Source organism: Conger conger, chromosome 7 (assembly GCF_963514075.1).
Source record: "Conger conger chromosome 7, fConCon1.1, whole genome shotgun sequence".
NCBI classification, from domain to species: Eukaryota; Metazoa; Chordata; class Actinopteri; order Anguilliformes; family Congridae; genus Conger; species Conger conger.
The window spans coordinates 8,464,853-8,609,031 of NC_083766.1; the positions used below are offsets into that span (position 1 = coordinate 8,464,853).

Here is a 144,179-nt window from a genome sequence, read left to right on the forward strand (position 1 = left end):
GGAAATAACATACACTTGATTAAAAACATCCACATAGCTGCCAACTCTCACGCTTTCGGCGTGAGACACACGCATTTACATGTGCGTGTGAAAACAGGCAAATGCGTGTGTCTCACGCCGAAAGCGTGAGAGTTGGTAGCTATGCATCCAAACATACGGTGATAGCTTGCTTGCTAAAAAGGTAATAGCTACACAGTAACACTGTTCAACTCCAAACGCAATCCATGTGCAATAACAGCAAGTTCAACTGAGCAAATAAACGCTATGAAATACAAATGAAGGCCACTTAGAGTAAAGGCCAGGACAGTGGCCCGTGTGAATACAATAAACAAAACTGTCCATTGTTAGCTGATGCTGCAGAGAATGTAAAATAAAATCAGGCTTAAGCAATCGTGTGCTGATCTGAATGTGACTAACCTCATTGTGTTCCCAGTGCCAAACGTCAAACGTGGGTTTCTTCAGGGCTTCTATGGTTTCTTGGGAGAGTGTATACTGTGGTAATGAAGCTTTTGTGATTAGGAAATGGTCCAATAGTTAAAGTGATAAAATCTCTGTCCATCTCATATAAAAGTAAAAATTACATTCAACGGCAACTTTTGCTACCACTTTCTCTGTTGTCTGTACCTGTGCATGCATCCTCCAAGAATTGGCGGTTGTTATACAACAGTATGTAGCACCTAATAATATAATGTACTTCATTACATTCTTATTCTTATTCTTGTTATTATTATTATTATTATTATTATTATTATTATTATTATTATTATTATTATCATTATTATTAATACCTTTGGGTAGCTTGGAACATCTCGCCTGGGACACAGTTTTTTACCGTCATCAGAGAAGTTGTATTTGCAGGTGCAGCTTACCCTGAAGAAACAAAGGTTTGAAAGAGAAAAATGAAGATTTGAGGTGCTTTTTTTAAAAACCGACTGGCTGTCACATTTAGTTAACCCTCTCTGATTGGTCAACCCTAACCTAGGTTCATAACAAAGGACCAATATGAGTGGTTCTGTATATAGATATTTATGAGGATAATGTCCGAAACATATTTTTGGCACTAAACAACTGGCTGTTACAACAATTCTACGCATAGCCATAGCATTAGAACTAGAGCCATACACCTCACTGCTGATAACTATTCATGAATGCCCCTCTTGGAGCTCTGGGGTAGATGGTAGAGACCATCAGGGCAATGAAGAATAAATAAAAGCAATGTTCTGGATGCATTTGCTGTGAGAAAATATACAGGGATTAATCTCACATGCTGAAAGCAGTCTGGTATCCTTCAGGTTTCGGGCTTACTATATTACATTTCATTGATGTTCTTATCCAGAGTGACTTACAACATGAACCACATCAATGCATTACATTGAATTCAAAGTATTCACATGATAGTGGCCAAACTACTCCTCTGCACTGTTGCTCTAATTTGCCAGTTATAAAGGTTTCATTGTCTTCAGCCTCTCCTAAGTCCAGTGACTCAACACTGGTGTAAGGTGACACAATGATTAGTGCCAATGACGCCATGCTCGTCCGCCTTCACCTCTGTCCCCACCCCCAACTTGTTCAGTCCTTTCTCACCTCCCTCCTGTTCTGGTAGTCATCTCATCGCGTAGCTTCTTCAGATCTTTCTTGCAGTTCTCAATCTCTACCACCTTCAGACCCTCCACTGCAAGAACCAACCCAGAACAAACATCAGCACTTTTATTTTTATTTTAATGGATTAAAATAAAAAATAAAAATCATGATTATTATTATTTTTTTCAATGAACCTCAATTTGGGAGAGCACAGGCATGCATATTTCTTCTCCAAAGGGTGTGCTGCCAAAAGTACTCCCTGCAGTCCACCAGCAGAGCTGAGTACCACGATATCCTCGCTGGCTGGACAGTACTACGTCCCATTACGAGGTGCACTCTATGGTTGTGGCCACAATGAGCACTTGGTGAATTTTGGATTCCATATCAGAACATGGGGTATGTTACTACACAGACACCTGTTTCTGACAACAGTCAAATGCACACACGCACGCACGCACGCACGCACGCACGCACGCACGCACGCACGCACGCACGCACGCACGCACGCACGCACAGGGCACTGTCATAGATTGAGTTGTTACTTACGCTCTACTCTCTTCTCCAGCATGGCCAGTCGATTGGTGACCTCTGTCTTCAGCTCATTTATACGAAAAGCTCTGCAATAGGAAGACCCCCCACAAAAACTCATTTTAGAGCTGTTAGAAATTAAAGGTAGACAAAGATAAATAGACAGATGGAGAGACAGGCAAAGGCAAGGTGCGCCTTTATTTCCAATGGTCCAAGAACCCCAAACGACCACAACCACAAACACCATCCCCCTCCCCCAACTAAAATATGACCCTTAAAGGGCCACCAGCCCATGTCCTGCCAAGAGAACTGGCCCCAGTCGTCTATAAACAGCGACATTATAATATGTAATATTGTGAAATAAGGAATTAGAAATACAAATCTTTAAATTTGGTTGCAGATACCGTGGAATTCCTTAATAGGCCTCTAGGTGTCTCCAGACCCCAATTTTGAAACCCCCTGAACAAAGTAATAAATGTGAAGTTAGAGGTCGTGTGGGGAGTGAAAATGACCTGCTGAACTGATCAGCCACTTGAGACAGCACATTATGAAACATGTCTTCTTTCTCTGCAAGGGAAAAAAAGACACAAATCAGTTAATATGCCGTGTACGGGGCTGTTGTCTAATGTCTGAATAAAAGGTCTTAAATGAAGGGCAGGTTTCATCAGTCTTAACGGTTCAGTAGACTGACATACAGTATATCCCAGTTTTTTGATAATGCCCACTTTGGTGGGGATTTTCAGACACTACCACATACACAATGTAATAGACTTGTTTTTGCAATTCATGAATATTAAATTACATCAAATAACTTCCTGACGTGACGGTGGATTCTGTTTTAAAAGTAGAAAAACAAGAACAGAGAAGCTCTACATCAGGGGTGCCAAACTGAATTTCCAGGGGGCCGCAGTGTCTGCAGGTTTTTGTCGTTTCCTTACAATCAGCTGCCAATTAAGGCCTTGAGAATAGATACTTTAACCAATCAATGACTTGAATGAACCACAGAACACCCCAAAAACTAGCACACTGCAGCCCTCCAGGACTTTGTTTGACACCCCTGCTCTACATGGTAAAATATATCAGTCATACTGTACCTCCCAGCTGGCCTGAGCACAAAGGCATGACCTTGTACAGGTTCCTGCGATGCAGAGAGAAAATGGAGAGGTAACATCAGTGTACTGCACACCGGTATCATAATACATGTATTACATTAACATTTATGCATGCACACTCACTGAGCTCTTTATTAGGAACACCTGCACACCTACTTAATCATGCAATCTAATCAGCCAATTGTGTGGCAGCAGTGCAATGCATAAAATCATGCAGATATGGCTCAGGAGCTTCAGTTAATGTTCACATCAACCATCAGAATGGGGATAAAATGTGATTTTGACTGTAGCATGATTGTTGGTGCCATCTCCTGGGATTTTCACGCACAACAATCTCAAGAGTTTATAGTGAATAGTGAGCGGCAGTTCTTTCAACAGAAATGCCATGTTGATGAGAGAGGTCAACAGAGAATGGCCAGACTGGTTTTAGCTGATGCAATCATGTAAACGTGGAACAGAATATTCAAGGAATGTCAACAGCTTTTGGAATCCTGAGCAATTGGTGGGAATACATTTTGTGTTAGTTTCAAATGAATTGGCATGCAAATGAGTCTCAGGTCCAATTGAACGGTCCAAGGGGTATGGATATATATACATGTGTGTGTGTGTGTGTGTAACCTATGTATCTATGTATGTTTTTTTAATATCAGAAACAGTTGCTTGTAGTGTTCATTCAGTTAAGATAGAGGCGATGTGCACAACAGAGAGAGAGAGAGAGAGAGAGAGAGAGAGAGAGAGACACAGAGAGAGAGAGAGAGACACAGAGAGAGAGAGAGAGAGAGAGAGAGAGAGAGAGAGAGAGAGAGGGGGGGGGGGGGGACTTACCGAGGAGAATTGGCAGGCATGGTAGGATCAATGGAGACCAGCGCTCCCTCTGGGTCCACCAGCATTATGGCAGTGTTCCTGAGGATGAACCAAGAAATCTCTGTTTAAACAAATCTCTACCATCCACTTAAGAGTGAGTGCCTATGTGAATGAGTGAACATGGGGAGAGAGTGATTGAGTGTGAAGGATAATAAGTGTGTGAAAAGAATGTGTATGAATTAAAGGAGAGTGTGGTGTGAAGTAATCAGTTTAGTGAGCAAATGAGAGAGAGAGAGGGACAGAGAGAGAGAGAGAGAGAGAGAGAGAGAGGAAGTGTCTGACCTGGGGATGTTGGAAGAAGAACACAGAAGCTCCCGGATATCACAAGGACTGCAGTGTCGACTAAAAATCACCTAAATGGGACCGAGAAATGCAAATGTCACAGCAAGCTGTTCTCTGCAGCACTGGTACAGCACTAACACCTCTTATAGGAAGGGATTTACAGTGGTCTTGTAACAATGTTTTAACACAAAAATATTACCGATTGTACCTTTAAGTCTTCATTAAGACCTTTTGGGGATAGTGTCTTAAATCTGTATGTCGAAACTGCATTCTCTCTATTACCTCCCAACATGGAGCATTCACTTGTTCTATGCCTACACTGTACTGTAGAGATGAGACACTGTGATTCTCTGGCATGAAGTGGACAGCTACTGGGCTTCTCATGACTCGAGCCATAATGTTACTCCTATATTAATTTATGCATATTTTCAGACATATGCTGGTCTTTCCTACATAGCTTAGACGGCAAGGGCAGTGTAAGAGTTGTAGTGTAAGAGATAATGGTTTGTGTTCTCATCCTCATGCCCCAAGCAGGGAACGTCCCACAGTCAAATACACACGTGTCTTGTTGCTTGAGGTTCGGCCTTTTACCTCGCCAAACTTGTGAAAATGATAAGTACCTTTAAAAACCAATCCAAAGCGTGACAGGTGAGCTGTCTGACAGCCAGTGGTCAGAAAATAAACATGCTCACACCAGCTGTCACCCCAGTCTACACTGCCACAAGCACCTGTGAAGCTGTACACAGCATGCTCTCTTTTCATTTGAATGATCTGAACCAGCAGCTCTGTATGTGTCCACAATCAGTTACTGTATATTCCCAACCTTCATAGATTCCAAAGTATTTAATACATTGGGGCTTGGTCTGCTGCTTAACCCCTTAAGTGTAGACCCTTTTCTTTACACAATCTTGAAAATGACATACCTTAAATAAAATGCCTACTATTCTCGAACCTTTTTGATGATTCTGGAGTCTTCTGAAAGGTAACCCCTTTGGGGTTTGTTTTCCAAGAATCTGAATTACTCCTAAGGATTTCCAAATCAAAGTTACAGAAGCTGAAACACAGTGAGAGTGGTCAATGTTTTTCTCACAGAAAATATTAATGTGTTTGAGTGGATACGGATTATTGTGGCGGTGCCTGGCACACTTAGAAACACAATGGAGCCACATGCATATATTATGGGTTTTAAGATACTGTATACTGTATTTTTTTATTCAGCACTTCCCTGACCTGTCACCCCCTGCTTGTGGTCTATTTTGAGTATGTATTTAGACAATCACTATGGAATGCCAACCAGTCACATTGATGAAAATGCTCTCTCGTGTGCAGCCAAAGGTTTTTTCACTATCAGAAACACTCACTCGAGAATACTTGAGAGACAAGGGATTTCTTGGAAGTCCTCTATTTCGAGATAGGCATCGAAAATCTGTTGTAAAATGCCAACCTTTTTGGCACAAAAAATTCCTTTGCCATCCATCAGCTTGGGAAAAGCCAACGCCAAAACTGTTAATTTGAACTGATGGTAATTGGTACAAAAAACCACAAACGGTTAAGCATCACTGTAAAAGCAATAAATAAAAAAATATAACATATGGTCATATGTATGAAGGGCTTGTATGAGTGTGACACGTTGGATTAAAAAACCGTACCTAACTTTAGACAACTGTCCTAAACAAAGATTTTCGTTATAATACAATATAAAAGGTAACGTAGGTGGGTTCCATTGGATAGACAGACAATGGGATTAGGGCTGTCTACCACATGGTTGATACCTGATTGGGTAGACTGTGGTTCATTGGTTTTTGGTAAACATAATAATATGGTGGACAGTTGATAAACTTTCTCTTATTTCAATGCAGTAATAAATACAATAACAATGCAACAAATAAACAATGCAGTCTGCAATGCCACTTTGATCCAAGTTGTGTGTGGCAGGCGAGCTGACATAGGAAATTAATGGAATGTGTGGCTTACATGATTCTGACAACAGTAATCTAAGGAAAATTTATAAAAATGAGAAAAAGTGATTCTTGCATGAGGCCCAATGTTTGTTACAGCAAATTAACAACCTTGCTTTATGTATTCATTGGATACCTAGCTACCAAAGTTGTTATACCAACTCTCTGGCTATATCGTAGGCAAATACATTGGTTTGTAAATGCAAGATGTTGGCTACTGTTCACTGCCCAGATTTATAATTTAACATAGCCATTTCCAAATTATAATTTGTTTGCTGGCTAGCTAGTTTTAATGGCCTTAGGATATTGAGCTTATTGAGGATTTAGTCAATGCAATATGAAACGTTTCTTTTCCACAATTTGTGTGCATTTTTCCTTTTATTACAATGTTTTTTCTGGCAAATTGACAAATGCATTAGAAGGCCATATCCATAGCAATTTTGTTTGGTTTTTTGTTCAAGGTCATACTGTAGTCTCTTTCCATGTGCTTTTTTAATCATCTGTCAGTAGTCCTGGATAAATACATATTATATCAATAACTAGTATTATATTAGAATATATAAACAACTAACCTTCTGGACTTTTCCATCTACATCCAGGTAGATGGTTTTGGGAGCATAGGAGGAGGAGCTAGATCCCATGTCACTTCTTCTCCCTCACCAGCTCAGGAAGGTGATCAAGAGTGGGCTATTCTCTTTTCAGGAGCTTCCTGTCCCTCGACGCAGCGCCAGGGTCCTAATGTCAGATTTCTGAAGCAGGCCTGTCCCGTGGGAGCAGGGGAGGAGTGAAAACAGCAGAGATCAGCGATGCTGCTGACTGTTCTGGGTTGCTAGGCGGCATTTAAGCATTCTGTATGACTATATTCTGAATGTGCGTGCATGTATGCACTCACATTCATACATTTCATCTTTTTCTATATCGTGTTGCCCTGGGTTACATTGTTAAAAACTGTAAGAAAAAAAAAAGTTTTTAAAACAAAAAAACATCAAGATGAGCTGCTTGATCTGCACAGTTTAACTCCTACTATGTACTTTCACAACATATATCAGAAAGATTGCAACAATATACTGTGCATGAAAACAAAAACTGTTTTATATTACCTTTCATATATTGTGGCTATGTTAGGATTAATTTCAATCCATTTCAACACATTTGAAATGGGAAAGCAGACCATTACCCTTGGGCAGGGCATATGTAATCTGCTTGATATGATGAACATCTGTCGATATCTCAGAAAGCCATTTAAGGAAACTTATTTGAGAAATAAATAGAGTGGGCAGTTTGCAATGAGAAAACTAGCACTCTCAATGGTCTACTCCACACTCTCTATTCATTTCTCTGCCATGAGAGTGAAAAAGAGAACCACTAGCCGCAGTCTTGACAATCTCTCATTGTCGAGAACAAATTGAATGCAACTTCTGCTTTTGGTTGCCAGAAAACACACACTTAATAAGCACTATTGACCTATTAAAAGAATCATGCAATCCTGCATGCATGATATTCACGGTTTGTTACATAGAAAAGAATACACTCCAGTACTGACACATAGCTATTGCATATACTCACAGTAAATATATCACTATCACATTCATGCTCACTCTGTGCTGGTCAGAGTTTTTATTTTATTTTGAGGAATATAAATAGGAACAGAAAACGTCTGATACTGGAACAGAAACCTTCTGATACTGTAAATGCACGCTGGATTACTGAACATGTACATTCACTTTAACTGGACCACATGAAGCTGATAATTTTGTCCGCCAAATCAATTTACTCAAATGTCAGGATGGCGTAACCAACATGCATGAAACCATTTTGTTGATATCATACAAGAAAACCATGTGACAGGAATACATTTCACAGAAAATACCCTTGAAGACTGTATGTCAAGGTCAACAAGTGTCTTAAAAATATCAGATAATTTGACCTTTTTAGAACAAGGCAAGGTATGACCCCAGGAAAATCTTGAGAATTGATCATATTTATTAAACATTACTACTTAAAAAATTTGGAAACTTGACACCAAGATTAGATGCTAATATGCCATTATTAAAACAAAATGGTGACCTTCAGGGGTCGTATCCATCCATGTTTTGGGCTTTCAAGGAACAAATGCAAATGATCTAATTGATTTGCATATTCATTAGAACACTTTCTTAAGTCAATTGAGTTAATTGTTTTTATGTGATGAATAAGTCAGGAGATGGTAATTTACAGAGGGGCTTTTCAAAATATTGTTATATTGAATCAATCAGATTCTGCTATTTTCTCCTTGACGCGGCTGGTATAAAAACATCTAAAGTGACTTTTTAAAGTTGTTTCTGATCATTATTTGTATATTTCTTGAAACAAGGTTGGAAAAAGTATGTGTACCCCCAGGCTAATGACTTCAACAGAAGCTGATTCCAAGCAAACCTGGAGTTCGCAAATCTGGAGTCCAATCAATGAAATGAGATTGGAGGAGTGGGTTAGAGCTTTTTTTAGTTTACTATCCACAATAAGCATCTGCTAATGTGAACCATGCCTTGCCAAAAAAGAGATCTCAGAAGAGTTGTTGCTTTGCATAAAGCTGCAAAACAAAGTCATCTCAAGGAGTTTTGATTTTCATCAGTCCACAGTTAGACCAATTGTCCATAAATGGAGACAATTTTGTACTCTAATTTTGGCTACTCTCTCCAGAAGTGGGTGGCCAGCCAAGATGCACAACGCAGAATGTTCAATGAGGTAAAAAAAGAACCCCAGACAATATTGTACCACAAGCAAAATATTGAACACAGAGGAAGCTGCTGCTATCTAAATGGTTGAATTGCCAATTTTATTGGTGCGAAAAGAGCACCACATACCAACATGAAAACATCACCCCAATGGTGAAGAACAGAGGAGGGAGCATAATGCTTTGTGGCAGCTTTGCTGCATGAGGGCCTGGACAGCTTGCCATTATCATGGGGGAAATGAATAACCAAGTTTATCAAGGTATTCTACAGGACAATGTCAGGGTGGCTGTCCTCCAGCTGAAACTCAGTACACGTTGAGTGATACAGCTGGACAATGACTCTAAATATCAAAATAAATATACTACTTAATGAGTAAAAAAAGAAAGAAAATGCAGCTTTTGGAATGGCCCAGTCAGAGCCCAGACCCAATACAGATACTGTGGAATGATCTCCAGAGCCGTTCACACCAGACATCCTAAGAATATGGCTGAGCTGAAGGTCTGATCTGCATTTACCGGAAGCACTTGTTTGAGGTTGTTGCTGCCAGTTATTAAATCCAAGAGTTCACATACTTTTTCCACCAGCACTCTGAATGTTTAATGGGTGTGTTCAATAAAGACATAACAGATTATAATTGTTTGTGTGTTATTAGCTTCAGTATATGTTTGTCTATACTTGTGACTTAGATGAAAATCAGATCACATTTTATGACCAATTAATGCAGAAAACAAAAGAAAATTCAAAAGGGTTCACAAACTCGTATGTACACTTTTAAACACATGAGATGGATTGGCATAGCCTATGAATTGCTTGATTACTATCTGAATTGCTTGATTGTCAGAAAGGTAACATATTAAAACGTATGCATTGTTAAATCTTTGTTGTGACATCACAACAAAACAAAGTTAAGTCCAGCCTATTGATTTGCAATGTGTATTCGTTCAATTTTAGCGGCATTTGACTTCAGAAAGAGCAGTGTCAGGTGGTATAACTGGTTTTGGTTAGTTGGTGTAAACAGGAATTTAACAAAAAAAAAAAAAAAAGAGAATTTCCAAGAAAATGAATATGGAATAATACTCTCTTGCAGTGTAATAACATGGCCGTATCGATTTTCTCAAATCTTTTCAATCATAACTGAAAATAAATAGGTGCCGTTTGAAATCCCAGTCAATATTTGAAAAGACATTCTTGTGAGAAAAAAAAAAAAAAAAATCTGTAGAACAATTATTGTTTTTTTTCATGTGACAGTGGTTTAATACAAAATATTGACTATTATGAGTACACTTACCTATATAAAAGGTGTTTAAAAATATATATGAATTCAAAAATGTATTTACATTTATGGTTAAATCACAAAATATATTTAAGATCAACAGGAATAAAAATGTACTTTGTCAATAACGTGGCTCATACATTTTAAAACAACACTTTTATCTTGCCGAATCATATTTGTCACTGAGCCATTAACAGGAATGACCCGAATGTTTCTAAGAGCAAACGAAACGAGCGAGGAATACGAGTAAATGTGAGAGTTTACCGTGTCAGTGATGCTTCAGTCCTTCGTGCATGGGCTGCTTCACTCACCTGCAGCTGTCAGACTGGGTTAGAGCCGGCGGGCTGGCTGTGCTGGTAGCGGATGGAGGGAGGGGAGGGGTAAGGGTGAGGGGTGGGGGGCAGAGAGTGGGAAACCTGGAGATCTTAAGAATAATTACCACCTTGCCGTTGCCAAGAGACGGTAGCCATAGTGAGGGTGACAGCACCCACCACTGTTTTGCATTTTCATCATGTAGTGTAGGCTTTTTCTTCAATATTGGCTCAGTCATGTCAGTGAGAAAATTAGGAAACATAAAGTTCCCTGGTTATCGGTTCTCTTTCTGGAGATGGGGTTGGGAAGTAGTCACTATCAGGCAAACATTTCTTTGAGATCATACAGATTTAAATCATTAATTTGTTGTAAAAACAAGTGCCGCAAAAACAGTAATCACTCACGCCAGAGGTCAAGGTCAAATCAGGACGTTTCTTGCAATAACTTTGAAGATTAAAAAATAATCTATAACAAATTCAGGCAGAATTCCATTTTCTACATATAAAATGGAAAAGGTACATTTCAAACCGATTCTATTACTCAATATGAAAGACAGGTGTAATAGTATTGTATGATTATATGAATCGTCAGAGGTGTGTGTTATGAATTTTGCATCGTCAATTAAATTTCCTCTGATTGCCTCTTGACAACAAGGTGACCTCCTGATCGGGACAGGTAGTGCCCTCCCCCCTAAACCCACAGCTCATTGAGAGACAAAAGCCACAGATGGTCCGGTCAGCTTTGCCCAAAGACCTGCCTTTGCCTTAATGGCAGGTCTTGTGGGTGTACTCGCAGCAACATTTGAAACGTTTACTGCATTTCCATCCTATATTTGGAAGGTAGCCCATCCTGTGCTGTTATCCTCAGGATCAAAAGTGACCCGAACCTAAGTTTAACAGTGGTGAAAATCCCTAAGATCAATTTTCGTAGTATGACATTTCATTACTTTTCCTACCATTAGAAAACATAAAGTATTGGGTGTCTCGGTGGCGCAGCCTGTAGAGCACTGACCGCATTCTCATTGCGAGCCGCGACGTCGGCGGTTCGAATCCGACCGTCTGACATTTGTCGCATGTCTTCCCCTCTCTCTCGCTCCCATTCTTCCTGTCTCTCTATACTATATACTGTCCAATAAAGCTGAAAAAGGCCTAAAAAAAAATCTTTAAAAAAGAAAACATAAAGCACTTCTATTTTTTATAAAGGTTGTAACAATCAGGGTACAAAGTGTCTGAGGAGTCTTTTTTTGACCCTGCTGTTATGAAATCAGAAGTGCCACACATCTAATACAGCAAAAAAAAAAACTATAATAAGTTTTGTGATAAAACACACATAATTGATTATTTTGGAGTGGTGTCGACTGAAGAAATACAGTCTCTCTGGACCGTGAAGTAGGAAAAAAGTTAGGGGAGAGCAGGAGAAGTCGTCACGTGGGAAAGTCGTCACACTGTTTATTTCTCCAAAACAATCTTACTACCTCAAAAATGTAATTGCCATTTTGTGTGACTTCATGTTCAAACTACTTTTTACATGTGGTGTAAAAGTAGAGGAGAGAATAAATTGATACATTAGCTTCAGTCCGATGTTAAGCTGACCTTATTAGCACACATAACACTTTGGGGCAAGCCGTCATGTGACAGCTTTGCCCCACTGTAAACTGACACATAGAACTTGCTGAAATAATTAATGATTGAGACATTGTATAGAGATGGGTTCCTTGTAATAGTACTAATGTTATTGCAAATTGATTATTATATATACATATATAGGGTGGGCACCAGAATTATTGGCACCCTTAATCAAAAAAAGGCTGCATACTGTATAATAAACAACATGGATAATTATCTATATTTTATGTTCAAATATAGGGGAAAATTATACTTTTATTTACTCTCATGTTTCAATGTTTTTTTAAATTAGTAATCTCATTTTTTCTGAAAACCACAGGTGCCAAAATTATTGCCACCCCTAACAATTATTGCACATAAAATCAAACAAAGTGAATTTGGGAATACAATTTTACTTTAATTTAGCTAATATAGTTCCTTTAGATTGATATCATGTCATTCCATCAGTCATGTCATTCATGCTACACTGGAGTTTAAAAAATGAAGTAATAAGCGTATGCATAATCCCATCAGCATGGGAAAAGCCGAAGAACTGTCAATTCAGTAGACACAGATGGTGCATTCCGCTGTTGTTCCTCATAGAGATTAATGATAGGGAGTGGGGGGAGAAGGGGGGTGTTCTGCAGTTCTGCAACCTGCCAGAACCCCACCAGTCTGGCTTCAGACCGGGCCACTCGACAGAGACCACGCAGCTCTCCGCCAGTGAATCACTTCATGCTGCACGAGCAACCTCCATTTCCTCCGTCCTGATTCTTCAGGGGCACACACACTGCTACATTCGACACCTTGGCTCACTCCAACCTCCTGTCCACCCTGTCAGCAATGGGAATCTGCGGCATAGCCCTGAACTGGTTCGAGTCCTACCTCTCTGGTCGCTCCTTCCAGGTTGCCTGGGCTGGTACAATATCGACACCTCAGCCCCTTGCCACAGGAGTTCCCCAGGGCTCAGTCCTTGGCCTGCTTCTTTTCTCCCTTTACACAAAACCCCTTGGCCCTGTTATCACTGTTCATGGTTTGTCTTGACGACTGCTATGCCGATGATACCCAACTCTTTTTCTCCTTCTCACCATCTGATGCACAGGTTTCAGCCTGCATCTCTGCTTGCCTGAATGACATCCAGAGCTGAATGGACAAACACCATCTGAAGCTTAACCCAGGGGTGACAGAAATGATCTTCATTCCTGTGTTAACCTCACTCCTTCTCGATTTCACCACCAGGCATGTTCTTCCTTCATAACATCTACTGACGGATAAAGCCACCCAGCTCCTAGTCCAGGCGCGCGTCATCTCCCAAATTACTGCAACTCCCTCCTGGCTGGTCTCCCAGCTTGAGCCATCAAGCCCCTCCAGCTGGTCCAGAATGCTGCAGCCCGCCTGGCCACCAGTCAGCCCAGATCGGCTCATCTCACCCCACTTTTCATTGCCCTCCACTGCCTATTGCTGCACGCATCCGCTTCAAAGTGCTAGTGTTGGCATTCCAAGGCTGCTAAGTGGACTGCACCACTGCACATCCAGACTTTAATTGCTCCCTACACTGGAGCAAGACCACTCTGGTCTACCAGCTCTGGTTGCCTTGTGGTCCCCTCAGTATGAGCACCATGGGGTCAAGCTGCAAATTCACGTCTGTGCTCTGTTCTGGTTGCTCAGTGGTGGAATGACCTGCCTACCACTGTCAGAACAGCAGAATCCCTCCCCACATTTCGGTGCAGAAAACACTCCTTTTTAGACTGTACCCGAGTCCACACACCTGATTTACCTGGTGACCCCTGGTGAACAGCGCTCAAACTTCTGGGGCATCACAACAAAAGCTAACACTTTTGTCCAGAGTGACTTACAGTTGATTAGACTAAGCAGGAGACAATCCTCCCCTGGAGCAATGCAGGGTTAAGGACCCTGAAAACATGAAAAATCTTTCTCTCACACACAGCTGGTTTTAAAGCTATAACTTACAATCCCTGTTTCTATAGCAGCTGAAAACTCTCCAACTTTCTGGCAACAGCTAATGCTATTGGGAAAAAGGTCAGTCATAAGGCCTCCATTTGTTTTAAATCAGATGTTTGGGAATTTCCAAACTTAAGGATGGGCTCATTTGTGGGAAAGTATGGTTTTGTTTTTCCATACAGCCTGTCAAATGTGGAAAATATTTTCGGTGGTCTAATGAATCTAGATCCCAGTTGTTGAGCTTAAGCAGATAAAATCGTTTTTGTACATCGGTCTCTAAAGCTGTGATAGGAGATTAATGCTGATTTCACACGGTGCTCTTCCCTGGATGAAAATGCAAGCAAATGAAATGTCCTCAGAGTGAAAGGATGACACAATGTCAACGTGAGAAAATTACTGAGACGCAGTGACTTAGCAAAGTGTCGACTTACAAACTGAGGCAGCATATGGCACCCAGCCTAATGGCTAAGGTACTTGACTAGGATCTGGAAGGCTGTCAAAGCCCCAGCGTAGCCACAATAAGATCAGTACAACTGCTGATATGATCATTTTCTACAAGCCAAAGCCAATTACATCGCAAGAAAGGTGGCATATCTGTAAAGATAAAAGGAAGCTCCATACCACAAAAGCATAGCGATTAAGAGGAGATTTAAGCCTATCATGCTGAAAAAAACAGACCTGTTCAGCCAACTCCGTACTCAACATGGGCCGATCTTCAGGATTCTGTGACAATTTCTGCCCTTAATTATTTAATTAGCTAAATAATGTCTTGATCAGACATCTGTATATGCACCAGCTACAGCTGCAGACTGCAGGTGTATCCTAAAGATTGTACCGTGCTGAAATACAGGAGTGAATCAACATCATTTATAGAGCGATTAGAAAAATAAATGAAGGTAATTGGATGGAACAGAAACCAGCTCACAGACCAGAGTTGAGCTCCCCTGTCTAAAGGGGAGTGCAAAACAATATTTTGTGGGAGGGAATATTTTGTGACTCATCAGTGAGAGATGGCCACAATGCTTGACATGGATGAATGTCATGATTGCTCCTGGTGCGCCTAGTTCCTGACGTAGGTAACCACACCCTCCCCCACACAAATACCCTCAACGCCGTACACTTTAAGTGTTATAATCAGCTATGGACACAAGAGCGAGCCTGCCCCACGCCTGGTGTCTCTGCACCACATGCAGAATACGCCAATTAATCACCCAGGTGCGGAGGGTGAGAAGAGGCGACAAACGGCTTCATTCCTCAGTGGCGCGAGGTGGTGTGTGTCCCTGAGGTAGTGTGTGAGCCTGTAAGGTAGTGTGTGTGTCCCTGAGGTGGTACAGGGGAGAGTATTAACAGGCACCGCTGTTGATTAAAGCTTCTCAAAGACATGGCCTCGATAACACAACGATAACACATCGCTGTTGGTTAAAGCTTCTCAGAAGCATGGCCTTGATAACACAACGATAACACCGCTGTTGGTTAAAGCTTCTCAAAAGCATGGCCTCGATAACACAACGATAACACAACGATAACACATCGCTGTTGATTAAAGCTTCTCAAAGGCATGGCCTCCTCCAACGATAACACACCGCTGTTGGTTAAAGCTTCTCAAAAGCATGGCCTCGATAACACAACGATAACACAACGATAACACATCGCTGTTGATTAAAGCTTCTCAAAGGCATGGCCTCCTCCGACGATAACACACCACTGTTGGTTAAAGCTTCTCAAAAGCATGGCATCGATAACACAACGATAACACAACGATAACACATCGCTGTTGATTAAAGCTTCTCAAAAGCATGGCCTCGATAACACAACGATAACACAACGATAACACATCGCTGTTGATTAAAGCTTCTCAAAGGCATGGCCTCCTCCAACGATAACACACCGCTGTTGGTTAAAGCTTCTCAAAAGCATGGCCTCGATAACACAACGATAACACAACGATAACACATCGCTGTTGATTAAAGCTTCTCAAAGGCATGGCCTCCTCCGACGATAACACACCGCTGTTGGTTAAAGCTTCTCAAAAGCATGGCCTCGATAACACAATGATAACACACCGCTGTTGATTAAAGCTTCTCAAAAGCATGGCCTCGATAACACAACGATAACACATCGCTGTTGATTAAAGCTTCTCAAAGGCATGGCCTCCTCCAACGATAACACACCGCTGTTGGTTGACTGTTGGTGCTGCACGATGCTCATTACAAATAATACAAATAATACAAATAAGACCATTCATCACATCTCCAACCTTCATGAGAAACGGCACAGAAAAAGAGCCATCGAACGTGCGGGTAACAATCGGGTAACCGTGGAGACAGGGCCACATAGGAACGACACAAAACGATTGAGCGGAGAGCAATTTTAATGATGAAAGAGGTACAAACAGGAGATGAGGAGGAAAGGCATTAGTAAACTAAAACAGTTAAATAAAATGAATTGGCGGCGCACAGCGGCTGCCTGGTGGAGCGACACCGGGCCTCGCTGTGCCCCCCTCGCCCTCCGGCACCGACCCCGCAGCCCCTCGGCATTGTCCCCGGCTCTCCATCGTTTGGCTCCTTTAATCTGCACCCGTCTCCGCGCTGGTTATTGATGTTTTGTTTCCAAAGGATGAAAGTCCCACCTTTATTATTCACTTTTCCGTTTTGCTGCCCATTCACCGCAGAACATCAGCTGCTGGTCCTTTGTTCCGCCCCTCTCTCCCACATTATCATACTGGTTTCTCTGTCCGCGGGGAAAAGCTCTTCAGGGTCTGCTCGGGCCTTCAGATTTCTTTGAACCTGGAAGGAAAACGTCGACCCAGTCGGATTTATGAAGGGCGGCCGCATGGGAAGTGTGACCACTTCACAGAATGAGAAACAGGTGGCTGGAATTGACATAATGCACGCTCACTGAAACACAGGCCCGCACAAGTGTGTGCTGCTACGCGCACACACACGCACAAGTGCGCACACACACGCGCACACACACACGCGCACGCACACACGCGCACGCACACACGCACGCACAAGTGCGCACACACACGCGCACACACACACGCGCACGCACACACACAAGCGCGCACAAACAAGCGCGCACACACATACACGCACGGACGCATGCACGCGCACGCACGCACGCACAAGTGAGCACACACAAGCGCGCACACACACGCGCACGGACGCATGCACGCGCACACACGCACGCACGCACGCACGCACACACGCACACACACACACACACACACAGAAAGGGGATGGAAATGCACAGAAAAACAGGCCACTAATACCCATTAATCGCAAGTTTCTACACATTTGGCATTTCTGAAACATTTGAAAGCTCCTGAATCACTAGGAACAAGTCTGAGGGTTTTATTTATAGCCCCGGGCAGCATTTCCACCTTTGATTAGAGCCCTAGCAGCAATGCACAGGGGTCCCAATTACCATCAGCCAACCTAATCAGTGCTTCTAAACAGGGAAAGACACGGCAGAGAGCCAACCAGCCACCTGTATTTAAGCACGATAAAGAGAAGTATATACGGCACTTATTTCTGATTCACTTTGCCTCAAATCAGACTCGCTGAACACATTCAAAATAATGAATTAAAGGCTGAACGAGGCTACTGCTAAGAGCCTTGTTCATGCTCTCAGTAATCAGCTACTTTGGGTTTCTCAATAAACTGATATGTAATATTCAAGGCAGATTTGACAGAGGGAAAATGGCAATAAATTTCAGCACAAAATGGCCTATTATGATTAGGATTAGGATATTAATGACCGAATCCAAAGAGGGTTGCAAACAAAGTGAATTTGTGGTTGCTGTCAATTAATCATTTTGAACATACTGGCATGTCTAAATGATTATAAAGATGAAGGGAATTACTAGGAATCAGAATCAGTTATGAGTACATGCAGCGTATACACCAGGGGTGCACATCAAGGGCCGAACCATTTCAGGATTTTTGGGACATTTCTGCTCTTAATGATTTAATTAGCTCAATCATACTGCATCTTTGTCATTTGTATAAGCACCAGCTACAGTCACAGACTGCAGGTGTATCGTAAAGATTTCACTGTGATCCAGAACATGAGTGAACCAGTGTAATCTATAGAGCCGTCGGAAAACTAAAATGAATGCAATTGGTTGGAACAAAAACCAGCACATAGAATTGGTCCATAGACCAGTTCACCCTGGATCTCTCGTTCGTTACAGAAACCAGGAAACCACATTGCCTCCTCTAGATTTACAGATCAGTTTAGTTCCCTCTGATCTGAATAAAAAGGCATTACTCATATGGAGCACTTCAAAAGGTTTTGCCACTGGATGATCTAAATTGTGCTCTCAGTGCATAATTATGCATAGTGGTCCGTTAGATGCCTTGCACCGCATTCTCAATAGAAACAGAGACACAGTAATACGGTTTTTCTGATCAAGTGCATAGCTAATTCTTCAGAATCAAATTTGCACAGTGGTTGCATATTGTACGCTTAAAGGTGCCAGCTGACTTTTTCCAACCACCTCTTGCACAATGAGTCTTGGTTAGTGGCTTGGTTCCTCTGAGACTGCAGTGAAAACTGTTTTATAGGTAGATTCGTGGAATGGAGTAGCCATACTGTACGCTACCCACCGTTTTATGAGTTTCAGGCTGGCATATTTAGCATTTCTTCCCTATAAAGAGAAGTGGAGTTTGAAATGTACACTCACAGAGCACTTTATTAGGAACACCTGTACACCTACTTGTTCATGCAAGTATCTAATCAGCCAATTGTGTGGCAGCAGGGCAATGCATACAGTCATGCAGATACGGGTCAGGTTAATGTGCACATCGACCATCAGAATGGGAATAAATGTGATCCAAGTGACTTTAACCGTGGAATGATTGTCGGAACCAGACAGGGTGGTTTGAGTATCTCAAAAACTGCTGATCTCCTGGTATTTTCATGCACAACAGTCCCTAGAGTTTGCAGAGAATGGTGAGAAAAACAAAAAACATGCAGTGAGCAGCAGCTATGTGGGCAGAAACGCCTTCATAAAGAGAGAGATTCGAGGTCCTGGTCAAAGCTGACAGGAAGTAATGCAAATAACCACACATTACAACAGTGGTATGCAGAAGAGCATCTCCGAACACACAACACATCAAACCTCTAAGTGGACAGGCTACAGCAGCAAAATAAGTGTAATAAATACCTATTAAAGCGAAAATCCCAGGAGATAAGCAGCTACAGAAATACTCAGACCAGCCAGTCTAGCACCAACGATCATGTCATGGTCAAAATCTCTGAGATCAGATTTTTTCCCCTATTCTGATGGTTGATCATTGAACATTAACTTCAGTTCTTGACCCATATCTGCATGAGGTTGGAGGCGAGTACTGGTGTGTGTGTCTGTGCCGCACGTGTGTGTGTGTGTGTGTGTGTGTGTGTGTGTGTCTGTGCCGCACGTGTGTGTGTGTGTGTATGTGTGTGTGTGTGTGTGTGTGTGTGTGTGTGTGTGTGCGTGCGTGTGTGTGTGTGTGTGTGTGTTTATGACGTCCAATGAAAGGGCAAAGGTAAATTCTAAACACAAACCAGTGTAACTGCTGAAAGTCACTGTGGTTGTGTGTTCAGAAATAAATGCTCACCCTCTGTGTCTCGCTCCGGGGCCACACCAGCCCCTTACTTCCTTAAACACCAGTCTGGACAGCAGCTGGACAGCAGAGAGGAAGAGGGGAAGAGAGGAAGAGATGAAGAGAGGGAGAGACATATGTCTAACAAATCAACAATGAACTTCATTACAAGAGCAGCACACCAGAACAAGAATTAAGTTAACATCACATTTTTACATAGGAGGGTGTATATGAACATTTAAGTAATGCATCTCTCAACTTACCAAACAGGCAAGCACATCTGCTGTAATAAGCATATAAAACACATTATTCCACCCCGATGGGGAAATCAAGCCTGCCAGCAGAGGACCAAGAGCAGCACCTGGAGGACATTCAAAGAACAGCAGTTTAAGAAAGAGGCAGTCATTTAAAGGTGCAATAGGCAAGATTTTTGTGTTAAATCGTTGTTACAAAGGCTCACTAACATATTGACTCGCCCTCTGCCTGTGTTTATAGTCTTTATATCGGGTTTGAAAATATGCAGTTGACGGGCCGGCACTCTGTACCAAAACATCGTATAGTTGTACAAGCTCATTGGTTGAAAATTGGTTCTAATTGCCACAGCCAATGGCGTTTCAATGTCACAGAGAAAGGGGAGGGATAAACAGTGTTGTGGTTCGTAGGTGTTTGTTGCTGCCGTTCCTCTCTTGTAAGTCCGAAATTACCTATTGTACCTTTAAACACTGCATGAAAAAAATACACTGTTAATATCTAGAATACCTGTGGTCGATCTGAATGCTTTATAACCAGGAGCACTGTCAAATATGGAAAAAAATGGGTGTTTCTGGGTGTGGTTTGGAATGGTCAATAACGCATACTGTATTGGCATTCTTAATAACTGACATGTCAGAGCATTTCACTGTCTGAAGCAAGCTTCCTGATAAAAGCCTCTCTTTCAGCTCTTTAGTCTAACAGCTTCCCTTACACACTTGCTTTATCGGTGGTATAATTCAACACAGCCCTTGAACCTTCAGCTCAAGCGATAAGACTGCCTCGAAATATCTAATATCAACAGCAGCAATCTTGTAAACATTGTTTATTACCGAACGGCTAGCTTTCCTTTGTACTAAAAATAAACTCTTCCTTGTCATCTACAAGGCACTTATTTCAGAAATACGTTGAACCTTATGCCAACGTATTGCCAGAAGACAAGTCGGAAAAAAGATGGAATGTTTCTGCCTTGGTAACTTCAGAAAGAAAGGCTACATTGCAAGTTATCAGAAGCATTTCCAACGTCACTTACAAATGGATTTACTCCAGCGCAATTTGCCCAACTAAATACATTTATATTATATTGCTTTGCCTCTTACGGGGTCTTTGGCAAAATGTGAAATGTTTCTCAGATCTGAAACAAAAACCCCAGGAAACAGGACCCCATCCTAACAGAAAAGTTCAAACCAGGCCATCACCACTTACCTATTGACCCAGTCCCATCGATAATGGCAGTTACCGTCGACAACGCCTTGGCGTTTCCTTGGAGGCTCTCATGAGTTCCCTGAAATGGAAGGCGGAAATTCGGCACTGAGAAGCAGCTCGCAATCTAGTTCAAACAAACGGGGTTTTGTAACCGAAACAGCGGAGTCTAGTTTAAAGTGAAAGAGCTTAGCGCGGGCCTCAAGCCTCAAGACTCCAGGCTTATCTCCCTTTATTGACTTTTAAATCGCCCTCCCTGGCCAATGTGAGGGGAGCATGCGGTGTGCACGCCAGGGGCAGCAAGGTGGAGGTGCAGGGGGAAGGGGTGGAGCCGGTTTATAAAAGGCCTGACGTACTGATTACTGCCGCTTCGAAAACGCATAACCTGTGAACATTCTTCTGTAGAAATGAACAATATATTAAAAACTACACAGCAGTGTCAGTAAATATCGATCTGTAATGGACTCATCTGTAAAATGTAGACCCAATTGGCCCCATGGCCGGGTAATGAATCCAGACTGTAGCAGGGCGACACACACACACACACACACACACACACACACACACACACACACACACACACACACACACACACACACACACACACACACACACACACACACACACACACACACACACACACACACACACACACACACACACACACACACACACACACGGCTCCAGTGTCTCCCTGTGATGGAACCCACCGGAAGGTGGATGGAGGGCCTGATATGAGTCTGATATGAGTCCAACTACAGTGCCATAGGAAGTGGCTGACTTAGCGTGTTTGAGAGAGGAGCGAATGCGTGTCTACGCTCTCCTGACTCGATGACCTAATTCCTTACTTACTGTCCGAAGAGAACAGGTTATTCCACACGCGCAGAGGAGTGTGAGATGAATGACAGAGGTATGAGAGGAATGGAGAATGCACATCTACGCTCTCCTGAATCGACAACCTAATTCCTTACTTACTGTCCGAAGAGAACAGGTTATTCCACACGCACAGAGGAGTGTGAGATGAATGACAGAGGAATGAGAGGAATGGAGAATGCACGTCTACGCTCTCCTGACTCGATGACCTCATTCCTTACTTACTGTCCGAAGAGAACAGGTTATTCCACACGCACAGAGGAGAGTGAGATGAATGACAGAGGAATGAGAGGAATGGAGAATGCACGTCTACGCTCTCCTGAATCGATTACCTAATTCCTTACTTCCTTGCATTTATATAGCCCCTTTTCACACCAGCAGGTGACTCAAAGAGTTTTACAGTGGTGAGGGGGAGGCTCTCTCCAACCACCACCAATGTGTAGCACCCACCCGAGTGATGCAACGACAGCCATTTTGTGCCAGAATGCTCACCCAACACATCACACAACAGGAAGTTCTAAATAGATTGTAGTAACACGTTAACGGCTATGTACACTTTGCTAGGCAGGGGGGTGTCTGCTAATAAATAAACGAATGAGAAAGATCAATAAACGCTCCTCACCAGGTCAGCGGAGACGGCGGTAGTGATCAGGGCGTAGGGGCCGTTGACCAGAGCTCCACACACCAGCAGCATACCTGGCCGAAGAGAACAGGTTATTACACACGAACAGAGGAATGCGAGATGGATTACAGAGGAATGAGAGGAAAGGAGAGCGTGATTCAGTTGACTCGCAGTTCCTGTGAATATTCTAGACGGTAAAAACACAGCCTTTACATGCAAATACGACTACGCTCACGCTACGATGTTCTCTCAAAAACAAGTGGACCGGTGCCAAACAAGGTTCTGACCTACAGCGGTACATAGGAACGCTTGGCAAAGACTGCTGTGCATCAAAGCCTTGGGCTGACGGCATTTAAGTTGTTTTGGAACAACTTACAACGTGGGGGTAATTCCAGTATTCCATAATACTTTTGAGAAGGCCTGGACTTTGGGGAAACTCAGAGCAAACATATTTGGCCCATATTTGATACAGGTGCTCAAAATCAGGGCCAAATAAAAGGTAAGAGGGTAGAAAGCAAAAGGCGAAGTGGCCATTTGAAAAGATGACGCGTCCTGTACACTGTTCTTCTACATGTTATGAGAACTGAAAGCAAAATTTAGTACCAAATAATTCTAGTCACAAATATGAACTAATTTTGCGATAACACGAGTTTGGTAATCATGCAGTGTTTTTGTGTTTCGGTCAGGAGAGGAGCTCATCTCACCAATGGTAGTGCCCAAGCCATTCTGTCCCACATGATTGTAGAGAAACAGCTAAAAGAAACAGACTGAAATTAGTGGCAGTTCCTCAAGGAGGTTCAGTGGCAACTTCCTCACATAAACCTTCCACATAACAATCGCCTTAATAAAACCTAACCTAAATAAAATTTTAATAATAAAAAAACTCTACGATCTCTTTTCTTTCACAGACCTGCAACGCTGACATTACACATTATGCTCTGAGCTCACACCATCCCCATTTGCCTCCAGCAATAATAACAAGAGCAAAATGAAACTGGTCCTTCGCCAACATCCCCAGACCAGAGATCCTGCCGTCAGGAAGAAGCCCCTCTCCTTCAGTTTGCCTCATCAGTGAGTTCTATGTAATTATGTACGGAAATTACTTACTAGATTTTCCTTAATACAATTCTTAATTTAATTTTTTTTTCTAATAGCTACTTTAGGAATCTCCACATACTATTTATTTCTTAATATAATTTAGGCCAATTGTTTATTCATACAAATATAATGCCATTCAATTTGATTCAATTCCAATCTATTTGATTCCATTCTATTCTATGGGATGTGCATAAGAATACGTTTCTGCCTTTAAATAATAAAAAAAAAAAAAAAAAACAGAAGACGTATTTTTAGCGTTTTTTCTTTTTTTCACCTTATGTATTTTTTTTGGGATTGGATCACAGTGGCGAATCGGACTGCCGGCTGCTGGGAGATTCGTATATGGGTCGAGTTGGCCGCACCACACTCTTTCTTGATGTTGGCATTACAGTGACCACTAGCGCGGAGTGTGGATGTCTCTGTGTGGATCTCGGTTTAAGCCCCTCTGCTAACCTGGCACAGAGTTCAGGTGGTGGATTTCACACCACTGCCAAAAGCGCTCGCACCCTGTCTCGAAAACGCTCTCTAGGATAGAACATTCAGACTCACTCTCCAACTAACCAAGAAACACACAGACAAAAAGCCCAGTTCCCAGCACAGTATTTTAACTGAACTTTCCGTTAACTGATATCAGTTGTGTGTTCACTACATGTGCAGCAAAGAGGTGTCTGGGGAGCCCAGCAGTAGTTTTGAAGGGACAGTTCACCCAAAAATGAAATTGTCAGCGCACTGATTACCAGAAAAGGAGTGGTCCATAGTATCATGGTGAACTGCATCTAAAAAAAAGTCGTGAAATCTAGAAAATCCGTTACATCTCAGCAAATCCATCTGGATGGATTGCCAGTACTCGCTCATTTTTGTGTGAACTGCCCCCTCTAATGACTCTGCCTGCAGGAGCAGTACCCATCCTATAGGGGGCGAACTCACCATGGGTGCAGCCACAATCAGCATGACGAAGCAAGTGGTGGCCCTGCCACCTGTGTAGTCTGACACCAGCCCTGCCATGATACCACCTGCACGAACAACACAATCAGCCAACCAACCCATCAACACGCTACCCTGCACAACGTAGTCATTTCACGCCGTAATCCAGAGGTGTCCAATCTTATCCTGAAAGGGCCGGCGTGGATGCAGGTCTCTGTTTTAGCCCGGCAGTAACACACCTGATTATACTAATGAACTAATCGTGGTCTTTAATCAAGACCCTGATGAGTAGAATCAGCTGTCTTAGTACTGTGCTAAAACAACAACCTGCACACACACAACGGCCCTTTCTGGATAAGATTGGACACCCCTGCTGTAATCAATACCAGCCGAAGCCCCTCCCCCTTTCGCGCAGCTTACCAACAATGCCTCCGACGTCAAACAGTGTTGACATGTCGCCAGCTGACTTTGAATCAAAATTGGCTGAGGAGAAAGGGGAAGACAGAAATTGGAGTCAAATGAGGTCAGGCACATAAGCAAAGTGAACCCGCACAAACTACCAGCCCCTACAGTCTGTTTCCGCATCTCAGCTTCTGACTGCAAATCATTATTCTGGTTTTACTGGTTTTAATGTGGCTTAATATGTCATTTAAAGTTATGCCAGTTTCAGCAGGGTTTACAAAGCAGTTCTCTTAGGAAAGAGGATGGGTTTGGATGAACACACAACAAATTTCAAAGCCATCTCATTTGGGTTTTGCATGGTTCATTTTCATAAGACATTCCTGAAAGTGTATTTCAAGCTCTGGTGAGTGATATGTCGTGAATATCATCCCAGAGGTACAACTCTTCTGACAATGACCACAGTGTAGGTGCTGGTAAAGACAAAACTTCAGTGAAAACTTCTCACCAACATTAGAGATGTACAGAGGTAGCCAGTAAAGGAACGTGTAGCTGACCAGCTTGGCAAAGAGTAAACAGAAGGAGAACTCCAGAACACCCTGAAACGACATCAGAACATCAGAACATCACTACATCAGCCTCATTGGCTGTTAAAAGTCTCCCGATTCTGAATGCCAAGCTGTATTTGTAGGCCCGTCTTGTAGCCGGCAAGTCTGCTGGTGATTTTGGGAGAGCCCAGACCCCCACAATCGGCTGAACAGAATTGCGCAAACAGGGTTCAAGCACTTGGTGAAGGTAGGAAACCACAAGTCGCTGGTGCTTGTAATACCACCAACCAAATCGCTCTCTCCCTGGATGATGCTACAGACAATAATGATCTACCCTGCAAGGCTCTCACCACAGCTGGCAAAATCAAACACGAAAGACATACCTATGGGTCAAGTCACTACCCAGGCGACGATGGAGGTGCGCTCACCGGAATTCGGAGGGCCCCCAAAAAGCTGATGGCCTCCGGCTCATCCCCAGCAGGTTGAGGGGTGGAGGACCCAGGGCTGCTGAAGATCTCCTCGGGGTTGGAGGGGTTGTGAATGAGGGGTTCCTCCTCGCCTCCGTCACCCTGGAGAAGATACACAACGACGTGACAAAAATCAGAATCCAATCAGAAGACGGTTGGCACACCGACCCTGCCCACACGAACCAGTGCACTTACATGGTGTTGGGGCAGGCTGCAGTTCACGTCTTCAGGCTCTATGTAACATACATGAAGACACAAACGCGACAGGTTAGTAGCAGCCATTTGAATGACCATATACTGTATATGCCATTTCAAAACATTTTACCCCTGTGACTGACACAAATTAAATGATGGCATGAATATTAAAGGCTGGGCAGAGGACATATGATTCTGTATAAAGAATTAAACCTTGGTACGTGACCATATGCCAAATAAAGATGCATGGTCCTTTTGAAGAATATTATCAAGTGAAGTAACAACACACCCAGAACAAATGAGCCTTTATGGTCGGTGACCCTGTGTGGTATATGGGTCAATTGCGTAACTGTTTTGGATTCAAATACCTTTCTACATTTTACTGAGCTTGTTTGGTGTATTGGAACCTATGAAATACTCTCAAAAAATACAAACACTGCCGCCTTATGGTCCTCTTCGTTGGCTCAATTGCACCAGGAAAGATCAATCGAGAACCGAAAAATATTTGAATCCGAAACAATTATGTAACTGAGCCAGGTCTGACACGTGAATGTGGCCGCAGAATCACCGCGGTTCACTCACTTTCCACCAGGAAGAAGAAGCAGAGGACCCCGGTGCAGGCGATGATGATCCCGGGCACGATGAAGGACATGCCCCACGCCGAGGACACGAACACCCCCGCGATCAGCGAGCCCAGGATGTTCCCCACGGAGGTGTGAGAGTTCCACACCCCCATGATCAGCCCCCGTCTAGGGCAGGGGAAAAGAGGAAGAGGTAGGAAGAGAGAGACAGAGGGAGAGAGAGAGAGGAAGAGAGAGAGAGGAACACACAGGGTTATTCTGGGTTACACAGAAAAGCAGAATCTTTCTGAAGGAGAGCCTTGTCGTGTGGCACCATGGCAGAAGTGTACACCGATACACAATGATAATTCATATAAAAATAGAAAATACCCATTACAAATATCCAGCAGAAAATCCAAAGGTGCTCACCAGAGCAATTACTAGTGCTCATATGGCATAACACACAAGTTTTAAGCTGCATGGCTACAGCGTGCACATGCAAACTTTGCAAAAAGTTGGCAAACTAGACTGCAATAAAATACATTTGATAAGCAGTGACATTACGTAGAGTGCACAAGGCTTCAAAAGACGTATGCCTTTCGTGGCGAGGGTGCGGTTTGCGGGAAGGAAGCAGGGCAATCCGAGGACAACGCCTACTGGTCAAGAAGGCCAGGACTATGTTTCGAATGAGCCCAGGATGTTAAATGTATGCTCTTTTCTACAGTGGGCGTCTGATACCAGGATGTTAAATGTATGCTCTTTTCTACAGTGGGAGTCTGATACCAGGATGTTAAATGTATGCTCTTTTCTACAGTGGGCGTCTGATACCAGGATGTTAAATGTATGCTCTTTTCTACAGTGGGCGTCTGATACCAGGATGTTAAATGTATGCTCTTTTCTACAGTGGGCGTCTGAGACCAGGATGTTCAATGTATGCTCTTTTCTACAGTGGGCGTCTGAGACCAGGATGTTCAATGTATGCTCTTTTCTACAGTGGGCGTCTGATACCAGGATGTTAAATGTATGCTCCTTTCTACAGTGGGCGTCTGAGACCAGGATGTTCAATGTATGCTCTTTTCTACAGTGGGCGTCTGATACCAGGATGTTCAATGTATGCTCTTTTCTACAGTGGGCGTCTGATACCAGGATGTTAAATGTATGCTCTTTTCTACAGTGGGCGTCTGATACCAGGATGTTAAATGTATACTCTTTTCTGCAGCAGGTGTCTGAGACCGGGGAATCGGTGTACGGGAGAAAGCCGTGTATGAGAGCGCTGTGTTCGTGTGAGCTGCAAGAGAAGCTGAAAAGCTATCATTAAGGTTTTAGTTTTCTTTGCCTTTATTTGTTTATTATTTTTGCCCCATTCCTGTGAGGGTGAAGGGAGAAGAAGAGGTTCGGTGTTTTTGTAGTTGTCACTGCGTGTGACACCTGTTATGCATAACTATAGCTGAAAAAACATGAAATTGCAGTGCTTAAAATATTTTTTCATGAGAGGCCAAAATGAGGTCCAAAAGAATGTTTTACATTTCCATTCCACTCCGTGAAGAAAATAAAATCACACTACACCATTTCAATCAATTCTCCTCCTCCCCAGGTCCACTTAAGCTTCAGAGATAAATGTAACATAGACATCCACCCTGTCTGCTGATCAAAGAGCTTTATGGTCTTGATTTAATCTGATCCGATGCTCTTTGTGTTCAAGTCCTAGCAAATATTGAATCACTGGGCGTGGTACATAAGTCTCACTTTGCTGAATGGCCAGCTCCATGCTCTATTTTTGTCTGGAAAGAGGAACTGTGCTTTCTTGGTAAAAGGAAAATGCAGGCAGGGTTACTGTGCAGTATGGGTAAAATGCAGGCAGTGTTACTGCCCAGTCTGGGTAAAACACAGGCAGCGTTACTGCCCAGTCTGGGTAAAACACAGGCAGTGTTACTGCCCAGTCTGGGTAAAACACAGGCAGCGTTACTGCCCAGTCTGGGTAAAACACAGGCAGTGTTACTGCCCAGGCTGGGTAAAACACAGGCAGTGTTACTGCGCAGTCTGGGTAAAACACAGGCAGTGTTTCTGCCCAGTCTGGGTAAAACACAGGCAGTGTTTCTGCCCAGTCTGGGTAAAACACAGGCAGTGTTACTGCACAGTCTGGGTAAAACACAGGCAGTGTTACTGCACAGTCTGGGTAAAACACAGGCAGTGTTCCTGTGCAGTCTGGGTAAAATGCAGGCAGTGTTCCTGTGCGGTCTGGGTAAAATGCAGGCAGTGTTATGGTGCAGTCTGTGTGAAATACAGGCAGGTACACTTGCCGGTACTTACTTTCCCTTCCCGAACCAGTTCCCGACACACGTCACCACCGACGGCCAGCCTGTGGTCTGAACAAGCCCGTTCATTGCCTGGGGATGAAGAAAGTGGGGGGGGGGGGCGGTCACACCATGGGAACACTGCATGCACACATACAAACATGAACTCAAGCACAGTTTGAGAAATGACTTTAAGCATAACCCTGACACAGCAAGGCGATACACCTCGGTCATGTGACAGTCACACGGCTGTTTTGCTTTGTCTGTCTTTTTCCAGTCTGCCCGGGGGAACTTTCCCCCATGCCTTACAACAGCTTTAGAGCACAAATATTTGAACTCTGAATGGTTTCATTTCAGTTTTAACGAATTTACTTCACCCTCTGATGGCTGACTTGTGTTCACGGGCAGAATGTCACACACAACAGTGGTGAAAAGGCCAATTGTGGCATTTTAAAGTACTGTTTTCGGTGAGCCATCTGTATAAATGTAATGTAATGTAAAAGTTTGGGACCTAAACATAGCTATGTTCTCTGGATTAGAAGCGTCTCATTACATTTTCCCCCGCCCCTCCTTTCTGATATCCCTATCCTTGTCTAACCCCCAAAAACATTTTTTTTTTTTTTAAATTTGCACTTATGATGACGACTATGTTTAGAACAGCATTCCATGTGTGTCTTCCGAGTTCTGGATGTGATGCTTTGATTTATGGTAGAACCTATGCACTTGTAAGTCGCTTTGGATTAAAAGCGTCTGCCAAATGACAAAAATGTAAATGTAAATGTAAATGTACATGTTATGTAGCTGACACTTTTATTCAAGGCTAAGAGTTGATTAGACAAAGCAGGAGACAATCCCCACTGGAGGAAAGTTGGCTTAAGGGCCTTGCTTAAGGGCCCCACGGCTGTGTAGATCTTATTGTGGTTACACCAGGGATTGAACCATCAACCTTGCGGGTCCCAGTTATTCGGTCACACCTTAACCACAACGCTACAGGCCGCCCCCTATTTTCTTAATCATATGAAGGGCTATGTTAGGCGCAAAACATAGTGGAAGTTGGTAAGGCAGTGGGCCAGGCTCCCTCACCTGGACGAAGGCATAGTACCAGAGGGAGTGGATGTTCCAGTAGAACCCAAGCCCAAACAGGGCCGTGAATAATCCGCTGAGGAGCATCCCACAGGAGAGGTAGTAGCGGAGAGGCAGCCGCTCCCCGAATATCCCACTGCCAGGAGGAGACGCGCCAAGAACACAGGCACATTTACAAAAAAATTACACATTCAGTCCTAGAACACAGTGTTCACATTCATGTCACATACCTTGGAATGCTACAGACCAAAAGTCAAAAGACAGGAGATTCCGGTGCCTTCAGCGAAATAAATTAAAGTTACATTTTCAAAATATTATAAGTCACTCTGGATAAAGTAGTGTAATCTATGCACACCATGATTTAGACCTTTTCTGGATAAACAGTCCCCTACAAAAGTATTGGAACAGCAAAGTTAATTCCTTTGTTTTTGCTATGCACTGAATACAATTGAGTTTGAGGTCAAAAGACGTACATGTGATGACAGGTCCTAATTTCAGCTTTTAGTTCCTGGTATTTTTATCTAGATTTGTTAAACAACTTAGAACATATCACCTTTTGTATCAGACCACCCAATTTTTAGGTGAGCAGAAGTATTGGACACATGACTGACAGGTGTTTCTTCTTGCCCAAACATGAAGACCAGAGAGTCTCTGGGTGAAAAGCAAGCCATTCTGAAGCTTAGAAATGAGGGCAAATAGCAAGAGGAAAACAGTAGCGGTTGACACACTAACACACAACACAACAAAAAAACTTAATTAGAGAGAAAAGGTAGAAGGTTTTAGACTGGCCAAGTCAATCACCAGACCTTCACCCAATTGAGCATGTATTTCAACAGTATTACTGAAGAGAAGATTGAAGAGAAAACACAGGCTTGATGCAAGCAAGGGTTATGCTACCAAATAGTAAGTGTCATTTACTTAAATATTCTCTGTTCCAATACTTTTGCGCACCTAAAAATTGGATGGTCTGATACCAAAAGTTCTATGTTCTAAGTAGTTTAACACATGTAAACACCTGGAAATAAAAGCTGAAATTCTGAAGTCTTGTCTCTTATTCATCTTTTTATCTCAACCCCAAATGTATTCAGTGTGTTGAAAAAAACAAAGGAATTGGCCTTGCTATTCCAATACTTTTGAAGGGGACTGTATCACAAATCATTTTAGTCAGACCAGTACTCAGTTAAGGGGTGATCATTTTAGAGTGCTTCAAAGAATGCTTGTATTACCCACCTAATAAACATGCCAATGGCGTAGGCCACCAGGAAGGAGTTATCCACTGCGCCAAATAGCGTCTTGTAGTTGTCCTGGTCTGGGAAACAAAGGTGCACTTTGATATTTGCCACAAGGCTTGAGGTAGGGGACAGACAAACAGTCACGACTCATACACTTCTGACCTACAGTCAATGGTCATTTACATTTACATTTATGTCATTTGGCAGACGCTTTTAATCCAAAGCGACTTACAAGTGCATAGGTTCTTCCACAATTTAAAGCATCACATCCATAACTATACACATGGAATGCTGTTCTAAACATATAGTCGTCATCATAAGTGCAAAGTTTTTTTGGTTTTTTTTTGGTTAGACAAGGAGGGATATCAGAAAGGGGGGGCGGGGGAAATCAGGAGGGAGGACTAAGGTAGAGTTCTAAAAGGTGTGTTTTGAGTCTGTGTCGAAATAGGGGGAGGGATTCTGCTGTCCTGACAGTGGTAGGCAAGTCATTCCACCACTGAGGAACCGGAACGGAAAACAGGCGTGAACGTGCAGCTCGACCGCCAGGCGCACGTAGAGAGGGAACCACAAGGCGACCAGAGCTGGCAGACCAGAGTGGTCTAGCTGGGGAGTAGGGAGTGATCAAGGATTGTATGTAAGGTGGGGCAGTTTTGCTTATGACAGTGCCTATATTCTCACTCCATGCAGAGGAAAGGACAAACCTAAACACACACCAACGAATTTGGTCAACATCATCAGTTAGCCATATCAGTGACCGAGAAAACTGATTACAAAATGATATACGTGGTATTCAGCACAATCAACTTGCCTTGGGCTAAGCACTACTTGGGCACATTCAGCTTTTTATCGGTTGGCCCAGCTGCTGAATCGAGATGAAATGAGTGAAGAAAAAAAAAAAAAGTAAGAAATAAAGAGTTGAACCGAACTGACCGAACGGGGCCCAGTCGCACCAAGTCTCATTGTCGCTCACGTTGAGGTGGGCCGGCCGAATCACAGTGGAACAGTTTCTGTGAAGTTCACTCTAGGAAAAGGAAGAGAAAATATTGACACACACAGGATTTAGCATCACAGCCGGAAAAGGTTCCCCATGTGTATCCTTAAAGGCCCTCGCAGGCACGTCCATCAGTGACGATAAGCCTGTCTGGAAATCCCCTTATTTACATTTGTAACTAAGAGTTTTATGCTCAAAACCTACAGTTAGCAATACTGCCCGAAAAACAAATGACGGAATAAGACTCCGTGAAAATATAATTCCCATTACAAAATACCATGGATACCAATGACACAATACAATACAATAATGACACAGGTTAAAACGTGGGCCTACCTTGACAATACTGATAGGTTTGCGGGACAGGTGATAGGCCGTATAGAAGAGGAAGGTGAGGACAAGGATGAAGCCTCGATACCTAAAGAGAGAAGGGAACAGCTCTTACAACACTGAAGACACACTCTTGTCAGCATCGTCTTCATACAACACTATCCCATGTAATTTATTTAAAACATAGAAATGTACGCTGTAACGCAAGCATGCTTGCTAGAAAAACCCTTTTCTGGCTATAAATAAGCATGTTACTGTAATAAGCACCCAATAACTTACTTTGATCAGTTTAAATTATTTTGCTGCATCAATGTACAATTGCATGGTGGTTGCCATGGTTTGGAATGCTGCAGATTCTAAAAGGATGCAAATGCATTGGAATGTTTTTTCTGCTAAATGAAAGGCGCTGGACCAATGCAGAGTACACATTGACAAGAGAAAAAGAGGGACGCATTCAATCCCTACATTTACTTCATTGAGAAATGTCGTTAACTGGGACTTTTCTATGAGCAAGGATTGGGGTTCTGTTAATAACACTGTCCCGAGTGCCGTAATGCTGGAGCTTTTGCTAGTCCGAAACGAAAAGACTCCAGGCGGTGATGTTTCTGCTGAGAGTGACTCCTCCGTTTTCTCAGAAGGAAGTTTACCTTTGAGACTGCTGTACAAACAGCAAAGGAAATTCCGTAGCTTACAGGCAGTAGCCTAATGTTTTACCAATTTATGGCATTACATACCTAAACATCGGTACATGTACAGTTCAATTCAATGCACGCAAAGTTTATTCATATTCTAAGCAATGCCTACTTATTCTTATTTTGATTACCCTACTGATGAAATATACAAACCATGCGAGTGTTTATAGGCTACCTCATCTTCTGATTTGAGAGAAGCGGCTCAAACCTTTCCGGAAAATCTCACCGAATGAAATTATCTACTTTCTGATCGTATTCATAATACTTGTTTAAACGAAGAGCAAGTTACTTGATCTATAATGTAAATCAGTGGTCCGTTTAGTCGGGCCAATGATTGACCAGCATTTCCCTTGGTAAGACTGAACAACAAAAGAATGTAGCCTACACGTTCTTCTACACTTATTACGTAGCAGCCAAATATAAACAATGAGCATTTGTAAGGTTTTAAAAAGTAAATTCAAGGCTTCTTACCAGCTGTCCCTGGAAAAAGAGGTGATCAATTTAATTCCCGGAGCCAAAGAAGATCTCATCGTTAATATAGGCTAGCCTAGTTGCTAACTGTAAAATGAAACAAAGTACCCTATCTCTCAAACAAACATCGCTGACAGGCAAAGGGCTTCGATACTAGCGTGTTGTCTCCAGTCGATTCCCAGTCAGTCCTTCAGTTTGATTTAAAAAAATACATCACGTTAAAAACTTCGACTTGTCATCCAAGTAGTCTTCAGAAATTTTTTTTTGGGAATATGACTGATTTCGGATAACAATCATGCCCGTTCACCCATACCAAAAAAAAACTATTTTGTCAGTGATAAAAGGTAACACGAGGACAGTGTGTGCGGATTATAATTACCGCAAATCATATATAAAAAAAACTGTTTTAAAGAAGGTGGTTTGCGTACCATTTCCTAGCTCGCTAGTGAGCTTTGAACGTCCTATTCAAAAACATGCAAAAAGCCCTCAAGCGCGAAAGGCTTCACTTTTCCAAGAATTTATCGCCTCATTCTTGTCCGGTAGCCAGCTCGCTTGGAACTGAGTTCGGTTCATATTAATAAGTCCCCCATCTTAATACGTCACGTATTGTCCCTTTTTTCCGTAGTCTCCACAAAAGACATCCATAATACCTTCAGTTTGTTCATGTATGTTTTTTTTTTCCAGCCCAGCTGCCACCCGACTCCTCAAAGCCGGGAAGCATGTGATTGTCCCACATGACGACCCAACAGTTAACTCTTTAACTACTGCTGCACCACCCAGCGGCGAACCGCCTGGCACGCGACTTCATTCGCGTTGATGCAACAAGACGGGGCACGTTCTGAAGCGGTCTTTAGGTGTATAAACGACATTCCAATAGTAGAACATTTTTTAAAAAATATAAAAAATTCAAGATCATCATTGGAAAGGTCGACACCAAAAAAATAAGTATGAATAAAGATAACAAAATCTGACTAACTTGTACCAACAGTACTCACCGTATTTGCACTTCTGTATTTAGGAATACATCTGTAATTATAGATACAGTATACAGACAGCGGGCACGGGGCCAGTGGAAAGGCAAGCACGTGACTTCCCCTTTTTTGCGTTTGGAAACTACAACGCCGGCGCCTCATGAGATGTCATACAATTTCCACAAGTGATGAATTTAGGCGAGGCAGTGAGAGAGGTTGGACAGAAGCAGTGAATGATCTGAGACCGCTGTTCTATAAAGTATGTGCTGGGTTCGTCCTTGGTGATTAGTCTTTTATCTTTATTTTTTGTATATATATAAATAAAATAAAAAACCAGAATCAAAGGCTGCTTTGAAAAACATAATCAAAACATGTCATTTTCTTTTGAATGGTCTTTATTAAGTGTAAAATAAATAAATAAAAGATAAAAATACAGAATAAATCTGGATAACCAAGTCACTTATGTGGCTAATTTGTTTGCCTTGTACCATTTAATTCAACAAGCAAAATAAAACACAGAAAAGCTTTGCATTTATTGTAAGTGGCATCATTATACTCCTGTTCAAATATTTATACAGCAAGCTCTATAATGCTTGGGACAAAGACACATTGGCTCTGTAGTCCACAATTTTAGATTTGTAATGCAACACTCAGTCACATAACCTCCCCCCCCCCCAGTTTTTCAGAGGGTATTTCACATGACAAGAAAGAAAAAGCCCCAAAACAGCCTTCAACACCTTTGTTGTGAAAGCCCGTAGAGTAATGTATTACAGAAGACTGGTAAGTGGTAGCATGTCTAACGTCTAAGATCTCACAGTTTTTCAGAGGGTATTTTAATACATTTAGAAATTACAGCATCTTTTATACACAGATTCTTTTGATTACCTTTGGAGTTGGTTATAGGTGTTTATCAACTTGAGGACCAGAGTTGTGCCAATGAAAGTTAAAGAAGCCATTATGAGGGTGAGAAATAAAAAAATAAAAAAACTCAAGAGACATAGGCCAAACCTTAGGCTTACCAAAGTCAAATCAAGAATTTTTTTGTTGTTGTCCCAAACATTATGGAGCTCAATGAAAAATTTGCTCCTTTTCAGTCGCCTAGTTCAGCATATTGTTTTGATGCATTAAAAGCATATTCCCATTTAAAACCAATGTAAAACCTCGCAGAATAAAGGTCAAATTAGTATACATCCAAGCTTGATAAACAGGACAGAATTTCTCTCAACTCACTATACTAACAAATAAGGATTCCACGCGTTTAGTTTCGCGTCATCCTTAACATCATTAAGGCAAATCAGCGCTGAAGGCACAGGTAGAGAGAACTCGGTTATTTAAAAATAAAGTAGTGGAAAGGCTTGTACACTTTTAAAACCAAAGAATAAAAACACAAAACTTGAGGGCCACAGTTGTGCATTTTTGTCCCCCCCCCCCCCTCCCCCCATTACATTCACTGTAACTTCAGCAGAATTAAGAACTGTAGCTGTGACTTTGGCTTGGGGATCCAAAAGGCAAAGGCAGGGGCGAGTTCACTTCCTGGGAGAGAGTGCGTGCACTGATGCAATCTTCCTGGCAGAGGCCCGGTGACTCCGGTATCCTTCCCTAAGCTCACAGCTGAACAGAACAGACTGCAGAGCGTGGGCATAAGCTGGCAGAGGGAAGAAAAAAAAACCAAAACAAAAAGCAGAAGGCATCAGTCACAAATCTAACCGCAGCATCTCAACTGAGCCGACATCAACAGGAAACCTTAGACGCGCTGACAGGTTAATACATGACAAGAAAGAAAAAAGCCCCAAAACAGCCTTCAACACCTTTGTTGCGAAAGCCCGGAGAGTAATGTATTACAGAAGACTGGTAAGTGGTAGCATGTCTAACATCTAAGGTCTCACAGCCCGCTGTGAATTACTTCTGCCGTTATGCTATTCCACAGGGTGCCGAGAACATCATTTAACAGTGATGTGCTGCAATCCCTGGTATTTTTCATGGGATTGCAGCAAATCAAAATTCAAAAAGTAACAGTGTGCAGAAAAGCTGAACAGATTATATGCGTTTCCAGGTAGAGTGAGAGCTTATGCAGTGCATTAGTTTAATATTGCTGAACTGTATAATATTGCCTATATTCGAAAAAAAACTATATCATTTCATATTGATCTGTCTGCGATGTGACCATGCGTCTTGCTATTCTGTGTTTAAAAATGCTTCGGCGAAATGGTCCCGCTTATTATCAGCACTTTATCAGTACAGTCGTCAGTGTTATTCTCAGAAACACGGAAGTGCAGTATCACCGAGAAGCCACAGAGGCTCATTTCAATAAGCGCAATGGCCTAACAGTCAACATTTAGACAGTGAACAGTAGACCACCTTTGGGGTTGTTGTAGAAGATGCAGTTGTTGGCGCAGGTGTCTGGGTGCGAGTCCCAGAAGCTGTCGCCACAGCAACAGAGGGGGGGAAGCTCCACCTTCTCCAGCACCATCCTCCGCTCCATCTGCACCCGCAGAGCCTCGATGAACCTGAGCCCAGGACAGTCCCGTGAGTCCCCACAACCGCCAAACACTGCCAGAGCGGCTTCTATTTACCGTACGGCTACGTACAGTCAACACCCGTGAACTGAGGGTTCGAACCTGGGTTTTACTGCGCAGCATGACGTAACCGGTCCTAGTTTCGACCGTACAGTACGCTCCTGTTCCTCACAAACCGGCAACCGAGGGCAGCTCAGCTTGCATCACATCAACACCTCTTAACCCGTTCAGTCCCAAGAGTGCCATATGGCACCCCAGCGCAACTAGCGCAAAGTGCCATATGGCCCCCTCAGCCTCATACCTTTTCCACCAATCAAAATGACTGCTACACTATTGTTTGGAGCCCCAATGAAAACCATATTAAATTTTCTCTTAATTTCTCAATTTTCTCAAACAAAGCCAAAACCCCCCTGGGATTTGGGTGGAGCCACTTAATATTGGGCTTGGGACTGAAAGGGTGAACTGGTTTATTGTATAAAATGCACCTGTACTTAATTTCATTGTTCATTGGCAATTCATTCCTGTTATTTGCATGCTCTGGATTTAGGGTGTAAAAGCCCCAAGCTGACCATGTCTTATTTACCAACCAGGAAATGTCCGTGCTCCTGTTACCAGGGGGCAATTTTCCAGCTTCCCCTTGAAGGAACACGGACTCCTTTTATTGAACTGCATTGCCGCTTATTGTAATTTAACGACAGAGCTGGACTGACACGTGCAAGATTAGAGCCGTAAACGTTTCTAATGAAAGTGCCATAAAGTAGAAAACAACGCCCGATTTCCAGTAAGGTACGAGGCTCCGTACTGCAGTATAACTGTAAGTGGGTCATGACACAACGCTGTGACGAACGTGCATAATGCAACGACATAAAAAAAAAACGTCTGGAGGAAATGAGTTTGTCACGGGGGCGTCTGCAGGAAATGGCGTTCAGCGTGTCGGGCGTACCTGGCGGCCTCTTTGTCCTTCCTCTCTCTCCGTTTCTCCTCGGCCTCCCGCGTCCTCTCCATGTCCGTCGTTCGCAGGTCCTGCACGCCTCGGTGTTCCCGCTCGGCCATCTCCATTCTTTCCTCCTCCAGATTCTTCAGCGTCTCTATCCTCCTCTCCTCCTCTGTCCTCTGCTGCTCTTTATCTGCCTTTATCCTGTCAAAACCAACCGCAGTAAAAAGCCTAAGCGTGAGCAAATCAATACATTCAAAACGTTTATTCATTCATTCAGGGGGGCTGGAGCCTATCCCAGCATACGTTGGGTGAAAGGCAGGAATACACCCTGGACAGGTCGCCAGTCCATCGCAGGGCGCACACACACCATTCACTCACACACTCATACCCACAGGCAATTTAGACTCTCCAATCAGCCTAAGCTGCATGTCTTTGGACTGTGGGAGGAAACCGGAGTACCCGGAGGAAACCCACGCAAACAAGGGGAGAACATGCAAACTCCACACAGAGAGGCCCCGGCCGACGGGGATTCGAACCCAGGACCTTGCTATGTGGCGGCAGTGTTACCCACTGCACCATCCGTGCCACCTCAAAACGTTTATATTTAACCAATTTTTTCACATTACCCTTTTCACTCTTTGAAATGCCTAAGATGCTAAACATTTTATATACATATCACATTACACTACTATAAGGAACAAACGGCTGAGTACAGAGAACCTTTCACTTTCACCCTTACATTCTGCAGCCAATTCCTGTCACACCTTCCCAATATTTCCTGCTCACCCTCACTTCCATCTTCTTTCACAAGGCTATGAGGCAACTCAACATCAATATGCAATTTAATCTCATTTCCTGACAGCGCTGCGGTCGCAACTGGGGTCAGACAATCTCTACACATCAGCCGGAGCTGCACAGCATAAGAACCAATAGCTGGACAAGTGCAGCTGCTATGGCAACTGCAGGTTCAATTGCGTGGTAGTGGACACGGTGTCCTTAGGCTACGTATGTGACCTGAATTTCACCGAGTATGCACACTGTATACCTGGATAGAAAACAGTTTCTTATATGACCAAAAAAATGGACAGAAAATTTGGGGTTGTGGCCCTTTTTTTTTGACTAAGCTTTGATTCTTGCCCTGTGGCTATGGGAAGTGGGATAGCTCTGAACTAGATGAATGTTAAAAGTTCAGTCAGGCAAAGCTGCTGAAGGTGGAGGGGTGTGGGAATGGCGTAGAGGTTTGAGAGTGAAACTATAAAGGACACGATGTGGTTTATACGTGTTTGCAGCTCAGAGGAGGAAGTGAGAACTACGTCAGCTGGCTGCACGTCACCTTGCAATCCTCTTCAGATGTTTCCTGTGACGGCAAAGCTCCTTCACCTGCTCTCGCTCAATGTCCATGAAGAGACGCCGATACATCAGGAACTGAGAATGTCGCTACGAAAGGGACCGGACGACAAAAGGACAACTTCTAACACCGAGACGCTTTACCCAGCATCAAAACTACTGAAAGACTGTGCCTCGATATAGAGTGGATATTTCATTTTTAGGTACATTGTCCAAAAAAACAGTCTGATGTGATGCATTATCCTAACATTCATAACTTACACTATTTTTCAATGCTTTGTTCCAGATTAAAAACAATGCATCTGTAATTACACTGTGTATTAAAGATATTACATGAGTTATTAGCGTGGTACCGGACAGAGAGGTATCTGTAAACACAGTGACATACAAATGAGGGCAGCTCAGAAGAGCCATTTGTGTTCAGTCGATTTTGCAGTAACCTGCCCCTAAACCTCATCACAGAACAGAACCTATTCATGTATAGAGGCATTTGTCCCTGTATGCGTGTTCATGTGTGTTTCTGTGTGTGTGAATGTATATACAGTACGTGTGCATGTGTGTGTGTGTGTGTGTGCGTGCGTGCGTGTGTGTGCGCATGTGTGTGTGTGTGCATGTGCGCGTGTGTGTGTGTGTGCATGTGCACATGTGTGTGTGTGTGTGCATGCGTGTGTGTGTGTGTGTGTGTGTGCATGTGCACATGTGTGTGTGTGTGTGTGTGTGCGTGCGTGCGTGCGTGTGTGTGCGTGCGTGTGTGCATGTGCGCATGTGTGTGTGTGTGTGTGTGTGCGCGTGTTTGTGCGTGCGTGTGGGTGTGTGTGTGTGTGTGCGTGCGTGTGTGCGTGCGTGTGTGTGAGTGTGAGTGTGTGCGTGTACCTGTCTCTTCAGCTCCTCCTGGTCCTCTCCAGGCCACAGTATCTGGGAGGCCCTGTAGTCAGTGCCGAACCCAGGACTGGGGCCTGTGGGGTATGGCTCTCTCAGCAGCCTGTCACACACCTGCAGTGGACATGAAGGGACACACACACACACACGCACACACGTGAGCATGGCCCTTAACCATGGGAGGATTGTCTCCTGCTTAGTCTAATCAACTGTAAGTAAAAGCGTCAGCTAAATGGCATGTCATGAAATGCAAAGATCAGATGAACTCAGACCGAAATCTACTGGACTGTAATTCCCCCGTTGCAAACAGCGCTGTAAGGGCCCAGTGTGCAGCTGTAACTGACCGGCACGCGGTGAAAGGCCACCGTCTTGCCCCGTCGGCCCTCTGAAGGGGCGGGGTCCCGTACGCCGAGCGGCCGGTCGTGCTGGCCAATCAGAGGGATCTCCTCGTCTTCCTCCGCCCCCGGGCGTCGCCCGCCCGCCCGCTGCAGGCGAGACGTCGGCTTCTGTAGCCGCGGGATGAGCGGACGGCGCGTTAGGCGGTAAAGTGCACAGAACGCTGCTGAACGCAGTCAGGATTCAACCAGCATTTGAATTCATGAATTTTTTTTTTGGATTTACATTTGAATTTGATCAGCCACGCTCTATGTTAGGCACAGTAGAGGTAAGGACACTGAGAAAGGGGGTTACACAGGGCAGCCTGTAGCCTGGTGGTACCTGACTGGGACACGGAAGATAGGCGGGTCGAACCCCAGTGTATGCACGACAGGAGCCGCACGGCTGTTGGGCCCTTGATCAAGGCCCTTAAACCTGCATTCCTCCAGGGCGGTTTTTGTCCCCTGCTTAAGTCTACACGGCCGTAAGTTGCATTGGACAAAAAGTGTCAACTAACTAAAGAATGATATTATACTATAAGTCACCAGGCAGGAGGTGGGCGACTCACGTCTCTGGTTGGAGACACCCTCCACAGCCCCCCCGGCAGGTCAGGGGCCTCCTCGCCCGGGGACACCGTCTGGCAGGAGGCCAGTCTGCGCCGCACCTGCTGGGTCACCTTGACAAGCTGAAGAAGAGAACCTTTTTTTAAACAAACAAAACCAGGGGGTTCCCTACGGACACATGAGTGCCTGGAAAAGAATCCCTGAGGATCCTCAGCAAAAAATATATATATTTCCCATCTGAGAACACTTTGATCATATTTCCATAATTCATAAAAGACACATTCAATACTTTCAGATAGAGTAAACCTAGTCCTTGGTAATATTGTAATCGTCATAATTATTATAAATGTTGACACAGCACTAGATACAGACCGAGTGTAGTGGTGTCAGGGGGCCTTGGGATTAAAACGGTTTGAAAGATTACAGTTCTGTTATCGACCCAGGCAGCCTGTCAGAAACCAAAATATTTGATTAAAAAAAACAAAAAACCAGCTCAGTTGACACAGTAAAAAAAAACGGTCTTATCTATCCACAGTTCGGAGCCCATGAGTCATAAGGCTTGGCAGACATGGTAGTCACTCAGCAGTATGACACAGGAGCACGGCTTGTGGTCCCATAGCTATAGTTTCCAGGTGGGGCAGAGCGAGCTTCATGTCACAATTAATCATCCGTAATTATCCAACACTATGAATACATAACATGGAAAAACACAACACGTTATGACAAAGTGTCCTGAACTAGGGTGTGTACTGAGTGAAGAAACAAAAAAAAAAAAAAAGGAAAAGACAAAGACAAAGAACAAACACAGGCACAGCAGTAATCTACAGGATGGCAAACACGGGTTTGTTTTATTGCCAATTTATGCACTGTCACCAAGAAGTTCCACCTCCAGGCTGTGGAATTGAGCTAATTAATGTGATTGCAGCTAGCCTTGTGGGTGCAAACAGTGCCTTTACCAAGGATTCAAACCTGCAACACTTTGCTAACCAGCCCAGTTCCTTCACGATTGACAAGTCCTTTAATTAAAAAACTGATTTAGATTAGCCTCAATATGCAACAGTCTGGCATCCACTCCCTTGCCCCTCACCTGGTGCGTGTGCGGCTTGCCAGCCTCATCTGCATCGCTGGTATCCAGCCCCTGGGCGGTAACCCAGCGTGAGCCGGGGCTACAGATAGCTAGCTCCCCCGGTGGACCGGAGGGGAACGCCTTCTTCCTGGGCGTGAGACACCGAGCGGTAGAACCGGACTGCTGCAGCACCCTGCCCTCCTGCTCCGCCTGCCCAAACAACAAACAAGTCTCTCACTGCCCGCCCCTCACCCCTCCACATTCCCAAAACCGCACATCACATCACTGACACATTCCACCAACAGCTGCTAATGAGTAATGAACACACACTCCACTAGTTGCAGCCTCATTTACATGCATGCGGTGCTGGAAAACACAAGACCAAATATTTTTTTGTTGATGCAACTCATCTTACTACAGAGACGTGGGCCGCACTTCCACTGCGTGGCGCACATTCAACCATCCCTAGCAAGTACACATTCACAGCAGTTTGTTACAGAGGGCATTGGTCCTCAAGGCATGAGGCAAGCGAGACACGCCAGGCCTCATTTATCAATATTTCCGTAAAACCCGATGGAAATTTATGTGTGATCGGAACCAAACTAACTAATTTTGGCCGGACTGATCAAACACGTTTTTTTTTTTTCGTATCCATGTTTGTGAATTGATAAATACCATTCAATCGTAAACAAAACACGTGTAAAAAGGACTTAGCATAAATTGATGCCCCTAAAATACCTTACAAGGACAACATAATTCAATTTCAGGTAATTTCGATGGTCAAGAATATACTACTTTTTTACGTCGCTTTAAAATGCTGTGTACGCTACCGATTTTTTTTTATCATTATATGACTGTGTGCCCTACAGCTACGATGTAACATCTTGTCTGCGAACATTAAAGTGTATATTAAAACATACTCAGGAATTAACAGTTGTTCACTGTTATTGTGTGTTCTCTATTCTGTTCAAAAATGGAAGAGGAAAAACTGATTGTCCTGGTGGAGAAACATAAAGAGCTATAGCTATGACCCACAGAATCGGCTGTATAAAGACAACATTGAAAAATTTGGAGCACCGTCACCTTCGTTGTTGGAGCTTCTGATAAGTAGAAAGATTTCAATGTTGAAAAGTAATTAGCCTACTTTTGTTTATATGGGCTAGATAAACTACGTATGCGCCATATAGGACTGGAATAAAATGCGGCTTCCTAGGTGCTCTATACACACCGGAGCCATGATAGATGCGGTGTAAATGAGCAGAGCAATGTCGGGGAAGGGGGAAGGCTAAAGCCTGGGTAGATGGAGGCAAAGTTTTAAAATTATAGGAATGACCCAGGAGGGCGACAGCGATATGTTTTCACAGTCCTGTGCCAGTCCCCAAGAAGGGCGGAAAGCACCTGAACATGTTCCGGAATCGGACAGGGACGGCGTGTGGATCTTATGAGTTCTGGCTCCAGTGTGTTACACAAACCCAGAAGGAGGCGTCTGGGCAGTCGGAACTGACTTGTCAGCCTCACGAAATGCAAATGTAATGTAAACCGCGTTGTTTACATTGAAACAATGCGGTTTACATGCAGAATATGTTTACAACCACGTGCTTGTTTTACGGTAAAATCCGTTTGTCTCACTTTTGATAAATGCGGCCGAATGAGTGTACCGCGACACAAGGTAAATAACTAGTTGGTCTGAATAAAATATATAAGACAACACGCTTCATGGTCCACAGTGCGAGAACTTGCATCTAGTACAGGCTCGAATAGTTAAAACTGGTTTGAACTGGGAGAGCCATCCCTGTTATTACTATCATAACTCAACTTCTAAACTGACATAAGTGCCATCTGATACAGTCTGTTGTCCAGTCCTATATATTTTATTAGAGCAATTAAGATAGTTTACTCGTGGCTTGAGACCTCTAATGAAAATCAGTTCACACGACTACACAGACACGCTGGCTGTGACCTTCGGACTGTTGACAGAGGGAAAAAATAATTGTGACTGTCACGGTTGCAGCAATACTGTGCTTTTCTCACCGTCTGACTGGACTTCTGCAGCTGTTGTCTCTTCCTCACGCAGGCCTGTTGCGCCACGCGCTTGCGTACCGACTCCTGAAACCTGCGCAAACTCTCCTCCTTCTCCCTGCACAGGGCATCCTCGTGTTCCTCCGTCAGAACTGCACGTAGCTGCCACACGCACAAATACATACATACATACATACACACACACACACACACACACACACACACACACACACACACATACATATACACACACACACACACACACACACACACACACACACACACACACACAAGGATCTACGTTAATCTAATTAGCAATCAACACTTACCGACAGCTAAGTTAATGTTGAGCTAATGTATTGTCCATTTCGACATTTTAAACACTTAGCTAGCAAGCAAATATAATAATAAAAATAGATATAAATTACACCAGCAAGTGCATGGTCAGGATTAGTTGGATGACAGCCTTTAGAATTGATAACCATCTAGCTAGCTGGCTAATTAAATTAGGTCCAACATTTTATCGTAGCCAATGCATCGTTACTGATGCAATTATGCTACCGGGCGCGAATAACCTTTAGTCAAATTTTAGTAAGGCTAGTACAGTACTCACAGTCGGATGCACCTGGCACTCGTGCCCGCTTTCCACCCAGGCACCTACCGGCATCACTACCTGGTTCCTCTCGGCCAAAACCCTATGGTCAACTATCAGTCTCAGATTTTTGGGTTTAAGCGGTTTCACCGGTCCAGACTTGCTTCCACGTGTAGTCTGTTGAGCCATTTCTTTGCTCGTGCACTTTGCATGATCCTTTCTTCGACTCATAGTTTTCTCATCCAGTTTCATTTACTAGCTAGCTTGCTATCTATCCAGCTGGCTAACTACAAAGCCATTATAAACCGTCTAACGTTAGCTAATTTAAACCTCTGTCATTGCTATCTTATACTAGTTTCGTCCTAGATGTGCCTCTGAACCACAACATTTGGCTTGCATGAATACAAATCGTTCTACATTAAAATAAAGTTGTCGTACTTGCTACGGTACCCAACCCTGTATTTTCCCAAACTGCCAATTCAAAAGTTTGTTGACAATGACGCTGCGTCTTCGCAACGGCTTTGGACACGCCTACTACCGTTATACTGTTTTCTAAATCGTTAAATAACATGCCAATCAAGAGGGACGTGAATTGACCACGCCCATGGTGCCCTTCGAAATGCGCTCCAAAAGGAAACTCTTTACACGATTATTAGTTCCGGAAAATGATGTGGAATTGTGTTCTCTTTGCTTAATTGAAGTTACAATTTATGTGAAACATTGCCTCATATTAATGCGTTGTATATATAATACAATATGTATTATATGTATAATGCATTAATACTAGAATATTACAATTCATATAAAGTAAACTTATTATACATGATTCTATATATAATATATATATATATTTTTTGCTGAAAGTGTTGAAGATTTTAACATAAATTACATAAATATTATCATTTATGCTATAGCATGGTCTATAGTTGGTGTAAATTAGGGTTGCGTGGCTATAATCAACTTATGCATTAATGTATGACCATTTAACTCCTCAACTCCATCACAAAGCTTGTATTAAGCAGAAATGCATCCTTTGAACAAAAGCCTGTTTGTCTAATATGTGTGAATCAGCAAGCACATTCTCTTTGCATGAGACAAGAGAACACTAGAGAATGCAATATAAGAAACAAAGGGACATTATTATGTAAAGCATCGTCAATGTTATGCCAGATAGGAATCTTAAGTCTTTTTAGTTTTTCCCCCATACAGTGCAAATATCTTATCCTTGGATATGGTTATGCACGTGGCTCTGGACAAGAGCATCAGCCAACAGGCCATGCCTATAATGTTATGTAATGTAAAAATATTGAATCACTGCTTTTATGTTTATCTTATCAATTTGATTATTTGAGCATGGGACGGCGAATAATAACAATAAAAACAATAATTATAATAATAACAATCATTTCTCCCTCCATGCTGGAATCTGTTTCTTCTTTTGATGTTGAGTTGATACTGTAGCTCTCCTTTCCAAATGTTTTGGAGTCAGTGAACCCGTTGTCCTTGAATAAATATCCTCACAGAGATGGTATCAATGCACAGGGTCCCAAAAATCCACAACAACCACAGCATTAAAGTCACCACCATGGTTTGCTTTTGTTTTATTGTGTTTTCTTTGAACATTTACATGGTTCATATTTGTTTTCTTTCTACATAACTCTTTACATCACAGTAATAGATGAGAACATTGCGACATTACATTAGTTGTATTAAAAAGGACAAAAAACAAAATTAAACCAAAAAGATGCCGAAAACCCCATAAGAAATATAGTGTATTTATGTACAAATCATATACAATATACATATTTTCCAGAACATAAAGGCTCATAACATAACATGGTTTGTTATATGACATACTGAAATGTCAAAAATGATGTGCAATGGATATTATTCTTCAAGAACTTATGATATGATATTGACTTGGGATTGTATTTTGTGTTTTTGCAGAAAACCCAACTGCAGAATATATAAACAATATGTCGGTTTGTCAGGATAATAAATATAAAATATCTAAGAAAAAAAAATTCCAGTAAATGTTTTTTGGGCATGCAGTATGCATATTTCAACGGGTTCAAACATTTCTGTGTACTGATACTTCATTTTACTCAGCAAATTGTTAGCCTGAAAAAGTGCATTAGCTAAAAATATCATATAATGTAACTAGGATGGTTTCAACAGAATATTTATCTTCTATTTGCGTATGAACTTACACAAATCAAAACAAGTATCTGAGTAGACCAAAATTTTACAAATACAGAAATTGTTGCAGAAACTGAGGGTGAAATGTATTTAACGAAGATAGAAAGTCCTATTACAAGATACAGCAAAGGAAAAAATAATCTTCCTTAGGTTTCAACAAAACCATATGTGGGCCAATCAGAAGAGAGCACTTAAAAAAAAAAAAACAATTAGCCCCTCCCACTCAGCCAAACAGTAGGGTTTAAACAATAACATGTAGAATATAGACATACTGTAGACCACAACACACCTGCTGCAGAATCAATATCAAAGACTGAATGTACTGTTCCTAAAGCAAACCTATCAAACAGCCAAAAAACATGCACGTACATACATTTCACATTGACAGCAGAACATTTTTCTTTCACAAACATTTATTTCTGTGTAATGGAATAACATTCCATGATTTGTAGTGGAGTCAGATACCCTGGGATGCTTTAAAATATATGTTGACATGGGTTACAGCCAAATTGCGACGACAACAGCTGTTTCACGCTTACCCAGCTAGCAGGAACATTTCAGGATCAACGAAGGACATTCCAGTTACATTCCCATTTGGTGAGATATCATTTCTCAAGTCTTAAAATTATTTATTTTATTGTAAAAACAAATCGAAACAAACCAAAAAAAAAATCCAGAAATGTGGTAAAATACCCTGATAAGTGTTATTTAGTTATTTCAATAACATTTTGGAGGGTACTTGTATATATTGTCTCAATAATGTTTTTATAATGTTCTTAATTGAGATACAGTAATGAAGTACCAGATATCTTTTTTTGTTTGAATAAACATTCTGAATAAAATGAATATGTATCACAATAAAACATAAAAAAGGCCCTTTAATTGGAATAACAGAAGTGAATAACATTCTAACAGTTCCTGCAACTGTTTTTTGCGACCTACAAATAATATTGATGGAATATCTAGGAAGCCAGATAAATGTATCATCATAACATTTACATTGATATGCTAATTATTATTCTAGGCATGTTCTCGGAACCATAAATTGGGTACACGCTCGCTTGTGAACAGTCAAAACAGAAAAGCTGGGGTATAGGTTTCTGCATTGCCGCTAGAGGGCCAATGGGGAGAGGGGTTGGAGGAAGGGGAAGGGGGGGGACACCAGAGGAGTGTTAGGTCTGGGTCTGCGAAGCGCTTTCTAAGGAGGGGGTCGGTTCATCCGTCTGATGGACCGTGGGCCCACCCGCCTGCAGGCGGGGCATGCGGCCCGCACTGCGGGGGTGGGGTGGGGAGGTAGCGGCATGGCCGTGGGGCTTGCGATGGAGGGACGGCGGGGAGCTGGCCGGGGTTCGGGGGTACCTGCGGGATGACCGGGCCGGGGGGTCCGGGGAATGTGAGGGCAGAGAGCTGGCATAGCTCGGGGGGCTGCTCGGCTCGGAGGGGCTGCGCGAGTTGCAAGGCGACCCATTCTCCCTCTCAGGGGAATCCTGCAACAGCACAACAAGTATGTGTGGCCTGTAGCGTAGTGGTGAAGGTAAATGACTGGGACCCGCAAGGTCGCTGGTTCAATCCCCGGCGTAGCCACAATAAGATCCGCACAGCCGTTGGGCCCTTGAGCAAGGCCCTTAACCCTGCATTGCTCCAGGGGAGGATTGTCTCCTGCTTAGTCTAATCAACAGTACGTCGCTCTGCCAAATGCCATTAATGTAATTAAACGTAAAGTTCTGCTCAATGCTCGTGTTTTCAGTGCCGCATAGTGAATAAAATGACAACTTTTCTTTTGGAGCATAGGTAAATTTGTATATTGTTATGCTTTATTTCCTAATATTACGCCACTTTGAGACCATTTGAGATTCATTCTCTTTCATGGCAACCCTCACTCCCCAAACCTCGCAACCGCGCGTTTGGCCCCGGTCACACACTTCACGGCTCACACTACACAAAACACATGGTTTCAGATTCTCTACGGCAATACATAGCAATAACATCACTCTCTTTCTTGCTCTATAATGTTTCGGTTTTCACAGAGAACTAAATAAGAAGTAAATATAAACCTCACCTGTTCCTTGAGGACATACAAGGCCACTGGGTTCCTGCGCTCGTGATCGGTCATTTTTGGCACTACATCAACTGTGTGAAGCAGGACCAAGACAGAGTCGGCTACAGCATAATATATGCCCATACACAAAACCCACCAATGGAATGAAATGTTAAATACAAAATGCGTGGAGTATATTGAAAAATGTGTAGCCTATATTTATATGCATCTTTTGGACACTATTTTTCAAATATAATGAATATATTCTGCATATATTCACATTTTGTGTTTTTGTAATACGTATTAAGTAATACATAATACCTTTTTATTTTATTATATATATTACCTTCTGGGAATTCTTACTATTTCTTAGGATAAAAAAAAACAATAAAATGCAAGATATTCAGGGGCAACAAATCTTAATCTGACCGCTAGTAACTGCTCCAAGAACTTTGAACTTTGAACTTTGAGCTTTGAGCAGGATGAATAGGTCCATTGGTGTTTACCACTCACCCTCATGCTTGGCTTCATTGTGGCACGCACTCTCTGGGGAGTTCTGTTTGTCTCTCTGCCGTTTTTTCCTTGAACATAACATTTCTAATCAGTACAATTCTAATCAGTGTCATTCAAACAAGAATCTGTGTCGATATATTCATTAGTATTTCTCGCAGTGTGATTTTAGTTTATCTCGGATTGCTCTCGACAACACTTTACTTTAAAATTTTCGAATTGAATTCCATTTCAGTCTCTTCACCTATGTTATGATATGATAATGCTTTATTAAATGATTGCACAGAAAAACGACAAATCAAAGACAAATACACCCCCACGCAATATACAGATAATACATACATCCACAAAAATGCCCCTGAGTAAACCCCTCACCATCCAATTAAAATCATTTTGTTGGACCTTGCATTCAGTTTGGCATTTCAATGTTTTCTGGCATGAGTGAGATCTTAAATCTTATATGGCTGTACAGTGGGACTCTATACTCCCTCCCGATGGCATAAGTTGAAACTCTGAATGTGGGAGGTATCACCAGTGGTATTACATGTCAATTACATCATTCTCTTACTGTACTCCCTTTGAAGTAATATGTCCAAGTGGGTCCTCCACAATCTTGATTTTCTGATATGGCTGCTAGAGTTTATAGTAACACACACATTCTCTTCTCTGTTGTTATGGTGGGTATTTCCTGTTTCTTTCTGTGTCTCTGTGACTATATCTCAGTAGAAAAACACTATACAAATAAAACAGAATTTAGCTGAAAAGTATTACATTCCTGGGTATATGTGCTTATATGATAATAATTTACATATTTTGGAATATACATTGGATAGCTATATTATACAAATGTTGAAAATGTTTTTAAAAATTTGAGAATTATTGGGGGCCGAGCAGCAAAGTTGCGTAGGCACAGTGTGTTTCTACCTTTTCTCATTCATCATCATCATCATCATCATCATCATCATCATCTTTTTCTTCTGGCTAGGGTGTCTATGGCTGCCTCAAGAACCATAAAGTAAAAAGTTGTGAAATTTAGCATACTGATTGGGGACTGTCCCTTGATTCTTTTCACCAAGGTTAATGACTCTATCTTAAGCACTCAAGCGCCACCAACGGGTCAAAGTTAGAGGTACGTTTTCAATAACAAGTTACAACATTACAGCCAAATCACAGGCAAACGACCAAAACAGGATGTGAGCTCGTATCTCAGTTACACCCAATCTTTGGACAATTGAACTTGCTATCAGTGCTCACAGCCACACTATCTGGTCAAGTTGTCATGCCCTGCCCTGCTGGACTGCTTGGCCTGCACAACCCTGCTTGCAGGTTTAATATTGATAGGCATTTCCGTGTATTCTTTTTCAGTGAACAAATTACTCTGTATGTGGCAATGGTTGTGTAAGGGGGAACGTACCTAGTGAGGGTACATTAACCCTGCCCTGGAGGCACAATGCTCTGTCAATCATTAAGTTGTGTAGCTTTTGAAATTGATCAGTAACCGACACAACATGAGAGTTACAATGGTTCTGGGGTTTGTGGGGGCTTGGTCTGAGCTGGGAGCAAGCTCTGTCCCTAGTGTGTGTGTCCCAGAATGAAAAGGAGCTGTCAGAGAGAGATGGAGTGAAAGCAGAAAAGGTCAGTCTTACTTTTTGGAGGGCTTCCAGCAGGCACAGACTGTCACCAGGGTGATAAGAAGGAAGATGCCCCCGGTGGTGAGGATGATGTAAAGCGAACTCCGCCCTGCAGAAAGTCGGGGGGGTTAAATCTACAAAATCAACACTGCCACACACTGAAACACACTAGACAGAGTATGCGTCTATGAGGAATCAAAAATACAGGGGAAAGTTTTGGGCAGATTGGGCTTTGGATGTTGAAGATGAATGAAAGCACAAACAACACAAGCATGACATCAACAGAGGACATTCCTGTAACACTGAAAAGCGGGTCACGGAATCAACCTGGACCTCTGCATGGCCAAGCTGACACAAACAACTCAGTAGGAAAGAAGAACAAAAAAAAGAGCCCAGAAAAGAAAGGGAATATTATTGGTAAATGAACCAAATCTTTAGCACCAGCTGCCAAGTCTGTGAAGGCCGGGGTTGAATGGGGGCACGTTGGGGCTCTGTGTATATGGGGGGGGGGGGGGGGGGGTTAGGAAGCAAAGCACTCTGCCTGGCCCTTGATCGAAAGATTTTCAGAAACATTCCTGTCTTTGCAAGGAGTGTCTCCATTCTACCTCCCTCCATTGTCCCTAATTGCTGCTATATGAGGGCATACTTAAAGCTCAAAGACATTTGTTTTTCTTTGCGTTAATGTGGACCAGCTGCCAAGTGTGCTGGGAGTCCCACTAAACAAAGTACACAAATGTTATGGGTAGAGTTTAAGACTAGGATTATGGAGCAGAGAGTATCACAATTAGCATAATATGTCACTTTTATTTAAACTCCATGTAGTAAAGTAACAGAATAATATGACCATTATTATAATATAACATATTTATTACAAATCTATTTTTCCCTTTATGCATTTACTACTAGTACTACTACTACCCTCTATAAAGTGATCACATTTTGATCCAAGTGTACTACTGCTGCTACTTCTACCACTACTACAACTACTGCTACTACAACTAATAATAATAATAATAATGACAGTTCAATAATCATTTATCACTGTTACCATAATCATCAACAATTGTGCATGAGAATTGCTAAGTGGAACATATCCCTGTGGTCTGACAGCACATGAAAGCCCCTCTCTGTTTCTCTGTGGGCTTAGGGAGGGACAATGCAGCCTTTGTCTTTATTATGGAAGCACTGGAGTGTGTTTTAGCAGAGGAGCAGGAGGAAGGCATCGGTGGATCTCTCTCGCCCTCTCTCTCTCTCTTTTTCTCTCTTTCTGTTTTTCTCAGCTAATCACACGCAAGGGGTATGAGGGACGGGTTGTCCTGCAAGAACAAGGTCTTTCTTCGCGTGTACAAAGCATGGAGTGTTTTTAGTATCAGTCTCACTTTGCTATTCTGCAGTTCAGATTGTCCTCCCAGGGCTTGGCTAGCCTCTGATGAATCTCAGGTTTGGCAGAGGCCCCAGCTCTGCACCTCCGACGTTTCAGTGCTATGGCTGCAACGGCCAGGTCAGAGGGCTCAGGTAACCAGTAAAGCAATTGGTTGTTCCTACTTATTCATTTAAAACAATACCTGTGTGCTGCACATTACAGCACTTCAACAAGCTCAGGGCATCAGGAGCTATAGGGATAGTCCCTACTGGGATAGTCCCTGCTCCATACTAGTCCCTGAAAAAGACTAATGATTTGTGTCTTCTGTGGATTGCAGAGGAGGCGAGTTTAAACACTTTCATACATCCCTCAAATATGCAGTACCTCAATATAACCAGTAGGTAATTGACTTGCGTTAAGTGTAAACTTTGCATAGAAAAACAGTAGCCCCGCGGTAGCCACAGCTATGGGCACTTGGGCAAGGTCCTTAACCCCACATTGTGTCAGTGGGGACTGCTTAGTCCAATCAACCGTCAAAAAGTCAAAAAATGCACAACGCAATGCAAAATGTACAAACGTAGAGTTTGCCCTCAACAAACAGAAAGCGGGGTCAACAAGAACAGAATAGAAAAAAATAAGCCACGCTGCGTGATGTAAGCGGGGTGCTATTATACCACCACGCTGTGAAGAACCAAAACAGGGGCGAGAGAGACAGCACCTACTGTAGACGGTGAGCTTGACGGGGGGACTCCTCACGCTGCTGATGGGGTTCTCCACCGCGCAGCTGTAGATATCGTCGTCGGCCATCAGCACCCGGGCGATGGTGAGGATCTTGTGGTCGGGCGACAGCTGGTGGCGCGTGTCGTTGACCAGGGGCTTCCCGCCCTTCAGCCAGCTGTAGACGGCCTTGGTCCCGTTGTCATGGGAACAGTTGAGGGTGAACTGCTCGCTCAGCTCCAGCACTGTGGAGGCCGCCATGTGGACGTAGGGTCGAGACAACGGCTCTGTCGGGAAACACAGCGGGCGCCCGTGAGGGAACGTCAGTTTGTGGCAATATGGCAAGTGCAATATGGCAATATGGCACGGGCATGGCATGTGCCTGAAAAACAAGTGATTGAATAATACATTCACAAATTAGAGCAAATAATTTTCATCCAGAAAGAAGATACGTGTCTTTGCTGTGACTGTAGACCATCGATCCAGTTCCAGGACATTCCTGAAGATTACAGTTCAGTCGAAAGCAGCGGGAGTGAGACTGATCCAACGTGCCCCGGCATCTACTCAACCCCAAACATTTTAATCCAAAGACTCTCAGACCACCCTGTGTCTGAAGGACACGACCTGATGAACCGATTGACCATCCACATCTTTTTGCTGAGGACCAAATCATTTTTAAGCTAAGCAAATAATTTTCACATTAATGATATTCATTCATTCATTCATTCATTATCCTAACCCACTTATCCTGAACAGGGTCGCAGGGGGGCTGGAGCCTATCCCAGCATACATTGGGTGAAAGGGAGGAATACACCCTGGACAGGTCGCCAGTCCATCACAGGGCACACACACCATTCACTCACACACTCATATCTACGGGCAATTTAGACTCTCCAATCAGCCTAACCTGCATGTCTTTGGACTGTGGGAGGAAACCGGAGTACCCGGAGGAAACCCACGCAGACACGGGGAGAACATGCAAACTCCACACAGAGAGGCCCCGGCCGACGGGGATTCGAACCCAGGACCTCCTTGCTGTGAGGCAATTAATGATATCGATGTAATAAAAAAAAAATGAGCAGATAACAATAGCTTTCGGCACATCAGAGGAGCACAAATCCTGCCCACACTATCTCCGCCCTGTGACGCGGCCGCGGCGGTGCCGTACCGTCCACCGTCAGGTTGACGTTGCCCTCGCCGGTGAAGGTGTCGTCGGTGATGGAGATCTCCACCTCGTAGGCGCCCTCGTCGGAGAGCTTGAGGTTGTGCAGGAGCAGGGTGCCGTTGTCGTAGATCAGGATGCGGTCGCGGTACTCCGGCCGCAGGTTCCCGATGATCTCCGAGCCGATGGACTGCACCACCGTCACGGGCTTGTCCCTCTTCAGCTGCCACTTGATGACCGGCTGGTCGGTGCTGGTGCTGGAGTAGCGCACGGAGAGCAGGGCCTCCCCGCCCAGAGTGCCCCGGATCAGGGCCCCTGGGCTGGTGATGTTCACGCCCCGGACCCCGTCTGCAGGGAGCAGGCAAGCCCACAGCTGACCGCGTGATAGGGCAGCCAGGCTGCTACATCCTGTCATTCACTGGCTTCCGACCAATGAAAAAGACTCAGCTCTGCACAGTGCTAGGATATACAGTATTATCTATCAATATAATGGAGACTGTCATTTTTACCCTTTTAGTGGTTCCATCTATGAACCTCAGCTGCAAAGAAAATATTAGGATGAGTTGTGAAGTGTGATGAAAAATTTCAGACACTTGATTTTTTCACTGGATCCCAGATTCTTGCAGTAAAACACTTTTTATGCATCCATTAGGGATAGCCAAGCAAATTCTGTACAGTGACAAAGACTTCTCTCTTCAGTATAATGTGCCATTCAAGATCTCAACTGCTTTTCTCTGAATAAAGGTAAACTGATCTAAACCACCTCCAATGTGTAGAACCCTCCTGAATTATACACAGAAATGTTCTACTCGAATGCCAACCAGTAAGTGGATTTAAACCCTGTTAACACCAAGCTGGGAGTTGGTCTGAAATGGTCATCCATCTTAATAATGTCGAGCTGGTGGCTGGTCTGAACTGGTCAACCAGCTACCAGCCGTTTCAAAACCTAGCTTGAGCTGTTTTTTTCAGCAGGGAACCATACGCAGGTCTGACAATTACATAGGCAGACTGAGATAGCCAGGATCGGAATGTCCATAACAAAGGGATAGATAAGAGACAGAACACTTTAACATGACTCTCAACATTGTACTAAACAGTTTAGTCTAACACTGTACTCAATTGCACATTACGTCATCAGTATTTAGCATACTCTTATCTAAAGTGACACAATAGTGACATAATACAGTTTCATTATCTTGTATTAATGTAATGATTATCACATTATAATGTAATCTTAATGTTGTTGTTTTTTTTTAGACCTGGCAGCAATAAATTTCCATAAGGTATGAAGATATGTGAGTGTTATTTTTAACCATTTGACAAGGGTAACTTCAGCACATAGAAATACACAAAGCACATCACATTGTTTTACTTTTGTGCGGAACTATATGTCAAAAGCTATAAAGTTTTATTAACCTGCTCTGGGAGACATCTTTTTCAGATGAAAGCTAACCTGAGGTCATGGCTCACGCTGACAGTATCATAAAGTGTAAGGGGGTCTGGATCTTGTGTTCTCAGTCTTGCATTTGAGTCATTTCCCACTTTGACTATTTACGGTACTGTGCATGTCTTAGGCGCCCTAGATTTTTTTTTAGGTACATTTTGTCTTTTATTCTTTTGGTCTTGTTTTTTCTCTCTGTATTATTGTGTTGTGAGTAGAAAAGTAGAAAAAGCAAATCTGAGAATCCCAAAAATTTATTTTTCAAAAATGTTTGTATTTCAATAAAGTAACAAATAAGTAACAAGATTGATCATAGCTGTCTGGGATTACCCGGAAAGCCAGAAGTAAACAAGACAGCCAAAGTCTGAAGAAGAACTGTGGCCTGTTCTCCAATATGCTTGGAACAACCAACCAGCCGATTTTATTATAAACTGCAGGACAGTGTACCTAACAATATTAATGCAACATAGCAAATATAGATTTTATTTAGTTTTTAGCAATTTACTGCTTTTTATTGTACATTTAGATGTTTATAAACTTTTCATTTCATTATTTTTGAAAGCATTTTTGGTTTATGGATTTCTGCACAGTACTGTCCATCCATCCCTCTTCACGTCAGCCAATGCATGGTAACTATGACTAACTGTATCAGCATTTCCTGCGGTTCTATTCTATGTCCTCCACTGGCCATCAGTTTGAATGGAGGGAAGAGTACTGCCCGCTGCGTCCGTCCTAGTGCGCTGTCCAATGTGAACCAGCCCTTCCTGGAGAATCACCCACAATGGCAGCATTATAATCAGCCACAAGAGGGACAAACACTGCCGAATATTGTACATCCTGCTAGACCGGTCCCAAGGTACACCCTTCTTAGAACGGTCAACCACGTCCAGTGTATTGGGGGGCGAGAGACAGGGGCGGACAGGGGCGAAAGGAAACCCCTGACAGTCTAGATTGCCGCCCGTCACCCTGGAGCGGCGGTTCAAGCCCGATTGGCTGACGAGGCCCCCGCCCACCCTTGCCCTGGGGGCCCGCGGTCTCCGGGGAGAGCCTTGCGGTGGCATTGCCCTGTCGCCATGGCGACGGTTCCCCAGGCAGGAGGGAGGCTTTGCCAGCGCGCTCGACACAAAGGCCGGGATTGTTGGGGCCGATTTCCTACCCTGGCAGCCGGTGAAAAAGGGCGCTCAGAGAGGCGCTGCCTCCTTTGTCACCGCGGAGAGCCGGAGAGACACACAGTCCCACAGTCATTCTGCCGAAGGCCCCTGAGACACAACAGCACAGCTGCCCATAGGGCCAGGGACACCACTGTCATGGCCGACGCCTAGGGAGAGCTCATCTCCTGCGCCTCTCTTCCAAGCTCAGAAGGCATATCCCAACACCCCGAATCCCCAAACCGGGTTTCCACTTCCTGCTACCCACCTTGTCTCCCCTCTAGCCCTGTCAGAGTAGTATGACATCATGGGTCTTGCTAGCATCAATGGAGGATTCTGGGCAGCCCCCGGTACACAGGAAGTTAGTCTGAATGTGGAAGTTCCTGTTTGGTCTTCCTGGGGGCACGTTACCCCCCGAGCTTCCAAACAGGCCTTGCCATACAAAAGGCCTGGTGTTCACTTCAGCCGTGCACGTGTTCAATGCATTCATATAGGCAACCGGCCAGCTGACATAATCCATTCAGTCCACTGAATGAGTGCTAAACTCAAACCCTTATGGGACTGGACTGAACCACCCTTTTAAAAATGCCTTATGTTAAATAGATTGTGTATTCTAGAATACAAAATATTATAAATCTGATAAATATTATAAATCTTGTGTGGGATTATATTATTATTCTGACATATATAACTGTCATCACTGCACACTACTCAGTACCAAGGGAGACCCACATCACTGCCAAAGCCACCATCTTGTATTCCTGAGAAAACGTTCTCAAAGAAGTACCTGCCACTATTGTCACTGTCTCTGGCCTGGAACAGTTCCCATTTTTCTACGGCAAAGTGATTAAATAAAAAAATAAAAAAATAAATAAATTAATACAACAAAAAACCCATGGAAATTATTAAATCCAGAAAGGTTTTGTCCCTGTAAGGTATCTTGAAATAACCAATTTAAAACATCCACCATGATTACCACACTCAAAAACTGAAGACCCTGAGTAGTTTGATGTTCAAACTGAATGATGTTTATGAGACAAATGAATCCAAGAAATATCTCACTAAAATGAACCATAAATAGTCTACAATAAAGCAAAATAGTCCAAAATAAACCAGAAATAGTCTGTCTTATTTTCTCAGAGCCCATACAGTCGTCCATACTGAACTTGACCCCTATTCCACTTTGATTGGCTGCTAAATGACAGTGCTAAACAATAGATGTATTATTTCACATTAAAAAGAGTTGGCATGATATTATCAGCTCATCTATAGGAAATCAGTTCCACATATTATCTTTTGGAACTGTTCACATGACAAATGTCAGACGTTTGTTCTCTGTTTTCAAAGTTTTAAACATACTTTCATGTCTCCAAGCAGTCTCATAACTTATATGCACATCCGCCTGGCAGATTCAGCTTCAAATTGCTCATATCTTACAGTAACCATTATTATAGCTGGATTTGAACAGTTCAGGTTAAATATTCCACACCAGAATCTAATTCATTAATTAATCATTGCAAATACTTGGTCAAAAGTTACATTCTATGACTACTTGTGAGCTTATGATTTTTAAAATGCACATTATATAAACAATTTGCCACTTCCACATAATATTCTTGCTTTGAAAATGCATTTGCGCATTAAGCTAATTGTAGACAATCTATTTTTGGATATTCCAACCAATTAGCTTTTTTTAAATTTAAACTTCATACGCGTATTTTATGCATGTCTACAGCCTGGTTAAATCTGTATGTTACTCAATGGCTTCTTCCTTTCTTACATCCACTTGTTTGGCTTAATACTGTTTGCTCAGCTCTTTCGCTCATATAACAAAAAAACCAGAGACTTTAATCTACATAACATAATTAAGAGGCACAGAGTGATGTTCTGAGGATGTGAAAATGCTCAAAACAAACTCTGTACAAAAACAAATCCATGCTATAATGCTTTCCAATGATCTCAAGTTGAATTGAAAACTCAGCAACAAAAAGTCAGGAACACACACACATACACACACATGCAATCACACACATACCCACACACACACTCACTCCCTCCCACCCTGCACTGCACTGCATATGCGCTTTACTTTACTAGAAAAGTTACAAAAGTTTTTCCGTCAAAATAAAAGTCTCTAAAAGTAGTTTTCTTACCTGATAGGGAGGACAAGAAGAGGCACAATTTGAGCAAAAGTGCAGCAACAGACGCTTTTGAAGAAGCCTCTCTCTCTGCCTTCATCTTGGGTCTAGCGCTGGGTTTCTCTCCCAGACAATTAGCATGATTTGCCCACTCAGGGCACGTCCCTGGAAACGTACAGCACAGCGCAGTGCAGCTCCTGAAACCAGGGGACTGCCAACACTGGCTCTTTCACCCAGAACCCCACAGCAAGAGAGCAGTGTGTGTGTGTGTGTGCCCCTGTGTGTGTACGGGTATGTGTGACTGTGTGTGTCTCTTTGTGTGCCTCTGTGTGCCTGCGTTTGTGTGCAGACGTGTGCCACTGCGTGCATCTCAGTATGCCTGTGTGCATTTCTGGGTGTGTTTGATTTAGTGTACCCTTCTGTGTCAAATTTGAGGTGCTCTGTCATGCATGTCTAATGAAGATGCTATGGGTTCACACTGTAAAATGTAAATTATGCCTTAAAATGTTTTTATTATCACAGAGGAGTGGTTTTGAACAGGTTGTCATCTGTGATTGTGCACAGAGAAGGAAATTTGAATGAATTTTCAGTCTCAAAAATCACCTGTCAATTTGGATCCACCCCTGAAAAATAACTCCGCCCACGCCTGAGGCCCTTCAGCTGTTTTCCTGGAGAGGGAGAGGGTTGGTGGTTTTCGGAGTGGCTAAAGACCCAAAATATATGAAATCGATAATCACATACATGCTCCCAAGCGAAGAATACAACGAAATTCAGCCTGCAATTGCCATGAATCACTCCAAACCAAGCATGCCCATAAACTCACTCTTTCCCAATAGAAAGAAACACTACTTGACAATAAATCAGACCAGCACAACAAAAGAGCAATAAATTAGAACAGGACTCTGAGTTCATTTGGGGGGGGGGGTGGGGGTTCTGGAAGGGAGGGGGCAGCAGTGGGGACAGGTTGGAGAAATTAGGGAAACTCCGAGCTCATTTCTATAATGAGTGCTCTGCCTTTCATTGGCTGGTTAAAGGTTTTCATACGGGCCCATAGCGTTTAGACGAACAGAATGGGCAGTGCTCATGGAGGCTCTCGAGATTCTGTGAACGACGGGTCCATTCTGGACCCTCAGACATCGTAGCACTGCACTTCACTTGTTTTTACTCTGTGCAGCCCTCCAGCTCCTTCAGCCGGGGGCGGGCTAAGAGGGGCTCCCCTTCCCCCGCTCCCCAAGTAAAAAAAAAAAACAAGACAAAAAAGAAAAACTTCAAGTGTGCACAGAGAAGATGAGAAAAGCCATGGGAACTGTTACTGAGGAAATTTATGCCCCAGCTGAGACAAAAGTGAGACATTCTCCATTAGCTCTGACATTTTGACTCAGGATTAATGGTTGGACACAAAGTTCACTGTGTGTATGTGTGTGTGTGTGTGTTCGTGTGTATGCGTGTGTGTGTGTGTGTGTGGTGGGGTGGGGGGTGGTGAGGGTAGTTGAAAGGAAAGGCATTTCTCTTTGTAGTTTAACAGTTCTCATTTACATTTTTATATCCTGGCAAAGTCCATTATCAGTATCTGTCACGCTCAGAGGGACTGTGAACAAGACCCCACCATTCCTACAGCTTTGTCTGAACAGAGTAGCCCTTCCGTGCATTTAAGTAGAGCAATAAGATTAACGACACTTGAGAATGACTTAAAAAGGTAATTCACAAAAGCATTTGATCTTTCCGATGTGATTCCTATTAACAATTGTAATAGACCAGACTTGCATTAAACTACAATACAATGTATTAATGTATCTTGTGATATTTTATATCACACAATGCCCCCAAAATTGACACTATTGATAACGATAAGCAAAAAAGGCTGTATAAAATACACAACACAGGTAATTAGCTATATTGTATACAACAAAAAAGCTGAAAATTATATTACTTTTGAAAATGACATACCCAAAATTAAATGGCTACTATTCTTGAACCCTTTGACTACAGGCAAAATCCTGGTGTCTGAAAGGTAACCCTTTGGGGTTTGTCAGGCCTTTTTACATGTAAATTACTGTATTTTGCTTACTTTTTATCCCTCCCCCTACCTCTCCCTCTCCTTGTGGTCTCCTCAGATAGCAACAGGTCAAGAAGACTGTAAAAAAATAAGTACAATAATCACAATATTAACATCTTGGATACTAATGTATTTATTCAGGTCCATTGATTGAAGTCTTTGTCAAATACCCAATCCCCATCAACAGGTCAAACACATTCCACAATTTCACATACTATTTATTATATTTTATTATATTTTATTTATACGAATACTGAATAATAATGCCATATTTTGAGAATGTATTTATATGATCACTGATGTAAAATGGGGTCACGTTGATGAAAATGCTTTCTATTGTGGAGCCAAAGGCGTTTTCACTGTCTTCCACAGAAATGTTAGGCTAACTCGGGAATACTCAAGAGGCTGCAGAGACGAGAGATTCCTTGAAAGTCCCCCAAAGGAAGTCCTCTATTTTGACGTAGGCATGGCAAATTTGTTTTAAAACATCAATCTTTTTGGCCATAAAGTCTCAATAGCATTTTTTACCTAAGCGTAACAGTCTCAGTATTGAAAATGCTATGGTTTCCTTACACAGGCTTTGTTGTTTGAAGAAAGCCAACCCAACTACACACCGTTGGAAACGTAATGTCATTAGCTGAAATGCTTCTCAGTCGTTACTTCAGTAGCCGCTTCTAGGCTCACCTGAAGTTATACTGTATTTTTTGCTAACGGATGGGGATCACGGCTTTCCTGTGCAAATGGATTACTGATACAGGCCAGATAAGCTGGTATGTGGGCTCTTCTTGTTCCAGAGAGCCTATACAAAACGTAATAGCATTCCTATGTACAAGTACGTTTGTAGACGTATGCAGTAGTAAAGTAAACAATGGACATTATATCTCAGTTTTTAGAATTGCATTATTATGCGTTTTGTTTGCTGGACCATTGACGTGAAAAAAACAGACTACCTAATTTCGTGTAGTATATGGATTTCCAAAATGCAGAGAAGGCGAGGTCCCCCCCACGCTGGTTTTGCCACCCACATGCTACAAAAATAAGGAACTGTTGTGGCTAAAGCATTGGCATCTTATAATAGGTTATACAGATAGAAATGGGAGTTTTAACGCTTTCAAACGGTAGGCTATACCCTGTTGCCGTAGTGACAGTAAATTTTAACCACCGTTAAAAAAACCCACACTGGGCCGGTGAGATTTAATGGGTTGAAAGTTAGATTGTGCTGTACATGTTTGTCGTTATTACTTTGTTCAATTATCACTGACTGCATCTCTATATATGGAAATATAATGGAGAGAACAGACAATAAAGAGCAAATAAGAACGGTAAACTTACCGCACATATTCAGAACAGTAGTGCCCAGATAAGGGCTGGGAATCTTAAATCGAGCTGATACTACACAAACCACTTTTTGTTTTGTTTTTCCAGCAGAGGGCGATATTTCCTGCAGATGAAAGTCAATTCACAGATACATGTGATGGAGTTTTGTGATTTTTTTTTTTTCTGTAATCATTTGAACAAATGTTTTGAATGTTGTCTTATGTAATGTTTTCTCAGTTTATATCTATAGCGAGCTAGTTGGCTTAATTTACTATTTTTGCAGATGCAAACTAGTTTTTGCCATCTATCTTGTTAATTTCCACAAACAGTATTCCATAGCAAAAGTACTATGTCCTTTTGTCCAATTTCAAAGGTTTTTATTTTATTTTTATTTATCAATGTAAAATGTTTTTAAATGTCATTTCAGTTTAATGTGAGCCCTTTTGCCTTTGTGGGATTAATAAGGAATAATTAGACTGAAGAAGAGTTTTTACCCCCTTCGGATTACCAGTTTTTCAGGAATACTGAGTTCTGATTTAGCTCAACTGTTAGCTTTGTTGCTGCTAGTTGGTCACAAAGATCGTTTAGCTGGTTAGGTTACATTGATTTTATGTATTCCAGTGTGTTTTGTCACCCAGAGTTTATCAGAGAAGAATCCGTGTGGGTGCTGGCTGTTGTTCCAGCACTAAAACCTTATTCAGCTAATCACTCCAATGAAACTTGCCGCCTACACAAATACACACCAGACCTGCAAAAATTTTAATCTTATATATTTCCGTGCATTATCTTATTCCTCCTACTCTGCAGGAAATTAGCCTTCTTTTGCATGCCCACCTGCTACTTGGACCTCTGCCACACCAACAAAACTACTTTTCAAAAAATGTTTCTTTAGCAAATATGTCTCGATATTTTTTCCATCCTGGGCTCCTGGATTTCCATGTCACCCCGGGAAGGAGCTCGATTGGTGGCATATCAAATATATTCCAAATATATGACAACCTACCAATCGGACTGAGACACATCAGAAATACCAGTATAAATGAAAAAAAAGAGAGAAAAAGATAAGTTTGTAATAGACCAGAAAAAAAGTCTACACATTATGTTGCATCTCTACCCAGAACGGTGAGATATAATGTCAAACTAGCAGCAATGCTGCTCTCCTTCATCCCTCCTCTCCTATTAGCTGAAGTTAGCTAGTGAAATAAGTATGAACACATTTCCTTGCCTCTGACATATCACTGTAGTATGCTACTGAGAGACCCAGGGCAACCGATTCATTTAACTTAACAGTTCATTGTCCTGATAAGTAAATTAACTCTCTTATTGCAGGAATAATCATTGATCACCTGGAAGGCCTCAAGGATTATGGTTAGTGAGGGAGGGAATTTTCAAATTCTCAAATACTTACGCAAAATATTAAGAGCTGCATTGAAATACATTAACAATACATACGGGGTGGCCTGTAGCATAGTGGTTAGGGTAAATGACTGGGACACGCAAGGTCGGTGGTTGTAATCCCGGTCTGGCCAGAATAAGATCCGCACAGCCGTTGGGCCCTTGAGCCAGCATTGCCCTGCATTGCTCCAGGGGAAGATTGTTTCCTGCTTAGTCTAATCGACTGTACGTCGCTCTGGATAAGAGCGTCTGCCAAATGCCTGTAATGTAATGTAATGTATTTAAGTTTTGTACATTGTAAACTATGTAAAATAAAGTAATTTTCAGTCTACAAATTCATAAAGTAATTTTTAGTCTACAAACTTTCATCCATCCATCCATTATCTGAACCCGCTTATCCTGAACAGGGTCGCAGGGGGCTGGAGCCTATCCCAGCATACATTGGGCGAAAGGCAGGAATACAATATTAATTATTTTCAAAAAAATGGAATTACATTTCAATGACTACATATGGCTAAGGGTGAGAAAAATGACATTTAATTTGATTTGCCTGGTACGATGGCAACATATTTATTTTAATATGTAATAGTAACAACAGACTAAGGAAAACATGGTATTTTATGGACACCAGTAGAGAGAGAAACTATGACACTGCGTAATGGAGATTTGCCATGGTGATGGAACCATTATAACCTAATGTTAAATTGTAATGGATACCAATAGAAATCTGTAATGGACACCCCTATAATGAGATTCGGCAATGAAAACCATGAAATGGAAACCAGTAGAAATCTGTAATGGTAGCCATCCCACTGTATTGGTATTCTCTAATGGAAACCACTATAATGACTAAACCCAGTCACGGATGGGGACAGAGGAACCAATCGCAACCCAGTTCCAGGCAGTGCAGGTGTTCTTATTAACCAGTTTGTAGCAAATACGGGCAAAGGTCAAATTCCGACAATCAGAAACAATGCAGTTAAGCAAGTTCGTAGTCGATGAGGCAGACGATGGGTCAAACACGGACAGGCAGTCCAAACAAGCATTAGTACAGAACGCAGTCCAAACAAGCATTAGTACAGAACGCAGTCCAAGAATCATAATCAAGGAAGTAAAACAAAGTTTGATAGCAGGAAATCCAAACAAGAAATCCATCCATCCATCCATTATCTGAACCCGCTTATCCTGATCAGGGTCGCAGGGGGGCTGGAGCCTATCCCAGCATACGTTGGGTGAAAGGCAGGAATACACCCTGGACAGGTCGCCAGTCCATCGCAGGGCACACTCACCATTCACTCACACACTCATGCCTACGGGCAATTTAGACTCTCCAATCGGCCTAACCTGCATGTCTTTGGACTGTGGGAGGAAACCCACGCAGACACGGGGAGAACATGCAAACTCCGCACAGAGAGGCCCCAGCCGACGGGGATTCGAACCCAGGACCTCCTTGCTGTGAGGCGGCAGTGCTACCCACTGCACCATCCGTGCCGCCCAAACAAGAAATAAAGGGCAAATTCAAAAGATGTCGGGGTACACAAACTGGGTCGGGTACACGAAGCAGGAAGAAAACCGCTGGAGAGTATGGTCCTGACACGTCTGGCAAAGAACTGAATAAACAGGCAGGCTTAAATACAGACAAATGAACACAAATGATAAACTGGTGTAAGTGGTGGGGAACAGACAGTAATGAGCAGGTGAGTAATGCACTACGGGAAGTGAACAGGGACAAAAAACAAGAGAATAAAGGTAATGCAAAGGGAAACGCCAAGCAGGGGCGGGGCCAGGGGGGGGCCAGGGGTGGCACTGGCCCCCCCTGGAATCTGATTGGCCACCCCTGGTGCCCCCCCTACCAGAACCGGAATATGATAGGCCATTTTACGCAGCAAACAATATATATGGTAAGCCTTGATGGCTGGCCCCCCTCCTCTGGGTCTGTGCCCCAGCCTGGCCCCCCCATTCAAAATGTTCTAGACACGCCCCTGACGCCAAGAGGCAGAAGCACGGGATGTGACAAAATACATAATGGAAACCACCAGGTAATGGTTTTTAATGGTATTTATTAGAAAACAGCTACTGGTTTGTAATGGTAATTGCTATCTTTACATTAGATGTGTGATACTTTATCTTCATCTTTGTAACTTTTAATAAACTGTCTCTTCATTTTAATTGGATTGAGCTATACCTTTTTACATGGCTGATCCACAAATTGTTCTAACTAATTGTTCATTGTCATACAAGATAATAGCTATTAAATGAAATCAAATAATACATATTTTACATGTAGGTGAGGTTAAGAGTTTTAGCATTGTGTTCAATATTCAAAGCAAAAAAGACAAAAGAAAAAACAAAGGCATTGGCTGATAAAATTGGTTGATTCAGTAATGAGAAACATTTTACATAATTATAACTTGCCCACATATGCTTCCATATGTATGCAAAAGTACTAGTGTGAAAGTGGCAATCTTTTTGCAATGCATATTTCAACTGCTTTTTGTGGGTTTCAGTGGCCACTGCTGTTGATATTAGTCAATAACAATCTCTAATTGCTGCCCTGGAGAAAACTGGGGTGTTTCAAGATTTCATTTAGGAGCAGAGCTCCATCCGTTGAGGTAAAGGCACAGATGAGCTTTTCATTACAAGTAAAGGCAATATTCAGCAAATATTACTAATTTAAGTACAGATAAATCATCACCACACAACATAGCATTGTGTGTGTGTCTGATTGGACTGAAATGATCCCAGTAAAATACATTACACAGCTGAGTTATTCTTATTAATGTGGCCGACTGTATTATCCACATATCCTTACATAGCCTACACTTTACACAATCCATTTGCTTTGCTGAGAGCATCCATGAAATTAATTCCTGGGAGCTGGCAAGCTACTGGTCATAAGCCTTGTTCCATAAGCCCATTGCCACACATTTGCATGTATTATATACAATATAAAATGTCCAATATAAAAGTTTGTACAAATATGTCTTTGTCTCTGTCACTGCTGATCAGATCAGTTGTATTATATTTTTTCCTTAACAAATCCATGAATCTACGCACAGGTATGCCTGTCTCTGCATGCTGTCTCTAAAACATGCACAAACCATCTTTCTCTTTTATCTTTTACTCATGCACACATAAACTGTGTTCAGTAGAAGCTTCCGAATGATTTACAATGTTAATAAATATGAGCCATATTCTGGGAGCACAAACAGTAATTACACTGACTCAAACATTCAAAACAACAGGGACGGTTTGAGTGCGGCTGTGGCCATGTGTGTTGCTATTGGAAACTGCGGAATATTCACATCTTCTGACTCCCAGTCGGAGTCCGCCCCCTCCAAACACAGCCTCCATCAGCATTTCCGTGCAGGGTGCAAGGGCACGTGGGAGACTGTGTGGGCGGGCTTGGGGGGCGGAAGCACTCTGAAACAGCCGAAATCCTGCTCACTTTTTACAGATTTATGAAGCGAAAATCACAAGATATTGCGAGCGTATAGCCGTAGTACGATGTGAGGAGTAGGAATGTCTTTGCTTTACTTGACTGTTTCACACCGTGACATTTGAACGTCGTTCAGATATTACTTGGATTTACTTGTGCAGACTGGTAGCCGGTAGCTGGTTGGCCATAATTCCTGAAGGGACCCAATGGCAGAATCCGCCTCAAACCACACTGGTGTCTGCCTGGGACTTACCCTTAAGTTTGAGGCCCTTGGCCAACCCTTGCCCACACCCCGCCTCTCTGGGATAGGCTCCAGCCACCCCCTGTGACCCTGTTCAGGATAAGCGGGTTAGGATAATGAATGAATGAATGAAGACTCAATTAAGACTCCGGGATTATGCTGTGGCTGAACCAATCCTTTCTTCCCAAATGTTTGTCTCACACGAAGATCAGGACGGAGAAGGGGTTGGAATGCAAGGGGAACTGCGCACTGAAGGTGCAAAAACCCGCCAGCCTTCATAGGTCTGACAACCTTTTTTTTTTTTCAGATTTTTCCCTTTTTCTCCCAATTTGGTAGCCAATTGTACCTCGTCTGATTCAATTGGAGGTAGTCGTATTAGATGTACCGCCCGTACCCCGTCCCTCGGCGGCCCGAATGAGAGCGACACGCCGTCTCGTCTCGTGCCCGTTGCCGTGATTCCGAGGCGCCCGAGGAGCTTATTGTGCGGCGATCTAATAACCCTGCCAAGTCCCTCCCTCTGGAGCAGCAAGCAATTATTGCTGCCCCACGTGAGCTGGCCAAACTTGGCTTTTGGCAGGACCGAGAATCGAACCCCGGTCCCCGGTGTGCAACTGCAGCAAACTGCAACCGCAAGTCTGCTGCGTCTTAGCCTGCTGCGCCACCATGGCTCCCCCGACAACCTTTTTGACTGCTGTGATGGTCACAGCAAGGGGCAGAGCCCTGTCAAAGCAGAGGTTCCCCCAAGTGGATTATTAAGGTCAGTACACATGCCTTCATGTCAAAAGGCCTTCCTATACCTGAAAAAATAACAAGCCACCCCACCCACAGTGTATGTACCTCCTGGGCTGCCTTGAAGGGCTTGCCACTGAATTTGATATGCACTGCAGCTACCTGGTCTTCTCCATGAACTTTTGCCCACCCGTATAATGTTAATATAGCTGCTCACCATGCTGTTTCAGTGGCCGTGTTAGCAACACCTTTTAAAGTTTCCTTATGACTATGTTGGTATGAGTCATCCAAAGTGCTAAAGCGCCGTCTCTCCGATGGTCAGAAGGAGTGAAATTGAAGGGGAGTTATGCATGTAGCCACGCTCCTCTGAATTCCAGATGACCATCAGAGTTCCCTGTCAATCATCTTGCGAGAGGATTCTGGGGGAACAGATGGGCGGATGACGAGGGGAGCTTATGGGGGCTGCTTCACATCATCCTCTTCACAGGTGTCTCCGCTGTTATAAGGTCTCGACCTATGAATGCACCAGATGGAGAGAATCCGAAGTGCTGAAGCACTCGGTCATCCAGAATTCACAGAAACCGTTCTTACGTGCATAACTCTTGATCTCCGGCAGCAGGGTTGTAGGTGTAAGTAATTGTTCTGGATGATGCGATAAAATCAGTTCCCAAGTATAATGACAGGGACAGTGTCTTTCAGGTGGGTGTGCGTGATTACAGTCCTAACTGACTTGCAATTTAAGATCCTGGCAAAAATTTCAATCTGAACAACTGATCAACCCCCTGTTTAACTGACAGAATAATCCTTCTTTCTCCATCCTCAGATGATATATGGGGAGCCAGTTGACCGCAACACATTTTTGATAGTTGGGTTAGATTTTCCTCCTCTGTTGCAAAATACTTTGAGACTCTGGGATAAAAGGCATCAAAAATAAATATATTATTCAGATTATTAAAAAATAGAATGGTGTGCAAGATTTTTGTGCACCAAATGTTTATTGTTAGTAACCATAAAGTTACCACAAAATCGTAAATTTATGCTGTTTCAATTAATTGAAATCCCTAGTCACACAGGTCTCACGTGAGATTTTGCCCATCCGGCAAATCAGAGACAGCAGAAATAAGAAATATTTATATTTCCCCTCATATAAGGCCTCTTAACCCTTTCAGTGCCAAGCCCAATATGAAATGGCTCCTCTCAAATCCCAGGGGCTTTGGCTTTGGTTGAGAAAATTTAGTTGGATTTTCATAGAAGCTGAAAGCAACAGTCTAGCGGCCATTTTGATTGGTCAAAAAGGTATAAGGTCGACAGTGCCATATGGCACTCTTGAGATTTTATGCTAGTTCCGCTTGAGTGGCTGAAAGCGTTACATTTCTCAAATACATTTTTTGAATACACATTTGAGGCTAGTGAAGGCCAACACATATAGACAGAGAGATTCCCTTTATGGGGGAATCCGGATCTGTCACCCCACCCCCTCCACTCTGAACTAGAAAGACCTCTCTTGGTTTTCACGGCTGCCTTGCAAAAAAAAAAAAAAAGGATGCTGATTCATTATTAAATAGAGGAGAGCAGGCAAGATTGCCAAATTCATATTTGACTCAGAGAGAACTGTTCTGTAAGATTTGGGTAGCTCTAAAGGCGGAATGATTTCTCATCCAGAATTCATTTCTTAGAAAACAGACCACACTTCATATTATGTAGATTATTATTTGATATATAAATTAATCAAAGACACTCATATATAAAGCCTTTGTTTGTCTCACTGCTGGCCACCTGACCATCTTAGATATGGTACCAAGACATGGAGGTTCACTGAAGCAGGGGCCTTTAACTTTGAGATGTCCATAAGACTTTTCCATGAGAAATTGAAACACCAAGGAAAAACCTTTGACATACCAAGACATTTTTTTTTCTTCACACATACCATGGATCTATAAATATACAGAGGATCAGGCAAATGTAACACCCAGTCCATTTCCAGAGATACCATGTCTTGGAGAATATCACACACCCGGTAAATAAAAGATTCGCGTAGTCAGTTTTGGACGTTTATTAGTCGGGAAGGACAATACTCCTGGACCCTCCCACGTGAAGTGACTCCCACTCATCCTGAGGAGAGATAGATGAGAAAAATGAGTCAGCAACATCAGTATTTCTGAAATGCAGAGTCAATCGAGCAGAAAATTCAATCGACAAAATATTGTCTCCGTTTTGGCTGACAGCAGGTGATCTGAAATGCGTCATGAAAACGTGATACTCTTTGGGTTCTGGCCTTTTAGATAATAGTGAAACTTGATAGATGTTGTATTGTTGAACTCGGGGTATTCTAGCTGCCAACCGTGGTATACTAGTTTGTAAGTTGATGTAGTCTTCAAGGGTTCTAATTGTATCTGTATGGTCACGCTAGGACTCGGAACCGTACTGTCCTCAAGGGTCCTCTTCGCACGTGTCCCTGTGTTCGATTTGCACTTCGTTGTACGTCGCTCTGGATGAGAGCGTCTGCTAAACGCTTTGTAATGTAATGTAATGATAGAAAGGGAACTGTCGATGCAATTTCCTTGAGAGCATAATTTCAGCTGCCAGGAGAAAAGGCAAGTAACAATACAGTAATTACTGCATGCTCCAGTTTCCCCACTCCACCGTGATTTCTACACTGTAATTAAAACACGAGCTATAGCAAGGCAGTGTTTTTTCCCCCCACAACTGAACAAAGAAAAGATTCCACCATGATCATTGTTTTTGCAGCCTGTTAAATACTGGAAGGGAACTTAATAAAAATTAAGTTTTTATACGTTATTTGTTTGCTTCTCAGCCAAAGAAATGTTTATTGTAATATCGATTCATTATTGTAAAGATGTCATCAAGATTCACCTTTAAATAACATCATAAACCCACCTCCTAAGGCTCTTTTTCTGACGGATATCGGAAGCTTGCTCATATAGTCTCTGCCACTCAAATGTTGTTGCTGCTTTTCGGTGTCTTTCGGATGCATAGCAATGGAGAGGACTCCACTTAACTTAGCAGATTATTCAATTTGTCAGTCTGGCGTCCCTGTGTTGTGAGTGGGAGGAGCGCTTCAGACCAGTCCAAACGACTCACAGTTCCGCATTAAATTATTTATTTAACACACACACACACACACACACACACACACACACACACACACACACACACACACACAACATGCGCGCATCACGGTGACATTTTGCATTCTATAAGGACGTGGCATTGGATAGGATGCCAGAAATGGTTTTCCTAAGCAGCGCTTATAAGGTGTTTGTCTGCCAGGCATGGTGAGTCACTTCAGCAGGTCAGGTGTGCTGCCACTCAAAAGGCAGTGCAGGTATGTGATTTTTATGGATTTTTATTACTTCCATGCACTGTGGTCGTGCAAACACGGTTTTGTAATCTTTAAATTCCCTCTTACTTCTGCTCGGCGCTGTCCAGAAGAGGCAGCCGTGTGTTGTCCAGAAGAGGCAGCCGTGTGTCTGACATTTCTGCCAAATGTGCGGCCACAACTATGCTTACACTTAGGCTCCCGTCCGCACTTTTTTTATTTCAACATATCCGATTTCTTGACAAACCTGATACTTGTTGCATTTGATGAGGTCCAAACACCCATACAGAAATCACCCATACAGAAAATAAATACATTTCAAATACATTTTTTATATTTCTGATGCAAAACATGTAAAGATTGACCATTTAAAGAAATGTATCAATGCATATGAAATGTATTAATGTATTTTCAATGTATTTAACATTAGTTTAACAATAGTATTACAAATGTAGTTCAAAATGCAATGCAAATACATTTTGAATGCATTTCACAATACATTTCACCTGGGTTAACGTTACATTGCATTTGGACATACATTCGGAATACTATTTAGAAATATGTTTGATAAATACACTGGAAATACACATGTATTATTTAACATACATCGGACATATATGAATATATGAAATGGCCTATTTCTACGCATTATGACATGCATCAGAGATGCATATTAAAATGTATCTGAAATCCATTTATTTTCTGTATAGGCAGAAGCAAGTTGGATTTATCCACATCCGATTTTAATCGCTGGGTCGGAGTCCACTATTATTGGATCTAAATGTTAACACCCAAGCGTGCCATCTTACCCAACTACCAATATTCTACATCCAGTAGGCTTGCTAATAAGTGTGCGGGGGTGTCGCGAGATTGTTAGGCACTGTTTGTCAGATCGGGTGGAACAGTGAGTACAACGGCTATGAAAAATTCTCTGTCAAGAAGCACGAAACTGGATATGACACATTAAACATCCATTGTAAACACAACCACCAATAGACCACCGATCTGATAATACTAAAATAAGATTTGTCAGCTGCATCTGATACAAGTGTAAACAGAGCCTGTTGTTGCTAAGGACATCTTAATGTACTGGCAACAGTTATGGCATCACAGGTGGCGTCAGAACCATGTCGAGCTTTTTGCACTGTGACGTTTAGTAGTATAGAACCCTTACACCGATACTATATAAAACGCAAGATCACGATTTTTGTTCAAAACCGAAGATTGCTTTTCTATTGCTAGTTTCTTTTGCATGTCCATCATGTGCATCATTTCAGTTTCAAAGTTTTTGTGGGAGACCTGGTGTAAAACATGGTGAGTAAAATCATAATTCCAGTTTGCAGTTGAAATTGCTTTAAATACGTCATTTCGTTTTTATATCACCTTGTTTTCTCTGATCAGATAATTAATTATTCATATACATACACTTAAGTATACACTTAAGTAATGTTATGTAACCATAACAGAGAACAATGTTTGTGCGATTTTGAATTTCGTCAGGCTAGTTGGCTATTCCGTGTATACCATTTATACATGTAAATCCAAGCTACGCTACCTAGGTTACCAATTAAAATACCAGTTTAGCTACAGAATATTTAGTGACGTAGGTTTAGGGAATTACTTTCTTTAAAATAACAGTAGTTTTACGTGTATTGTTAGTCTCAAAACAGACAGGTCCCTATTCATTCGCGTTCGCTGCTCCGAATTGGTCAGTTACATTTAAGTGTACTGTTCTTACCTAAGAATAAGTTACGTGATTTGCATCAGTAGCGCAATTAGGCCTGCATTTGAAATTATTGGTAGTGCAATCAAAAACGCATAATGCCTGAATAAACATGACATAGTACGCTACGTAAACCATACATAAGGAATGTCATCCTTCATAACGGGTGACTGACGTGATACCATGCAACGTTATGCTGAACATGACATAGGCAAGTGTCACCTGGCTAATGGCTAAACGTTATAAAAGGTGAGATAAAACATGCGTAAGCTGGTCTGTGACACAACTGATGTTGTCACTTGCTGTGATGGTACATTTTTAATATAAGATGTTTGTAACAGCAGTCAAAGGGACAATCTTCCCTCAGGTTGATTTGAATTTTTTCATGACTTAGCCTAGCCTTGCCTAGCCTTATAAAGGGTTTGATGCCTCCCTTTATGTTAGCCATTTAGTTAGGTGGCATGAACTTGACTTTGCTGTGACTGCAATTGTACCAAGGGCAGGAATAATATATGTATCTTCACCCTTGCCTTGCTTGCCCCATAACCTCCTGTATTTATTTCACTTCTAACTCACTTTTTCCATCCTCTGCCATTATTAGGTGATCTTGGGCTGTGTTGCAGACAAAATTTGGATCTAGTCTGGGTTTGGAGACTGAGTGGAGACCAGGGGGCGAGGAGTGGGCCAGTCAGGGTCCAGTCTCCTGAGTCATCCCGCCGACAGAGAAGAGCACCTACAGTCTCATTCAAAAGTAAAAGTATTGGAACAGCAAGGCCAATTCCTTTGTTTTTGCTATACACTGAATACATTTGGGTTTGAGATAAAAGGATGAACACGAGACGAGAATTTCAGCTTTTATTTCCCGATATGTACACCTACATGTGTTAAACTACTTGGAACATATCACATTTGGCATGAAGCAATGCTGCTGAATCCTGCTGTGTCACCATGTAGCTCTGAGAAATCTGTGTAGGGCAGCCTGTAGCGTAGTGGTTAAGGTACATGACTGGGATCTGCAAGGTCGGTGGTTCGATTCCCAATTGTAGCCACAATAAGATCCGCACAGCCGTTGGGCCCTTGAGCAAGGCCCTTAACCCTGCATTGCTGCTGGGAGGATTGTGTCCTGCTTAGTCTAATCAACTGTACGTCGCTCTGAATAAGAGCGTCTGCCAAATGCCATTACTGTAAAATGTAATGTGGCTGGAAAGGTGCGTGCTAGCCTGGCTCATCATTCCTCTAAGGTACAGCCCTGCTGCAGAAACAGCTCTAGCTAGTTAGACTAAGCAGGAGACAATCCTCCCCTGGAGTTGTGCAGGGCCAAGGCCTTGCTCAACTTATTGTGGCTACACCGGGGATCGAACCACCGACCTTGCGGGTCCCAGTCAAGCTATGTTTTGCACTACTCGCTGGTTGTCCCGTTCTGTCACATCCAGTGTTTCCTTCCTGTTTTTGACGTTTTCTGTTTTCATCTCTTACACACACCCTGAGCCTCGTCTGCCACTCCCTGAGCGCTACGCTGGCGAGCCGGGATCCTGCCTGTCTTTCCTGTCGCAGTGTTCACTGGTCTTCGGTCTTCGGTCTTCAGCCCTCAACATTCCCCACGGAACGTTCTAAAGTTGCCCATGTGATTGCCCTGCTGGCCGGGAAGGCACGGGAATCGGGGACCGCCTTCTGGGCCTTCCGAAGCTCCCGGAGAGCGGCGACTTCGCTCAGTTCTCCGTAGATATGAGGACAATTTTTGACCGGATGGCCACGGGGCAGCTCGTCAGCTCCTGGGGCTGTACCGGGAGAACAGGTCCGTGTCAGACTCTTCCAGAGAGTTCCGGACCCTGGCTGCATCTACAGGTTGGAATAGCCGGCCGATGTATGATGTGTTAAAGAAGCCTGCTGATGTTGATGTGTTACTATATGGACTGTCAGAGCCTATTAAAGAAGAACTCGAACTTGCGATCTTCCTCAAAACCTGGACGGCTTCGTCGACCTGGCCATCCGGGTCGACTCGCGACTGCGGGAGAGACCAGCTGACAGGCAGACACCTCGCAGGCGACCCGCTTCCTTCAAAGCTCCTCGCGCCACTGAACTCCCTCTGACCGACACGTCCGCACCCGAACCAATGCAGGTTCACTGGGCAGGATTGTCAACACAGGAAAGACAGAGACGTTTTAACACACAGTTCTGTTTGTTCTACTGTGCTGGTCCAGGGCACACCGCAACAAACTGCCCAGCAAAATAAAAATGCCTGTTAGTTACTAAGGGGCGCCTCATTGAACTCTCCCCCCTATTACTCTTCTGTTCTCCACGCTGTGGTTTCCTACAAGGGAGCCCAACTGCCTGCATGGGCTCCAACTGACTCAGGAGCCGATGGCCAGATTTATGTGTCCAACCCTGGTCAGCCGACTAAGGATTCGACATCTCGTCTCAGCACGACCCTCCACCCCAAAGCGCTCACTGCCGCCCCCCTGGCCGAAGTAGACCGCGTCACGGCTCCTGTGGGGATTCTGATTTCGGGGAACCACCGGGAGGAAATTTCCCTCTATTTGATTAAATCACCTCACGTTCCGGTGGTGCTGGTTCCAACGACACAACCCACAAATCGACTGGGTCCAAGGCGCCATCTCGGGCTGGAGCCCTGGCTGTCACCTCTCCTGTCTCCGCTCCGCCTCCGGCTCATCCTCCCCGTCCTGCCCCCTGAGAAGGCGCCTGCTGAGTTGACCTCCTCCAAGTCTTCAGTACACCCCGTGCCAGCTGCTCCCTACCGCCCCACCACACTCACGACTGCCCCATCAATCTGCATCCAGGCTCCACACCCCCTAGAGGGTGACTCATCCCCCCGTCAGCCCCTGAATCCAAGGCTATGGAGAAATACATTGACGTCGCACTAGCCGCCGGGCTCATCCGACCCTCTTCCTCGCCAGTCGAAGCCGGCTTCTTCTTTGTCGAAAAGAAAGATAAAAGGCGCCCCTGTTGTGATTATCGCGGACTTAACAATCTCACCATGAAGAACCGCTACCCGTTCCCGCTTATTGACACTGCATTCGCGTCCTTCCAGAACGGCAAGTACTTCACCAAACTCAACCTGCGCAATGCCTATCACTTGGTGCGCATCAGAGAGGAAAGGAAACTGTGTACTCTATGCTGAGGTGGGGAGGAGATCCATATATTTGCATATTCTCTTCTTTCAAGAGTACCAGATCAGTTGTACCTTCTCAGTCATATGAGTGGAAGATGTCGTTCAACACCGCCAAGGGCCACTACGAGTACCTGGTGATGCCGTTCGGGCTCACAAACTCCCGGGCTGTGTTCCAGGCGTTGGTGAATGATGTTCTGCAGGACATGATCTCCTCCTTCACCTTCATTCACCTAGATGACTTCCTGGTCTCCTCCCCCACTCTCGACGAGCACATACAACACGTCTGGCTAGTATTGCAACGTCTCCTGGAGAACCAATTGTTCGCAAAGGCAGAAAATTCTCATCTCTTCAGGCTGCACCTTTCCCTCCCTACCTCACTGCCACAATGAACCTTGTATATGCCATAGATTATAATGGCACTTGTATATAGTTATATATAGATATTGTATTGTTGTATTCTAGCTGCCAACCATGGTATGCTAGTTCGCAAGTTCATGTATTCTAATTGTATCTGTATGGTCACGCTAGGACTCGTAGAACCGTACTGTCCTCTAGGGTCCTCTTCACACTTGTTCCTGTGTTTGATCTGCACTTTGCTCTGGATAAGAGTGTCTGCTAAATGCTTTGTAATGTAATGTAATGCAATGTAATGACATCCACCCCCACGCCACCTTCCCAAAATTAGGCCCCCGCTTCATTGGTCCCTACACCATCACCAGTATAATCGGCCCCTCTGCAGTGCGGCTTGACCTCCCACCTCCTCAACACCACGTCCACCCCACGTTCCACGTCTCCCGAATTAAGCCCTGCATTCCCTCCCGACTCACTACCCCTGCCAGACCCCCACCTCTCACCCAACTCACTGATGGTGACTCAGCTTTTAACTGTCCGCCGCTTGCTCAAAGCCTGGCCTTGGGGCCAGGGGTCGGCAGTCCCTGGTGCGGTCGGAGGGACACAGCCCGGAGGAGAACTCATGGGTCCCATATTAGACCCATCTCTTTTTGCGTCACACCCTGAACTGAACTCTAGGGGCTCTGGGTGTCAGCCGTAGCTCCGTCACCTCATTCATTGATTTCACCTGTAGTCAATTGCCTGATTGTCAGTTCGGCCCATTTTTCTCGTGTTTATATACCCCCTATGTCCACGTCTTTACTTTGCTAGGTTGTAATGTTTATTTGACTTACTCTCAAGTATTGTTCTGACCCGTTTCGGTCTATTTAGCCTTTTGATTCTCAAATTCTCTGTATCTGCATTACTACTGGTGTATAAACTTTGCTTGTGACCACGATCTTATCCCTGCTGTAACTGTCTGCTGGTGATCAAACTCTGCTTGTCTGGATGGACCATGTATTAAAACTCCTTTTTCAACGGAGAAATTAATAAATAAAATGTGCAGCAGTAAGTTCATACTAGGACGCTGTTATGAAGCCTTACAAAAATCCAGCAATGTAAGCAATACAGTTCTGCAAACGTGGGCTCAAGACCTTGGGCTGGAGATTGATGAAGCTACTGGGTCAGATATATGGAAGTATGCTAATAACATATCCATATGCAATAAAGCAAAAGAACTACAATTTAGACTGCTGCACCGCCTTCAGATATCGCCTCAACATAGAAATAGGATGGGCCCAAGTAAGTCGGCCATGTGCATTAAGTGTACTAAGGAGACTTTATACACACTATATGGACCTGTGCACATATCCAGAATTTCTGGGCGAACGTAATCTTGAAGTTTAATTTAGTGCTCAATAAAGATTTGGATTTAAATCCAATATATCTCCTGCTAGGCATTCCATACCCACAAATCAAGGGGATTTACAGACAAAACCTGTAGAATGTATTAACCGAAGCTGCACGTAAATGCATATTGTTGAAATGGATCTCATGTAAACCACCATTGCTTTCGGATTGGCACAAAGTGGTATTCGACCTTTTACCCATGGAATAGCTGAGATACTGGTCTAGAGGCAAAATTGGTATATTCTATCATATATGGAGCCCGTTTCTGGAGTACATGAGACCCAGATTAGCCAATATATTCTGGAAGGTACTCCCTAGACCAAGGGCAGATAGCTAAGTGCTGAGGGGGACGCTCTGCTGTTTGTAAATTGTGTTGCTATTGCTGATATCCCACCATGCCTGTGAACCAATGCTGTGCTGTACTGTGTGTACTATCAGGAAGGGACTATGTTGGGGGGGTTTGAGTGATCTGCTTGGGGTGGGGTGGGGAGGGGATGGGGAGAAATGTAAAAGTTGATGTATATGTGAACAAGATTTGTTGGCTGTATTATCAATAAAGATGTTTAAAAAAAACAACCTCTGGGTTGCACTTGGTTTCTCTGTCCAGAAAGTTCATACCCAGCTTGACCAGCTCAATTTTCAAGCTGGTCAAGCTGTCATAGCTGGAATTTACAGCGGAGTGCATTGCGCTCTTGCTGGCTGGCAGAACTGTAGACATGTAAATTGGCCCTGCTTTATATGTTTATAATCATGTAGTAAAGTAAAATACATGTGAAATGTACTTTTTCAACATGTGATGGAGCTACTGATTGAATGCACGAATCATTCTTACGTTCTGCAATGTTGTAGGAGTTTCAAATGTGATGGAAATGGTGGAAATCAATTCTCACTGATGAACAGAAAACAGTGGGCGCAATTATTTTCTGCTTTATTAAACAGTCAAAGCAACATCACCCTGTAACTTAGAAAAAGCCTTCATCCGTCGTGTCATCTGAATGAAAAATTCCCTCATCATCCTGTATATTTATATTCTTTATATGATAAGACAGTAAAGTAGTAAAGTGAAAATAAACAGTACATAACATGAATGATCCCCCCACCTCCCCCCGCCAAAGAAACATATTAAACCCACTGGCATTTTTAAACGTGTGCTTATATTTCCACAGAGTGCAGCAACAGTGATATTATTATTATTTTTAAAACACACAGACAAAAATGCATGCTTAGGTCACGGACATCAACCCTGATTGGATAGATAATGCAGGAAACAGAAAAATGGTGAGCGAGCTCACTGACCAGACGACACACCCCGAAAACCTAGTTTATATATGTATATGCTTATTTTTACATTGATATTTTATATCTCAGGTGATAGCGGTGGTTATTATTGCAGTGGGCATGCTGTTCTATTCTTATGCCAACCCCGGGGACCCAGCTGCACAGTCATGGTGGCGCCATCGTCTTCCTCGGCTACTTCCGTTCCCGCTGCTTCTGGAGTGCACAAAAACATAAAAGAGGAGAGAATGAGGACCAGTGGACAGGCCGTTGAGACAGGTTGAGACATCCTGTAATGCTCCGGAACAGATTTTGTGTCATAGGGCAAGGTGGTGAATCTACCTCATTTAGGCAACTGTTGACTCTTGATAGCCTGTAGCGTAGTGGTTAAGGTACATGACTGGGACCCGCAAGGTTGGTGGTTCGATCCCCGGTCTAGCCACAATAAGATCCACACAGCCATTGGGCCCTCGAGCAAGGCCCTTAGCCCTGCATTGCTCTAGGGGAGGATTGTCTCCTGCATAATCCAATCAACTGTATGTTGCTCTGGATAAGAGCATCTGCCAAATGCCATTAATGTAATGTAATGTATCTAAGTTAGACAATTGTTGACTCTCATAGCCTTCTGATAAATGAGGGCATAGTAAAAGCTAGAGAGGCCAGAGATATGATATGAGCTGTCAATATCATACACATTAGGGTGAATAATACTTTCTGTGGTAATACATTATAATTTGGTTCAAGGCAAACATATTGTATGGTGACTCCATCCCTTTGGAGATCAAAATGCCCCACTCCTTCACTATTTCCTCCCTACTAATGCAACTGTACCTTGAGACAGAAGAAATACAACATTGGTTGCAAAGTACTTTACTGACCTCACCCGTATATACAGAATTATGTGTATTCATATTTCTGCAGGAACCATACAAAGCGTCTTATACAGTATATTTGTGACCCACTTGCTCTACGTATATAGTTACTCAATTAAACCCATTGCCCATGCATACACAATAAGACCCTACATTGGAAACAGTTGTATCACAGCCCAGTTGTGCTCAGGCCAAGAGAAGCAGTTTTGTGTTTTGAAGTGGGTTCCATCCTTTCCACTTTGTAAATACAACAGTGAGGGGAACATTTTTATTAATACACTCCTGAGACCTGAAGTGAGACTGAAAGCTGAAGTGTTTAATTTTCTTTACATAATACAAGTGTTTTGGTTGGCAAAAACATGAAAATAATTTAAGATATTATTTATTTAATATTTTGTTGAATGTCCCTTGCAGTGTATTTTTCAGCATAGAAGAATATATGATAGACCAGAGAGTCATGTACGGAACCGGGGCCGAACATGAATTTCTGGGTCTTAGGAGGATACGACACAGTCCAAAGGGGCTGCCAGCACCAAAGCTCAACACATTCCCAATGCAGTGGCAAACCAGAGCCTGAGAACTGTCAACTTCACTCCGTGTGAAGAGTCTGGGAGGCCTAGCGATAGCTGATGACATCTCGTCTCCAGGAAAGGAAAGAGAAGGCCGGGTCGAGGGCGAAGGAATGGGAGTGTAACGCAAGGGACGCGGTGGGCGGGGTTGAGCTTACGTAATAAAGAAAAACAACAACAAATATTTGTAATCCCTCCAAGCGTGCATTTAGCCTGCCAGAGAGATCACAGGCATCTGTGCGAACGGGCGCGAATGCCCCTGCATTACAGTGCTCATGCGTTATGAGTGTGATGTTCTCCTCCTGTTGAAAACCCTGTTTAATTACAGGGGGAGGGGGGCATAGCACTGAAGTGGGAAAACAGAACAGAAACTATCACCAAGAGGGACTGAGGAAGAGCATCACAGTAGGAGTAATATTCATATTTTTCCCAGAAGGAAAGAGGGCTAATATCCCCACTTTCTACCATCTTTCACTCTGCGTCTTGTAAAACACATTGCGCACAAACTCTTATAATTATAGCAATGGGATTCAGCGTCTGAGCTGCACCTAACGAGCATGCACACACACACACACACACACACACACACACACACACACGTACATGCAAGCACGCACGCACACATTGCATCAGGTTACTGAAAGAAGAGGGACCATGTTTCCACGACAGCTAACTAATTCTGAAGCTCCTTATGAGGGGATCTCCATTGGTGGCACCAGGAATAACAGAATAACCCTCCTGTGTCTCAGAAGCTTAGCAACCTGGACCTCGGCAGACTCAGGGCCAGCCTAAATCTGGAAGGGTGCCATCCCCCTGGGCAGGTACACTCAATCAATCTGGGCCAGGTGATGTGTCTGCCTCTCCAAATGTCCTGTTTTCTTGGTGTTGGTCCTGAAAAACAATTCCATTTCTTCTACAGCAGGAACTTGTCAACTGTGTCCGCGAGTTTCCGCCGAAGCACAACAATATTTTGGGGCAAAGCATCGATTTTGATCATTGTTTGATCACTGGTTGCTGCTCTTGGCTTGCGTATTGTTAGTGAAAGTGTGCCAAGACAATATAGGAACTCCTTCAACTCGCAATGTCGGATTATGAAGAAGGCATGGACATTTTGGCCCAGAATACTGGCGTGCTACCTCTGCTTGCACGGACACAGTTGGCAAGTTCCTGTACTACAAGAAATAGTTATAGTTCAAAATGTGCATTTTTGACCTCTGTGGTTGTTTGCAAGTAACCGTGGCATTATATTTTGAAGGTCACGTTGCACAATCAGCAGATTTATTACCAAAAAAGGTAAGGTCCATAGATTATTATATCACTGCAAACTGTGTCTAAAAAAGTAGCCGGATCTAGAAAATTTCTCGCATCTCTGCAAACTCTCTGGAGGGATAGATAGTAGGCCTCAACTCAGGTGGAAGAGGAAACATACTTTCATTTCATTTTTGGGTGAACTGTCCCTGCAATTACCTTAAAAATCCACATGGAATATTTTGGTTATATTTCAATTCAGGAATTGAATTGCAGTTAATTTCCTGAATTGAAATGGCCCTGAACCTTCATCCCTCAGCGTCCACTGTTATCATTTCTGTATTCTCTGCCTGAAAGGCACTGTTCTCAAACATTCCCCCCCGATAGTCAGAGCCATTGCATATTTTCAAATGGCCCCTTTTGTTTATATTGAGCAACAAGAGCTTTAATAAATTATAAAGCACTTCACAAAAAGAATGTAAATTACAATAGGAAAAACAGCTAGCTATTGTACTACTCTGGTAAACAGTGTGGGGAAGATTCCACTACATCCAAAATTATAAACTGACCAAATAAGTAACCATGCCTGACTGCTTTCCCATAAAAGCACTTTTTTGTTGAGATCCCAAAATCATTTGGCAGAGCCTACTTAATACAAGCAGAGCCTACTTAATGTAGCATTTAGTATTTAAGACTGTTCATACAGTAGTCTCATGACATTTACTGGATACCCTCTGTAATATTGCCTAGCAACGAGCAGACACTGCTGGGAAATTGCTAAAGGGCTATAGCTGGGTTAATGATTCCACGAGGAAAAGACTCTTTCCAATGCCTCACTGAGAGTGGCCACAGTGCTGCCGGGTTTCAGAGGGACTCTTCAGCTACAGGTCAATAGGAGTTATGTTCGTCATCGAAAGCCCCCGCGTGGCAGCAATATCCCCAGAACACAGCGCTGTGAAATTAGTATGGCTCATGCAAGTGCAATAACATCGCAAGTGAATGAGATGAAAACACATTTTCTGTTTAATGTAGCTTAATGCTTACTAGTGCAGTTCTGTTCTTAGCTTAATGCACAACAGGGAAGCTGACAATTTGAGAAGAGTCTGCCGTTCCGTCTCTTTCGGGACGAAATGTATGTTTCTGTGCATTTGTGTTTGCATTATAAGTCACTGCAGAATAGTGTCTGCTAAATGAAAATAAATACCTACCTACATACCTAATCAATGGCTGATGAGTGTTTATCGATATATCAATAAATAAATATAGTGATAAATGGTTGTATCAATCCGCATTCAGATCCACAATCGACACATTCAGATACATAATAGCCGTAACGTACGCAGCCCATGAAGTGGAGCTTCATGTACAGACAGACTTCGGCAGTCTGAGGGACAGTTACATGTGACATGGCACCAGTGGGAACGTAATAACGGCCTGATCTGGCACTCGCAGCTCTTGAAATATGAAGGAGCGTGCCCCCTGGGTGAAGCATAAATCTATGACAAACTCAATCTTCAGATTGCAATCATTTGTCCCGGGATTCTGCAGGTTTCCATTGCCCACCGTGAAGATTTCATTTAAGTGACTGATGAGTTCCATTAGTGACACTGTTCATATTGGCCACAAGCAGCGGGGAAAGCAGAACCACTCGTGTTCTGCCAGTCCGTAGATGTGCATGATTTACACAGCAGCCTACATAAGTGCTCAATTTCTACAGCTCCAACCCGACAGTTTGTTACTTTACTTTTGTAAATGAAAATATTACCATTTTCACCTTATTTGAATCACATCAAAGTTACAGCCACTCGACCCACTCTGGATAGGAACAGCTGGCATCTCGTTGGAAGAAACTAAAGAAGAAACATCATCATCATGGTTCTGCGATGCCAAGTATGTGTCTAATGCAGGGGTCTCCAATCTTATCCAGAAAGGGCCGGTGTGTGTGCAGGTTGTTGTTTTAGCACAGGACTAAGACAGCTGATTCTACTCATCAAGGTCTTGATTAAAGAACAGGATTAGTTCATTAGTATAATCAGGTGTGTTACTGCTGGGTTAAAACAAAAACCTGCACCCACGCCGGCCCTTTTAGGATAAGATTGGAGACCCCTGGTCTAATGTGTCCGGGATTTAGAATTTGAGCCTGAATATGAATTAATGAATGAATTACTTCTACTTATTTAAAATATTTAAAATACCTAGTTATTTACTAGGTTTTTAAATTGATCCATTTTTTTTTTTTTTTTTTAACATTTCTTGCACTGGGCCCTGCCCAAGCTGCCCATCCTACTTGTTGCTGCATGCACGTGGTCACAGATGGCTGAAGACATAATCAGACCTGCAGCTGTTGGACTCCAGCTTACACTTCTGCTGAGCACGTTTAAAGGCAACCATTTTATGGTCTGTTAAGCACACTGCTGAAGGTATTAGGGATCTGAGCCTGAAGCACAACTCGAAGGCCCGTCCCACACTGCCACCCTGCCCATCCTCCCAAACTAGCCTGTTCAAGATAAAGTTATTTTTTGATATCCTTGAGAATTTCTTAATAGTAAAGCTATCAGATGTTAATACACTTCAGAGTGGAATTACAAAGAAATACTGGTTTTAAGTTGGTTTCAACCCTAGAGGCCTGGATTGTTGCTGACAGTTGTGCTTCGCACTGCTCAATCGGTGCTTCTGCGTAAGCCGCATTGCAAATAGAAACATTATGTGCTTTTCTGAATGGCACTCGGCTGAAAGTGAGCGGTTGGAACAGAAGAATGCCAGATGCATCTGAGCTCATGCAACCTCTGCCTGTCGTTCTGCAATTGTACTGACATTTCTATTAGAACAAACGCAAACGCCCGTAAGTGTTGGTAAGCGATCGGAGATCCGGAGCGAGCTCAAACGAAATCGCGAAGGCTGAAATAGCCGGCAGCATTTCACCCCGAGTACGGAGAACAGCAGTATGCTGGCGAGCTCTGCTTCGTCTCACGTGGGCATCCTCTCACTGTCTACATAAACCAAGCTCAGGCTGTCCGGGTTATATTTCTGCAAAGCGCTGGTTTCTGGAACTACTCACTGCAACAGTGTGGGGCCCGCTTTTGGCAGAGGCCTCTCCTGTTAACTCCAGGACAAGTCACCTCCACTTACTGTAAATAATGACACACTGGAATACTCATTGCTTGTGATCCATTATCGACCGTCAGCAGGGACGTCATGTTGAATGTTTGCCATTCGTGTGCCATTCGTCTCTTAAAAAAAAAAAAAAATCCCCAATTTCTACTATTCTACTATAGTGTGTGAGTGTGAGTAATACAGAATGAAAACAGAATAAAACATATATTATTTTCCAAAAATTTCAAAAACCATTTCAATGTAACCACTTACATTCCTCTTGCTCACAACGCAGCAACACTGGAGCTGATTTTCTATTAGCCATGTTCATAAAGAAATCCAGCCATGGAAAACTGTGTGTAGAAATATTTACTACCTTGTGTCTGGTGTTGTGATAAACAAGGACTCTCCTGTGTGAAGGCAGGGTACTCTCCAATAGCATGCGAGCGGAAAACAAGGCGTTTAAGCAGCCGAGCAGCAGTCATTACAGCCACAGGTGATGTCTCCTGACTCCTGGTAATTAAAGCAGCCTCTGAACTGGAATTTTGCTCCTGGAAACTAATTGCAAAATCTCTGCATGTTTAATAACATGGAGGGCCAACGTTAGTGTTAATGTGCGCTTTAAGCGGCAGCGGAACAAGAGAGCACTTTGCAGTCAACTTAAACTAATCACCAGTCAAAGGGCAATTTGACGAGACGCTGTTCCTGTTCCTCTTGAGAGGCGTTTCCTAATGCCTCCCTATGGGGTGCCTTATGGTCTATCAGCTAAATAAAATGAGTTCATGGGAAAAATAGTCTAGAGAAAGTGCTTGGGTGGAAGCACCACGCTGATGTCCGTACACACCAGAACACTTAACTCGTGTCGTACAAATTTTTTTCTTCTTCTGAATTATTTTGGCATTGGTGCATATTGAGAATTGAAGTCCATACAATGAAGTTTTGTGATTGCTGATAATACGGTATGCGCCTGCACATGGATGTACCATTCTCAAGGACCTGCTATTTCAACCATGAAAACAAAGCGGTTTCTGGAGTGCCAGGTGACTTCACCAGACAACGTCAAGGTGTGTCTAGAATCGCTCAATCAGTATAGTCATTCACAGGCTGCAGGCTTGAATCTTCGCTATATCAGTAGCTCATATGATCGGATATCTGCACATTTTGGCACAGGCAGGATGCTAACGCCACCACCCTATAAAAGAAATGTGACTGTCACAGAAACTGAAATGAGCAATACCAGCTAGCTGTCGCCTCATGTCCCATATGGGATGAAGATGGCTACGAAAGTATTCATCACAAGGCATAGTTATGAAGAATATAAACAAAATGAGAAAACAAATCACTGGTTAAGAGCCCAGTGATTCTCCTGGTCTGGAACCACGGCAATAAGGGATGTAACAGCACAACAGTGGAAGATTGAAGGACAAAATGAAAGGAAAATAAAGTCACAGAAAGCTGGGGTGATTGTACTGTACTGTATGTAAACACGGTTTCCCCGCTCCTTCTCTGCTCTGACAATCCTAGCCGGAGAAACTGACACGATGTCCCAGTCCCAGCAATCGCACATCGCCATTAGGGAACCGGCTAATGAGCTCCTCTTCCTGATTCAAATGAAGAGTAATCCCTGAGTACTGTGCTATAATTTGAACACACATGAGCCACTGTCTCCCAACTAAGAGTTCGGCTGGAGAAAAGGCCGGCCCCCTAGGACTGCCACTGCCTACTACTGAACTGGATGTTCCACGAACGATCACCCACAGATTACCACTGTACACCTTGTCTAAACTCTTCCTCTATGGTTTGGCATGCGTGTACACATTAGCTAATCTGGCTCCTCAGACTGAAGATAACCAAACCCAACGTAGTTTCCTGAGCCACCATATGCAATTATTTCTTTTATATAATATTTATATTTGGTCATGTTATAGGTAAGGGGTAATAGTAGGTATGGAGAACTACATCTGCTACATAAAGCCATTTATATCATTTCAACGATCTTGCACTTTCACTTGGAAAGGTCAGCAGCAAGAATTTAATTAACTGTTCGGAATTCAACAAATAAACATTTACAGATGGCGAGATAGCTACAAACATTTTAACACCGATCCAAGTAATCCCAAGTAATCGCATACACGGCTGTTGAAGCTGCAATTGAGCCCGTTCCCCCCGCAGTACCCCGTTCCCCCCGCAGTACCCCGTTTATGCACCTGTTTATGGACACGTTTATGTACCTTATGCACCTCCTCTCGAGGTTTTTCATCCTTCATCTTCTTCCGGGTCATGTGGCCACGAAAGCTGGCCTGGATTTTGGCTGCGGCCTTGTTGGCCTCAGGGTCGTCCAGGGGAATATCCATGATATCCTCGTCTTGTGGTTGGGAGCGCTGTGCCTGGAATCCACCCCCACCCCCCCCCCCCCCAAAGCCCAAAATAAATAAACAATAATAAATAAGAAACAAACAACAAAAAAACATGGGAATGTAAGAAAGTTTCATGCAACGTGTATGCTGGTGCAATGATGGTGCGTCATTCAGGGCAGTACAAGAATACCACGTGTAATATTCCCACTTGTCCCCAGTTGCATATGTACTGCGTGGTGAATGTGCCTTCAGGAAATGTTTGCCACTCTAATGTCTCTCTGCTGTTGTCATGGAAATAACTTAGCAACACTGTTCGAAAGGCTTCATCCTCTGACTGACAAAAATCACAACAGATGAGTTTACATCATCTGCAGGTGTTTATACCATTACAAAATTACAAATTAACTTCCAATCTGAATTAAATATGGCAAATAAATGTTGGTTATGTGTTTAGCCTTTTATAATGTTTTAGTGTTATCTAATTTAAACTGTCTAATTTAGTATTATCATCACAGTAGGGACATTTCTTTTTTTTTTTTTGCACTGGCATTGAAAATGAATAAAGCTTATTTCTACAGGGAACAGTCATTCACGTGGAAAAAGGATTGTTCTCTAAAATATGGGCCCTGCATGCCTCTGTTCCACGGATTGTCCAAACCCGTTGCCTGCGTACAACACGAGGCAGGTCAGAGAGCCGGAAGCCTGCTTGACAGCAACCTTCCACAACCCTGTTCTGATATTAACCAATCACTGGCTGTACACCTCTGGCGTCTTCTTTACATCCTGATTCAATATCCGGTCTGTAGTAGTGCGTAGTGGTTAAGGTAAAGGACTGGGAGACGCAAGGTCGGTCGTTCTAATCCCGGTGTAGCCGCAATAAGATCCACACAGCCGGATCTAATCAACTGTACGTCGCTTTGGATAGAGTGTCTGCCAAACGCCAATAATGTAATATCCAAGAAATCCTAATTTCACACACACTGACATCAACCGTTCCATCCCTGCCCCAGGTAAGTCACTGGGACTGAATATATATATATATATTTTTAATGGCATTTTGGCAGACGCTCTTATCCAGAGTGACATACAGTTGATTAGACTCAGCAGGAGACAATTCTCCCCTGGAGCAATGCAGGATTAAGGGCCTTGCTCAAGGGCCCAACGGCTGCGCGGATCGTATTGTGGGGGATCGAACCACCGACCTTGCGGGTGTCAGTCATATACCTTAACCACTACGCTACAGGCCGCCCTGTTCTCAAATGCACACCCCCATACACATAGAAATGAGAAACGACAAAATGTGCAGCGTTTCTGCCGATGCTAGTCTCTCTCCCTCCGGTGATCGACAGCAGGCTCGCCCCATCGCCTCCCTCATCTGCCCCCCTGCAGAGTTTCCGCTCTGCTCCTGTGCCTCCCACTGCTGGGGAGGCTTAATTACAGTGGGGCAAGAGCCGAAAACACGCCGGGCCGGGGGGGGGGGGGGGGGAGCCGGCAGACAGCGGAGGAAGTGAACCTCTCCCCCCGGGGACCCCTAACACTGTGCTGTTCCGGGCCCCAAGGGCCCCAAGGGCAGACCCCTGAGAAATATAGAAGAGGAAGCACGGCGTTTGCATTTAAAGTGACGGCTGTCCAAAACCAGCTCTGATCGGGTGCGATCAATTCTGTGCGCTATCCGTCTTGACCTACGTGCCACCCAATCTGCTGCCACTTCACTGTGCCTAAATATGATTAAATAGTTAGTTTTCATGTGATTTAAATCCGTTCTTTGTTGTATTGTGGGTTGTATTTTTGTGTTATGTGGGCACTGATGTAATCAGGAACAAATTGCAAAAATTGCTGTTGCAGTGATTTTCATTTGTATTTGCAGGGCTGGTAAACTGCGATGACAAACGGGTTCAAGATACTCAGAAATCCACCACCACTGGATTACTGTAGCATGACAGTCTTCAACATTTGCAGACCCATTTCCCTATCTTCAAGCGATTTACTTGGTTCTATTGAGAAAATATGTAAAAAAATATTTGACATTACCCTCTATAAAGGGCTCCAAGTTGAGGACATTGGGGATATTAAAACAATGAAATCAACAATTCGTTTGGTTAACTGGTTATCAGCTTATCAGGTTATCAGTTATCACACTTACAGGGCCATCTGACTGCTATGGACTGCTTGAATAAAAAGACATTTGCAGTCATGGAACTGACAACCACCTCCTCGTGCTGAGAGAGACACCCTGCTCGCTGGAATGTTCTTAAACCTGCGATCGGCAGGGCTGCTCTTATCCAATCATCACGCTAGTTCAAGTAGGACGGGTAAGCGTCACCACTTGGGAAGGCGCTAATGACCATCTGTCACACACTACGATTTAAATTTGTCTGCAGATTTCACACACATTATCAAGTTTTTTGAGAAATTCCCCCAAGCTCCAAGCTTCTGGTCCACACGTCACGGCAATGATAAGCATCTCACACCGGTGTTCGTCACCCAGCCAAGTATAAAATCAGTCAGCTGAAGCTGCTTCCTCAGCAAAAAAACTCCACCATTTGAATTCAGATAGATTCAAATTTGAATTCTATTCTATTCAATATTGCTGTTGATGGGTATGGCGCACGTCTGTCTGGTTTACCTCATCAGCTGTGGTGGAAAACGGAGCGGGTGAGTATGCTTTGCTCAAGTGCTGCTTTTCTTTGGAACGTTTCATAACAGGACAAAAACATGCCGAATTTACATTCTGACAGTAAAGGAAATGAAATGTTTATTCGCCATGTTACTGAAAGACATCATATTTATATCACCAATACCATATTTAATGCAAATGTTTTATTTTATACTATTTTTAATTCTTTTTCGCAAAATGCTTACTAATCCGTACAGTATCTTTAACGACAAGGTATTCCTTCCTTGGGGGGGTAGCTGTAACTTGGAATATTCGCCCTGTTTATTTCCATTTGAAACTAATGGAAATAATGGCGAACAAAGCTTTCTTTCAACACGGATGCAAAAATGTCCGCAACAGCATGCACCGCAGTTATTGTCTTTTGTATAAACAAGTCAACAAAAGACAAAACATATCTGGGCAATCTTTCAAAATGCAATACAGACACAAATGGCTTGTTCAGTTCTATGTGCGTGTGTGTGTCCTTTGTCAAAGACTCTTACGTGGGAGTGGTGCCGCCCACATTTTCGGCAGGCATTCATTATTTCCCTTTGCTCCTGTCTAATTTACTATCCATCCTCCCATATGCAAACAGTGCATTTCACCCTTCATTTCCAAGATGAGGTCCGAGGTTGCAAATCTGAGGTTCAACCTGCTTTAAAAATTATCCTTATCATTGTCTCAAAACAATGATGGTAAGAATGACCCTAAGAAATAACGAAGAATGATCTGCATTAATCAACAATCTTGAAGGAATGAAAAATGTTAACCTGCTTAATGTCAAGGACAATAAACTCAGATTCACAGCAAGCCTATATTTATTCCAACGCAATACAGTTCAATAAACAGCTGAGTAGTTCAAAACCTTCTTGACTGTTCAGTTAAATACAGTGAAAATATCTGATGTACAAATGTTCACATATACATTGTATTTGCCAGGCTTTTTTTTCGAGTTTTTGTTAGTTTGTTTTGTTTTTACCTTTCAAGTCAACCACTTGAAACCATTTCAGTAGATTAGAAATATTGTCTATTCTGTGATTCCATAAACAATGGTGCTCATATGTTTTTGCGTTGGATGGTCCCAAGACAGGTGTAGGTGTATTAAGCCGTTGTGGTAGGGCTCATTCCGTTGTAAAAGTTATTAAAAATTGCGTTGATATTGGTGCGGGGGTGGCCAAGGCGCCTCTGGAACTTGACGACGCGCGCAGCTGGCGCGAGAAACGCTCGAGGAGCAGCTGGTTCAGCTGCCTCATACATGAGCGGTATTAAACCGCGAAGAGCATCTGCCCATGTACTTTAAAAAAGATGAACGGTACACAGTTTCTCACAGTACAACAGTGTTCCCAAGGTACAATCGCTGTTTCTCTATTTTATCACACTATAATCCTCTGTTTCTCTATTTCATCGCCTTTTGGAAACCAAAATAGGCGATTAAAAGTAAGGCGACGGTTGTCTTGTGCACCATTTAGGCTCAGTCAGAGTTTCTGAATGATCCATAAAGTACAAAAACAAGATAGCAACATATACATAACGGAAAATAAACGATGTTTTGTTTTGGCGCTGTTTTGCTGTTTGGCGAGTTAAAAATTAACTAATGAAAACACGCAGACTAAGCATATGAGAGACGTGAATTTAAATAAACATCTAAGTATTACTGAGTAACATGTGTCTCATTCGACTTCACCAACTGTAGTGCGTTTTAGAGAAATAATTAATAATATGCATGCACTCTTGTAAATATGTATATATACTCACGTTGCGACAATCCATTCCAACGAGACAACTCAAATCTCCTTTATCAAATAGACAAATTTCACGGCACTAACGTCCTGGTGGATGCAGTTTCTATAACGAGGTGTAACTTCCCTTCCTCCCTCTCTTCTTCTCTCTCTCTCTCTCTCTCTCTCTCTCTCTCTCTCTCTCTCTCTCTCTCGAGACGATGTACATAATAATTACGCATAGTACGAATAGATCTATCACTGACAATAAGCTGAAACTGTATTGTCATAGATTGCCATTTTAGTGCAAATACGAAAAGTTAGGGTATTTATGGTGTTAATCTAATTTCGGTGTTACTTATTATTGGAAAAAGATAGAAGATACTTCCGAACTTGACTCTACCAAGATCCCGCCACTTAAGAACTAATTCACCACGTTCTGAATTCATCCTAAATTTCGGTTAGGATAAGTGAAGGTCCCAGTACTCCAGAGTCAGAGATGTCTAGAGAGGTCCTCCGGGGGAGTAAGGCACTTAGGATAACAGTCGATTAGCAGACCCAAAGCCCAGGTTGTACACACTGCATCTTAGCAGACAACAACTTTCAAGGCAGTTTTGCTTCGGGAGAGGTTATTTGGCCTGTGAACCTGTTGGGGCAGCATGCAGTCTAGTGGTTGCATGACTAGGAACCAGAAGGTTGGTGGTTCAAGCCCCCATGCAGCCATGATAAGATCCATGCAACTGTTGGGAATTTGAGCAAGACCCTTAACCCTATCCACTTTGCCCCCTTGTGGTTCAGTTGCCGATGTCTCAAATTCTTGTTTTGCTCATATTTATATCATACAAAAAAAAAACTGTGATGTAATAAAAGCACAAAACGACAATGCCAAAAAGACTCCACTGCCGAGAACAGGAGTTTCGATGATTATCAGTCTCTTATTTGTGTTCCAATAAACAATTCTACAGAATATAAAATTCAGAAGTTGCATGGATAAATAGTTAATTTTTTTCTTAGCGGACCTTTATTGCCAACATATTTCCGGTTTTTTGACGTCTATTTTCTAATCCACTATTTTGTTATTTTGTAGTCCAAAACTATCTATTTTCTGGGACTATACATAAGCGAATATACTTTTTATTGTTGTGTAAATTAATTGCTTGGTCATTTCAGTTCTGAACTAATGTAAATTGTAAGCTTTGTGTACAGGGTTTCCTACCCTTTCCAGAAAGGTATAATGTGTTATATTCAGGCAATGGGCAGTTTAGGAACATTGTTGCATTCGCATAGCAGAATGAACATACAGACATGTGTTATTACAGGATTTGGACTTGCTATAGATAAACCTGCAATTGTACTAATTGCTGCTAATGCAGCGAACAGGTCTGGTTAACCTAATTTTTAAATAAAGTTCCATTTCAAATGGGATGCAGGTTTGTGAGAAAGGACTAGGGTGACTAAAGCTTTTTGGAATCTTTGGGCATGCTTTATAAAAATATACTCTCATACATGTGAATAAAACATACGCGAAGGTTAATTTTCTTTACATTACAAAAAAATTGTCATAGATAGTGAATGGATAATGTGTGATTTAAACATACACCAACCAAGTAAATCGGCAGACAGAAAATTATACGTGTAATAAACACCAAGAGTTTATATGAGATCGCAACATGTCTGATATCTAGCATCAAACCAGCCTATTCATTTTTTAATAACTAATAACTTCCAAGTTCACAAAAAACTGAAAGGACCTGTCTGTTCTAGGCAGCGTGAGAATGTGAGCTGCCCTGCCACCTAGCGTATGCATTCGTGCATGCCCTAGGGGGGAACGATCACATCACATGATTGAATTATGAATTCATATGCTATTGTAAAAATTATCATCTTCATCTCTCAGCTATGGAGTGGGTGGAGGAGCGTCTGGCTCTGGCTGTTGCTCGGGTGAAATTCAGCTGAAATCTCTTTCTGTCCAATCTGTCTGCGGCTCTCTGCGGAGGCTCTGTGCATCCCTCACTTTGCTGCGTTTCTACCCCTCCAGCCAAACTGGCCGACCAATCATCCAGCAGTTATATTAACCATCCCAGCCACGACTGACTGACACCTGACCCTTTTATCCACTTCCCATCACTCCGCCTTTCCGTCGCCATGGCGACCGCCTCCACGTTTTTTCTGCCACGGTCCCTCCCTCTCTCCCACCGCTGTACCACTCATTCTCTCGTCCGTATATATATATATATATCTCTTAAATCAGATCCGCCGAAAACGTTTTGTGTCATTTCAGTACAGCAATTCACGTCGTAACCCACCCCCGCGGACGTGTCAAGTGCCGCGTGCATTTTGTCTGAAACGCAGCCGAGTCTGGCGTCATTCAGCAACATTATGAAAAGTTTGGTAGTGAGTAGGACAGCATTGGTCGTTTTTTTTTTGACACTGTCAGTGTTCAGCTTTGTTCAGCTTTGTTCAGCTTTGACAAGTCACTTAAAATGCACTTTTGTGTTTTGATTTAAAATGTATATTTTCCAACGGGAGTGTGATAGTGAATGTGTGAATTTGATCAGTGGCTGTTTTGGCGTTACACAGAATCACAGCAAAAATGAGCGCGACACATAATTGCCCCCTGCTGTCTGTCTCTAATTATTTTTCACTCTTTCTCTTCTCTTTTTCACTCACTCTTTCCCCAAGTTGCCTTTTATCTCCGTCTCCTTTGTTCCTTCCTCTCTCAATAACCTTTTTATGTTTTATCTCTTGAGCTATATCACCTATAATTTTTTTGAAAGGCAGTTATTCAAAAGCAATTATTCTCTTACTTACACTATAAGTTGAGAGACACTAGAATGATTAAAGTATAATACATTGGTTATCCTAACCCGCTTATCCTGAACAGGGTTGCAGGGGGCTGGAGCCTATCCCAGCATACATTGGGCGAAAGGCAGGAATACACCCTGGACAGGTCACCAATCCATCACAGGGCACACACACATACCCACAGGCAATATAGCCTAACCTGCATGTCTTTGGACTGTGGGAGGAAACTGGAGTACCTGGAGGAAACCCACGCAAACATGCAGACTCCACAGAGAGAGGCAGATTCGAACCCAGGACCTCCTCGCTGTGAGGCGGCAGTGCTACCCACTGCACCATCCATGCCGCCGAAAGTATCACAGCTGGCAATAAAACTTATCAGCATTCCATACTGGGAGAATGGCAAAGGCACAGCAAGCACCTCATTATTAGCCATTAATTATAGCATTCATTAGGTCCGTTTTCTCTGTTGTTTAGATAAGATGGTAGGATGGTAGATGGTAAGATGGTGAATATCAATGTAACTAGTGACTGGTTTACTGCTTAAAGTTACATTGTACTAATATATATTATCCCTCTTGGACTCATTTAAACTTTTGCTTATATAATAAACAATAATAGAATCTAAGATTTTTAACGTGCATATAATATATGCATACAAACTGCATTGACACAGAGAAGGGCCGGGACCAAAACCAGGAGGAAATGGCGCCATCTGCTGGACTCTGCACTTGCGGTTACTCACTAATGAGCAACAAGTAACACCGAGACGTCATTCAGTCACTTTGAAGTCTGTCTTACGGTATGTTCATGCAATTGATGGGAATATCCCAGTGTTTGCGAGTTCTGTGATTTATGTAAACATGTAGACAATGGAGACCTTTTTGTAGGAGGAACTGGGAAGTGTTTCTGTTCATTTATACAAGGGGAACATGTTCAAAACAAAATAAACAATCACCCTCACTCCCTTTCTGTCTCTCTCTCTGTTGTCTAAATGTCTATGTAAGGTGAATGAGGATGATCTAATTATTTTACTGTAACTGTGGTTTTTTGTTTTGTCAATGTTTTAGTTTGATTAATTTTGTTGTTTTCCTTTCTGTTTCTAGCAATGGTATCATTTTGGGGTTTTGTGAATTAATTTCATTTCCTTTTTACTATGTATGTGAATAGATAATGTGTAAAATGTATAATACAGTGCATCAGGAAAGTATTCACAGCGCTTCACTTTTCCAACATTTTGTTATGTTACAGCCTTATTCCAAAATGGAATAAATTCATTTTTTCCCTCAAAATTCTACACACAACACCCCATAATGACAACATGAAAGACGTTTTTTTGAAATTTATTAAAAATAAAAAATGAAGAAATCACATGTACATAAGTATTCACAGCCTTTGTTGATGCACCTTTGGCAGCAATTACAGCCTCAAGTCTTTTTGAATATGATGCCACAAGCTTGGCACACCCATCTTTGGGCAGTTTCGCCCATTCCTCTTTGCAGCACCTCTCAAGCTACATCAGGTTGGATGGGGAGCGTCGGTGCACAGCCATTTTCAGATCCCTCCAGAGATGTTCAATCGGATTCAAGTCTGGGTTCTGGCTGGGCCACTCAAGGACATTAACAGAGTTGTCTTGAAGCCACTCATATCTTGGCTGTGTGCTTACGGTCGTTGTCCTGCTGAAAGATGAACCGTCGCCCCAGTCTGAGGTCAAGAGCGCTCTGGAGCAGGTTTTCATCCAGGATGTCTCTGTACATTGCTGCATTCATCTTTTCCTCAATCCTGACTAAGTCTCCCAGTTCCTGCCGCTGAAAAACATCCCCGCAGCATGATGCTGCCACCACCATGCTTCACTGTAGGGATGGTATTGGCCAGGTGATGAGCGGTGCCTGGTTTCCTCCAAACATGACACCTGGCATTCACGCCAAAGAGTTCGATCTTTGTCGCATCAGACCAGAGAATTTTGTTTCTCATGGTCTCAGAGTCCTTCATGTGCCTTTTGGCAAACTCCAGGCGGGCTGCCATGTGCCTTTTACTAAGGAGTGGCCACTCTACCATACAGGCCTGATTGGTGGATTGCTGCAGAGATGGTTGTCCTTCTGGAAGGTTCTCCTCTCTCCACAGAGGAATGCTGGAGCTCTGACAGAGTGACCATCGGGTTCTTGGTCACCTCCCTGACTAAGGCCCTTCTCCCCCGATTGCTCAGTTTAGACGGGCGGCCAGCTCTAGGAAGAGTCCTGGTGGTTCTGAACTTCTTCCATTTACGGATGATGGAGGCCACTGTGCTCATTGGGACCTTCAAAGCAGCAGAAATTTTTCCGTACCCTTCCCCAGATTTGTGCCTCGAGACAATTCCTTTGACTTCATGCTTGGTTTGTGCTCCGACATGCACTGTCAACTGTGGGACCTTATATAGACAGGTGTGTGCCTTTCCAAATCCAATCAACTGAATTTACCACAGGTGGACTCCAATTCATCTGTAGAAACATCTCAAGGTTGATCAGTGGAAACAGGACGCACCTGAGCTCAATTTTGAGGCTGTGAATACTTATGTACATGTGATTTCTTAGTTTTTTATTTTTAATAAATTAGCAAAAATCTAAAAAAAACTTTTTTCACGTTGTCATTATGGGGTATTGTGTGTAGAATTTGGAGGAAAAAAAAGAATTTAATCAATTTTAGAATAAGGCTGTAACATAACAAAATGTGGAAAAAGTGAAGGGCTGTGAATACTTTCCGGATGCACTGTATGTGAACGTGCATGATAATTTTCTTTTTGTGCAATACAGGAGACCTACATGTATACAGAGAGATCCTGTACAAAGGCATACAACCATAAATATGTAGTGCTTTATTATAGTCCCGTGCTGCTCTCTACCACAGACAATACAAGCAGGCCCTGTGTACTTTTTTGAGGAACAAAAAGCAAGAATCTATCACGCAATCATTTCTTCTTTATACACTGCTCGTCCATATCACTATTTCACTTGGACTGGGATGCCATATTAGTGTATACAGTGTCTGTACTTCACAATTTTAGATTTGTAATCAAGCAATTAACATGTGGATAAAGTGCCGAATCTCAGCTTTCCATTTCTACATGGTGAAACCAAGATTTATAATACCCCTTAATAAAAGTATAATTACATTTACATTCCAGAAATAGTTTGACTTCTGTGATAGTTGAACAGTGTTTATGATGACCATTTTTCGGCAATCTTTTAACAATTTACTGCCAAAGTAAAAGAAAAATATTTCTGAAGTCTTCACAAATGACCCACATTTACAGTATGTATGCAACCTGAATCACAATCCTCATTGTTCATTCACAAATTATTCAAAAGTTCACTAATCACTCAATAGACCATGCCTGTAACAGGGATTCTGTATTTGATATACAGTTCCTGTCAAACAAAATGGGTGACCAGTGGAACAAATACAATACGAGAAATATGCATCTGGCCACTATACTCAATTTTCTATAAACCCATTACTTTTTTCTGTGCCCAGCTGGGCTCTCAATTTTGAATGCAGTGCTTATATCAGCCAGGCTCAGGTGCAGCATCCACACACGTGTTCAAGGGGGAATCAAAAGCCATTATTATTTCCAGACAAATTCTACCACGGTGGTCTTCACATCTTCTCATTATCCAAAGAAGCATGTAGACAGAGCCCAGCCAAGCAGAAAAAGAGCTCCTTTATTACCTTTCAGGAGAGATCAGGTACAAAAGAACAAGTTTTTTATTACTCAATTCTTTAGCAGGAGGCACAGCCATTGTAGAAAACTGCCCGCACACACAAATGCACGCTTAGTCAGTCCTAGATTTAATGCAGTGCCTTCAAAAGTGCTTCAGAAGTATGTTAACCAGAGTGAGAAATAAGGTACTTTTGCTATGTACTGTAGCAGTATATTTATGCTTGGCATACATAAAAGATACTTTTGGAGAGCCCTGTATAATAGCTGTGATGCTTTGCCACCTACATTATGTTTAATATGCAAAAGTACCATAATGTCCCATTTCAGGGGATTCCCTAGTTAATGTAACATATTAAAGAAGGTTATTCAACAGTTGACTGTTGAAAAGTTACCTGAATGATTCCCACTGGCTCTTGGAGCCTCGGTGAATGACTCTGCAAAAAGAAATCCATGGCGGGGGATCAGTAATGTTTCCTGAGAGTGGAATTAAATCACATTGAATTGTATTCTAATCTAACCTCTATGACGCCCTGTCCTAAACTCTGAAAAACAGATGAGTGAAGGGCAAACACCAAGCTTAGCGTTGTATTTTAGCGATGAGATTGTGACGGCTAATGTCTGACAAGCTTCGAGCGGGGAGGGGGGGGGGGTGCGGTGTCACTTACTCGGTCTGAGACGGAGCTCGGCGTCAAAGTCGGAGAAGTCGTGGCGCTTGCTAACCGAGCAGACGTGGGTGCCGAGGTCACCCGGCACGGCCTCCTCGATGATCAGGGTGATCCTCCCCGGTGCGTAGTCCAGCGAGTACCCCGGAGTGCAGTTTTGGAAAGATTTGTGCTTGATGTAGTGGCACAGCAGCTGATTCTCCGGACCCTTCCACTGCACGGACATCTCGCCGATTGCACCCTGGTCCTCGTACGCGTACCTGCAGGGGATTTCCGCCCTCGACCCAGGGGTTACGAGCACCGTCACTGCTGCGCCAGCGTCTGGGAAACATCCAGACAGGGAGAGCAGAGTACATTAATTCAAGCAGACACACTGTAAGGTAGCGCTCAAAGATTAAAGAGTCTGAAGAGAAGCAGTCACATAATCCGAAGGTAGTCAGTGTGATTGTACACGTTTGACAAGGTCAAAAGTACCTCGGCATGCATTAATGATTTAAAGACACAGGTTTCTGGAACAATCCAAAACAAAACATTCAGACTGACCTGATCATATTGCGTCACATCATTTGTTCATTCAGACAAGGAGACTTACCAGTTATGTAAAAAGAACACAACAGAAACATCAACAGAAATAATCTTTTCATATTCAGCTGCATTCCCCCGTCCTGAAAGAAACACTACACATTTGGCTGATAATGACGGATGATGTTAATTTAAGTTCACATAACTTCAATATAATGTGCTACAGTAGAGGCTAGCAGCCCTTCGGTATTGTTAAGCAGAAGTGAAACACTTCCAAAGCATTCAGCAACAGGGAAACTGGACTCCGCCCCCTTAACCTGTCACCATTGGGCTGTAAAGCTTGCCCAGACTCATCACGTACTGTTGTGCATCATGCCATGGTGACTCTTTCAGGAAGTTACCTACATTTCAGGCTTGGACAAGATTTCAGTTCATGGCGAAATTACCCTGGGTCACCACAAACATAAACCGTGCGCTCTTCTTTCTAATCCCATATTGGGAGATGGGATAGTACAAATACACTGGGCTATGTCCCCGATCATCAACACACATTTCTTGAACATGTCCAGATATCGCGAAGCATAATTTAAAAACATAATTAAAACATTAAAGAGAATGATGGATAGTCATGCGTCAAGTGCACTGTGAGTCTTTCTATATACCTATTCTCACTATTTTGAGAAAAAATCTATTTTGGCAGTGGGCCGCTCTTTCCGCTGGACCAAATAAAAACCCAATGTACTGTGCTATTGAAGGTACCATCACTCAGATGAGATCCTAAACACCAGTCCTCATTCACTATGGTCAGATCCAACAGAACCATCTGAAAGAGCAAATATTGCCTCTGCATTTGGCCAACAAATCACCCCTGAAATCTAACTGACTACACAGCCCCTTACTGTACATCCCTACCCACTGTGACTCCTTGGGTCACTGCAAAATAAAATGTCATTCATAGCAGGCCTACCAGGTTAAATACAGGTAAAATAAACAGTTTCACATTTGCTGGCACTGCCATTAGTCAATTTACAGAAGCATGTCAGTAAGTACTAGTTGCATAATTTGTTTGGAATGATTGACTCTTCTGAGCAAACATTAATTTAGCTGATTAGAGGCCTCAATATTCATCCTGAATTAGAAGTTGTGGAAAAAATCATGGAATTTTCACATCATTAGGAGACTGCCGTTCTGTATGAGATATTCATATCATGCCATATCTGTATTATTTTGATATGGCTTTGCTTTGATTATGTGTCATTCTACAGGAGGTTTCATCAGTTGAAGTCTTTGTTAAGCTTTGTCTTTATATATATATATATATCTATATATACAGAATGTGGACATGCGGGATTTCATCTTAAAAGCTATGCTGGATGGAAGCAAGAATGGCCTGGGAATAAAAATGGAATCTGCTTGGAACTATTGACTATTTGTCCACAGTGGGGATTTATAAATAAAATTTTTTTTTTTTTTAAAAGATCAGAAAAAAAAAAAGCTTACCTTAACCCCTTATGAGCGGATTCGACCGGCACATTACATCTCCCTTAACAGAAAGATGCGACACCAATGTTGTATTTGATCACATGACCGTTGAGATGCATTGTGGGTTCTTTCTATGGATTTTCTTAGCCTTAGTCCATAATGGGTTCGGGGGAAAAAATACCATCACTACCATACGTGTCCACTAGATGGGAGAATGATACTGTATTCCAATTCTGATTCGTGCCCCAATCTCTTGTTATCTTTATTGTGAAATGCTTTCTGTTAATCCCGCTGCATGTAATAAAGAGTGCCTTATCACAGTTGTTTTTTTAGAGCAGTTCTTCTACGCGACAACAACAAATACAAGAAACAATCACAGTTGAAGATGATATCCTGACCTTGGAAGAAAACAAAGGCTATATGTCACAGTTCAGTATGACAAAGGCTGGTGGCTTGGTATGGTGGTATATGTTGATCTAAAGCAGCATCAGGTAGAAATTAACTTCTTGCACCCAAAGAGACTTTCCTGATCATTTGCTTTTCCTAGGTATCCTGATCAACTCGTGGCCAATTTGGGTGATGTGCTCACATCAGTGGAGCCATCCACAGCAATAGGCAGAACTTGCTGTCTAAGTTTAAAAGAGATGAGCAAAGCATCATCAGCCCTTGGCCAGTGGCTTTAAAATAAAGATTCCATACCTTTCACATGGCTTTGCACGATACACATTTTGTGATACAGAGTTTGGTTTCCTTATTAAGTAATTTCATTTTAATTTTCTGTTTTCAGTTGTGATGACAAACAAATGGGATGGTTGAATTAATACTTGAAGTGAAAAAGCACAAGTAAGATTCATGTGTAATTAAGACTGAGCTACTCACCATACCTTCGTGGACCTTCATGGCTAATGTCTAGCTAGATTAGATGACTAGCTGTAATTAATATGGCCAGCACCTGCGACATAGTCTAATAAATGTTCCCTTTCATAATTAGTTTGTGTTATCCAAATTGTGTTAGCCAGGTAACGTAAACTCACCGTGTTCCAAACATGGGGAAGCGGCCGCTTCAACCTGAAGTTCACATTTGTTCAATGGAATGGCATTTGTTCTCCTGAGGAATGTGGTTTATGAGTATCTCAGACACTAAAATACTTCGATTGACGTGAATTGGACGAATAACTAGAGAAAACGACAAATAACTGCATCCTGTGTCCGGAAGACCGCGTTAGCTCACGATGGTCTGAACAAAGCCGTATAAGGCTGCCCGGTTCGTAGTTTCTCATTAGCAACAGCTTCCCCACCAAAATGTCACAGTGGAGCACTATTACCATGTCACTATATGCTGAAATGGATTGCGTGTGTCACTAGTACCAAGTTTTTATGAAAACGTAAAGAATTGTACTTCGCACACACACACAGAAACCAAAGCTTATCTAAAAGTATTTTTTTAGTTATTCGTCATGAAAGTTGCACTTGGTGTTCGGAACACAGTGAGTTTACGTTAGCTAACACTGATGAATAGGTCTGTCTTGTTTAGCTAGCCTAAACCAATGTGTTTCATTCATATCATTTTTTTTATTTTTTAATATTTTTTTTTGCGATTAATACAATTACAATGGCACACTCCGTGGTCCCTTGTCCTAGCGTTTTCTGCTTCCTGCCTTGTTTTTGTGGTTGTACCCAGTGCATTTCCTGAGGCATTATCATTTGACTTTCAACAAGTCTCAAATTTACAATACGCAATGCATGTTAAATTATATACACTCAATGAGCACTTTATTAGATATTTATTAGTCTTTTTTTTCTCTCCCACTGCTGTAGCCTATATCCACTTAGAGTTATGATGCGTTGTATGTTCAGATATGCTATTCTGCATACCGCTGTTGTAATGTGTGGTTATTTGCGTTACTGTCACCTTCCTGTCAGCTTCGACCAGTCTGGCCATTCTCCTCTGACGTCTCTCGGAACTGCTGCTCACTGGATTTTATTATTTTGTTTCACCATTCTTTGCAAACTCGAGACTAGTGTGCGTGAAAATGTGCGTTTCTGAGATACTCAAACTGCCACCAACAATCATTCCATGTTCAAAGTCACTTAATCACATTTTTCCCCCATTTTGGTGGTTGATGTGAACATTACCTGAAGCTCTTGACCTGTATCTACATGATTGTATGCATCGCACTTCTGCCACACAATTGGCTGATTAGATAATCGCATTAATAAGTAGGTGTAACAAAGTAAAAATGTTCTTAATAAAGTGCTCGGTGAGTGTACTTTTTGGTAAAGTGCAAGTGAATTTTTGTGCATCTAATAGATTGCACTGCTGGGAATACTGTGGTAATATGCTGTTGTTATGTACTTTGATCTGTCCATGAAAATATACTGCCTCTGTTGCAAGTGGGACAACCCTGTTGCCCTTGACGAACCTCCACCAATGCTGAGATATTGATGTTGAAAAATCTGCTTTTCACCAGACCTTGACATAAATCAAGGTCTGGTGAAAAGCAGATTTTTATGATCTTCTGGGCCTCCTCTCACACATTGTCATCACCTAGCTGTCACATGCCGTGACAAACCCCTGGGAGAACAGAAGAGCTGGACACAGGCAGATGCGGAAAAAGTTGGTTTTCACGAGGGCTTATTCATCGCAACAGAAGCTGGAAACATTTTCCATTTTCCGACAGCATTTTGGCACTAAAAGCTTTGTGCTGTCTGCACCTGTATGTGGATTCCGACTTACCAAATATGATTAATAATCACTTAATTACTCAAAAATTGGGGTATGACACGAGTAGCCACCCATCAATCTTGATCACTTGGTCAGTGACTCAACTCAGTGTTTCACCTGGAGACTGTTCGAGGGGAAAGTCAGTCACTCGAGAGAGTTGGGGAGGGCCTATAGCCTCTGCCCCTGAGTCTGCGTCAGATATTTCTGTCTCCAGACGGCCCCACCCCTGGGTCTCCGTCATCAGTGAAGACCTCACACCCAGCTGTGGCAAAAGGACAATGAACACACCACACTATGCTTTTGTCCCACAACTTAAAACTCAATCCATGAAGTTGGATAATAATCAACAACCCCGTGCATACACCGAATGCCCACCTACGTGAGTCAACCAGTAGCCTCTGGTGGAACCAGAGGGTTGGTACACAAGGATACGGTAACAACCCGAATCCAACAATGCATGGATCCCTTTTCACACTTCAGTGGAGAGGGAGAAAGATGCTTGGTGCATGGGGGATGGCTTGTGATGTTTACCTCTATGAAGATATGCCCGTCCTGCCTGGAATGCGAGCAACCCTGTCCAGACATCTCTGGCACACTCACCTGAGTTAACAGTGGGGTGAAAGGGGCGCGTGGGATGGGAATGGTCAGGGGACTGGGCAGGGTTAAAACGGGGAACTTGGGATGGGGCTGGGTCAAAAACGTGGAACTGGGGCTGGCGCCGGCTTGGTGGTCGCACTCAGGGAGGTTGGTTGGTGGCACCGGAGCCAGTTGGAGGAGCCCTATTATAAACTGCTCCAGTGCCACCTTCGTGTGCGCAGCGTTCAGGTTGCAGCTAGTGCTGTCTGGAGTCGAGGAGCTGCTGAGCATAGGGGAAGGGCCGACCCACTGCCTTAAATGAAAGTTCCCGCGGCCGCTTCCAGTGGCCCTCCGGCTTCTGTCCCACCTGTTCCCAGATGGTAGCCTAGAGGGTTGTGTAATCAGCCGATGCAAGACACAGGGAGACATGGAAAAAATGAAAATGTCGATTTTCACCACAGTTCATTGATCGCAAAAGAAGCTGGAGAGAGAGAGAGAGAGAGAGAGAGAGAGAGAGAGAGAGAGAGAGAGAGAGAGAGAGAGAGAGAGAGAGAGAGAGAGAGAGAGAGAGAGAGAGAGAGAGAGAGAGAGAGCATACGGCCACAAACAGAAACACAAACAAAAGTCTTCACCCTTCACACTCAGGGCATTCAGGCTAAAATGAACGAAAATAACAAATGTAAAGAAAATAACCTGACTCGTGTAGCTTTTCAGCTGGCTTACGACTTGCATAGCTTTTCAGCTGCCTTGCTGACTGATTCAAAATGCCGACCAGGTGTGTGCCTTCTTGACCCGTAGGGTGCCTTCTTGACCTGTAGGAGTGGTATTCGGATTGCCCTGTTACCTTCCCGCAAACCCAGCCTTGCATTTACGAAGTAGCTGCTAATGTGATCTTGTGCTTGTGTTTTAAGGGCCTCAGGTCCCTGCTGTTGGCGGCTCGCCCTGCAACTGTAGCACTGGAGAGCTGTGTGTTCTTCATCCTCAGTGCTGTCACATAACCCTGGATTTGGAAATAGGAATAGCTTATTAAAACCCACAATCACCCAATAATATTAACTTGGCTTGGACATAACAGAGAATTTATAAATTACCCTGGCAAAGGCCATTTGCTGGGTGTGTGCTTTGGCAGTAGGCTAATTAAACATATCCAATGGGTTCATTTTCTGAAAGCAAACTGAGTGACTCGATATTCATTTCACCATCCAACAGCTGCACATCTAACACAGTTCATTTACGCTTTGCAAAACATTGCTGAGGGATTGGCATGCACGTCAAGGACGTCAATAGTCATATATATGGGATTCTAGTGACCTCCTCATTCCTCAAGGTCCTAAACTGCTATATCTTATGTAATAGCCATAGTGACTCAAAATCTTGCCAACAGCCTTCATTCTGATTAAATACTCAAGATAAAAGCACACGTGGAACCTTCTGAATGAGAAGCTGAATAATTTGTAAGACTACACCAAAAATGAGTATAGCTTTTGCTGTGTTGGGGCTGTAAACCACATTGAATATTCATGGGAAGATCTCCTGAAATGTTTAGCAATCTAATGCACAGCAGGACCACATTCAAACATCAAATTAAAAAGTCTGCAATGTAATCGACCTTTCAGTCTTTCAGACAAGATCTCAGACTGAGGTCCTGACCTGTCTTCAAATGCTAAACAGCCAATAACAGACTCCAAAGGCAATCTAAAGCCTAGAATCAAGACTTGATACTGAAATAATTCTTATACATGGCTTTCTGTACCTAGCAGCAACTGGACTCCATTGGTTTATTTTGTTTAATTTCTCATCTGCGTCTGCACAGTAATGTAATACAATATGACTGTGCTCTGTGACTGGCCAGTTTGTGCACTACCATTCAATAAGATCCAGGCTGCAGCATGTTCAGTTCGGATAAGCTACCTATTTGTTTTTTAATGGACTGAATATTCATTGTATGTGCATGCATATAGAGGTTGAGAAGAGATTCATTAATTGAAAATGCAATTAATAAAATAGTTAAATTATAACCTACTAAACATTGTATTTGGTCAGCAGGCCAAACTAGTTGGTATATTTTTTTGTTGACAATGAATTAAATAAATTTCTATACGCCAGAAGAGCTCGCATGCACAGTACAACCAACAGTACACACCAGTAAACAGCGAGAGACTCACGCAATGACTCAAATAACCATGTACCGCAATTGATACTGGTGCAACCCTTCTTTTCCACCACCAAAAACACAAAATACCAAGCAAATACACACACAGCCTCAAATGGGTAACAGTAATGCAGAACTAACATAACAATCTGAACTAGGAATCAACAATAAAGTCCTTGAAGCGCTGGGGGTGCGATGACCATTGGGGTACCTCATCCAGTGTAGTATAGCGTAGTGGTTAAGGGACATGACTGCGACCCGCAATATCGGTGGTTTGATCCCCGGTGTAGCCACAATAACATCCACACTGCTGTTGAGCCCCTGAGCAAGGCCCTTAACCCTGCACTGCTCCAGGGGAGGATTGTCTCCTGCTTAGTCTAATCAACTGTACGTTGCTCTGGATAAGAGCGTCTGCCAAATGCCATTGATGTAATGTAATGTAATCTACAGGAAGGGCCGGGTGTGTTGCATTCCATCCAGGCACTCAGCGGTTTGTCCCTCGCCAGAGGGGATCACAGAGCTGTCAGGGGGGTGACTGCTTCAAGGCGTGAGACATCCTGGGAGACTGGTAACGCTGTGGCAGCAGGGATAGCAGGAGGCACAGGTCGGTCGTGCACGGACTCGGGGGCAGATCGCTATCCTCCGCAGAGTCGTCATCCTGACACGGCACTGGAGAGAGTCGGCTGCCAGGCACATTTGGCAGAACCCTGAAGCAGTCAGACATCCTCGCATGATATGAGGCGCTATGCAGCTGGGACCCCCCAGGTACCTCTTGACATCCTTAATATCAGTGAGCTTCTTGGATGGCCTCGTACCCTGAATGAGATGGGCATGAACGCGGTGAAGATCAGGGCATTCGGACTGTGTAGCCAACCAGGCAGGACGACTGGTGAAGGGTAGACGTACAGATCCATCCGATACCTCCTGAACAGACATAAGTCGGACGACAGAGTCTGCTATATGCTTGATGAAGGAACACACTGCGCAGCCCTCGTCCACGCACAGTGGGGCGTTGCAGCTGGCAAAGTCCGGCGGGAGGATGGCAGACCCGGCAACATGCCGGACAGAGGCCTGATACCGACTGACAACCGACACGAATGTTGAAACCCGAGGACTCGCCACGGCAAAATGTATCATATGCCTGCACGCAAGGCTTGCTGTCAGTGAGGATACAGGCATTCCGCTCAGACTGAATAATATACGGGCTGAAATGTTTGGTGGCGGCAGCAATGCAGAGCGCATTCCACCTCACATGGCAGCTAGGTTGCCTGGGAACCCCGCAGCTTGGCACTGATGAAGCCAGCCAGATGCAGCTTATCATCCTGAGTTACGTACAGGGTGGCACCTGACCCAGGTTTTCCAGCTGAGGAACGGTTGCTGGGGCGTATCGCCACCGCAGTACAGATTGTCAGCAATCTTGGCCACGACGCCCTCCTGTAGCAGATGACCCAGAATGTGGCACATGAACTCCTCCAAAGCTGTCTCAGAGCCAGGCATTCCCATGGCTCCATGGCAGACCATGTGTAGACCCGTACCCCCTTGAATGGAGGTGCAATGCCGCAGTACTTCATGGACTCAGGCGCCAGGGGTATCTGATAGAACGCACTAGTCAGGGTTGTGACTATGATGTGTTTCCAGCATGCAATGAGGCGCAGAGTCGAGTCAATGTCTGGCAATAGTGAGAGTTGTGGCTTACTGTAGCGGCCAATGTCAGCGAACGTGGTCACTAGACATGACCCCCCCATCGGGCTTCTTCACGAGGAAGGAGGGGTTGAGGTATTCCACAACAACGTCAGTGTCTTCTGGGCGCCTGAACACCCCAAGGCTCTCCAGCTGGTCAAACTTCTCCTGGAGCTCTATTACGTGCGTAGAGAGGAAGGCGTCCCTTCCTCTGAGGGGGCTCGACCGGACCCATGTTGACCTTGGCCTTGAAGAGTCCTGCAGTGCCATTGTAGCCTCTGATGTTGGGGTCAAAGACAACATCATACTCCTTAAGAAGAGACTGAAACTGGCGAGTAGGCCCCTGCGGGAGGAGGTTGTCAGGATCGGCCTGCACAGCAGCTGAGTGAACAGTCTTATTCGCTGGCGGTACTGTAGGGCATGGTGTAGGGCACACTGTAGGGTCTTTTTCAGGGGTAACCTGGCAGAAGTGGTCATGGCGCTTTAGCCTGTGCGGCTTAGATGATAGATTTGGGATGCGAATTCTCCCTGCGATGCTTGATATGATGCTAGGTTGAGGCCACATCCGGGACGGCTCAAGTCCGCATCAGACTGAGGCTCAAGGGCATACTCAGCATCCCGCAGTGTGTCATCCGGTAGCTGCATTTCAAGGAACTCCCCAGGCCAGACAGTTTGTGAGTGGGTCGGAGCACGGAGCACAAATGCACGTCGTACCGCAGTGTTGGGTCCAGCTGGCACAGAGGAGCCATACTGATAGGTTGTACCATCTCCAAGCATCACCTCCTGCCTCGTAGGGCGAACAGCGATATCATTCACCTCCATGAAGGGTGTGCCAGCGAGTATGTCAACATCTCCATGAGGAGGCCCTCAAACTGGAACACTTTGTCGCCTCGGGTGAAGGAGATCCGTGTCTCACCGACTATCTGCAGCTATGAGGACCCGTTGGCTTGGTGGGCTGACTGAGTGCTGGACAGGATCCGGGAGCCGAGGTGTTTCACGGTGGAGTGGCGTATCATATTACCAGTGGCTCCACTGTCGAAGGTGATGCGGATGACGTGATGGCCATGAAATACGTCAAAGTATGGATGCGGCAGGCCGTGGCACCTGGAGTTGTTAGTCCGTTGTTAGTGTCGTGGGTAGGTGGGCTGTCCACTGGGTCTTCCTCGGCATCTGACCCCTCTTCGCCGATGCCGATGATTTGCGGCACCTTGACGACGTACCGTCGGTCACAGGGAGGTACTTGCACTCGCTCGGAAAATGTCATGTCACTGTGCAGCTCGCCTGTTTGCACAGGGGACAGACCTTCTCCGGGTGGGGCTTTCTGGCAGATGCCTTGAAGGTAGACCATTTACATTTTTACATTTTAGTCATTTGGCAGACGCTTTTAATCCAAAGCGATTTACAAGTGCATAGGTTCTACCATAAGTCAAAGCATCACATCCAGAAGTAGCTAAATACACATGAATTGCTGTTCTAAACATAGTTGTCATCATAAGTGCTTTTTTTTTTCTGGGGGGGGGGGGGGTTAGAAAGGAGGGGCAGGGGAAATCAGGAGGGAGGACTAAGGTAGAGTTTGAAAAGGTGGGTTTTGAGTCTGCGTCGAAATAGGGGGAGGGATTCTGCTGTTCTGACAGCTCCTCTTCCTCCGTCAACCTTTCACCATGGTGGGTGAGGCCCTCAGGGCGCACTAATGAGTCCTCCACAAATACCATCAGTCTCTGGTACAAGTCCTCTGGGCGTTCATCACACTCAAGGTGAGTACCAAAGAAGTCGATAAACTGAGCGCCGGAGGTTTGAAAGCCAAAGTGTTGCCTTATTGTCTGCCATATGAACCCCAATGATGTTGAATTTTTAACAATGGTGCTTCATGAAAATAATAGGGTTGGCAATTTGCCCCAAGCATCAATTCAAGAGATGTGCAGTGCGTCGTCCAGCAGGAGGAACAGCGTCACAATCGTTCTCAGCTCCTCTCAGTGGGAGGGCCTTGGCTTGGCCATGTGACTCCCTCGGCCAGAAAAGGAGCAAAACTCTCACTCAATGACAACGTGTATAACAGATTTTTGCTTCCAGTTTTCAAAGCTATTTATAGTTTCCGTCTTTGGAAGACACCACTGTTTCGGTGCTCGGTGAGTAGATGCCATTTTCTACCTGTTGTTTGACTGGGCGAACGTGCCATGACAGTGAAGGCTACACTGTTTCGGTTTCAGTAGGCTACGATGTACCTCAATATCAGGCGGCTCCACCTCAAAGGGAAAGCATGAGTAGGCTATAATCCCACAGCTGCCACCACGCCAGTTGAGGCTATATTAATAACCGAGACGCAGACTGAGTTCAAACGGAGCATTTATGGAAGAGCTTGCATGCGTATTACAACCGACAGTACACACCAGTCAACAGCGAGAGACTCACGCGATAAGTCAATTAATAAGCGATAAGCTGGCAGACTAAGGGATAAAAATGGAAATTCTCAGCTAAATTGTCTTGGAACTCAGATGGTGGTATTCTTCTATTCCATATGTGTAAATCTGACAGTCTGGGCACGGTGAGGAATGACCATATCAAATCAGGGACAGTGCTCTAATTGTGCTGAGGAGAGAGAGACTTCGGGCGAGTCTTAAGATTATGTCTACTTGAAGCCTGTTTTGAAACACAACATGCATGTCGGTTTGGAATAATGTAATTCCCTCAAACGCCCCAATTCCCCCCTTGAGCATTGTACTAAGGGTTGCCACTACATATGCCCCCCTCATCTGAAAGTAATAAAGTGATCAAACCCCTATAGACAAAATAACATCACAAGAGATCATAAGAATTGGAGTGTGACTTAGAGCTTCTGGTTATAGTACGCTACAGTAATACCTAATGAATTTCCCAAATAAACACTATATTTCCTAATTTTATAATTCTTTATGTATATAATATTGAGTTTATAGCTGTACTGAAGTAACCTTTGTAGTTATTTCATGTGTTAGGAATGATGATACTTTATTGGGCAGGGTTGATGCAGTATTGTATTTTTTTTTATATTAATTGTGCTGATTGCTAATTACTGTCCTGAGTATGTTTCAATGACATCAGTGGCATTTTATCAGCTGATTGAGCAGCCTTGAAGTGTTTTCATTGCTGTATTGTTCAAATAGCTGTTAGCAGTGCTGTTAAAGTAGGTTTTTAGAAGGACAGCAGTGGCTGTAGGGACAGCCTACTCTGGACAAAGACACAGTCACTAAGGGAGTCTATTTTCGGGAGCCCATTGAGGGAGGACCTACCTACGTGCTAGATGCAAATGATATATTATGCAATATTTTAATATGGTGTATTATTCACATGATGCATTATGGTTGTAGGTTGGTACAGGTTAGATTACATTTAGTAGTTTTTATTGATGTTGCACTTATGAACACTGGCTTGGGAATGTTTTGGCACTGATGTTCGCATTACTGGTGGATGCACTTGTTTTCTCTTTAAGTGCAAGCTGCCCTGGATAACAGCATCCATTGTCTTATATAATCTAGCATGATATCCAATGAGTGGGAAAAACCCATTAGGAATCAGAATGTTAAAGCGATATTTTCTGACCAAGGGCTTGTCATGTCAGAGAATAGTAAGAGAATCATTGTCTAACCCAGTAGTTACTGGAAGCTTCTGACAGGGAATACGCTCATTGTTTTTTAATACATTTTATAGGCCTACCGTTGCATGACAGAGTGATAGGAAAAATAGTCAAAAGGGAGTGGCTAGTACGCGTGCGCATTCGAGGTCTATGTTCTTTAAACTGTTAAATGTCCATTACTAATGAAAGCAGGGCAGGTACAAGAAGTGGCAGACGTCTGGGGTTTCCTTACGTGTTGAAGCTGAAGCTGTAATTATGTAACTTTGTTTGACCTACTCTCTTCGAAAACGTGAATTCGATTTTGTGATTTAAACTTTGTGCACTATCACTCTTTTAATTTTGAAGATTCATTTCTGGATCAATTTACGATCGATTGTCACATCCGTTATAAGTGAAACAGTAATAGCATACTTATCTGATATTTCTTGGACCTTACATGTGCTTTGGAGTATTTCCATTTTTTTCCCCTGTTTACATTTCCAATGATGGAACTTATACTTTTCATGGAAATGGCACGCATATGACAGCTACCTCAGAAGGCTTTAATTAATAAAGGGTTAGATTGATTTTGGACAATACGATTAATGAAGGGTGTGCCTTTTTTCCTTTTGAAGAATTTATCAGGAATGTGCATTATCTTTTGTAAATCCATTTAACTCATTATTTCTGTGAATAGGTTTTCAGTATTCGCACACAAGGACGCTGTATTGTGCGGATTAAAAACTTTTTTTAACCGTTTGTAAATATGACGCCACCAGTGACGCTTGTCTTGCAGTCTCTACCCCTGCTGATTCTCATAGGTAAGTAGGCTACATTAAAATATGATTGTTGTTTCAAATGTATAATATCATCACAGATAATTCTCATTATATTGGTATTGTCTCTAAATGCTCTACATTACTGTATGCATAGGCTCTCATTTTAAATAACCATTGTATTACACATTCACAGTCACACGAAGTTATATATTTAATACACTGCCCTCCAAAAACAGCAAGGTCAGTTCCTTTGTTTTTGCTATGCACTGAAGGCAATTGAGTTTGAGGTCGAAAGATGTACATGAGATGACAGATCCGAATTTCAGCTTTTATTTTCCTGATTTGTAAACAACCTAGAACATATTACCTTTTGTATCAGGTCATCCAATTTTTATGTGAGCAAAAGTATTGGAACATGTGACTGACCGGTGTTTCTTGATGACAAGATGGGTCCTGTTAGAATGATTGGTTAAACATTAAATAGTTCTGAATGTCTACTCTTGGTTTTATCCTTGCTTTTTGCCTGTGAAGACTGCATTCTGAAAAGGTAAACCAGCTTGAAGACCAGGGAGCTGTCTGTGGGAGAAAAGCAAGCATTTTGAAGCTTAGAAAAATGGGGAAATCCATTGCACAAGCATTGAGGATAGCTTGTACAACAACTTGGAATCTCCTGAAAAAGAAAGAAACCGCTGGCGTACTAAGCAACAGACATCGAACAGGTCAACCTAGAATAACAACAGCAGTTGACAGAAATATTGTGAGAGCTGTGAAGAAAAATACCAAAACAAGGTATCTCAATCAACCATTTGAAAAAGACTTAGAGAGCAAAGTTTTATGGACTGACTAGACCAAGATTAACCTCTACCAAAGTGATGGAAAGGCCAGTGTGGAGAAAGAAGCAATCTGCTCATGTTCCAAAACATACAAGCTCATCGGTGAAGCATGGTGGAGGAAGTGTCATGGCTTGGGCTTGCATGGCTGCTTCTGGAGTGGGCTCACAAATCTTTATTGATGATTTACTCATGATGGTAGCAGCAGGATCAATTCAGAAGTCTACAAAAACATTCTGTCTGCCAACTTACGGAGAAATGCTTCCAAACTAATTGGGAGGAACTTCATCATGTAGCTACACAATGTTCTCAAACACACAGCCAACACAACAAAGGACTTCATTCGGGAGAAAAAGTGGAAGGTTTTAGACTGGCCAAGTCAATCACAAGACCTCTACCCAAAAGAAGAACCCCCCAAAACAAACAACAACTGAAAGAGGCTGCAGTAAAAGCCTGGTAAAGCATCACAAAATAGAAATACAACAGTTTGGTGACATCAGTGGGTCGCAGGCTTGATGCAGTTATTGCAAGCAAGGGATATGCTACCAAATATTATGTTTTATTTACTTTCATTTACTTAAATGCTCTCTGTTCCAATACCTTTGCTCACTTAAAAAATTGGGTGGTCTGATACCAATGTTGCTATGTTCTAAGTTGTGTAACACATCTAGGTGTAAATGCCAGGAAATAAATGCTGAAATTCTGAACTCCTGTCTCGTGTTCATCTTTTTATTTCAACCCCAAATGTATTCAGTTTATGGCAAAATCAAAGGAATTGGCCTGTTCCCATATTTTTGGAGGGGACTGTATGACATATATGTTACTTTGATTATGAGTTTATGTGTTACAAAGGGAGACTTTTTAACACAGACTGTGTTGAAATTAACACAAAATGCATTGTCCTTATAGCTTACTGTGGCTGTAGAAATGAAACCTAGTAAAAATCTTGTGTAAAAACAAATAATGGCAAACCCTTGTCGCATTGTATGCACAGATTTCTTTTAGTCTTCATCACTCGTTTGTTTCAGCTATAAGCAGAATGCTGGTCAAGATTTTAAGATAAAGCTCACCAGGTCCTCTGTGAAAGAATGTGTTTGTGAAATTTGCAGTTTATTTCTGGTCACTTCATCAAATAGTTCAGTTGAAAAATATTTGACCGATTGTTCATTTAAACACCTTAAAGGTAAATTTATACAGCAGCTAATTAAGGTGATACAACAAACATTTTAGATGTTCAGTGATCAGATATTAATAAAAATAGATGGAATAAACACAATTGTGTCTTGTGTTTTACCACAGCACTAACAACACATATGCCGTTCAAACAACTTTACAGCTGTCAAAGTTGTCAGGAAAAGTAAAATCTAGATAATCTCAGTCGAGCATAATTCCTTAGAAACAACATTGCTCCATCCCCTCCCACAGGAAATGACCTCACTGTGTGCATTACTCTATTTGCAGTCCCAGTCATTGAGCAGGTGTGCGTAGAGCTGGATTCAGGCACAGAGGCAGTCCAGTACCAATCTATGAAGCTTATATGCATCTCTTGTCAGAAGAGGGAGGAGATCCGCATGGAGACAGAGGTCGAGTGGTCCTACGTAAACAAGGACAACAGTACCATACCCGTGGGTGTCTGTAGGGCCTTAGTTATACCTCATAGATAGTCAGTTCTGTTTTATGATACTGGTCTTAAGTTATTGTGCTACCTTTTTTATGATTTTATAATGATTTGATATTTTAAATCATTTTATTATTAACTGTACCACATGTGAACATTCAAATGGTGATGTAGTATATATATATATATATAATGTCAGGAGTCCTTACTGCATGTGTGCCATGGCGTCAGCCCCGGTTCTAGACTGCTGTGATTGGGGCGGCAGACAGAAATTCAAGGGGGGCTTCACACAGGCCTTTTCCCCTTGTTTGCCTATATTTGTGTGAGCATGCGTGTGTGTGCATGTGCGTGTGTGTGCGCGTGTGTGTGAGTGTGTGTGTGTGTGTGTGTATCCTTGCAACCTCACGATCAAGACAGCAAAACAGCAAAAACTTTATCCGGCCCTGCATGGCGTGCTTACACAGGTGTTTGCATGTGTATGTGAGCATTCGTGTGTCTCCCGCCACCAGATCTTCCAGTATGATCAGAAACCGCAGGAGGGACGCTGGAAGGGCCGGCTGTTCTGGAACGGAAGCGCCAACATGCAAGACCTGTCCATCTTGATCGTCAACATCTCCCTGAATGATTCCGGCACCTACAAATGTAATGTCACCCGCCAGATGGCCAACATGGACCCCTTTTCTGTCATAAAGTACATCAACCTGGTGGTGAGAGCGGAAGGTCAGACAAGACCCAGTTAAAATTTCTTATTAAAGCACGTGTTCTCATAGTAGTGCTATTACGTAGCTCCTGGCTGAGCCAGTGCTTGCTGTAGTGAACAGCGGGGCGAATGGTTTCAGTGAAGGCGATGATCCCTAGCAGAGCATCTCCGCTGGTTGACCAGGTGTTTGCTGTCTGCCTGCTCTAGTTGTGCATGGATTACAGTCCTTCAGCTCAGCTGATGGACTGCAGAGGGCAGAACAGCTGGCAGCACATACCTGAGAATCCAGAATCGTAAAAGTGTAAAAAAGAGACAAGATAATGCAGGCTGAAAAGCTTTGGTTGTATTGGCACCGTATATATATATATCCCTGTGCAAGACACCTAACCCCTAAATGCTCCTGACGAGCTGGTTGGTGCCTTGCATGGCGGCCAATCGCCGTCGGTGTGTGAGTGCATGTGTGTGTGAATGGGCGAATGAGAAGCATCAACTGTACCGCGCTTACCGCCATTTACCATTCTATTCGGCAGCCCTTCCCAACAGCACAGCCTTCTACTCAGAGATCATGATGTACGTCCTGCTGACTCTCCTCAGCTTCTGGCTGGTGGTGGCGCTGGTCCACTGCTTCAGGAAGATTGTGAGGGCGGAGGCCCGCGCCCGAGACCATTCGTAAGTCCTCTATAGCCAATACACACAAAGGTATTTCCTGTACGATCTTTTCTGCCCATACTATTTGCTTTACATTAAACAATCAATCAACCAAATCACTAATCAAGTCGAGTAATCAACCAATAAACCGAGCCAAGCAATCAAGTAATAAATCCAGACCCTGATGTCGATACGGGGGCATATGTGTGGCAGGAGCTATATGGGTTGACTCATGCCTGTCAAAGTTGAAATGGAACTGGACACTCACATTTTTATTAATACAAAATATATAACATTATACAGTTCTCCCTTGAAACCAGAAGCAATGTTAAATATATAGGGTGCCCAGTAGCATCGTGACTGGGACCCGCAAGGTCGGTGGTTCGATCCCCGGTGTAGCCATCCACACAGCCTACCCCTGCATTGCTCCAGGGGAGGATTGTCTCCTACTTACTCTAATCAACTGTACTTCACTCTGGATAAGAGCGTCTGTCAAATGCCAATAATGTAATTAATGTAAATATAACTCCCATAGGCTACATTTACTTCCTTCATTGAGGCATCCCCATCTCAGTAGGCAACTTGTATTACTACAGAATGCTAGAAAATGTGTTTTGCGTTTTTAAGAGCATTGCGTTGTGGTAGGGCACTGTCTAGTAGCTTTGAGATCGTTTTAGCAGAGAACCGATCGCCACTACATATCATTTCCAAATTATCCAAATCCAAATTAGCGAAGTATTGAAGATAACGATTAGCTGGTGATATAATAAATTATTTATCTGTTAAAACCTAATAAGCAAGCTAGCAAATATTTCCATTTCTTCCATTTGTTAACCGAGCTACCTGTCGGCTACCTGAAAAAACGTCCTGCTTTTGGTTAAGGGAACCCTTGCATAGTATTTGTAGTGTTCCAATTAAAAGACCGCTATGTAAATTTAACTGAGACGCAGATATTTTTTATTGCAATCTCCACTGTTATATTGATTGCTTGCTTTCTCCTAGCTAGCATAGACTTGAAGTGTAAAGCCTGATTTATACTTCTGTGTAGAGTCTATGCGGAGGCTACGGCGTACGGCTGCCCCGCCATTGATCAGTTTCAATCGCCTGTGCTATGTCCGAAACAAAAATCAGTTGTCTTGATGCCTCGTTGCCTGATTAGTAATCTGTCCTTCAAAAAAAGGCGACTTCGGAAGTGTGTTCGCAGCACGCGAATGAGACGCACTTTGAAGGCAAAACGTTGAAAGTAAGGTACGTGATGCGTAATTCCATCTGCCATCTTCTTACAGCTGATATACCATGGCTTACGCAGTACGTACAGCACGAAGATACCGAAAGCTGTAACAAGATGGCAGAGCAAACCGCTTTTTGTATTTTCGTACTGTACGTACTGCGTAAGCCCATAGTACGTCAGTCACTCGATAATAGGAAATGCGATTCTTGCCTGGTCCCTACGGGTCTGACAAAAAATGTAATAGTTATAGTACCGGGCATGTTGTCAGAAAGTGTTGGACAAAGTACATATTCAGAAAAAAATAAAGACAATCCAAGCCTAAACCCTAGATAGAAAAGGCAGCCAAAATCCGTAAAGACACCAGAACAAGAACAAAAACAAAAACAGAACTGCTCAGCTATCGTTAAGTGGGGGGTGTAAAGGAACTGACATTGTTTCCTGGCAAAGGTGCTTTCATAGTTGCTGTCACAAAAACATTCTTGTGTTTGTGGTATATGAAAGACAATAATCGGCGCATTAGCAGGCATCATCCCGCACACGGGGCATTAGTGGTGTCTAGTCGTCGGGCTGCTGTGCGTCTCTAAAAGCCTTTTACATCTCCCATTTGTTTATATTTATGAAGTATGGCCTTCACTGCTTGCGCTGAAACCCTTAATGGTCTGCACATACAATACACGCAAAGTGCATTGCACTGAGTCATAACAACCCATTACACATTAAAAGGGTTATTTAAAAAAAAAAAAATGACATTACAAATTGATACTAAACAAATAAGGGATAATGCATCCCTTTTAGCACTGTTTGGGGTGCATTAGTACAGTTAGATCTTATCAATCATTTCATGAAGGAAATTCAATGCAACTGTAAAAACAGCAACACATTTTAGTCCTGTAGCAACAATGGATTGGGCAGTTTGGTGCTGTTCTTGTAGAACGTCTATTAGCCCATGCACACATATCCAGTATTACTGAATTACGGCTTGATTCTCTGAATTATGATTGATTCTCTGCTTTATTCTACTTAAGGACTGTTTAATGCTATTTGTAATCAATAGAGATGCTTGCATTGCTCTGACATTCAAGTGATATCTTGCATTGTTTGTAGGCACTATGTTTGAATGAGTAAAACGGCTTTTCTGCTTAGATGACAATGAAATGATTTTCTTCCTGTCATGTATCCAACTATAATGAAATGATGCCATTGAAATATAAATAATATAATCCGCTCTGGATTGGAGTGCGTAATTCCTGTAATCTGATGTCTGGCACCTTAAAGAACACGATTGTATCCCTTTGCACCTACAGGAATGATAGTCTAACAATTCCTGGTGAAAATAAAGAGGACGTGGCCACCGCCATTGAGGATTAACAATGGTCTGCTCAAAACAGTGAGTTAGTGTCTCCTATCCATGTACTGGTGAGGTGGCTGGATGGAATACTTTTGACATGTTTGGGTTTAGTCAATTCCCAGTTTTTTGTGATTGATTGTCAAATTGTGCAGAATTATGTTAATATCAAGAGATTATCGGAATTTGTTGATGTAAATGTTTTCTACATCTTCTAAATGTGAAATTTAAGAAAAATTGGCTACATACTGTGATTCTTCGAGGAAAATATCTATACAATGCCCTTTAAATCCTCATGGATAAGCACCAAAGTTTTCATCAAACTGAACTTTGCTAACTGTCATTTATTGCACTCAAAGTGTGTTATCCAATTAATGGAGGAATGTAAAATGGACAGTCTAGCCTTTGAAATTGATTAGTTAATTTTACAGAATATACTGTACTGGACCCCATTTTATCATTTAAATTCTCTAACATGACACAGTTCAGAGAAAGCGTTGGAATTACAGTACTTCTCAATGGATTATACAGACAATCTTGTCTGTTAATCTGAGCAGATTGAGTTTGAAGGTAAGATTGCTGTCTCCTCTATTTAAAGATCACACATTGCTCCTGGTGCACTCTCAAGCCTTACCCCTCTCTACTCTCATTGTGTGCGGCAAACTGTACAATTCATAACTGATCTTGACATTTTTAATCTACTCTGCCAGTTCTCCCCAAACACTGCGCTTCTCCCATCTGCATTCATCCACTTTTCCAAAGCTCCTTAATTTATTTTGAATTCCATCCACCTGTCAGTTACGCAATCAAAGTCCTGCCTGAGAGCAATATATTACATTTGCGTTTTGCCATAATTGGAAATGTCAGTACCGTTAGAATATATGAAATGTCATAGATTAAATCTGGTCTCATGTTCTTGTTATGTGTCACTGCTTGCCATCTTGATGGTTCTGGCAAAAGTCTGCTGCATTTTGTTGTGATAAAGATTTATTTTCTCATTTGATGCTTCTAATTGATTTGTATTTTCCGCAGTTCAAAGCCAGACCAACTCCACTTAAATGAACTGGAGGTGGAGGGAATAGCACAGCAAAACTGTACTTAATGAGAAAATGAAAATGTATTAACGTGTAAATGTAATGGGAAATTTCATCCTGCTGTTTCAGATGCCATTCCAGAGTTTCAAATAAGAGCAAAGGAAGATTTTAACCGAACCGGATGACGGTTGCAGCAGGCGGTTCAAGATTGAAACACGTTCTCCATCCCTTTTCACTCTGCAGATTGTGGTCTCACAATGGCAAAGATAGACTTGTAGTTGCCTGTGTCACTTCGCACTGACTAAGGTGAACTTGTATTCCATGTCATTGTGGCCACACAGCTCTGATATAACTTGTGTGACTTGTCGGTTGCCACTTCAAACACACTATTGGCACAAAGTGTTGCAGGCATTGAGAGGCTTATTGAATTTAGTAGCCGTGTGCTTTGTCTTCTGTCATGGTTAATGATAATGTGCATGCCACTTACAGTATACTGAATAGAATCCTTAATTGAATTGAAAGCATTGACCCACCCACACATGAAATAATAAACCTGGCACTGGGAGCTGCTTATAGAATATACTGAAACCTGAGCCTACTGTACCATTTGCACTGATGATGTCAATTTAGATAAATGTCAAAAATCACCTCTGGTTTAATCCATTTACAAATTTTCAAGGATAAATCGACTAGCTGACTTTTCCTTTTTGGTTAGATAAGAAGTGTTTCTCAATGTGTTTCTCAGGAATTAAATTTTTTTTTTTTTTCTCTCCCCAGTTTGGGATAGCTAATTATGCCCCTCACTGAGTTTCAATATTGCATCTCAAGGTTCATTACTGATGAAATTAAGTGAATTGTCAAGCTGTTAATTATTATTATTTGTGTATCATGTATTGTGAAGCCATGTCTTTAGTTCACAGTTCTATTATTCCACCATTTGCCTGAGGGTTCTCCCCGTGTTTGCGTGGGTTTCCTCCGGGTATTCCGGTTTCCTCCCACAGTTCAAAGACATGTAGGTCAGGCTGATTGGAGAGTCTAAATTGCCCGTGGGTATGAGTGTGTGAGTGAATGGTGTGTGTGCCCTGTGATGGACTGGCGACCTGTCCAGGGTGTATTCCTGCCTTTTGCCGAATGTATGCTGGGATATGCTCCAGCCCCCCTGCAACCCTGTTCAGGATAAGCGGGTTAAGATAACGGGTGAATGGATGGATGGCTTTCTGAAGAGCCATATGCATGAATCTCCTGAAGTAATTTGGACATGCCGAAACTGCCATTTCACTATGTATTAAAGGGGAAGAAAGCAGTTCCTCATAGCCATAATGAAAGCAAATCTCCATCACATACACAGATAGTTTATTCCTCTTGAACCAACCTCTTTTATAACTGTGCTGCAGGCATAGATTGTCCAGTCTCTCTTCATGCAATTAACAAAATTCAGTTGGACACACCTTCATTTGTACATTACATTACATTACATTTGTAAGTAACCACTAGAGATTGACAGTTGGGCCTTGACTGTGAACATTAGGCCCTTGGTTTCTAATAATGAAATGGCACTTGACACATGCTTATTTGACGTACGCTGAAACATAACTTGAGCAGATTTGTCCAGATTAGGAGACATTTAGGACACTTACATGTTTACATTTTTGGACCAAAACAATTTACCACCAAAAAATGTCTTTGATGGTGAAGTTCCCCTTTAAGAAAGCATGAAACAAATAAAGAAGTCAATGTTCAATACCAGCTGAGCCAGTCATAGCCTGAAGCACCACAGCAAAGCACTGCCATATACATACAGTATATTTCAGCTAGTACTTGTGTTACTGTGTTATTTATGATCATTGCTACAATTATGTACACTCACTGAGCACTAAATTAGGAACACTATACTAATAGGTTCAAGGTTCCGTGTGTTGTGCATTCTGATGCTTTTCTGTTCACCACTATTGTACAGAGTGGCTATTTGAGTTACCGTAGCCTTTCTGTCTGTTTGAACCAGTCTGGCCATTCTCTGTTGACCTCTCTCATCAGCAAGGCGTTTCTGTCCACAGAACTGCCGCTCACTGGATGTTTTTTTGTTTATCACACAAGTTGCAGTAAACTCTGAGACTGTTGTGAACGAAAATCACAGAAGATCCGCTGTTGCAGACATACTCAAACTAGCCCGTCTGGCATCAACAATCATTGAGATAACTTTTTTCCTCTTTCTGATGGTTGATGGCTGATGGTTGTGAACATTAACTGAAGCTCCTGAATCTGCATGATGTTATGCATTGCACTGCTGCCACACGATTGGCTGATTAGATAATCGCATAAATAAGTAGGTTCCTAATAAAGTGCTCAGTGAGTGTAATTTGTCCATCCACATACCTTCTCCTGCCTTCACTGTTAGTTACTGAATTTACAGTGTTTACAGTTGTTTTCCTTTGTTTTATGCTATTCTGTATTTATTTTAACAAAAACAAGGAGGCAAGAGCATATTTCTCCTGTTTTAGCTGCACTGCAATGGCTCCCTGTATCTTTTAGAATTGATTTTAAGATTATTTTACTTGTGTACAAAGCTCTTCATGGTTTAGCTCCTATTTACCTTTCAGATTTGCTGTTGTTTTATGTTCCTTCATGAGCCCTCAGGTCACCTGCAGCTGGTTTATTAATTGCTTTTAATCATTATGTCCCTAAATTATGGAACACTCTGCCAATTAATATCAGGACAGCTAGCTCAGTGGACATTTTTAAACGGCAACTGAAAACCTACAAAATGGTTTAACTTAATAAAAACAAAAATATTATTCTCTCCTTATTTTTATTATGTTTTTATTCTTATAATTCTGCTTATTTTTTTAACTAGCAGCACTATTTTCTTAGCACTTTTTTATTATGTTTTCCTTTTTTTTATTTTATTTTATTTATTTTATATTACTTTGAGCTATATCTAGCAGCTTATTTTTATTTCTTGCTTTTAACTTTGTGCTAATGTCTAGCAGCACTGTTTTAGCACTGTTTTTATTATTTTCTTCCTGTTTTTATTTTGTATACAGTGTTCTGTTATTTGTTAGCTGGTTGTTTGGAATTACAGGTCATATTCCCACAATCAGTGTCGCCCCACTCCAGAGAGACACAGGGGAAAGGCCCCAAAGTGTTTGTGGAATTACAGTACATATTCCCACAATCAGTGTCGCCAGAGAGACACAGGGGAAAGGCCCCAAAGTGTTTGTGGAATTACAGTACATATTCCCACAATCAGTGTCGCCCCACTCCAGAGACACAGGGGAAAGGCCCCAAAGTGTTTGTGGAATTACAGTACATATTCCCACAATCAGTGTCGCCCCACTCCAGAGAGACACAGGGGAAAGGCCCCAAAGTCTTGCCTGTATTCTTTTATCGATAATGTGTTGTCTTTGTAATTCTTTATAATTGCCTTAATGGAAAACACTTTGAGCTACAATTGATGTATGAAAGTTTATATATTTTTTATTATTATTATTATTATTATTATTATTATTATTATTATTATTATTGTTGATTTAAATCATGTGGCTATTGATATAATCCATGTGACTCATTTATATTGTCCTCAGGGACATTTTAATTTAAACCAGATATTAAAATGCTATTATATGCAATCGTACAGTATGTTTGTCGCTAAAGGAAGTGCACATTACCATGTATTGATCTGTGAGCGCATTAGCAAGCAAAGAGCTACTGGAACCCTATTGGGTGTTAATGGTTACAGGCAAGTTGGTTATATTTACTATCCTATCAAAATGTCTTTTAAAATCTGATTAGCTGTTGAGTGGTGCAAATGGGTGTCGGCCCCTTTCACAGTGTAGTGCCTGCATGCACTGTTCTGCTGTCCTATATGTAATTGTTTGCCTAAATCGCATTGTTATGAGTTAAACGGTGTGATTTGTCACACACCGCTCTCCCTGGATAGAGGTCTTTCACCAAACGTAAAGGTCTGTCAGGAAAATTGACTCACTCCCAGCTGATGTTTTTCCTGAAAGTGAAGGTTCTGGGATGATATTAGGTTACATTTTTGTGTACTTGGGCGAGTGCTCCCTCTATTGTGTCGATGCACTGTTGAATGAAATCCTTTTTTTTTTTTTTTCAGCATCTGTACATTTGGCCTCCTGTTGTTTAACGGGCCTCTATTGTGTACTGTTATATTTACACATTTCTGTGTCAATAAAACATATTTTACTTGTGATGTTATGATGGGTCAGTGTGTGTTACTATTATAATGTGATATTGTTCAATGTCATTCTGTCTTTCTGTGGCTCTTTAATGGTCCGTGTTCTGTTATCTGCTATAACATTGTGATTCTGTCATACAGTGCCCTTCATAAAGTTCCTCCATATGAAGTGCTGCAGAAACACTGCACTCAGTGAGCACTTTATTAGGTAGACCTGTACACCAACTTGTTAATGCGGATATTTAATCAGCCAATCTTGTGGAAGCAACTAAATGCATAAAAGCAAGCAGACATGGTCAAGAGGTTCAGCTATTTTTCAGACCAAATGTCAGAATGGGGAAGAAATGCGATCTTAGTGACTTTGACCATAGAATGATTGGTGGTGTATGGCAGGGTGGTTTGAGTATCTCACAAACTGCTGATCTCCTGGGATTTTCACACACTACAGTCTCTATACAGTTTGCAGAGAATGGTACGAAAAAGAGTTCTGCAGGCAGAAACCCATTGTTATTAAGATTATTAAGTCAGAGGAGAATGGCCAGACTGGTCAAAGCTGACAGGAAGGTGACGCAAATAACCACACATTACAACAATGGCATTCAGAAGAGCATCTCTGAACACACAATGCTTCGAACCTATAAGTGGATAGGCTACAGCAGCAGAAGACCAAGAAGTAAAAAAAAAAAGTCTAATAAATACCTAATAAAGTGCTTAGTGTGTATATTAGTTTGCATGTCACATTTGTCATGAAGTGGGATACCGACAAAATTATTTAAAATGAATTCAGGCTTCAAGCAGCAGCAGCCTAGATAGTGGAGAAAGGAGAGAGGAAGCATGGGCATTGATAAATATGGAGACCTATGCCGAGATCAGGGAATGGCAGTTCTGTTCAGTCTTAATTACATGCTTCAGACTGAGCTGCTTGGGCGGCCAGACAGGGTCGGGGGCAGGCTACAATTTCACATATAGGCATATACGTATTCACCACCAAGTCTCAGACTTCTATGCGCTACCAATCACTCGACCCCTCTGAACCAATCAAGAGACCTTTCAAAGATTCTCAAAGGCCAGTTTCCCGTATAAAATCGGGCACTGATAAGACATGGTGACTCTGTTCATTTTGGGGTCGCCGAAGCTTAACTCGAAACTCGAAACTAAATAGGACTGGGGTCCAAGCAGCAGCCGCGTGTTGAAGGCGTTCAAAATGAGCAGTGAAAAATTCTGCTGGGATGTGAGCGAATTTGTCCTCGTGAGCTCTTTTTGGGTCTGAGGTCAACTGGCAGGTTGCAAAGGTAGATGGGGAAACCAATCACAATGGTTTGCATCAGAGGTTCAGCTTCATTTGTCTTTCAAAACAAGGCCTGCTGACACAAGTTCTGCACATTTCTTTCAGGTATCTACAAGTCACGTCAGTCAATTCGTTTGTACAATAATCTTGCTGCTTATTTCAGCAGTTTTTTTTTTTATTGTGGATGTTCAAATCAGGGATTATCACACGACAGCCACACAGCATAGTGCTCCCACATGAAAGGTGTTCCCAATGAAACCTTTCACTTTAGATTCAAGTAGGTAAAATCCACTCGGACTGAGAAGGTGTCATGTCATTACACTACATTACAGGCATTTGGCAGATGCTCTTATCCAGAGTGACATATAACTTAACCATATCCAAGGACAAAGGCACTGAAATCTCGAGAGGGAAGTACAGTTCCAAGTGCTATGAGTGAACGCATCCATAAATATTTGAACCCTGTATTCTAAACCCACCAAGACGCAGCAATGAAACAATTTTAGCAAACACAATGCAAGGAATAACTAAGTATACACACGCATGATAATTACAATAGACAGTACAGGCAGGTAGGGAGGGGAGGGGCAAGGTGCAGCCTGAAGAGGTGACGCTCGAAGGTGGTCAGAGTCCCTACTGTTCTGACCTCCACGGGCAGGTCATTTCATCACCACGGGGCCAGGACAGGTCTGGCAGACATGTAGGGTCTGATAAATTTGGAGGAAAGTTAAGGCTGACCCCCTTAACTGCCTGGTATGCTTGCACCAAAGTTTTAAACTTGACGTGAGCCGTCAGAGGCAGCTAGTAGAGGGCAGTGGGCAGGGGGGTGAGGTGACCGTGTCTGGGGAGGTTGAAGACCAGACACTGCAGGGTCTGGATGAGTTGTAGGGGTCTGACAGCTGACACAGACCGGAAGGCCAGCCAGAGGAGAACTGCAGTAGTCTAGGCGGGACAATACCATCGCTGGAAACAGGAGCTGGGTTCGAGTAGGAGGTGAGACAAGGATGGATATCCTGGATGTTGTACAGACCTGAGCATAAGCAGGAATGAGCATGAATAGTGTGCAACGATCATACTTTTTAAGATCGACAAGGAAAATATGTTCTTTGTTGTTTTTTTTCCCTAGCATCTAACTAGAAAAATGCGTACTTTTCCCTTGCAGAGTTTTAACTTGAAGAACTGTGCAAAGCCATCTGCAACAAGCCTCAGCCTTTACTTATAGTCCTGCGTTTCAGAGGGCTAAATCATAAAACAAACCTGCCAGGCGGACTGGACATCTGGGGCCTGGATTAATAGCCGGCGTCGGCGTGCCCTGTGTGACTTAACGGCCTGTGATTTGGATGTTTACCGCAGTGGGCCTCTACAAATCGTCCCCGTGGTTGGGAATCATTTGATGGGTCACAGAAAGAACACGACCAGCATGTACAACGCAACCTGAGACCTGAGGTGACTCCTAGGAGGGAGAAATAACTCAGGCCCGGCCAATCTCTTCCCGCTCATTCTCAGATAATTAGCAGATGCCGTCATTATGCCACTTCTTTTCATGTCCACCAAAGAAATATAAGCGCAGAGAGTGTACGTCGCTCTGGATAAGAGCGTCTGCCAAATGCCATTGATGATGATGAGTGTGGAGTGCTGGGAACAGTGAGGAGAAAGCAGAAAGTCGGTTGGAACAGGGTTTGTAAATTGCTGCCGGCAAAGCTGTGCAGACTTTTGAAGAAGGATTTTCTTTCCCCTGGCTGCGGTGTTTTGCCTTTTCAAAATGTCCGCCCCAAATTATATTCTATGTATGTTGCAAATTGAATCGTCATTAAACACAGAAGCTTTGTGAGAAAAAAGGAAACACATTTTCTTAAGATTCCACACTTGCCGTATATAAGAATGTAATTTGCAACAGAATGTACGGAAACAGTGTAAGGTAAGGAATGGAGTTTGAGAATTGGATGGTATTAGCGCAGGGAGTAGTGGTGTCAACCTCATTGTCAAACTATTACAATGCCTTGCTGTGTGGTGACAGTGCTAATCAACGCACCGCTGATTAGATATTTCATTTGTTATGGAGAAGCATTAGATTTTTACAGTGCAATCAACCTACCTGCAACCAAGTCAATACAAACAAACCAGCAAAAAGAGCCAGTTAGCTTGTATTAGTTAAAAAATGAAAGCAACCAAGTAAAAATCAGATCATTAACAGGTCGTATGTAACCTCTGGAGTGCACAGTTCAAGTTTGACGGGAACAAGGTCATGTGATGTGTGGCCCTGAGAAAACCCATTTCTCATGTGAAATGTCATTTTCTTAAGCTTTCGGTTTGGTGTTAGCTGCATTATTAATAATCAATATTGATAATTCAGTGAATAATGTCTTTTGACTTCTTGTTGGGAAAATGTCCATTGCTTCAGGCAGAGAGATATAATAATAATGAATAATTTCTGTCAAGGTGCCAGTATTCTGAAAGTGGCAGCAAAATCCTGGCTTATAAAATAAGAAGAAGAATAATAATAAGAGACTCTCGTTGCTTTTGCTTTGCCACCCACAGAAAGCTGACCCTTCCATTAATTTCCCAGCACCAATGCAATGAGTCTCTCCTTTATGTCTCTTGTGGCATTATTTATTTCTGTCAGATTTGCCATACTCTCTCATTATTCTGTGGCAAACGGAGTGCTACGGGCAAAGAAACAAACTAAACAAACAGACAGAAAATTAGGAGAGCAGCTTCACAATAGGAGAAAATAAATCAGTCCAACTCTTTCCTTAGATATCCTCCACTTGGCAACCACTAGGGGGAAATGTACTCTCATAAAACCATGCATTATTGTCTGACGATTGGCAGCAGGTAGGCAGACTGAAAACAGCAGAAGTATCCAATGGTCTATATAGTAAACCTAGAAAAACCCTGCTATTTAGACTAATTATATCTAACATATTAATTATGCAATCCATCGATGTAATTTGCTAAATAATAGATATTTTATTTTTCATTTTATGATTTAATAATTTATACCCAAGTGTTTATCTAGCTGAAGGTAATTTTACCTATGGGTTTCATATCTACCTACTCCTTTGTTGAATGAAATTGGCATCATAAGGATGCATCAATTGTGCTGTATATTTGCTTGGCGGATGCCTTAATCCAGGGAAATGTATATAAATTTATATGATCTATTTATACAGATAAGTTTGGTTCGATACATTGCTCAAGGGTAGAGAGGCAGCTCTCGACCCAGGAATTAAGTGTGTGCCTTCATGCCAACAAGCTAATTCTATAAACCCCTTCTAGGCTATTCTATATGCGCTTATGTCAGTACAACTAGGAATGAGAGAAGTGCTGGTCTGCCCCACAATTTGGAGTTTACCCAAATGCTATCATTTCCCAAAGGTTACTGCGTTATGTTTGATATCAATCTAATAAACTGAAACGTATAAATCAATTATTGAAAAGATATGTTTTGCATTTCTTAAACTGCAAGTATGAGGAATTGTCATAACCACAATGACAGCTTGATTCAATCTGTGACAGGAAATTAAAATGAAAGCCAAGCAAAACATGTTTAATCGAAAAGGACAATTCACAAGATAAACAGTGAAGATATAGCACATATTTGTGTAATTGCCATATATTAACCATTCAGCAGTGCTTTTCCGCAAGTAATCCCTAAATGTGTTGCAATACGTCTGAATTTTGAAAGCATGTATTGCCTGAAGCAATGCAGTCAGATTATATTTTAATTAGAAACAACATATTTAACATATTGATAACAATGAAAATCCATATTCCAGTATTCCTTGATATGAGAACATGGGGGAGAGGAGGAACCACAGTCAAATGTCAATTTCATATTCCCTTGATTTTTACTGGAAGTTACACAAATCTGATATTTATGTGATACAATATTTGGCTAGGGAGCTGGTCAGTTTGGAAAAAGGTCTTTGATGTACATAAACCAAAACCCCTCTTGGCAACAGGCATGAATCAAAAACTGATTCCTGCATTAATCCACATACAACAAATTCAATATTTGCATTAACAAGCTGGTGGACAGGTCTGCCTAATAAAGTGCTCAGTGAGTGTATATAGGGGCACTAGCAGCTAGATGGAGTAGGATCAGATCAATCCAATTGTTGCAAGATATTTTAATTGAAAGAAATCCACTGATGACACATGTCTGTCCGGCTGAAAAAAGTTCAGGTTTTGAAACGGCCGGTTGTAGCTGGATTTTACACCAGGGTGAGCATAGTCCACATATACAGTAAAATGCAACACCCCGGACCACCCACCACTCACTTAACCACGTCCACGCACTCACCTTGGTTTGTGCCCTTGATGTTTACAATGCGGATCTTGCTTGCCTAAGCGCTACACAAGTGCACCAGGGGAAAAGAAAGCCAGGCAGCTCGGTGGAATTCAAAGAAGCAGAAGAGGCACAGGCAACCTATCGCAGTTCAAAGCAGTCCAGGAAAGCGGCAAGCGAAGCCTGCTTGCTCACAGTGCAAGAAGCCTTTCAACATAATTTACTTAGTCCGGCTTTGACGTGCTCCAGGGAAACATCTGAGCACACGTTGAAACTTCTAAACCAATAACAAAATCAGCTGTCTGTAAGAGGAAATGAAAGGACTACAATGTCCTGACAACGGGAACAAAGGCATAATTAATAACGTTGATGCTTTCACAAGCGTGGTATTTGTTTTTGTTCCCAAGCATTTTAACTTTTCTTATTATTGAACAAGACACATCAGTGTAATAACAATGGCAAAGGCAATATTTTCTGAAGGCCACATGAGACTCTTCCCTTTTGAATGTCCTTTTACATTTTTCAGAGCCAATATTTTTGATTTGGGGAAAAACGCAAGACCTCTAACCGCAAGAAAATCACGCTCAGATTACGTACTTGTGCAGGGAACGATGTGTTTTGGAAGTCAATGCATGTTCATTGAAGGACAGTGGACACAGTTTTAAATAGGCCTGTGCCATTTGTTATTCAGCGGGCCTCAGGTGAGCCTCGGGTCAGGTCGTGTTGAGTTGGGTGAGGTCAGGACCCGCTGGCTCGTGTTATGTTTGGGACGGAGGCGGACACAACCTGCGCTGGAGCACTACAGCATACCGATGCCTTATTGCCAAGGTCGCACCGGAGGCCCGTTCTTACCGACAGCACTGGTTCACACTGGTGACTGATCGCGGCATGCATGAGCATCTTTGACCTTTGCATTAGCACTGCATTACCTTGTTAGACAGGGAGGTGATTGGGAACATGCCTTCAGGTGATTAATACTGTTCGGGTTCAAGCCTCGTGAAACAACACGGCACCTAAACACACCAGTTTTTGCACCTCTTTGCATTCCAGAAATTATTTTATTGTATATTTAATTAATTCACCTCATCCATATTCTGGGTTTAGATATAGCCCACCAATGTTTGGGTGGAGCCCACAGTACATTTGCCAGTTTCAAAGACATTCCAACTGACAATATAGACATAGGTATTTTAAATCAACGTAGACAGGCATGGTCAGACAGAAAAAGGGCAACTTCCAATAGGTAGGCCATATTAATTACATGAAATGAGTGTGGAATCTGTGAAATAAACACACTTGCTCAAGTGGAAAAATGCTTCTATCATATGGAAAGACATGATACTAGATAGGGGAACCAAGAGAACAACACCAGCTTATCAAGAGAATGACACCTTTGTGCCATTAGAACCTTTTTTTGTGCCATTACCCTCGTTGCTTGCCTGACTGTTCACACCCAGAAGTCTCAACCTGGGATCACATTATAAAGGAACTTAGAAAACCCAATCAGTGTCAAACTGTGGCCTAAGCAGTCAGAGACATTACATTTTTTAGCTTGGGCTGCTTAAATAGTGTGAATGACTGGTTGCCCATGGTGGTGAGAGGCAATTGGCTTCTGTCTGCCAGGGGCAGGGAGGGTTAAAGTTGGCTAGATTTCCTCAGCTTTCTGCTACATTAGTTCTTCCTAATGATGCAGCCACAGGCTACCAATCTGTAGCAGTGACAAAGATGGCTTTCGTGATTGACAATCACTCTCCTGTTGAACTGCATGGCTTGTGCAGTGAAAGAGAGGCACCAGCTTCCGGTAGAGCGCTCCGTGGTATGAGTGAAATCAATAAGGACGGACAACATGGAGATTCCCGAACAGAGGCAGAAAGCTATGGCAGTTGGTAAAATTGTTATAATGTATTCATGTACTAGTCTGTCTCTGTGTTTAATAACCATAGGACACCTGGAATTGCAGCAACAGGTGCCTGAATATAATTGTATTAAACTCATCTAAAGGAAGGGTTTGCAGAAATAAATGTTCTGAAAAAATCACAGTGTACAAATGTCTCATCATGAATCTTTAGTACATGAAAGCTTTGTGGCTACCAATAAAATAAATGAACACTTGGATTACCCCTTGTATGCTGTAGATTTTGCCATGTGACAGGCATAGCTGATATGAAGAATGGCGGGCAAAGTAGGCAGTTGCGGTAGCAGTTGTATTATTAAACCTAGTTGCTGCAGTCTATAGTTTAACACATGCAAATACATATAGGTTACAATATTTGCACGACATTTTTAATAACAATGATTTCTTGCCTACAAGCCACAATGCAATAATGCACCTGAAAATTATGTATTGGTCACTTGTATGGTGGTGCAGTCCACCCAACAAACATAAAATATGGGCATTTTATTTAAACCAAAATATTTTTCAAGATACTGTTGACTTACTCTAAATGTATGATGAACTGAACTGAAGTGAACTTTTGAAGCATAAATGATCTATTTCACTCATGCAATTGTTGCCGTTTGGCAGCAATCACAAGGCAAAATTAGTCTTAATTTAAGCCAAGACTCACTGTCAGTTCTGCTTTTCATAAATAATAGTCCAACATAATTATCTATTTTTTATCTGCAGAAGTAGCCGCTGCCAAGAATGCAGTGCAGTTTCTTTTCTGTTTCCCTCATTTCTCGAGAAGTTTTGAGGAGTTTTGTGACTACACCTCTGACATGAACACCTTTGAAGAATACTGGGAAAACTGAGCATGCACATTTATACTGTATGTATATCTCTTTGCGTCACAAAGACACATAGAAATCAGACAGCTGAATTCTTGGATGGAGATTAAATTCCAACCCAGCTTCTCAACCCATCTCTGAGTTTAGCTACTTCAGAAGAGATATGAACAACAACACATCATAAATAGCAGTTTGTTTGAGCATGTGAAAGCCTTTATCCGTGTTACTTTGCTTCATACCAAAGGCTGTCATAAAGTTCAATGAAGCGCGGAATGTTTTTCACTGGAAAAAAAAACCTTCTTGTAGCTACAATATTGATGAAAAACCAACCTATGTTTTGTGTAATCTTGTTTACTAAAGCATTTTACATGAGGGCTAAAGATATTAGGTATATTAGAGTATATTAACCCCTTCAGTATTATCCCATTTTTTGACCCAAGCTTGAAAAAGTCAAACTCAAAATAAAATGGCTACTATTCTTGAACCCTTTTGAATGCAGGCATAACCCTGGTCTCTTCTGAAAGGTAACCCAAATATATTCCACAATTTCACATGCCATTTATTATTCAAAAGCAGGCTGGCTCTTTATTTATAAGCTTACTGGATAATAATAAAATATTTTAAGAATGTATTTAGATATTCACCCTATCCAAAATGGGGTCACGTCACTGAAACAACCCTTGTGGAGTCCGATGTGTTTTCACTGTCTTCCTCAGAAATATTCATTGAGACGAGAGATTCCTTGGAAGTCCTCCAAAGGAAGTCCTTGATTTAGACAAAATATTTATTTGTTGTAAAATGTTACAAATCAGGTACTGTTGTCTCTAAAGCAATGGCATCTTAAAATAGGTTACACAGATGGAACCGTGAGTTGTGACGCTTTCAAATAGAGAAAGAGAATAGAGAAAATTGAGTCCTGTTTATCATTGCAATATTTTATTCCTACATCCGATACGCTTAGTATGCCTCAGCGATGTGAACTTTGTGTTAACATGGATGTCAGCTGTGTGCCTTGGTGAGTTTAAGATAAATCATGTTAAGTTATGTCATTCACAAGTCACTGTTGTTTAGTCCAAAACATAAACATATTTATGATTTTTAGGTTAACTGTGAATTGATAAGCACCAACATTTCCAACTGAAATCTAGTAATTGTTTTACAGTCTTTATCCAGAGCGACGTACAGTTGATTAGACTAAGCAGGAGACAATCCCCCCCTGGAGCAATGCAGGGTTAAGGGTCTTGCTCAAGGGCCCAATGGCTGTGCGGATCTTATTGTAGCTACACTGGGGTTCGAACAGCCGACCTTGTGGGTCCCAGTCATGCACCTTAACCACTACTCTACAGGCCGCACTCTTCAGTGGTGAGACAAAATTGGCAAGGCCCATCATAGACTATTTGGAATAGTGCAAGCCTTCCTGTTCTAAGTGGCCAATGTGCAGCATTAGCGATACCCAACAAACATGGACATCTTTACAAAGCTTTACAAAGATATAAGATGTTTCGGCTCATTATTTTAACTGGACTTCGGCACATGCAAAGAATGAAAATTGGCTTAAATTGGCTGCAAGGTAAAAATACAAAGAATGACCGTGAAGGGAAATGCATCTACTGTAATTGTAATGGTTTTTATTCAATTATTTATTACTGCCTCTCTAATGCAACCTGGAGCGGAAGGGAAGGTGTAAAAGCGTTGGCACCATCACGAAGTGAAAAGAAAAATAGATGGCAGTGCTTTGGTTTTCGGATTTGTTTTGCCTATAAGTACTATAGGAGGTCTTGCCAAAGGACCAGCTGTGGGTCTGCCTCCCCTCTGTGACAGGTCTGTAACATGGTTACCATGGTGACAACAGAACAGAGCAGAATCCTGTTTGGGTGTACTTTGTCAATGTTTCCTTAGGGACGGCTCAATTTTACCCAGGGGATGTGAATGTATTTTTAGAGAACCACAGAACAGGAATACAGGTCGGTCTCTGAAGAATACGGAATTCAAAACCTTGTCTCTGCACTGTACACGTCCATAATTTACACTGAGAAAGGTTAGTTGGGAAAGGCAAGTTAAAAGGCTCATTTTTGGTGCGTGGGAAGCCGACCTCTGTGGGAAAAGACAAACGCCTGGCAGATGTTTGGCATTCTAAAAGGTTGAACATTGACTCACCACACATTTCACAAGTATTCTAGAGGACTGAACTTTTCCCCATTATGCATTGCAGAAACACTGCAAAAACAAACAAACAAACAAAAAAAGAACAAAACCTGTTGTATAGCAGTATACGAGTAACATCGTATGATTTGGCCTTCAAAGGGCTGTGTGATGAGATGAGTGAAATCATACTCAACTCAACTAACTGATGTTTCAGTGACTGTTTTTTGTTTTTTTGTGTGTGTGAGATTTTCATATATTCATTTTCCGAAGGATTTAATTTTACAGAGACATTTTTGTATTCAATTTTTAAAAAGTAACATATTACTGTAAGCAATTGACTACTTTTTACATAAAAACTTGATCAAGGCTGTCTGAGATCAGAAGCAAGGACCCAACCAAAGTCTGCAGAAGAACTGTGGCAAGTTCTCCTCCCTGCTGATTGTCTTATAGAACTGCAGGACAGCGTTGGCTATCTCAGAGAACTGTGTTTTAACAAAAACAGTTTTAACACCAAAGGGTGGTCACTAAAAATATTAATTTGATTCAGTTTTTAACTATTCTGCCAAATGACTAAAATGTCATGTAAAATGTATAGTAAGTTTATTTAGGACCTTTCATTGAATTATTTATGAAAGAATCTTATCTGTACAGAATGATATACAGGTGCCTAAGACTTCTGCACAGTACTGTATAGTCTCTCTGTTTATATCCACGATGGGAATGTGACTCTTCACCACAAATGTTTTGACCGCAGTGATTGTTCCTTCTCAGCACAGGAGTGAATTGTGCGGTAATACATTTCCCCCAAAATGCATTACTGCATGTCCCTGGTCTGATGTCTTTTTTCCGGTGCTTTGGCTTGTGCCATTGTATATCAGAAACCAATTCAATGACAATGACAACAAAACGTAAATAAACAAAACAAAACCAACATGGTTTATTGCCCCAGTGTGCATTCTATTAGTTCTTCCTTAGTATACAGGACCGTTAATTCAGCGTCAGTTCTGTTGAAATTGTCCAAGAAGCCTGTAAAGTATGTGTGCTAGTTACTTTTATTTCAGCATAGTTGTTAGACAAAAATGTAGTGACAGGGATTCAGACTGCAGGATGATCATGTCCACCGTGGTCACTGCACAGCAGCCACTCACTCAGGTCATTTTGGGCACCGAATGTCTCCTTGCACAAACTGCACGTAAAGTGTCCTCAATGTGAAAATAGAGTGACAAGAACTATATGTTTCAGAGGAGGGTAGTGCATGTTTACATTACAGGCATTTGGCAGATGTTTTCAGAGATCCAGAGTAAAATAAAGTGCGAAACCGAAACTGAAAGACCCTCGAAGGTGCTCGGGAAGACTACGGCGATAAGATGACTTCAGAGATAAGAACTTGGGCCTAGTAGATTCATCGGATGAGCCCAACGAAATGAAGGCAATAAAGGTGTACTAGAAAACACCACGCTAGTAATAAAATGATTATACACTGCGGGAACCACAATAGGCCGCTTACATAGCCAAAGGGAAGTAGCAGTAAAGCCATCTTAGCAACACAACCCCAGTAAATAATGAAACATGTTTACACAACTGTGAGAATAATACACAGCTTACACAGTCAGTTAGAAGTTACATGGAGGGGGGGGGGGGGGGGGGGGGCGCTGAGGCACAGCCTGAAGAGATGGTCAGAGTCTCTGGTGTTCCACCACCATTTCACCACTGTGTCCACCCAAAATTACAGATGAAGATGCAATGCTGAGTTATGCGAAAGAATAAAACTGAAAATACCAAACTTGTAGTAAAAGGGAATTTTTTTTTAACATTGGTCCAGATTGTGTTTACATCAACATGTATAGTTGATTCTCCATACTGTACAGCAGCACAAGTTTGTCTATTCTTCTCTTACAACTGGTGAGTATGGACAAAGTTTGTTCAGACTAACCATTACTGTTCGGATTGATGGCATGAAAAACCCTGCTATTGTTTGCTGAGTAATTGTAAAAAGCTATCACTGACAGAAATTTTAAAAAATTGTTTAAGTACATAAATCATGCAAACTGAGTGTGCATAAATATTTTTACATTGTCATCGTAAGATTACTGCTAATGATAATCTATTGCTTTAAATGTGTTGTTTTGCCAGACACCAGCAAACAAAGGTCCAAAAGACTGTATAATAAATGAAAAACAGATATTAGATATTGCCAACAATCGTGCCACGGTCGAAATCACTAAGATCAATTTTTTTTTTCCCATTCTCAACATTAACTGAAGCGCCTGACCCATATCTGCATGATTTTATACATTGCACTGCAGCCACACGATTGGCTGACTAGATAATCACATGTAGGTATACAGATGTTCCCAATAAAGTAAATGGTTGGCATTTATATAGCGCCTTTATCCAAAGCGCTGTACAATTGATGCTTCTCATTCACCCATTCATATACACACTCACACACACCAACGGCGATTGGCTGCCATGCAAGGCACCGACCAGCTCATCAGGAGCATTTGGGGGTTAGGTGTCTTGCTCAGGGACAGTTCGACACTTCGACACAGCCCAGGCGGGGGATCAAACCGGCAACCCTCCGACTGCCAAGCGACCGCTCTTACTGCCTGAGCCATGTCGCCCCCGCAACGTACTTGGTGAGCATATACTCTACATGAATAAAATAGTGGAACTATTGTCTTTGGTACTGAAGGTTCATGCTGAGAGCAAGGCTACACTGAAATTGTGAGAAATTTAATTCCAAGGGATGATACTATAAGATATAAGCAGGCGGACATGAAAGTGAAGATCTCCTGTGATCCTTAAAAACGTCTCCTTGGATTTACACTGGAAATACGTGCAGCGTCCTCAAGCTTCACAAAACCAGGATAATTTATGGATGATGCTTTTCGAATGCTGATGAACCCCGAAAAGAGCGAAAATGTACCCGGTACAGGCTGAATATAAAAAGTCCGACAAACCGTCAGAGATGACCACCACCTGAACCAAAGTCAAAGTCAATGAGGATGTGTGAGAGTTGTGTGAGAGTTGTGTGAGAGTTGTGTGAGAGTTGCGTGAGAGTTGTGTGAGAGTTGACTTCATCAGGAGATCAAAGACAGGAGAGTAAGAGCAGAGTATAGGCATCAACAAACAAAGAGTCTGAACAGGTATTTCATATTTTCAATTTCATACAAACTATTACAATCAATCAATCCATCAATCAATCAGAAAGACACATTGAGGGACAAGCGCCCTCTTATGCAAGTGTGCAGAGTTTACAATTGTGGTTAATCTAGCCGAAGATCTAATTCCTGGTATATGAATCCATTGCTGTATTAAGGGTGAGGAAATTGTGCAAATTGTTTCATAAACAGAGGGAATGTTGCACTAAATGTAGCAGAGCAATGTTATTGTAGCACTGTAGATAGTAATTGTCTATGGTGTGATGCCTTAATTACTTCACTCCCTGCTTCCGGCTATAATACTGGTGTGCCACCAAATGGGAGCAAACATAAATTTCTGCAGTACATAAACTTGTGTCTGGGAATTTGCTGTGTATGCTGGTTTTCCTTCCAACCATAATTGCAGTTCCTGACGTCTAACAAGCGGTTAATAGTTCTTGAATAAACATTTATAATGAACAATACATCCTCTTTATATAAGAAAATGACACAAATAATGAATAGTTCATGTTCATTTATGAACTTTCATTCAAGTTCTCAGCCAACATGCTTTCAATGATGTAACGTGCTGTGGCAAAGGGTCAAATCTTTTATGGTTTAGTTAATAGATATAACTGATTCATATTTGCTTTATTTTATAAATATTAATGCATGGTTCCATTTAAGATGACAAAGCAAATGGTTATGAGATACACTTTGGGTTTGTGTTAAAATCTTCTCTCTTGCAAAATAATGGAAGAAGTATTTTGAATCGAATCAATTAACCAAAAAATGACTGAAATGAAAACAAATTAAGATCAGCACACTGTATCAGAAAAACTTAACTGCATTTCGCTGTGCAAACACTTGTGCATACACTTGAAGGCTTCAGGACCACGGTTGAGGATTTAGGGATCCCGATTTAGAGAAAAGTGACACTGAAGGCGGACGTGTTTCCATTCTGATCGCGCGGCAGATGGTTCCCATGACAGCGGCGGCTGGGAGGCCTGTGTGGGGCGGAATCGCGGGTCACATGTAGGGGTGGATTCAGTCGGTATGGAAACCCTGCCTCATCACTCACCAGAAGCTCATTCCAGCGCATAGACTCCTTTGACGCCACAGCTGAATAACCTAGTGTACCTAGGTGGACTGCTACACAGACACAAGAAGTTGTTCTGGATGAAACAGCATCATTGAGTATTCAAAATCAGCAGTAAAAAACAAACAAATTCCAAATAAAAACATTGAAGATTCGGTGTCCAGACTTTTGTCCAGTAAAAAAATCCTTCCAGTTAATAAAAAAGTTTTAAAAAATAAACACATGTAAAAATAAACTCTGCAATAACATTTCCCTGCATATACCATATGCCCTCTAAAAATAACACCTCATGACCAGATCATTTCCGATGAGCACTATTGCCAGAAATTGATGGTTCAAAGAGAAGGAGAGGAGCTCATGGGAACTAATTAAGGCATGAATGTTCTGCTCCACAGAGGAATGGAAGTGAGGTGTGAAACCGTGTTTGCGTATACAGAAAAGTCGCACGTCACCGAGAACATCTTCATCACTCCTAAATATTCCACGACAGCAACATCGCACCTGGGTTTTTATTGAGAGGAAATAGTGGGACTGTCAGCTGGTTTGCCCTGTGACAGATTTGATGGATTTGAGAATGCTTCCTTCTTTCCAACTTTAATTGGAAGAGCTTTGATGGACAGTGCATTGAAAGAGTATTTTTTTTATCAATACCTTGCGATCTGGATCATCCCTCTATTGAACTAGGAAAGATGGGTTTCAGTTATTCTGCACCTTATAGTTGGAACAATCAGCAAAAACTACTGAAGGCAAATTCATTTAAATTGCTGATTTTAAACATTGTAATTCATGTGACTTAAGTATGCCCTGGCCTACTCTTAATTACTATTATACTACTGTCTCGTTCCCTGTTTGATGTTTTTATTGTGATTGTCAACCATCTTCTCAGGGAACGGTATTTTATGTCAGGTCCCCCTTGTAAATGAGATGTAAATCTGAATGGGGCCTTCCTGCCTAAATAAGAAAGATATAAAAATCTTTCTGTGTCTATTGGGTGTACTGCATATTTAGGAACTTTGGAACCGAATCTGTGGAAATTCTATGAGTGAATACCACGGTCGTTGATAAAAGAGAGTCCAGGAAAGCAATCAGGATTAGCTCTGGGTGTGAATCAGAGGTATTATATAACCGAGATGTATCATATAACAAACCAGGCATCATATAACAAAGATGTATTATTACTATGATGGACTTTTACATAAGCACTCCTGGGGAATGTGTTTGTTCACACAAATCACAGATTTGACACACTGCCAATATGAGACGTGCTTAATGCACTTACATAGGACCCAGGGGACCATGCTAGCTCTTCGTAGCCCTTCACAGCTCTGGGCTAGCTGAAAAACCTGCTCTCACACCAGCCCCTTTCAGATAAGATTGAGCACCCCTGATTTAAAGCTATGCATATCTATGTTTATATGTGACAATTTCTTCTGGAAGACGCTCACTTGTCAGCTGCATATGCAATGTAAACCGCATATTTTTATTAAAGGAGACAGAATTTGAAAGAAAAAAGAAAAGAAAATCAGTTAAATTTAAAGTTAAGACATAACATATGTTTGGTAATTTCGTCTGCTGCTAAGTGTGTAGTAATTACACATGCATAAGTGTGACAGGCAGATGACTGCGTCCCGCTTAATGTCTTCATGCGTCTGGGAGCGGCTGTGATGGTGTGACAGCTGCAGTGGATTCGGCTCTGCCAGCTACAGATAAATAGCGCCGGTTCATTTGCCGCGTTGTGAATTTTTCCCCAAAAAAATAAACTGGGTGGGAAATGACATTGTTTTTTTTTTGACGCTGTGTCAGTTAAACTTGCTACAGCTGTCTGATTCAGCTCTGGTTGAGATGGGAAGCTGCGTACTTCAGGCTGGTGGTGATGTCAACACCAGCTCCTTTCACACACTGCTGGAATCCACCAGTCCGCCAGACACTACATGGAAATGTGTTCCAGTCCCAGGGTCCCAGTCATGTACCTTAACCGCTATACGACAGGGTGGCCTGTAGCCTAGTGGTTAAGGTACATGACTGGGACCCGCAAGGTCGGTGGTTTGATCCCCGGTGTAGCCACAATAAGATCCACACAGCCCTTGGGCCCTTGAGCAGGGCCCTTAACCCTGCATTGCTCCAGCGGGGGATAGTCCCCTGCTTAGTCTAATCAACTGTATGTTGCTCTGGATAAGAGCGTCTGCCAAATGCCATTAATGTAATGAAATGTAGCATGCATTGACTGTAAGAAACGCTTGTTTTGTTTTGCACAAGTTCACAAATTTTGCAAACAACTGTAACGGGTAACTGACACTTTTATTCCACCTTTCTAGGTTCACCTGCCCCTTTGGCCAGTGCGGTGTGGGCCGGTGCAGTGTGGGCCAGTGCGGTGTGGGCCAGTGCGGTGTGGGCCGGTGCAGTGTGGGCCGGTGCAGTGTGGGCCAGTGCAGTGTGGGCCAGTGCAGTGTGGGCCAGTGCGGTGTGGGCCGGTGCAGTGTGGGCCGGTGCAGTGTGGGCCAGTGCGGTGTGGGCCAGTGCAGTGTGGGCCAGTGCTCTACACCACAGTCTGCACTCATGTAGGACACAGCAAAAAGAGGCTTTGTCACAAACTGAGGAGCTACACACTTTCTCCCGGACGGGCCTCTAGGCCGCCCCTCCCTCCGCGAAAACTGTGACGCACGCTGGCGTACCGCGCTAAACCACTAGAATTGCAGCACTATCTACAAAGCTCTTGCTGACAAGGATACAAATAGCTTCACCTTGCAGCGACAGAGTGAACAGAAGCACTAGCTGAACACATCTAGGGGAAAGCACTTGTCTTTTCATCCTCCCCAATGCGCAGAAGGTGCTGCATTGTTGGGATGGGTCTATATTCTGTACACAATCAGCCAATTAGCAGGAAGAAATCAGCATTCAAAAATTGGTTAAAAAAATTCCATTACTTCACAAATAGGGCCCACTGATTAAGTGACACTCTGGAGAAGGATTCAACGGCCAATAAGGCAGATTAGGTTTTAACAATGGGATGTAGTCCCTGGCAATAGAGTGAAATTGGATCTCATCCACGTTTAATTAATCAGTATCTTTTCATGAGTGGCCACATGCGTGTTATAAAGAATGATACAATTCTTAAAGGACTACACCAACATTTTTGGAAATATACCTTTTTTCCAACTTACCCAGACTACAATTTTTTTTTGCATTCACTGGTTTCCATGTTAATATAATGTGTTAGCTTAGCATAAAGACTTAAAGCCTATAGGAGTCAGCAGCCTACCTCCTTCAAATTGAAATTCACTTTACAGAAATTCTGAAGCTCCTTTAAAGTAGGATGAATTTAAAAATTTTAAATTAATCAGTGCTTAGCATATGCATACTATTTATTCCTTATTCATGTATTGCTTTCAATATATTTTTTTGTAAAGAATCAATACATTTTATGTCATCATTTTCCCTGTTTGAGAAGAATTATTTCTTATACCTTATATGATTGATAGTCAGTCGTTTCAGTGCAGTTGTCTAGCTAATGACACACAGAAAAGCATCTCTCACAAATAATGTATTCTGCATGGGGCAGAGCCTTCTCTAGGTTTTTGTTGGAAAGATATTTTTTATTCTCGTGTATGTCTAAAGACCAAGTTATGCCAAATCCTCTAATTAAATTGGACCGGTCACAAGAAACCTGTAAAGTGAAATATTTCCCGAAGTACAGCAGCTTTGATCTTAGGATCATTAAAACTCCAAGGCCTCAACATTTTTTTACAGTTTGATTACACTTGAATTTCACCCACTAGCTGATATACCATCTGCATGCTGGTGTATCCTTGAGCACTTTAAAATGGAATACACGGCGCTGATCTCTTTTATTGTACGGTTTCTCGTTTGAGCAGATGTTCCAGACTAATGAAGACAATCACAATCCCCATGGGGGAGGAAGTTCATATACTAGGTACACCGATACATTTCATTAAACACTCCACTGAATAAACTTTGAACCTTCAGCTTGGGTCTGTGATATAGTATGTTTTCTTCCTTCTGGAATTTTCCATTTAGTCTCCACTCATGCAACTGGCCGAAAATGAGCATTTTTCTACTTTTGGAATTTTATGCCTGCCAAATTAAAATGTTCCTGTTCACTATAATGTTGAATTAATCCATTATGGACTAAGGCGCCCTATAGTAAACCCATAGAAATCAAGGAATCATTATGCATTTCAACGGTCATGCGTCTTGAAATACAACGCTGCCATCACATTCTGTCTGTTCAGGGAGATGTAATGCGCAGATCACATCCGTCTGTTCAGGGAGATGTGACATGCAGGTCACATCCGTCTGTTAAGGGAGATGTAACATGCAGGTTGCATCCGTCTGTTAAGGTTGATGTAACGTGCAGGTCACATCCGTCTGTTAAGGGAGATGTAACATGCAGGTTGCATCCGTCTGTTAAGGGAGATGTAACGTGTAGGTTGCATCCGTCTGTTAAGGGAGATGTAACATGCAGGTTGCATCCGTCTGTTAAGGGAGATGTAACATGCAGGTTGCATCCGTCTGTTAAGGGAGATGTAATGTGCAGGTCACATCTGTCTGTTAAGGGAGATGTAACATGTAGGTTGCATCCGTCTGTTAAGGGAGATGTAATGTGCAGGTCACATCCGTCTGTTAAGGGAGATGTAACATGTAGGTTGCATCCGTCTGTTAAGGGAGATGTAACGTGC

General features: G+C 42.6%; 5 protein-coding genes and 1 long non-coding RNA gene across 7 annotated transcripts in view; 1 reads left to right on the top strand and 5 right to left on the bottom strand.

Annotated features, from left to right (window-relative positions):
- The window catches only part of pde9ab (phosphodiesterase 9ab), a 13,822-nt gene extending 6,856 nt beyond the window's left edge, over positions 1-6,966 (bottom strand). The window contains exons 1-9 of the mRNA XM_061248871.1: positions 6,898-6,966; positions 4,368-4,438; positions 4,047-4,124; positions 3,204-3,247; positions 2,622-2,676; positions 2,128-2,198; positions 1,585-1,672; positions 789-870; positions 418-492 (exon numbers count right to left, since the gene is read on the bottom strand). Of these exons, the coding sequence (XP_061104855.1) occupies positions 418-492; positions 789-870; positions 1,585-1,672; positions 2,128-2,198; positions 2,622-2,676; positions 3,204-3,247; positions 4,047-4,124; positions 4,368-4,438; positions 6,898-6,966 (633 nt within the window). The remainder of the gene's footprint in view (positions 1-417; positions 493-788; positions 871-1,584; positions 1,673-2,127; positions 2,199-2,621; positions 2,677-3,203; positions 3,248-4,046; positions 4,125-4,367; positions 4,439-6,897) is intronic.
- Positions 6,967-16,543: 9,577 nt separating this feature from the next.
- Positions 16,544-34,753, bottom strand: slc37a2 (solute carrier family 37 member 2). The gene is made up of 18 exons (XM_061250235.1): positions 34,013-34,753; positions 32,856-32,937; positions 32,459-32,549; positions 31,527-31,605; positions 30,297-30,432; positions 29,230-29,306; positions 26,942-27,108; positions 26,360-26,397; positions 26,126-26,266; positions 25,658-25,748; positions 25,171-25,233; positions 24,754-24,839; positions 23,433-23,481; positions 22,729-22,802; positions 21,237-21,315; positions 20,045-20,142; positions 19,797-19,861; positions 16,544-16,976 (listed from the first exon to the last, which is right to left on the bottom strand). The coding sequence occupies exons 1-18, from the start codon at positions 34,069-34,071 to the stop codon at positions 16,961-16,963; spliced, it is 1,491 nt and encodes a 496-aa protein (XP_061106219.1). The 5' UTR covers positions 34,072-34,753; the 3' UTR covers positions 16,544-16,960.
- Positions 34,754-36,412: 1,659 nt separating this feature from the next.
- ccdc15 (coiled-coil domain containing 15) lies at positions 36,413-45,770 on the bottom strand. The gene is made up of 10 exons (XM_061247348.1): positions 45,299-45,770; positions 44,698-44,847; positions 42,688-42,876; positions 41,606-41,722; positions 41,007-41,168; positions 40,657-40,776; positions 39,770-39,873; positions 38,443-38,637; positions 37,342-37,490; positions 36,413-36,628 (listed from the first exon to the last, which is right to left on the bottom strand). Exons 1-10 carry the CDS (start codon positions 45,527-45,529, stop codon positions 36,510-36,512), a joined length of 1,536 nt encoding a protein of 511 aa, XP_061103332.1. The 5' UTR covers positions 45,530-45,770; the 3' UTR covers positions 36,413-36,509.
- Positions 36,607-40,064, top strand: LOC133132143 (uncharacterized). The gene is made up of 3 exons (XR_009709075.1): positions 36,607-36,834; positions 37,380-37,509; positions 39,726-40,064. It is a non-coding gene; the product is annotated as an uncharacterized LOC133132143 (long non-coding RNA).
- Positions 45,771-46,848: 1,078 nt separating the features above from the next.
- Positions 46,849-59,821, bottom strand: hepacamb (hepatic and glial cell adhesion molecule b). Its single transcript, XM_061249525.1, has 7 exons — positions 59,640-59,821; positions 54,904-55,245; positions 53,741-54,022; positions 51,671-51,764; positions 50,028-50,095; positions 49,536-49,606; positions 46,849-48,963 (listed from the first exon to the last, which is right to left on the bottom strand). The coding sequence occupies exons 1-7, from the start codon at positions 59,722-59,724 to the stop codon at positions 48,649-48,651; spliced, it is 1,257 nt and encodes a 418-aa protein (XP_061105509.1). The 5' UTR covers positions 59,725-59,821; the 3' UTR covers positions 46,849-48,648.
- Positions 59,822-79,645: 19,824 nt separating this feature from the next.
- nrgna (neurogranin (protein kinase C substrate, RC3) a) lies at positions 79,646-92,693 on the bottom strand. Of its 2 annotated transcripts, none has more exons than XM_061250367.1 (3): positions 92,560-92,693; positions 88,023-88,178; positions 79,646-80,222 (listed from the first exon to the last, which is right to left on the bottom strand). In XM_061250367.1, exons 1-3 carry the CDS (start codon positions 92,572-92,574, stop codon positions 80,205-80,207), a joined length of 189 nt encoding a protein of 62 aa, XP_061106351.1. In that variant the 5' UTR covers positions 92,575-92,693; the 3' UTR covers positions 79,646-80,204. The 2 variants fall into 2 exon arrangements, with proteins under 2 accessions (XP_061106351.1, XP_061106350.1); XM_061250366.1 differs by having other exon boundaries at positions 79,646-80,225.
- Between the last annotated feature and the right edge of the window lie 51,486 nt (positions 92,694-144,179).

Coding starts and splice junctions, on each gene's coding strand:
- slc37a2 (XM_061250235.1), bottom strand. CDS start 34,071: ATGAGATCTTCTTTGGCTCCGGGAATTAAATTGATCACCTCTTTTTCC. Junction 32,938..34,012: donor TCTTTTTCCAGGGACAGCTG/GTAAGAAGCCTT, acceptor TTCTCTCTTTAG/GTATCGAGGCTTCATCCTTG. Junction 31,606..32,458: donor GTGCGACTGGGCCCCGTTCG/GTCAGTTCGGTT, acceptor TTTGTTTCCCAG/ACCAGGACAACTACAAGACG.
- ccdc15 (XM_061247348.1), bottom strand. CDS start 45,529: ATGAAACTGGATGAGAAAACTATGAGTCGAAGAAAGGATCATGCAAAG. Junction 41,723..42,687: donor GCAAGCCGCACACGCACCAG/GTGAGGGGCAAG, acceptor TCTCTTCTTCAG/CTTGTCAAGGTGACCCAGCA. Junction 39,874..40,656: donor AGGAGGAGCTGAAGAGACAG/GTACACGCACAC, acceptor TCCCTTTCGTAG/CGACATTCTCAGTTCCTGAT.
- nrgna (XM_061250366.1), bottom strand. Junction 80,226..88,022: donor CTCGAGAGGAGGTGCATAAG/GTACATAAACGT, acceptor TGTGCACTCCAG/AAGCAGCGGGAACGGAAGTA.
- hepacamb (XM_061249525.1), bottom strand. CDS start 59,724: ATGAAGGCAGAGAGAGAGGCTTCTTCAAAAGCGTCTGTTGCTGCACTT. Junction 55,246..59,639: donor CTTCTTGTCCTCCCTATCAG/GTAAGAAAACTA, acceptor TGCTCCCTGCAG/ACGGGGTCCGGGGCGTGAAC. Junction 54,023..54,903: donor CGTCAACCTGACGGTGGACG/GTACGGCACCGC, acceptor GTTTCCCGACAG/AGCCGTTGTCTCGACCCTAC.